Here is a 144,179-nt window from a genome sequence, read left to right as displayed (position 1 = left end):
GCTTGTCTCTGATATTTTTGTTTCTTATATTTTTCATGAATTTATTTAAATCAGCATGGAAATATTCTTGTCTTCATGGGGGTTCTAAACTGTGTCTTGTTACTTCTCCATAGTGCATCTTCTCCTGTTTCATTTTGTTTCATTTTTTAATTTCAGTTGGTAATGAATTCTTTCTCTTTTGGCTTGTCTACCAAAGCATTGGTCAATACATCTCTAAAATTAATGTTATTCTAAATAATGTGTGTGTGTCCACAACTAAGTGAAGATATGTGTAGTTTCTCATCAATATTTGCTGTGTCAGACATTTCCAGAGATAGAATTACAGGCAGTTGTGAACCACCTATGTATGTACCCGAAGTCAAACTTGGATTCTCTGAAATAGCAGTTCATTTTTTTAATCTCTGAACCACCTCTCCAATCTTCTCTACAGTTTTAATAGATGTTTTCTCCAGATAAAGAATAACAGTTGAAAACCTTTACAATATTTTAAAGTTTACTCCCGTATTTTCTTTCTTCCCTTTTTTCCTGACTTGAAACCTATCCTGTGTTTCTGGTAGGTAAGTAGCTCTCCTACCCACTGGCTCATCTAACAGTATTTACTTTTTAAGTTTTTTTTTTTTTTTTTCATTGTACCCTACAATGTGCCTGTCTCTTGATGTACTTACAATCGTCCTGCTTGGTGTACTAGGAGCTCCCTAGGTCTGTGGTTTTGTGCCTGCCAATGCTTGAGTAAGCATCTTAATTGCTATTACTCCAAATATTATTTTCAATTAGTTTTCCAGTTTTCTGCTTTTGATATTCCTATATGCTTAAATTTCAATTTCAGATGGTGAGACGGAAATTGGATTTTATCCTCTATTTAAAAGTATTTCTCTCCATATATGTCAAGAGGAAAATTGCTGTGGATGATTGATCGCTAAATAAAACACTGATTGGCCAGTAGCCAGGCAGGAAGTATAGGCGGGACTAGCAGAGAGGAGAATTGGGAGAACAGGAAGGCAGAGTGGGAGGAGACGCCAGCCTGCCATCCAGGGAACAGCATGTAAGGCAGCAGGTAAAGCCATGGAACATGTGGAGACATATAGATTAACAGAAATGGGTCAATTTAAGATAGAAGAACTAGATAACAAGAAGCCTATCACGGCCATACAGTTTGTAAGCAATATGAGTCTCTGTGTGTTTACTTGGTTGGGTCTGAGCAGCTGGGGGACTGGCGGGTGAGAGAGATTTGTCCTGACTGTGGGCAAGGCAGGACTGGAGAAAACTTCAGCTACAGAAAATATTATATTTTAATGATACATTATGTATTAAGAGTTGAAAGAAACAATTCCCTCTGTGTTTTTAGTAATATGTAATCATGATCTAAAATGACAGCAGTGAATTTACTGTTAAGGTTGGTCTCTAAGACACAATTAAAAAGATAATGATGCACCCTTTGATAAATTATATTGGCAAATTTTCTTTTCTATATACATTTTGTTTTTCAATAAAATTTACTCACTTTTTTAAGTACCAATAGTGTTCTTAGGCTAAGTATAATAATATAAACTCATTTCCTATCCCCAATTAGGAAGAATGTAGACATAATAAATTAGAAAGTAAGACTAGTATCATAAGGAAGAGAAACATAGGAGGGGGCATGAAAGACAGTCTAGTGAGTGGCAAAAGGTGCTGTAAAATGTTGGAAATTAAACTATCAATCTTACAGTACAAAAGTACCACATAAAACAAAAACAAAGAAGATATCAGTTTAGAGTGGTTAGTCAGTCAGAGAAAACAACACAGGAATCACAGCTATTGGGGGAAAACTTGACAGAGTTGGAGTTTTGCGACATGGGCAGACACAGGAAAACATTATCAAGACAGGATACTGTTTAAGAGTAATGAGAGCTGGGAGATAAAGCAGCAGACAAAACGCTTGCTCTAGAAGTCTGAGGGCAAGAATTTCGATCGTCGGGACTCAGGTGAAAATCAGCACGAGCACAGTGGCCACCTGAAATCCTGGCATTCAGGCAACAGACAGAGGCTCTCTGGGGCAAGCTAGAGATCCAGAATGGCCAGAATTAGCATTCTCTGATTGCACGAAGAGACCTTGCCTCTATAAAGTAGAGTTGAGAATGGTAAAGAAGACACTTGATGTGATGGCTACCCCAGTATGAAACTGACACAGAAAATGAAAGAAGGAACCTCAATTGAGAAGATGCCTCCATAAGATCCAGCTGTGAGGCATTCTCTTAAATAGTGACTGATGGCGGAGGGCCCAGCCCACTGTGGGCAGTGTCATCCCTGGCTGGTGTCCTAGGTTTTATAAGAAAGCAGGCTGAATAGCCATGATGAACAAGCCAGTAAGTAGCACTCCTCCATGCCCTCTGCATCAATTCCTTCTCCAGGTTCTTGCCCTGTTTGAGTTCCTGTCCTGACTTCCTTAGATGATAAACAGTGATGTGGACGTATAAGTCAAATGAACCCTTTCTTTTCAACTTGATTTTTGGTCATGGTGTTTCATCAGAGGAAAAAAATCGTAACTAAGACACTGAACATCAACTTCTGGTCTCCACATACATGCATATCCATGAGAACTTTCATACATACGAATATATATGTATAAATCCAATAACATATATAACCAATAATGACTGAGAATGTTTAAATTGTAAGTTACAGAGTATTTCTGAGCTATAGAATGCAAGAAGGCAATGTAGGAAACAAAGCAGACATTAAAATGTAGCCATCTGACACAGAACTTAGAGAAATATAACTAGATCTGACCTGGAAGCCTTCTAAATAATATTTGTACCCTCAGGTAAATGTAGCTCTCAGCCCTCATAAAAGAAGATTCTTTTTGCAGCAGACAGATCATTGCAGAAATCCACTGGTCAAAATGCAACAGGGTACCCATCTCAAATATATGTATATGTACACATACACACACACACACACACACACACACACACACACACACACACACACAAACACATATGTATATATGCCCCACAATCTAAGGTTTATCAACCATTGTGGAAGAAGAAATGGAAAGACTGTAAGTGTATGTAAGTGCAAACGGCCAGGGACATCTGCTGAATGATATTCTCTTTTGAAGAAGGCAGAGGAGGAGAAGGGAAGGAGGAGGAGGAGGAGGGAAGAAGGGGAAGGAGGAGGAAGAAGAGGAGGAGGAGGAGGAGGAGGAGGAGGAGGAAAAACAGGAGCAGGAGAAGGGGAATATCAGTAGAGAGTGGAGTAAGGTTTAACTATGGGAAGATTTAGGTGGAGGAGTAAGGAGTAAACATGTTGAAAATATGTTATATAAATATTTAAAGGATTAACAAAAATATTGCTTAAAAAAATCAGCCAAGCCATTGAGCTGATATTTGTTGAAGAGCTAAAGTTTTCCTGGTTAAAAAAAAAAAAAAAAAGGTACAGAATGAAAGAATATGTAAATCATTTCATTCTGCACAGACGCTGGTTTTCAAAGAATAAGGACACTAGTCAATAGAACACAGCTTTCTCTATAGTCAAAAGAAGAAAATTTTACTTCAGTAATATCCCGATCTCAAAAACACCTTGAAACAATTCCCACTCACTACTCCTTGCTCAGTAGAGTACCAGTTTTTAGTCTTAAGGGACCTCAGAGTGTATTCTTTTGGTCATGGTGTTTCATTGCAGCAAAAGAAACCCTAACTAAGACGCTGGAGGTCTAGCCAGGTTCGGGTCGCTTAGAATATGAGATACTTTTATCATGATGCATTGCCAAGGGCAGCAGCTGAGAGAATTTAGAATTCTCAGCCTTTAATGAGACATCTGCATCACAATCTTATCGGAGGGCCCTGCTGATCAGAGGTTGCAGTCTACCATAGCCTGGCAACTTTCTCTAAACACAGAGGACTCCTTCCCTGGAGCAAAAACTTCCTGCTCTCTACCCAGCCTTATCTGGAGGTTGTCTCTAGGCCCAGGATGCCTGACTTATCTCAAGAGAAACCCTTGACACAGTTCCCTGCAACCTGTCTTCCCTTGATGACCCACATGGTAATTAGGCAAGTGCTCTCGCCATTTTGATAGGACCACATACAAAAATCCCTTTGTAATAGCATGTCACTTATGCAAATTAGACTTTGCCCCCAGGCCCCTCAATCCTATATATTCCTTATACTCGGAATTAAGTTGAGCTGATTCACCAATGTCTGTCTCCCAGAGAGCTGTCTCCATTCCTGCTCATGGGCCACATACAAAGCTTCCTCCCGCCCCTTCTACCTCTTTCCTCTCTTAGATTGATTGCAAACAGGCCTAGAGGGAAGGAGCATGCCCACACAATCTCCCAAAAGACCAGCCATCTTTGCTGAAGAGAGTGCAGAAAGATTGTAGGCTACAGAGGCTATGGATGACTTCAAAGAACTAGTATTTTCTGTACACAGCAAAATAGTTGCTCATATGCACTCATGATAGCTGTGAGAAAATGCATAAGAGATATTTATCTTCAAGACTGATATATCAACACGGATATGGTAAGAAACTAAGAAAACCCACACCTGTATCAGAAACCATTGGTAGGTGACATGTTCTGTAGTGGGACTCCTTAAAAGATCTATGTTTACCAGGCACATGCCTTTTATCCAAGCACTCAGGAGGCAGAGGCAGGTAGATAGATCTCTGTGAGTTCGAGGCCTGCTTGGGATACAGAGTGAGTTCCCGGAAAGGCACAAAACTACACAGAGAAACCCTGTCTCAAAAAAGCAAACAAACAAATAAACTATACTATAATATGTTTTGGTGGGTTGACTGTGCCGCAGTGGAAGACCACATATCCAAAAGTATATAGGCATTGGCCAGGCATGGTGGTATATGCCCTTAATCCCATATGGTGGGTTAAATGACAGTGGTGCCTGTAGGCTCATATATTTGAATGCTTACTCACTAGTGAGTAGAACTATTTGAGCAGCCTTGTTAAAGTAAGTGTATCCTTTTGGAGGAAGTATGTGACTGGGAGTAACTTCAAGATTTTAAAAGCCCATAGCAGTTTCAGGGTCTCAATCCCATCCTGCTTCCTGTGCATCTGGAAGTAAAACTCTCAGATACTTCTCCAGCACCATGCCTGTCTGCTTCCCACCATGATGGTCATGTACTAACCCTCTGAAACTGTAAGCATGCCCCCAAGTAAATACTTCCTATTATAAGTATTACCTTGATCATGGTACATTTTCACAGCAATAGAACACTAATATAGAAGTTGGTACCAAGAGTGGGGTATTGCTATGAAAAGTCTGGCCATGCTGTTTGTTGGAGGAATATGGCAGACTTGGGAACTTTGGATCAGAAAATCAATTGAGCACTTTATGTGGGAGCTTATTTAATGGGCCCTGCTGGTAGGAGCATGGAAAGCAGTGCAAAGAGCAATGTGAACTATGGTGGCCAAGCTCAAGTCTTGAAGTTTCAGAGGGTAAGAATATTAGCCCTCGACTAGAGACCATTTTTGATGTTTTGGAAAATATATAAATATATATGGCTGCATTTATCTCTTATCATAAACAATTTGATTAAGGATAAATTAAAGAGGATTGGATTAATTACACTGGCAAAGAAGATTTGAAGACTGTCTAATATTGACCATGTCATGTGGTTATTAGTGGTTACTCTTTTGAAGATCTACCATACAAAGGTGTAATCAGATCAAGGAAAAAAATTGCAAAATGTAGTTGGAGGATAAAGGGAGCATCAGGAAATGTTTTGTTGGAGCCAAGTCCTGTGCTCAAAGAGATAAAATGTTTAAAGGAATGCCTGATGATAAATGAATTGTGTTGGAGACTTCAAGATGTTGAAGATGCTGGAGTTGTGGTATATCTCCAAGGGAAAGTTGCTAACAGAGTATGGAATCAGCCCAAGAGAGAGAAGTGTATTACAGTCAACAGAGCTGAAAATATTTGGAGATATGAAGAGCACTTTGAAATCAGACATGGATATGCAGAATTTGGAGTTTGATCTGCTGGGTTTCAAAGATTATATGAACATAAACTGTATTAGGTAGGTTTAATAACACAAAATAGACACAATGGGTAAGTAGTAAAGTGGATGGATCTGGCCACAGTTGGGAAAAGGGATAAATATGACCAAAATACAGTGTATGAAAACAAAAACCTAATAAAAATGAGAAAAAAACTGCTTAACTCAATGTAACTATTAACTACTATTTTTAATAAAACACTTTCCCATATTTATAACTTTACCTTATTCAGCCTTCCATGCTCAACCATTTGTGTATTTGAATATAGAAAATTCATTTCAATACTTAATTATAAAGTGAAATGTATGCAGCATTGGAAACAGATTGGTTTAAACCATTCCTATCACACAGATGTTCTCTACCAAGCAGAGGTAGACATTGTATTACAGTAATGTTATTTTCATGATTCATTCTTAAGCAATCTATGAAATTATAAAGTAATAATAATTTAATTACAGCATGAAGGATAGATTTTGGTGATTTAAATCATGTTTTAACAATCTCATTACTATAATTAGCCTTAGATAACAAACATGATTGGGCCCTTATAAGATGTGAGATTTAATAGGCTCATTTCCATAATTGTAGCTATGCTTCTTAATTTATTATTTTTGTCTCTTAGAAGCACTGTTGTTTTATTTTCACAGAATGAGGTCTTGAATTAGATATTCAAAACAGAATTACAGTAGAATGGAGGCACTGCTCTACTTTTATCCTTGAAATCAAACTCGGAGGACCTCCGTTTTCATTTTAATTACTGACCCATGCATGTAATACACATTTTGCCTCTAGCATTTTTAAACAATTCACAGCTATCTACATTTTGGGTTTCAGTTTATAAAAATGATGAATAAGACAGTTTTCTTCTTGTTGCTATTAGAATAATAAAATCATATTAGAGTTATCCAACAATGTGATATGTCTGAGATTAATTGATAAAGCACAATGTTTATTTGGTAAGTTCTGCTAACTTATAATATCATTTTAATAACTGACTGAAATTAAGGAAAGTCACTCACTGCATTACAAGATGACAGGAGAAACTGCTCAGTTGCTGGTGATTTGGGTGATTTTTTTCACCAGCAGGAAACACTGGGTCAGCTCTCCAAGATGGTAGAAAGAAGTCTACGGAAGGATGAGAGACAGCTCTCCTTCAAAGGAATTTCCACGTGAACAGTAGGAATTTATCAAAGAAGCATGAAAGCGTCTTACTCAACAATCTAAATTGGGAGCTCCAACAATAGATTTGTGCTGAGGAGTATGTGCCATAACTAAATATACCAGAGTGGTGAATTTAGGAACAAAACTCATGTCCTTCTTACTGTCTAAATGAAGGTATCATGTGTCGTTTGAACATGACTTGGGGCAGCTAAAAGGAATATTACATAATTCTTTTTTCCTAGCAATATTCTAATGTGTCTCACCAATATTCTCATCTTTGTAATAGGTTGACTAACAATAACACCCACATGAACATCTATAGAGCACTTATTCACCATGCATCAGTGACAGTTTTAATTTCATTGGTTGAATTATCAAATTTAATCTTAAAAGTATTTCTAAATAGTGGTTAGTCAAATACACACTGAGACCATTTTTACCATAGCTGGGTCCTGAGTGAATTACCTCAGTCCCAGAACTTCAATATATCATCAAATCCATTGAAAATTAATTGTCACCCCTGGTGTAATTTACTTTGACTTGTATTTTAAGAAGTGTGCATGTGTGTGGGCATGCACATCTGTGTGCACTTGCATGTGCAGGTGCGTGTGTGTGTTCATGATCTATTTTATTCACAATTTATCTCCAGACCCTAAGGAATTATTGTCCTCCTAATAGATCTTGAAATGTATTTATTGGGCCATATAAGGGAACATTTGAACTAGTGCCTAGAAGTTAAGTATTATTCTTTATGGACCTTAAGGAAATAATTGGATGATACAAATAACTCTTATGGTGATCCTTTAATGTGCATGTAGTCTGAAAAATATCTTAAAGTATGAAAAGGATCGTGAAAATAGACCATTGGCAAAAAGCTTTTATTTGAATAAAGTGTCTAAGCAACAAACTGACTTTTTTTTTCTGTAGCTAGCTACTTAAAAATAACTACATAGGATTACCTGAATTAATTAATATAGCACACTGGTCATTTCCTCCAGTCAAGTTCCACAGGGGCTTATTTCTGCCTGCAAGTGAAACCAGCATGTCTTAACTAAAGCTGCAGCGTTCTCTGATTTTGTCTCAAGTGGGGTGGCTCAGATCCCTAATGCCTGTGATGCCAATCAACCTGTGTGAACATGGGTTTCAGCTCTGAGTGTGCCATCCTGAATGTTTCACCAGCTGACTGGGTGTTGTGCAAACCGCTATTAATGTCGCCCCCCATCCCGCTTCTCTTTCTGCCCTTTATTCTTGGTCCTTACACATCCTGCAGGGGCAACAGAACAAAGTGCTCGCTTTAACGGGCTTTCTAACTCTGGTTTCTGTTTTCTGCTTCCATCATTTCCAACTGTTTCCTAATATTTTTCCAGCAACCAGGGGGAAAAAAAAAGGCAAAATGCCCAGAAGAACGTGAAATAACTCAAGGGAGGTTCTGACAGATTTTCTAGGAAACTCTTCTGCAGGGAAGTGTGTTAAATAGTCTTGATATTTTGAGCTTTAGATAATAGAAATGAGCTTTAGTCACAGTGCTTAACTTTTTAAAATATTTTATTTGTTCTTTGAGAGTGTCATACAACGTGTTTTGTATGACAAAAACTCTCTTCTCTACCCACCCAACTTGTCTTCTTTTTTGCCTATCAGGAATGATTTGTGCTGACCCAAATTTCTTAGATATGTTTTCTTTCATCAGATAGAGCATAGTTGATACACAAGGGGCTATGCCCTTTAAAATATTACTGTCCCTTTCCCAAGTGCTAATAAATGCCAATATCTCTTAACCTAGGGATGGGACTTGGTGTCCAACTTCCCTGTGCTATGATTTTGTCTGGCTTGAAGCATGGATTTTGTACATGCTATCACAGTCTTTCTGAGTTCATATGTGCAGCTGCCCTGCAGTGTCCAAAAGATAGTATTTCCTTATAGCCAATATCTTTGACTCTTGAGTTCTGGTTGCCCCCTTTTCTGTGGTGAATCTCAAGCTTTCAGAAGGAGGTATGTAGTATATATGTTCCCTTTGGGACTAAGAATTATACAGTCTTATTCTCTTCAACTTGGGGAGCTGTGGTTTACATTGTTAATGGTTTTTACTGCAAAAATGATAAGTTGTTGGTAGTTGGTTTCACTGTCAACATTTAACAGAGTAATAGGAGTAGATCATTTCCTAGAGCCTATGACCTGTCAAGCTACAGATTCTTGTCCTGATAATGGCACCAGTTATGGGTTTCACACTGTAGAACAGAACTTAAATCCAATCAGAAAGTTGAAACCCATGATATTTTTCCCACCACAGCACTCGTGGGTATGTCTTGCTATGCCAGTCACAATTGCAATTCACAGGGTTCACAGACAGGGAAGATCAATGATTACCTTTCTCTTCCAATAGAGCATGCATAGCACCTTCCAACACTATGCAAGGTCACCATCATGAAATATGCTTCCAGACAAGTGCTTTCTTGATTTCTCTATGTTCTATGAATCAAGTATATGATATCTTTTGAAACAGGGAGTTACCATCAAGTTATGAAGAGTAATGAAGACCATTAGCAATAGCATATAATGTTTGGGCATCCATGGGACCTCCCTGACCAAAAACTCCAAAAGAAGTAATCTATCCCTACCAATGGACTTTTATTTGTTAGCTCATGGTGTCATGTTATCTAGTAGGGGCACTATTGCACTGTTAGAAAATATCTCTATTTTAGCCTTGTGTGTGTGCCTGTGTGTATGTGTATGTATGTGTGCTTATTTGTCTGTGAGTATGTGTATTTCTGAGTATGTGTGCATGTTTGTGTGTACGTGTATCTGTGTGAATGTGTCTGTGTGTATGTGTTTGTATGTGTCTGTGTATGTTTGTGTGTGTCTGTGTCTGTGTGTTTGTGTGTGAGTGTGCAGAAATTTCTACAAGAGCAGATTTCCATATGACTTTTACAAGTGATGTTTGTTGCTCTAGGCTGTGCGCATGCATTTATTATTCTTTACCTCTGTTCTACATAAATGATATGAATGAAGCATTAGAGAGTTTGAAATTTAATGTGTATCTCTCAGGGACAGTCCCACAGAAGCCTCACTTCTTCCATGTTTGCATGTTTTCACAAGCCAAACATGTGTTTCTTCTAACCCAAAATACTTACACTTGTCAGAAACTTTGAAAAGAACTGTATTTATGTCAACAGAAGATTGTGGAATGTGTTCTTAGGATCGATATAGTTTTGTTTTTAAGAAATGTTTGGTGGGACTGTAGATATGGCTCAGCTTTAAGAGTACTGGCTGCTCTTCCAGAGGACCGGGGTTCAATCCCCAGCACCCGCATGGCAACTCACAGCTGTAACCCACCCTGACACCCTCACCACAGATATACATGTGGGCAAAACACCAAAACATGTAAAATAATTAAATTGTTTTAAAAGTTTATATTTTAAAAAAAAAGAAATGTTTGTAGGGAATTGTAGGATGCTTTCCATTAAAGTCAATGTATTTTCTTTGTATAAACTAAAACAGTAAATATTCTTATTGCCTACTAGTCTCAGAAATAGTTTCATAGTATTTTCTCTGCTTTGTAATTAATATTTACAGTATCATATGCCTGTAGTGTTTGGTGAATTAAGACAAGATTAACACCCCTCATTCAAAATGCAAAAAGTTAAGTCTCAAATTTCAGAATTAGTGCATGTTGCATTATTGGTATATAATGAATATTTTTGAAAGAATACATGTCAAATGAAACTGATTAATTTTAAATATACACTAATGGACATAAACTAAATATCATTTAACATAGTATTTTTAGTAAGTGTACAATTCTGGATTCACGTGTGTGAAATTTTCCACTCTGACATATGTTGGCAATCAGAGTTTAGATTATTGAATAAGGAATTGTCAACAGACAATAAAAATACTTTCAATAGTTTAAAAAGGCAATGATAGCTTATTTCTCAGGTTTGGGTTTCTCAAGTTCATAAGGTATCTGTTTGGAAATCAGGAGTACCAAGGAACCACAAATGCCCACTCCTTTGAGACCTCTCTCCAGGTAATCAGCTGGGGTGGTTGACCAGGACACTCACTCTCTCACAGTTCTGTGGTCCTTGGCTCATTGTGTCTTGAGTTGATTTCCTCTGCCAGAGTACTACACAAGCATGTTTGCATGCTGAAGTTTTAAGATATAGGAGTAGAGAAAAGAAACAATAACTTTCTTCTTCTTAACTAAATAAAAAAATATCTAGAGAAAAATGATAAGAAAACAATATACCAAGTCCTATAGGATGGAGCAAAAGCAGTTTTGAAAAGGGTGTTTATGCCAATAAATCTCCCATCAAAAAGAAAAGAAAGTTTCCTAAAATATGCTGACATTACAGTTCAAGGAACTAAAAAAAATGAACAAATCACATCTTAGGTTGGCAGTAAATAAAGTGAAATCAATGTTACAGACACTAGAAAAAATAAATCTATAAAAAATAATACAAAATTTAATTTTGGAAAATAACACGAGCTAGCAATAATTTAAGAAAAGAGCAGAGAAGATTTGAATTAAGTACTCCAAAATGAAAGCAGTTGCAATGGATGTCTGAGGAGTGAAAAGATTCCTTACAGACTTGTCGTTATAGACTTACAGAACATTGTAGCTTTAGTTTCTTTTATGTTTGTAGTGGAAGAATATGGAGACTGAGTAACTTTTGGTGAACAGTTATTATTTTTATCATAAGTCCAAAGGGTAAAAATTCAAATACATGCACATCATGAGGGCTTGAAGAACAGAGAGGGAGAGAGGGCCAAGGATTCTTTTAAAACAGCCATACCTTCATGATAAAGAAGACAACTCCATTAGCTAGTCATGAAAACAGAGCCCTCATGACCCAAAATTCAACTGATTAAAGGCCACAGATTTCAAGACTGAAGAATAGGGCTACAGTACTTACACTAAACCACCAGAGAATTATCCTGACAAATATATGTCAAAAATTCAGAGAACTTACAGGAAATGGCTATCTTCCCATTGTTGAATTTCTTTAAAAAGAGAAATCTTAAATTGTCTGAAGAAAGGTACTACTTCTTATTTTATTCTGTAATTCAATATTTTTCAAAATGTTATTTTTTTTTCCTCAGAGGAAGTTGGGGTCTGTAACTATTTTATTGTGTTCCCTATTTATAATATTATAATTTTCTCACTACTGTTCGCATCAATAAATTTACTATTAGATTCCACAATTACCACATACATGTTCAAGCGATCATTTTAGTTATTTTTCCTGACAAGGGTTTGGCTATGCAGTCATGTGTGATAGAGTAGGATGATAGTATAGTAGATGAAGACACACAATAAAGACGGTTTGAGGCGCATTCATCTGAAGGAGGTTTGGAAATGATTTTATGGTGTATCAGAGTTCAATATGTACATTTCTCCCCCAAGCATCCCACACATGCTTTGAATTTTTTTTCTCTGCAAAATTTGACTTGTTTTTATCTCTTGGTGGGGAAGCAATTTAGCTTTTCTTCTTGTTGACACGTAGCGTTCAGGTTCTAATGTCCTAGCTACGGAAAAAATAACAGCCAACGTGTTATGACCCTAGTTAGGTACGTCCACAGGTACAACAGCCAGTAGTCTCTGTTATATGGGGTTGGGGAATTAGGTCAGTGGAAGAGCGCTTGCCTCGCAAATGCAAGGCCCTGGGTTCGATCCTCAGCTCCGGGGGGAAAAAAAAAAAGGTAAAAACACTTTCACTTTCTCTCTCTTTTGTACACGGTGTGCCCTCACTCATATACGTGACAGGAGGCCCGTTCCACATTGTTATGTGGGAGACCTTTCCTGGGGAGATGCAACACACACACACACACACACACACACACACACACACACACACACACAGATGTCAATTCACACCAGAAAGGACCCCCCACAACAGATCAGTAATGGTTCCACCTAATCCAGCTTGGTGAACACTTACATTGGGATGACTGAAAGGAGCATGTGAGGGGTTACCAAAAGAGCAAGCTAAAACTCAACATCTCCACCTCCAAAGTCACAGGGCAACATGGGTGACAAATCAGAAATTACAAGCCTGATGCTCCATGCATGACCTGCAGGCAGCTCCACATGTGTGACAGAGCATCTTCTCCAGCAGCGGCTTACTCCTTTGGTAAAGCTGGAGAGGGCGTCTTTCAGAATCATTCTGTTTTCTGACTTCCCACACGAGGGACCTTTTGCTTACCTCATGAGTCTCACAAACCTCACATTTTGTAAACCCTCCCTTTGGAAAGGAGTGTTTCTACTCAGAGGAACTTGCTATACCACCCTGGTCCTTTCTGGGTCTAATATATCAACTGTTCCTTAAATGTTTTAAAGATGTGTAGTTGGTTTATTTTCAAGTCAAAATATAGTAGGTCGAAAATAACAAGATGCACATACTTCAATCTCTTGGTTCCTTATCACATAGTGTTTGGGTCTGCACTTTGATTATATAAGCATGCTACGCTGTGTGGCTTGAGGTGAAGGCTAATGTCAGGCAACAGCATGGTTTACCCTTCTGGTACCAAACTATCTAACTAGAAATAGGTAGTGGTAGGAGTCAGTAATTGATGAGGACAGAAGATCAGGTCTTCCAAGCTGTGAAAATTAAAATAACCTCAATTTCCCTCAATAATAAATCGAGGTATATTTTCTCTTACGTTTAATTATACAGTGTTTATACATATCTAAATTAGAGTATAGTGTTAAAAGGAACACGCATATACTTATGTCGTACGAGTTAATAGAATAAGAGGCAATCTATATAGTTTAAATATTTTTATTCAAAATAAATGGCAGGCAAGTAATTCTAAATAAATTTATCCATTCATATAAAATTAGAAGTTGGATCATGGAAGGAATATATATGATATTTTAATAACTATTTTATTTCTCAGGTTATTAATATATTAGGATAAATTTATAATTAGAAAAAGTATGTGTAAAAAAACATATAACATTTTATCTAAATGTCTGATTTAATTCATCTGAAGTTTACTCTGGAGAGAGGACAAAGGTCTGATATGTGATTACTTCTCACAATACTTCTGCTTTTAGTAGAAATGGTCATCAAAGGGTTACTTGATAGACTTCATATGTGCCTCTTTTTTTTTTTTTCAAGTAAATTCTAAAAATCTTTATTGGTTTCATTTTTTAAAACTGAAGCTGAGAACCAAGAGACTTGTGTTTCATGCCCTGTCTCCCAGCTTTGTACATTGCTGGCTGCTAAGGGCCAGGAGCTCCAGAACCATCCCTTTGTAGTGGCTTTCTTCCTGGAAGGCTGTTTAGTGTGAAGGCCTGTGGCTTGCTGTCAAAGGCTGCTTTGTTTGGTCACAAGACGAACCACTGACTGGCTTACCTCACTCCTCTTACAGAATTGCTGCTGGCCGCATAGGAACAGAATGTTTGGTGTAAGATATTGACATGGAAGTTTCAATTTTTGTTTAATGAGAGTAGACTAAGTTATCTTGGTGTGGCTTTGCTACCTAAAGTAGACTCACTTTGGAATTAGTTTAGATCTATTTCGGGACAGATCGTTGATACTCGAACTATAGCATCAGACGTTCATGTATCAGTTACATTTTCACAAACTCAAAATGTTTTATGTTCACCCAGCTTTCTTGATTTTTTTTGGGGGGGGGTATTCAGATTTTATAGTACAGAATTGAATTTAGGTTGGTATATACCAATTTAATTATCTTTGAAATTTTTTCAAAAAGTCTCTCCTAGGTATCACAAAATACCATCCACACCTATTATATGCTACCCAATTTAACAAATTTGTGAATATAATATAAAAGATATAAAATATAAAAGAATTTGACAAAATTCTTGATTTCAGATGATAAGTGGTAAAAATTAAATTACTCATCTAATTTCATTATTTCTAGAGTTCTTTATGTTTGTTGACCTTTCTCTATAACATATAAAACCAAATTTATCTTCAGTTTTGAAAGTTATTATCTAAATAATAAGTCCCACAGGAAATTTCATGAATGAAAATTGTGACTGATAGCCATAAAGAAATCCCAATAGCTAATCGACTCATGCTATCATCAGACTCCTTTCTTGCATTTGGATATTGTCCGTGAAAAATTTATTCTGCCTGTAAAATTGTATCTAAAGAATATATTCACTTCAAGAATGGATTATATGGTGCATATCCATTCTGTGCAATCCTGTAACTGTATCTCATGAGCCAGGTATTATTAGATGCCTTTTATTTAATCTAAAGGTTTTACAAATCAAATCCATAAAGAGTTTAGTTTGTTTCACATGCAAACTTAAAATTTAAAACAAAAGAAAACAATGTTAATGGAGCAAAGATTTTCAAATAGGTAAAGGAGATTCTTTTTCTCCCTTAGACAAGAATACTACCTTCCATTATTTATATACATTCTGTTGTAAATTGCCTGATGTTTTAGGAATGAGGTGACATGTTTCAAAAAAGTCCCCTGTATTCAAGCCTGAAACTAATGTAAGCTACATTTGCTTAGGAGATGGTTCTCAATTCCTACAGGTGCTTCTTTTCTATTCAAAGTAAATATAAAAGTCATCACACATCCAAATAACTCAAATTGGCTTTATTATCTTCATAGCCTATCCACAAACATACACAAGGCAAGGCCTTGTTGAATTATTGATAACCTGCTTCAGCATCTACTAATTCTTTGCAATGGCAAAGTAAACATCCATGTAGAGAGCCATCAAAATGGTCAGTTAAGTATCATTGCTGGTCTTGTGGCTGTTTTCCCAATATAAGTATACATTTGATAGTGTAAGCTTATTGCATTTCTTCACTTTATGAATCTCTACAAAATATGTTTAAACAATTTTAGTGTACTTAGTTTCTTTTGTTAATTTACTTTGTTTTGTTCATTTGAATTCACATTTGAAAACAGTGTAATTTTAATATATATATGTGTGTGTGTATATATATGTATGTATACTTGATAAAACATTCTTAGAATTAAAAATATTTATTTACTATTTCTAGATAGTAAGGTTTTGTATATCTGATCATCAGAGGAATTTATTTGAAAAAATAATCAATACATGAAACTTTGTAAAATTAAGATACATTTCTTGTCTTTGTGCAAATTCTGGGCTGTGAAGTTCAAACATATTGGGGAGAAATATCAGCAATTTTTTACCAAGGAGGACCACAAAGCATGGCAGTTATAATTAGTTTTTTGTGTTAGCTTAGAAAAAAGTGTGCATGAATATTAATACTTGTAGTCATATTGTTCTTTAGGAAAAAAAGATCCTTTGAGAGAATTTAGAGTTAATTATTGGCTTTGTTATAGAGCACGAATATCCTAATATAAAAGCCTTAATTGTATTTATCTTGAACATTCTTGAATTGGCAACATCAAACACATATATCTTCCTCTGTTCCTAGGAAGGTTTGAAGACTGAGCCTTCCTGATCCCTAAGAAAGTGGATGAAGCTTTTCTGTTACAATTCAGGTTCCTTCAGTCTTCTTCAAGGTTTGAAACATCTTTGGGTGGCATGGTTAATATTTAACATTTTCTTGAAAACTTGTGCAAAAATTTAATTCTCATTTAAGCAATACTAAAATAATGAAGTCGTAAAAGGTGGTTATGTCATGAGGGTTCTGTGCCTATAAATGGACTGATGTCATTCTTTTTTTTTCTTTATTAAGAAATTTTTATTCGTTTTACATGCCAACCACAGATCTCCCCCTTCCCTCCTCCTGCTCCCCCCCTTCTCTTTTCCAAAAAGAGTTAACAAAGCCTGGTACATTCAGTTGAGGCAGGTCCAAGCCCTTCCCCCTGCATCAAGGCTGTGCAAGGTGTCCCACCATAGGCAATGGGCTCCAATTCTTGCAGGAGTGAGACCTGATGAAAACTCAGAGCAGTTACCCTCTGTCTCTGCAGCAGGATGATTCAATTTAACTGTTCTTTCTGTCTGTCCCACTCTTAACCTCCAGAACCAAGAACCAAACAAGCATTCCTGGGCAGCTGAGATGGTTCAGTGGTTAAGAGTACCAGCTGTTTTTTTGCCAGAGCATTCAGGTTCAATTCCCAGCACCCACAAGGCAGTTCACAAGCACGTGTAATTTCAGTATCCAGGGGAATCTGATGCCCTTTTCTGGCCTTCCTAGGCATCAGGCACACATGTGATACACAGACATGCAAGCAGGCAAAATATTTAGGCTCATAAAATAAAACATAAATAAGTAAAGAAAGAAAGAAGGAATAAAAATAAACAAGCAATCTTCCCTTGTGCATTCCTTCCTAGTCTTTGACATTTTATCGTTATAGAGAAGAAAAAAAATGCATGAAAACTGGAAAAGCTAGTTTAGAACCAATGGATCAGGATTTGTCACGTAACATAGCTTCCTTTTGTTTTTGTTTGGTTGGTTGGTTTTGGTTTTTCGAGACAGGGTTTCTCTGTGTAGATTTGCACCTTTCCTGGAACTTGCTTTGTAGACCAGGCTAGCCTTGAACTCAGAGAGATCCACCTGCTTCTGCCTCCAGAGTGCTGGGATTAAAGGTGTGCACCACCACCACCTGGATATTGTTTTGTTTTTTAAACAAATGAGTTCTCCAAGAAAAATTTTGAAAGTTGAAACCTGTAGTAGGAATCTTAAAGAGTCTTATTAATGAAATCAAACCTGAGCCAGGTATTGGGGTGAATGCTGGAAGATCAGAGAAGCAGAACGAGCCACACCTTCCTCACCTCAACAGTTCCTCAGCTGAGCCACATCTTCCTCACCTCAACAGTTCCTCAGCTGATCCTGTTTCCCCAGACTGGAAGCTTCTGAGTCCTCAGCCAGAATGGGTCTCAGCTGAAGCGTGTTGCTCAAAGCCTGAAAGCTTTACCAGCCAAATGCTTCTAGTTTCTGGTCTTCACGCCTTATATATCTTTCTGGTTTCTGCCATCACTCCCTGATATTAAAGACTCACTTCTTGGGATTAAAGGCATGTGTCACCATGCCTGGCTATTTCCAATGTGGCCTTGAACTCACAGAGATCCAGAGGGATTTCTGTCTCTGGAATGCTAGGATTAAAGACGTGAGTGCTACCATTTTCTAGCCTCTGCATCTAGTGACTGTCTGTTCTCCGACCCCAGATAAATTTATTAGGGTACACAATATTTTGGGGAACAGAATACTATCCAGGAACCTTATGAATTCCTGAAAAATAGGTCATTTGTATAGTAACCAAAAAGTATGTCTACAGGATGAACTACTTCATCCGATGTTCTGTAGCACCCAGAGTACATGCTTCCCCTGTGTCCATCAGCCTGCACTTTCCCCACAAATGATCATCAAATACTAGCCAAGCAAGAAAAAATGGCACTAGGAAGAAACTCAAATAAATCTCTTTTCTCTAAGAAGTCACTGATGACAGTCAGTTATATGTTTATATATTAAAATACATTTGAACTTTCATAATATGGGTTAACTCAAAGTCCCTGTTTTGTAATTCTGATGAAAATACTCGATGATAACAAAAGATAATGTATGAATGAGATACATATAAACATACTACACAGATATTTGCTTGACATCTTGAGTTGGTTTCTCCTGGACCCCGTGCCATGGAGATAATTCTCATCTCTCCTCATTCCATACCTCTCATAGCCAGGAACAGAAAAGCCTATACAGCACACTTACTAGATAAGAGATTTAACTCTTGTGTTTCTTGTTTATTTCTTTCTAATAGGTAGCTACTAATTAGGGAGGGCACTACAGTAAGTTACAAAAACCAGGTTTCTTATCTTGAAGTTAGAAACATTCCTACATTTCAGTTTCACTTAGTACAACTGATGAACAAAGAGCCATACAAACAATAAAAAATAAATTTGTATACTGGGTGTTGGTGGCGCACGCCTTTAATCCCAGCACTCGGGGGGCAGGGGCAGGCAGATCTTTGTGAGTTCGAGGCCAGCCTGGTCTCCAAAGTGAGTTCCAGGAAGGCACAAAGCTACACAGAGAAACCCTGTCTCAAAAATAAATAAATAAAAATATAAATAAATAAATATATAAATAAATAAATAAATAAATTTGTTTAGTCTTGAACAAAGACATTTGGTGCCATAACTAATGAAGACAAAGACTTTTTCTATGTCCTTTGTGTTTTTATGTTTGTTGACTTTTGTGGTTAAAAAAACTTAACGTGATTCTTTATTCCTTTGAGTATATTCCCAGAAGTGATATAGCTGGGTCATACCATATTTCTATCGTTTTGTTTTTTGGAGGAAGGTCTGTACTTACATTAAATGTTAAACTAGTTGACATTTACATATACAGAATATACGAGCTCACTTCCCCTGTGTTCTCATCAGCATTTACTGTGTCATTTGGCTTTTAAATGATAGCCATTCTGACAGGGCTAAGGTTTTCTCCCTGTTTGTAGGCTGTCTCTCCACTCCATTTATTTCTTTTCTGTGTAGATTTTTAATTCCATGCAAACCTGTTTGGCACTTATTGTTTTTATTTTAGAATGCTGGAGTTCAGTATTTCTCCCTAGCAGATTCAGTATCAAGTCTTAAGATCATTATGCATTTCCAACATGTTGTTATGTGATGAAGAGGTGGGGATTTACATTCATTTTTCTACATGCAGATATACAAGTTAATCAGCCATATTTATTGAAGAGACACTCTTTCTTCAATGCGTGTTTTGCAGACTTTTAAAATGGTGACACATGCTTTTAATCTCAGCACTCAGGAGGTAGAGGCAGCATATCTCTGTGAGTTCAAAGCCATAGTGTAGTCTACATAGTGAGTTCCAGGACAGTCAGGGCTACATACAGAAACCCTGTCTTGAAAAAAAAAAAATTAAAAAGTAATGTGGTCATCACTGTGTGGGGAGATATTTGGGTCCTTTTTGGGGTTCCTTTGTCTGTTCATGAGTCACTACCCTGCTGCCTTTGTTCCCATGGCTCTGAAGTATAAATTGATTTCAAGTATTCCAGAACTTCCATCTCTCTTATCTTTGCCCAGGATTGTCAGTCATGGTTAATTTGGGTTCTTTCACACTTCTGCATGAAATACCACTTCTGATTTCCTCTATCTGTGAAGAATATTACTGACAGTTTGACGCACTGATTTTGTAGTTCATCTATGTGGTGTAACCATTTTCACAGTATTAATGCCACCAATCTGTGTATAGGGGAGACAGTTCCATTTTCCACTGCATTCTTTCTATTTATTCTAATGTTCCTTTTTCAGTATTTTAAAGTTTTCAATATATAAGGCTTCCACTTCCTTGGCTAGGTTTATTCTACAGTTTTGTTTTGCCTTTTTTTTTTTTTTTTGAGGCAATTGTAAATGGAATTGTTTCTCTGGTTTCCTGCTCACATTGTGACTTCTGCATTTTTATAGTTTTAATGTTGTACATTATTGTATTGTTTATGTGGTCTCTTTTATGAGTATTTGAGAATTACCTATTAAGTCCATTTCATCTCTGGTGTATGTTCACTGTAATGTTTGTAGTATTTTACCCTGATGGCCTATGTAAAGATGAAAGTGAAGCTATGCATTCATCCACAATGTAACTGGATCTATGTAACATTTCCATGTCTATTGGAGTTTGTGTTATAAAACAGAAGCTCCTATACCTAGTACACATAGATTGTAGCTGTGTTTTCTCAATAAATTGTTCCCACTGTTAGTGTGCTTTGTGTTACCATTTCAGACTAATTTAATTTTAAGTTTACTTAACTAGATTTCAGAGTACCTATACCAGCTGGGTAGAACCTTTAGTACACATTATAAACGTATGCTGGCACCCCCTAACTCTAAGTTTGTCAGTATCTTTGCTGTTGAAGTGTGTTTCTTAGAGGCAACAGTTGTGATCTTGTCTTTTAAAGCTAGCCGTCTAGTATATTATTTGATTTATGAGTTGAGTTATTTATATTTAAGCCTATTATTGAGATTATTTTTTAAATTCCTGTGAGTTTACTGCTTCTTTTTCTGGTTCATTGCATTTATTGTTTCATCTTTTATTTCTCTCCAGTTAGTGTTAGGTTTCCTTGTTTAAAGTGTTGGACATGGCTGACAACCATCTAGATTTGTTTGAAGCTAATAATTGGGAAGCTGAGAGAACATTCGTGTTGTAAGTTAGAAGAAAGCTTAGACTCCATCCTGAGAGACTTAGTTCTGGGCTAGTTGGAGCTACATGGGGAGACTCTATTTCAAAAGCAAAACAAAAAGAGGAAGAGAGAAATAAATGAAGGGAAAGGAAGCTAAGGGAAGGAAAAGAAAGGAGAAGAGAAGAGAGGAGAGGAGAAGGGAGGGGAGGGGAGGGGAGGGAGGGGAGAGGGGGAAGGTAAGGGAACAAATGTAGAAGTACTAATACTGTCTCAAACAGTAGACTTTTTAACATACATGTGAACTAGGCAATATGAATAGACATATGTTTTTTATTGCATTAGTGGCTATCAGTCTTCAGATATTAATCCTCTAAAACAGCAGACTAAGCTGAGTTCTCTTGCAAATTCTATTAAGATTTACAGAAGAAATGACAAAAGTTCTGTAAGGTCCTCCAAGCAAACAGAAGAAGAGGCTACATCCAGTTTATTTTATGAAGCAAACATTATTTTAGTAGTATAAAAACAGACATCCCAAACCTTACAGAAACTGCATCCCAATATAGTAAACACAGGCTGCAATATGCTCATCAAACTATTACCATATCAAACCATAAATCACATGAAAATGAATCATATAATTCAACGAACTGAGATCTGGTTCATTATTTTAAAAATTAATTCATATAATCTATCACATTAACATGTTAAAATGCCAAAAATGCCTTATGAAATTGTCAATGAATTAACAAAAAGCTTAATATTTTAAAATATGAATTTTATGTAAATGTATAATAATTAATAATGTTGCAAACACTCTAATATATTAAACTTTTAGAATTTACTCAAAACAGATTATAGACATAAATATAAAATGAAAATTATAATGCTTCTATAAGATAATATGGGAGAAATTCTAGAGGCCTTTGAGCTAGGCAATGAGTGTTCTATCAATAAAGGCATGATTTATAAACGATAATATTTTAAAAATTATTTTCATTAAAATTGAAAACATTATTAAGATTGAAAGTTAAGAGAGAGTTCCTGAAGGACAAGACTGTATCCATCTTAAACAGCCTGAAGATGACAGTTAAATGTATTGGTTACTTAGGGTTTCTTCATTCTCCATGTCCCCATGGTGATTGCAATGGCAAAAAAAAAAAAAAAAAAAAAAAAAAAAAGATGTGAATAAGCTTAAACTATGTGAAGCTGGCCCTTAAATTCTGAGTGCTCCACATATTCAGAACTAGTTCACTTTGATTTGGCACATGAGGAACATTAATTTATAATATATTAGGAATAATTATTTTGGAGATTGAAGTTTTACATAATACTTTTATGAGTCTAAGCTCAATTACCAAAATAACCTTTCTCATTTTTCCCTACAAATAGGGCAAAACTGTAAATTAGCTTAATTCTATCATGCTTCCTAATAGAAGATTGTCTTATTATCTTGATAACAAAATTAGCTAATAGAGCATATCATATTGAATTAATGCTTACATATATAGGTCTGTGACTCACATATACATACTAGCACTAGATAAATGATGTGGACATGTGGACATGGGTCATTCTATATTTACAGTGCATTAATATTCAATGAGAAATATTATCATTTTTTATTAGTATGAATGGCATGGGAACCTTACCTCTGAGTTCCCTCTTGTTGGATTAAACTTTGTCCTGAGGGCTCAGCCCTCCCACACTTCACTAAATAATTTCATTCTCCTTCCTCAGAGAGTAAAGATTAATCATTCAGAAACCTAATGAGCTGGAAAAACAAATACCAGTAGAAGAAAGGTGCCTGAGAACTTTAAATAAAATGCATTAGTTTCCATTTGAAAAGTAAATTAGTTGATTTATAAATCTCTTTTCTCTCTTTCCCTTGCATTTGTACATTTTGGCTTTTTCACGGTCTTCATCAAATCCTCTGTTGCTCCCAAGGCACGGCCCATTTAAACTGTTCCTGATCTTTCTTCATCTCCTGTGTTAGAGATTCTCTTCCCACCACCAAATGTTTTCACATTTGAACGGATACTTCACAAGGTTGTGTGTGTGTGCACATGTGAATATACACCAATGTCTTTGCCATTTAACCACAATTGTTTTGAAAAGTCAAAGGGGAAAATAAACACACATTTTATTTAGGGCAGTTCTCTACTGATGTATGTGGGCAGGTTCTTTTCATTCTTGCCTCCATAACCACTGTGGCTCATAAAACTTAGTATTTCCATTGTGGAAATATGGATTAAATGTTTAAAATTTAAAGCATCATTTGGAGAAACAACATACAAACTGTAAGCTAACTTTAACTTCTCAGTTTCTAAATTAATATAGTGTCATTTAAGAATTTCTTCAAACTTTATATTATGAAATAAATTCATAAAATTAAAACAGTACATGAAAATATTGTACAACCAATTCATAAACGTATCTATAATTAGCATAACAATATTAAGTACATATCAAATATTGGACTGTCAGATAGCAGGTAAGAGTACTTCCCTCAAAAGCTGACAGACTGAATTCTATTCCATTCCCATGGTAGAAGTAAAAAACTGACTCAAAAAGTTGTCCTCTGATCACTACACATGGACCATGGTATGCATGCATCCAAACCACACTCAGTCATGTACACACTACACACACACACACACACACACACATACACACATATACACACATACACATACACACACATACATACACACACAAACATATACACACACACATACACATACACACATATACTCACATACATACCCACATACACATATACACATACACACACACAAACATATACACACACATATACATATACACACACATATGAGGGGGGAATAGTGAGAGAGACAGTAAGAGAGAGAAGATAAAATTAAATATTTTAAAGTGTAGATCAAACACAGACTCCTTTAATAAAAGGGAAATACATATTTCTAGGGGCTTAGGACACAAAGAATTCTTAATGTGATTTTAAGTGTACATCTTGATAGCTTCACTTCCTACATGTCCTTTCATCCTAAGTTAACTGTGATAGTCTCAAAATTCTTCTCTGACCTCTAAAATTGAAGTAACAATTTATGACTGTGTTCTCATAATGCTTCTACAACCTATTGTTTTTTCACTTACTATATTCCAAAGCTCATCATTAGTGGGACCAGCTTCACCAGTCCATATGTAACTTTAATTTCTTATCTTCGAACTTGGGAATATCTGAGAATTCAGCTCTGAATGTTCAAGGCACCATAGTGTTATTTGTGAGAAGAATTCACTCTTCTGGGAATTGCTTCCTTTTAAACTGCAGGTGGCCATCTCCATAACCTTCAGATGACTAGGATTTAATTCAGACAATTTATAGAATTCCTGAGAAATTTGGGGTGTAAATGTTCACAGTCATTTTTCTTGTGGAGGGCCCGCCTCAGTGCTATGAGGAACACAGACTACAGTGCTTGGAATGCTAAGGGACTGGTGATTCATGATACCTGAATAATGAAATGTATATAAAAGAACCAAGGCTGATTGTTTCTTCAGTTAAACTGATCATTAATCAGTTCCTACAGTTAGTGATTGCTGTTTGATACCTGCTCTGTGTATGAGAGAATGCTGTAGAGAGCAACTTTCAGGAAGAATATTCATAATGTTTTTTATATTGTGTAACAAAATCTATGAGATTTTATACAAGCATCTTAATAATTTCATATACTCTTATGCTACATAGCCCATAATTTTCTGGGATTCATGGACTGAAGAGATGCCCCTGCTTCTTCAGCCCCCCAAGCGTTGGGTTGTGGGCTTGCCACCATATAGGGTTCTTTTACACCAATTTTAATACTTTTAACTTGACTTAGGAATGTTATGTTTGGAGAGTAAATGCATCTTGACAAAGAAATAAGAGAATACATACACATTGAAGCACTTGACATTCTAAAGAAGTATTCTCATTATTTTGAATGTGTAAATGTACTTGTATCAAAAAAAACCCACAGTGGATCTTATCTATCTACGCCCGTTATGTCATTAGAAGATGGAACTACATCTCACTCAAGAGTTCCCAGTGACATATAATATAAAAGAGTTCTTGGAAATCTAATGTGCACTATTATCTGCATACTCTTGGAAACCAGGTATAAGTCAGTCAAATTTCAGGCACTTAATTAGGCCTGACCTTAGGTGTTCACATTTGGCCAAAAACAATATACACTATCCCTTAGACGATCTACTAGTGTTTGCAAAGTATGTATGTAGAAACCCATAAAAGTAAGTTAATAATAAACAGTTCAGTGATCATTTGGATCATGTAAAAACTGCTACATCATTACAATTTTTATAATACTTATATTTTACATATAATTTTAAATAATTTATATTTTAAAAATTTATAATTTTTAAAACTGTCTGTGCTTACACATGGATGTGTGTGTGTGTGTGTGTGTGTGTGTGTGTGTGTGTGTATGAAAGAAGACAAACAGAGGGTGGAAAATCAGGGTACTAGTGATATGAAGGATTAAATGGGGGAGGGGGACTCTCAATTGGAGGAGTGGCGGACTTAAATACAGAAGGAGATGGGGAGGAGTGAAAAATCACAGTAAGAATAACTGAAAAATTAAAAAGATTCATACTATCAACTATCTACCTAAGGATACCTATAATTCACATAAATTGGTGTATACATATACACATACAGTTTAATAAACGATTCCAGTCCTGGCTCCAGAGCCAGAGCCATAGAACACCTAAATAAAATCCTAACACTAGACACAAGAACTCACTTCTGAGTTGTTGGCCAAGGTTGTCCAAGGCTCTCAAAACATTGCAGGCTATGGCTATAATTGCCCTTGGTTGTCCCCATTGGTGGAAGGTAAGGCCCTATCGCTGAAGACAACATGAACTTCTGATACAAAGCCAAGGGTCGCCTGTGCTGGAACTGGCTTTCTAAGCACTAGCTTGCATGGCACCAGAAGGTGTCATGCCAACTTCAAAAGGATTGAAGCAACTAATAGCTCCACTCAGCTATACCACCTATGAAAAATAACGACGGTTACCATGGCAGGATAGCTGTAAAGGGGCAGTAGCGTCACTCACACCTTCCTTCTTGGTAACCAACAGCTCTCTAATTGAACTTAAGATCCATTCAACAAGCGGGAAATCATGCCTGGTATTGGAATCCTAGCCAATTGCCTGGGACCAGTGAAGTCATGGATCTTGAAGAACACACCCACCACTTTACTAAACCAGCAGAAGCCCTAACTATGTCCGAAATTTTGATCTTGTACCTGCATGTAAGTATAGTCTTTGCGCCTTGACAAAGAAACTTCTCTTTGCTACAAAGGGAGACTGTTACAGAAAACAAACAAACAAACAAAAAACAGCCAATCAAAGTGCAGAGTATTGGATCCTAGTCACAACTGATACATCTAGAACACAACTCCTGCACTTAAGGTATGGGATCATTATAAAATGAGAGACATAATGATTGTAGGATCCAGGGAAATGGAGTTTGCTGTGTGTCTCGGTTACTTATATATAGCCATTCTAAGACACCATGACCAAGGCAACCTATAGAAGAGTTTATTTAGCTTTGAGATTCAGAAGTTGAGTCCATGACCATCCTGTTGGAAAGCATGGCAGCAAACAGACAAACAGACAGACACAGTGCTGGATTAGCAGCTGATAGCTTACATATTGAAAACACAATCATAAAGCAAAGAGGTAGAACACACTGGGAATGGTTTCGATTTTTGAAACCCCAGTCTCTACCCTCAATGACATACTATACACATCCTCCTTAAAGCCCACCTCCTAATCCTTCCAAAACAGTTCTCTTGTTTATATAATCCATATTTTCCATCTGTATTCTCTTAATGGAGACCATAGTTTATCTATAGCTGAAAGTACTGTGATCATTTTCTTACAAGTGTACAGATAAATACATTTTTTTTAATTTGGCACAAATACTACTTTAAAATTAACTTTGTAGTATTTCATATGTTTACACATTTTTATGGTTAAATATTCTTATGTCAAAGTGTTTCATACTTTTACATATTTTTATGGCTAAATTTCATTGGGTCATTGGCTTGTGGCATGATTATACTTTGCTCTGAGGATATATCCCATAGTATGCAAATGCTTGGGACTGCTCATTTTCTTTAGGGACAAATATCGGTTATACTTTTGTAAATGTACAATGTGTTTCTAAAGGAATGACTATTTTGCACACAGCTTATACTATTGTCTTCTGTGTGATTAAAACATGTCAGTTACATTATTTAGTCTACCTAAAAGTTGGCTTCAGCTGCTTACTGGGTGAAGAATAAAAGCTATGCTCTTAATTTGCTCAAATTTACTGCACTTTCCCACATAATTTAACAAAACTCTTTATTGAATGAATTTGTTTTATCTGGCAGATACATATTAAATGATGGTATATTCCTCATGAATTATTCTTTAACAAAATTGACTGGCCCATGATCACTGCCATTTTGTGTATTTGACATAAATTCTATTCTATATTGTTGCTCATGGATATAGACTTGACAAACTCATTTTATGATTTGCCGAAGTCATCACTTCCTTTTATTTGAAAATGGCTTCTTGTGGTGGTTAAACATTGCACTTACATTCCTGGAAATTTTAGCCCAAACAAAAATGTGTACTTCACATGGATTTATAAAATTTCATTGTAACATTTTGTTAATGTATGCAGTCAAAGAGCGGTCTGTTGTTTAATTTCTACTGGTTTTGTTTCTTTTTTTCCATTGTCATTTCTATATTACTTTTATATTGCTTCTACATGCCCTTGCATTCACTTGAGAGTGAAATATTTTTCTTATTACATTAGCTATTCTGTACATTTAATTATGAATACCCAGCCTAAGACAACCAGAAGTAATTAGTAACTTCATTTGTTTGTTAAATGCTGTTTTATTTCTCTACATACTTCACCCACACCTTTGGGCTATTGCTATAATAAGCTTTATTCTGTGTTCTTTAAAGACTATTTGAAGTGTTATTGTGGTATTCTCATTATTAATGTGTTATCATGAATTTTTGATCAAACCTTGCTTAACTTTTTGTGGATCTTCTCATTACTATTTCTTGTTCTACAATATTTTCCAGAATTCCAGGCCTTACATATGGAGCTATATTATTTTCTGTCTAAATTACATTTCTGTAATGATTTTAGTGGGAATCTATCCCTTCTGTGGCAAACTGTCTCAGATTGCAGTGCAAGTGACTAGGTGTACAATTTTCTTGAAATGGCATACTTTACTTGCTCATGTCATGAACAACAAGTCTACCCTCATTTTGTTTTTTCTGGAAAGAAAATGACATCTTTCTTCATGGCTAATTTTAAGGTAATAAAATATATTAACATATGTTCTTTGCAACTTTTTTTCCATGTTAAATAGTACCAGGTTAACTAAAGTCGACATAGGGATGATTTTGATTGAATATCATAAAATAGAGCCCATAAGGTGAGTTCAGAAGAAGAGGAATACTCCATTTGTAAAATGGAAAATCATTTGTACCAGTTAGGTTACTCAGCAGGTAAAAGTGAGTGCAATGCTGTGTGTTTGTGCCTACACACACACACACACACACACACACACACACACACACACACACACACTTTAACAATGCAATTTAAGAACACTTTATGAATAAAAATTCAGGTGCTGGAGAGATTCCTCATGGGTTCAGAGAACTGGCTACTCTTCCAGAGAATCAGAGCTGGATTCCTAGCACATGCATAGTAGCAAATATCTATGTAGAATTCTAGTTCTGGGTAATTCAGCAATTGTTTCTTGTCTCTGTTATCATTACAGATACACTCCACACAGAAAAATATGTGAACAGAACACCCATAAACACAAAATTAGATAGAATAATTTTTAAAAAGTAAAATTAAAAAGGCAAATCCGGACAAAACTAGAGCCAATCAAGAAAGGCTCACTCTTGCTGGAGAGATGGCTCAACGTTTAAGAGCACTAATTGGCTGATCTTCCAGAGGTCCTGAGTTCAATTCCCAGCAACCATGTGATGGCTCACAACCATCTATGATGAGATCTGGTGCCCTCTTCTGGCCTGCAAGCATACGTGTATACATAATAAATAAATATTTTTTTTTTTTTAAAAAGAAAAGATTTATTTTAAAAAGAAGTACTTGCTCACAGATTATCTGGTACTTTTAGACTGAGGGCTAATGACGTTTCAGAGTAAAATAGCTCACTAAGTACCATGCCTCAAATTTTATTATGGCAGTGAAAAATAATTTGCTGATTCAGTATGAACAAAAGGAGATTAAAACACTGAATTACAAGTGCACTGTCGTATCCTTCAAGGTTGAAATGAGGAGGAGTGTGTCCTAGATGTGACTCTTGAGTTCAACACTTTTTATTTAATCCTCTGTTCCCTTCTCATATGAAGGCAGAGAAAGAAATTGAAGCTACGGTGGGGTGAGTGATTTTATTAAATAGGAAAATGAAAAAAAAAAAAAAAAAGGTAGATTTAGCTTACAAAATACAGATAAATTATATGAGATGTAAGTACCTATGTGGCATGTCAAATAATTCAAAACCTACAGTTAACGGAGCAATACGAATGCAGAGAAATGGTTACATATATGTAATTAAAATTATACAAACATACATGTGAACATTCCAAAAACATATACCTCTTTGACTCTAAATCATATATAATTTGGCCTGCTAGGATTAGAATTAAGGATTGGAACTTTAGATTTCTTCAGTACATTTTATTAAAATGAGGTGTGTTTTCACAGACTAACACATAAGATGGGTCACACAATCCAGCTGACCTTTATAGATAATTAGTAGAAACTTTAATTACATATCATGTACCATTACGCAAAATCCAATTCCAGTGCTTTCCATATGACAGATTTTTATTTTTTAATTTTGGAGATTATAATAGAATTATATAAAATATTTCTCTCTTGTCTTTCTTCCCTTCAAACCTTCCCATATATACCCCCTTGCTCTCTTTAAAATTAATGGCCTTTATTTCATTAATTGTTATTATATGAAAACCAAACAACAACAACCAAAAAAACCCAAAAACGTCTTAGTCTATGAAATGTTACTTGTAGGTTTGCTTTCAGACTTAGGATGAACACTCATAATTCACAAGGAACACTCCAGACAATGTTTCACTTCGTGCCTTTGTCTGTCTTCCCATGGAGACTCACAGCCCCCATTTGTCAGGTTCTCTTTCTACAATGCTCTTTTCTCTCTCAGGTTCACTTCACAGCCTCTTGTTTCCATTTCCACCCAAAGTCTTCCTTATCTGCATTTTGCTTGTGAAACTCTCAAACTCTTACACTTACTTGTGTTTGATTAAGAACACTTTGCTAGCCAGGTGGCGGTGGCACACGCCTTTAATCCCATGGAAGGCAGAGGCAGAAGAATCTCTGTGAGTTCAAGGACAGCCTGGGCTACAGAGTGAGTTCCAGGAAAGGTGCAAAGCTACCCAGAGAAACAAACAAACAAACAAACAGGTGTCTCTGTTTCTTTGCTTCTTCCAAGATGATTTCCCTGGAGGAAATTAGAGAATGTTTATTTTTTACACTTGTCCCCATCCAAAGAGACATGTGAAATGTGAATAATATTCAGTAAGAGAACAGCAAAATCCCTTGTTGCAGAAGAATATTATTTCAACATTGATGTATAATGTATGGTCTTATTAATGAATTTCCCAAAGTCAATTTGGGTGACCTGGTTATTTTTATTCAAACTAAGATCTATTAACTCATTGAAAGAGATGAACACAAATTTTAGGGATACTGGATACAGAGGGCAGCAAGTGCTTTTGCACACATGTAAGCTCTGGCAAAGTGAGGAGAGCTAAACTTGCAAGCACCCTTCAAATGAAAGAGATGCTTAACCTTTCCTCTTCCCATAATTCTGGGAATGGATGTAATTTACAACCTGGTGATCCTGTGCCTTGTCCAGGCTCTGCCTCTGTATTCCAGAATTTGCTTCATTTATCCCAGATGCTTCCTTCTAAAACCATGAGCATTACTTCTATGCCATAGGACTCATCCTTATGAGAGAGATCATTTGTCCTTGACGACAGCCTAAGTAACTTTTGTGTTATCCTAGTACCTGGCCACTCCTGACACCCTCAGACCTTGTTTACATCAGTTATTCTCTCTAGACCCTTATCTTGAGCATAAAGCCATATGTATGTTGAAAAGAGTTTCAATGTAAACATGTCTTAAATGTTGAACTCATGGGACTGAGTTAATTGTGATATGACAACTTATTTTTCAAAAATCGTGCTGTGGACCCCTTGGCACCAGCCATCCCGGGAGGACCTGCCCAACTTGGCCTCAGTTTCCGGCCATTCAGCAGGCCCTGCGGGAAGGCTCTCTTTTTCCAAGATTGTAGGCAGACCCTGCAGTCTCCACACCCTGCCCCCACACCCATTTGCCAGAGACCCCAGCCACTTCCTGAGACTCAGAGACCAGCCCCCAGCTTCCATTCTGCCCTGGAACTCCCACCTGGAACAGAGGTGAGTGCCTGGGGTCACACCCAGAGAGGCCTGCACATGGGTCCCAGCCCTGGGCACCAGCCACTCTGGGGAAGACCTGCCCAACTGGACCCCAGGTTCTGGCCATAGGGCAGGACCCCCAGATCCCCACCAGAAAGGTTCCCCCTCTCCAAGGCCCTCCTGTGAACCCTACAACCACCATGCCCTGCCCCCACACCCATCTGCCAGAGACCCCAGCCACTTAGAAACCAGCCTCCAGCTTCCATCCAGCCTCGGAACTCCCATCTGAACCAAAGAGACCCCAGCCACTTCCAGAGACTTAGAAACCAGCCTCCAACATTCCATCCTGCCCCAGAACTCCCATCAGACCAGAGAGCCACCAGCTACCATCTACACCAGAATTCCTATCTGGACAAGAGCTTCCATCCTACCCCAGAACTCCCATCTGGACAAGAGGAGCTCCCATCTGGACAAGATAAGGAGACCACAGGAACTTCCTGAAACTCAGAGTCCAGCCCCCAGCTCCCATCTGGCCAGCATTCTCATCAGTACCAGAGCTCCCATCCGGCCCAGAGCTTCCATCTGGACCAGAGACAGGCTCGCTAAATCTGTCAGCTCTGTCTGGACCAAGTCATTGATAAGACCAAAAATGAATCTCCAAGGAGATGGGCAGATGTCAAGGCAGAAGTACATACAACAAAATAAAGAGCAATACAGCATCACCAGAAACTAGCCCTTCTCCAACAGCTAGACCTGAACATCACAGAATAGAAGAAGCAGAAGAAAACAACCTTATAAGTAACATCATGAAGAGGCTAGAGCCTTATACAGAAGAAATCAAAAATACAGTGGAGGAACAGACAAACAAAAAATGGGGAAAGGACAAATATAACAGAAGAAAACAATAAGTCCCTGAAAGAAAATCATGAAAAAGCAAAGGAGACAATCCAAGACCTGAAGAGGGAAATAGAACAAATGAACAAGACACTAGCAGAAGGAATGCTGGAAATAGAAAATCTGGGTAAGCAAACAGGAACTTCAGATGCAAGTATAACCAACATAATGCAAGAGATGGAAGAGAGGATCTCTGGTGTTGAAGATATGTTAGAAATAGATTCATCAGACAAAGAAAACACTAAAACCAACAAAGTCTTGACCAAAAATGTCCAAGAAATTTGGGAAACCATGACAAGACCAAATCTACAAATAATAGGGATAGAGGAAGGAGAAAAATTCCAACTCAAAGGCACAGAAAATATATTTAACAAGATCATAGAAGAAAACTTTCCCAATTTAAAGAACAAAATGCCTATGAAGATACAAGAAGCCTATAGAACACCAAACAGACTAGACCCCCAAAAAAGCCCCCTTGGCACATAATAATTAAGCAACTAAACATACAAAATAAAGAAAGAATATTAAGGGCAGCAAAGGAAAATGGCCAAGTGACTTATAAAGGCAAACCTATCAGAATAACACCCGATTTCTCAATGGAGTCTTTGAAAGCCAGAAGGATCTGGACAGATATAATGCAGACACTAAGAGACCATGGATGCCAGCCTCGACTAATATACCCAGCAAAACGTTCAATCATCATAGATGGAGTGAATAAGACCTTCCAAGACAAAACCAGATTTAAACAATACTAATCCACAAACCCAGCCCTACAGAAAGCACTAGAAGGAAAATTCCAAACTAAGGACGTCAGATACACCCTCAAAAACACAGGCAATAGATAACACCACAGCAGTAAACCCCAAAGAAGAGAAGTACACACACACTACCACCAAAAAATAAAAATAATAACAGGAATGAATAATCACTGGTCAATAATATCCCTTAATATCAATGGACTTAATTCACCAATAAAAAGACACAGACTAACAGAATGGATACGAAAACAGGACCCATCTTTCTGTTGCATACAAGAAATACACCTCAAATTCAAAGACAGACACCTCCTAAGAATAAAAGGGTGGGAAAAGACTTTCCAATCAAATGGTCTTAAGAAGCAAACTGGTGTAGCCATCCTAATATCCAGCAAAATAGACTTCAAACCAAAATCAATCAATAGAGATGATGAAGGACATTACATACGCATCGCAGGAAAGATCCACCAAGATGAAGTCTCAATTCTGAACATTTATGCCCCAAACACAAGGGCAACCACATATGTAAAAGAAACATTACTAAAGTTTAAATCACATATAAAACACAACACATTAATAGTGGGAGACTTCAACACCCCACTTTCACCTCTGGACAGATCGGCCAAATTGAAACTTAACAGACATAATGGACTTAACTGATGTTATGGCTCAAATGGACTTAATCGATATCTACAGAACATTCCATCTGAACAAAAAAGAATTCTCAGCACCCCATGGAACCTTCTCTAAAATCAACCACATACTTGGCCACAAAGCAAATCTCAACAGATACAAAACAATTGGAATAACCTCCTGTGTTCTATCAGACCACCATCGTTTAAAGTTAGATTTCAACAACAACAACAAAAAAAACTACAGAAATCCTACAATCTCATGGAAACTGAATAATGCTCAACTGAATCACCAATGGGTTAAGGAAGAAATAAAGAAAGAAATAAAAGACTTCCTAGAGATCAATGAAAATGAATATACCACATACCCAAACTTATGGGATACCATGAAAGCAGTGCTAAGGGGGAAATTCATAGCACTGAATGCCCACATAAAGAAGCTGGAGAAATCTCAAGCTAGTGGCTTGACAGCACACCTGAAAGCCCTTGAACAGGAAGAAGCAAAGTCTCCCAGGAGGAACAGATGCCAGGAAATTATCAAATTGAGAGCTGAAATCAATAAAATAGAAATAAAGAGAACAATACAAAGGATTAATGAAACAAAGAGTTGGTTCTTTGAGAAGATCAACAAGATAGACAAGCCCTTATCCAAACTAACCAAAAGACAGAGAGAGAGAGAGAGAGAGAGAGAGAGAGAATCCAAATTGACAAAATCAGAAATGAAAAGGGGGACATAACAACAGACAATGAAGAAATCCAGAGAATCATCAGGTCATACTTCAAAAACCTCTACTCCACAAAACTGGAAAGTCTAAAAGAAATGGATAATTTTCTGCATAAGTACCACATACCTAAGCTAAATCAAGGACAGATAAACCATTAAATAGTCCAATAACCCCTAAGGAAATAAAATCAGTCATTGAAAGTCTTCCAACCAAAACAAAAAAGCTGAGGACCAGATGGTTTCACTGAAGAATTCTACCTAATCTTTAAAGAAGACTTAATACCAATACTCTTTAAATTGTTCCACACAATAGAAGCAGAAGGAATATTACCAAACTCCTTCTATGAGGCTACAATTACCCTTATTCCTAAACCAAACAAAGATGCAACAAAGAAAGAGAACTACTGACCTATCTACCTCATGAACATTGATGCAAAAATACTCAATAAAATACTGGCAAACAGACTCCTAGAGCACATCAAAACAATTATCCACCATGATCAAGTAGGCTTCATCCCAGAGATGCAAGGGTGGTTAAACATATGAAAGTCCGTCAATGTAATTCACCATATAAACAAACTCAAAGAAAAAACCACATGATCATCTCACTAGATGCATAAAAGACATTTGACAAAATCCAACACCCCTTCATTATAAAGGTCTTGAGCTATCAGGAATACAGGGAACATACCTAGACATAATAAAGGCAATCTACAGCAAGCCAACACCCAACATCAAATTAAATGGAGAGAAACTCAAAGCAATACCACTAAAATCAGGAACAAGGCAAGGCTGTCCTCTCTCCCCATACTTATTCAATATAGTACTTGAAGTTCTAGCCAGAGCCATAAGACAACATAAGGAGATTAAGGGGATATAAATTGGAAAGGAAGAAGTCAAGCTCTCCCTATTTGCAGATGACATGATAGTATACATGAGTGACCCCAAAAATTCAACCAATGAACTGATACAGCTAATAAAAACCTTCAGCAACATAGCAGGATACAAGATCAACTCAAAAAAAATCAGTAGCCCTAATATATACAATAGACAAACAGTCTGAGAAGGAAATCAGAGATACATCACCCTTTACAATAGCCACAGAGGATATAAAATACCTTGGGTTTACTCTAACTAAGCATGTGAAGGACCTATATGACAAGAACTTTAAGTCCCTGAAAAAAGAAATTGAAGAAAATGTCAGAAAATGGAAAGATCTCCCATGCTCATATGCAGGATTAACATAGTAAAAATGGCGATCTTACCAAAAGCAATCTACAGATTCAACGCAATTCCCATCAAATTACACACAATTCTTCACAGATCTGGAAAGAATAATCCTCAACTTCATATGGAAAAACAAGAAACCCAGGATAGCCAAAAGAATCCTGTACAATAAAACAACCTCTGGGTGCATCACAATCCCTAACCTCAAGCTCTACTATAGAGCTACTGTAATAAAAACAGCTTGGTACTGGCATAAAAACCGACATGTGGACCAATGGAATTGAATTGAAGACCCTGACATTAACCTGCACACCTATAAACATATAATTTTGACAAAGAAGCCAAAAATGTACAATGGAAAAAAGAAAGCATCTTCAACAAATGGTGCAGGCATAACTGGATGTCAATGTGTAGAAGGCTGCTAATAGATCCATATCTGTCACCGAGCATAAAACTTAAGTCCAAGTGGATCAAAGACCTCTACCTAAATCCAGTTACTCTGAACCTGATAGAAGAGAAAGTAGGAAGTGGTCTTGAACCCATTGGCACTGGAGATCACTTTCTAAATATAACACCAGTAGCACAGACACTGAGAGAAACAATCAATCAATGGGATCTGTTGAAACTGAGAAGCTTTTGTAGAGCAAAGGACACAGTCAACAAGACAAAGCGACAGCCTACAGAATGGGAAAAGGTCTTCACCAACCCCACATCTGACAGAGGACTAATATCCAGAATATATAAAGAACTCAAGAAATTAGACATCAAAATGCCCAACAGTCCAATTAAGAAATGGGCTGTAGGGCTAAACAGAGAATTCTCCACAGAGGAAGTTCAAATGGCTGAAAGACATTTAAAGAATTGCTCAACATCCCTAATTATCTGGGAAATTCAAATCAAAATGACTCTGAGATGCTCCCTTACACCTGTCAGAATGGCTAAGGTCAAAAACACAGAACACAGCTTATGCTGGAGAGAATGTGGAGCAAGGGGTACTCTCCTCCACTGCAGGTGGGAATGCAAGCTTGTACTTTGGAAATCAATATGGTGCTTCCTTAGAAAATTGGGAATCCATCTCCCAAAAGACCCAACTGTAGCACTCTTGGGCATATACCCAAGTAATGCTCAATCATACCATAAGGGCATTTGCTCAGCTATGCTCATATCAGCATTGTTTGTAATAGCCATAACCTGGAAACCTAGATGCCCTTCAACTGAAGAATGGATGAAGAAAATATTGTACATATACACAATGGAGTACTACTCAGCAGAGAAAAACAAAACAATGACATCATGAGGTTTGCAGGCAAATGGATGGATCTAGAAAAAATCAACCTGAGTGTGGTAACCCAGACTCAGAAGGACAAACATGATATGTACTCACTCATAGGAGGATACTAGATGTAAAACAGAGATGACTAGACTGCTACACAACTCCAGGGAGGCTACCTAGAAAAAATGGGACCCTAGGAAAGACCAGGGATCGCCCAATTACAGAGAAATGGATGAGATCTACATGAACAACCTGGACAACAGTGGGAGTAATGAAGGCCAAGGTTTGAGGGAAAGAAAGCTTAGGGGATCAGGAGATCCCAGCTGGGTCAAGAACAGAAAGGGAGAACAAGGAATAACAGACCATGATAAATGGTGACCACATGAGAACAGGAATAGGCAGAGTGCTGGAGAGGTCCCCAGAAATCCACAATGATACATCCTCTATAGACTGCTGGCAATGGTCGAGAGAAAGCCTGATCTGACCTAGTCAGGTGATCAGATTGCCAAACACCTTAACAATCGTGCTTGAACTCTCATCCAATAACTGATGGAAGTGGATGCAGAAATCCTTGGCCAGGCCCCAGGTGGAGCTCCAGGAATCCAATTGTGGACAAAGAGGAGGGACTGTAAGAGCGTGAATTGTTGAGACCAAGATTGGAAAAAGCACAGGGACAAATAACCAAATGGATGGAACCACATGAAGTATGAACCAAAGGCTGTGGAGCACCCAGCTGGATCAGGTACTTTGGATAAGTGAGACAATTGAATAGCTTGAACTGTTTGGGAGGCATCCAGGCAGTGGGACCAGGACCTGTCCTTAGTGCATGAGCTGGCTGTTTGGAACCTTGGGCTTACACAGGGACAATTTGCTCAGCCTGGAAGGAGGGGACTGGACCTGCCTGTATTGAATCCACCAGGTTTAAATGAATCCCCAGGGGAGTCTTGGCCCTGGAGGAGATGAGAATGGAGGGGCGGGACTTGGGGGGGGGGGGTGAGGGCGGGGACAGGTTGGGTGAGGATAGCGGAACCCATGGATGATGTGATTAAAACACAAATATAATAAATAACCAAAAAAATTTTGCTGTGATTAAATATGGCAAAATATACAAGCTAATGTCAGACTCCAAGAAGTCTTTTCCTAGCTCCACTTACCTTCACTCTTCCCTCAGTCTGATTATTTATCCTTCCAATTGTAAAGTCTGAGGGGACCTCCCACAAATTGTCAACTCCATGTTTCTTAGGTTTTGTGATACTTGAAGGTCCACCCAGTTTTTGAAAGTAATGGAAGGGAACCCCACAAAAGAGGAGTCAGAAAGGTGTGAGAGCAGAGGGGATGGAAGACACTAGGAGAACTAGACACTCTGAATCCACTATACAAACTCATATGAACTCACAGAGATGGGAGCAGCAAGCACAGGGCCCCCACAGGTCTGTACCATGTCTTCTGCATGTGTATTATAGATTTCAGCTTAGTATTTTTATGGGACTACTAAGTGTGTGAATGAGTGGATTTCTGATTCATGTGCCAGCTCTCAGGGTCTCTTTTCCTTCTGTTGGCATGCCTTGTTCAGCCTTGATTGATAGTTTTTGTTTTATCTTATTATACTTATTTTGCCATGTCAAGTTGTCTCCTAGAAACTTGTTCTATTCTAAAGAGAGAAAGAAAATGAAAGGATCTAGATGAGAAGGGGGTGGGGAGGAACTGGAAGGAATACATGGAAGAGAAACTTTAATCAAGATATATTGTATGAGAAAAATCTACTTTCAATAAAAGGAAAGAAGAGGAGAAGAAGAAGGGGGAAGGGAGGTAGTAATGGTAGTCCCAAGCATGTATATTGGGACTCTTCCATCTACATTAATCACATTTCTTCAAACTCTGATTCTTCAAATTCTAATTACCTGAATTTCATATTAGTTGAAGCATTTGTATTTTACTAATAAAGCACAAGACAGTAAAAATTGAAATGCAAATAAAATTAGAATTAAAAGCAACCTCATCAGTAATAATTTTACTCTAATTTTAACACTGCTTATCTTTACATATAAATTATACAATTGGTCCACTTCTATATACCTCTTTCCTGCTATAGTTTTTCTTATTAATACAACATTGTACATGAAAACTACACATTTCTTATTATTAATGAATCACTATCAACACATTAACTAAAGCCCACAATTAACTCAGATAGTCTTGTTCCAATCTATGATTCAATACATGGTATATTGCAGACATTTTTTTTAGGCATTTCTTGACTGCCATAGTTCCTTGAAGTTTCACTGTGATAACATCGGCTCTTTTCAAGAGTCCTGGTCAAATCTTAAAGTCATCCCTAGTGGAATTTGTCTGATGCTTTTCTCATTATTAGACTGGGGCTATGGGTTTGGTAGAAGATTACAGAGGTAAGCGCCATTTCCATCACATGTCAAGGATACATATAACACCAAGATGATTTGTGACCTGTGATGTTGACCCTGATAGCTGGATGAGGTGGTAGTTGTCCAGGCTCTTCATGGCGAAGCAATTTCCCCACACTATTGCATTCTGTAGTCTTTAGAAAAAATGTCACTATGTCCGCCCTTAAGGGGCAAGCAAGATACACTTCTATTCAATTGAAGTAGAGTAGCTGTATGAGCTGTATGATTTATTTAGAATTATTTTGAAATGGAGGGTTGTATATATTCTCTCTTTTCTCTAATCACATACTTATGTGAGCAAACATGCATGGTATTTAATTTACGTTATGTTTTATAATCAAGTATTAATGCATTAACTTTTGTCTTCAGGCTTTCAGGGCTAGCAGAGAAATCCGTCAGTCCCTACATCACCATTTATACAGTTTCAGTGAGTGGGTGTGAGGGTTCAGGGTGGCACGAACGTCACATGTGAGTGTGGAGGTCAGAGAACAATTTTCAGGAACAAGTCTTTCCTTGCAATATGTGGGTCTCAGATGACGGATAACTCTACCCAATGAGCCACTTTGGTTTCCCATTAAATGACTCTTCCATTTAAGAAATATATTTGCAAAATAAGTGTTGAATACAGATTTTTGTTTACATTTAAACACAAAGATGCAAGTACATGCACAAGCACAAACATGAATGAAGAGGGGTGGGGAAAGAGAAAAGCAGGGAAGAGACGTTTCTTGTAAGAGATATGTTTATTTTATGCAGGAACTGAAAAATTGTTAACGATTATGACTTAAAGCTTCATTTGGATGTCAGTAAATAGACACTATTTTGAACCAACAGATATGAGGTTCACTCAAATTCCATTCATGTGATGCATAAAATAATCTTAGATGGCTAAGGTTTGCTCCTTTGTGTGAGGTAGTGCTTATAGAGATGGCAGGGGGGAGCCACTATCATTTACAAGCTTGCAAGTAAGTTTATCCTATACTGCCTCTAAACTTTAGACTCAGAGAACACAGATTCTCTGACTTTCCAAGTGGATTTTGATTCATTTCAAAACTTGTCATAGGAAAATGAAATATATACCAGAAGCAGTTCTCCATTTGTACTTAGGTCATTTTCTAGTTGACTCTTATGAAGTACGTTGGAGTAGCTGCTAATTAAACTCAATAGCTAGTTATCTATTCTTATTGTAGGATATAAAAAAATAACACTGGAGTCAAAATTGTACTTTTTACCTCTATTTATTTTGTCATCCTTATGACATACTTATTTAATAAATGTTTAACAGAGAGCATTCCAAATAGTTTAGAACACAGGCTATAAGCTATCAGCACTTATTAGCAAGATCCTTATACGGGCAAAGAAAGTGTTGTCTTACGCGTATTTCCAGTCATTAGTCAATATTAATCAAAATTTTCACTTTTTAACTCATAAAAATATCCATGGTATCAGAAAAGATTTACACATTGCTATTTCCATGAAAGAAATACGCTTTCTTTAAATGTACTATTAAAACATTCATTATGTTATGTGGGTATATATAGAATACCACCTGTAAAAAAAAAAATTCATTTGTGTATTTGTATTTAATATGTTCTCTTTCTTCAACCTAGACTTGGGCTTTGCCTCTGTGTGCATGTTAAGTTTGTCTGATGATTTCTCCATAAATTGTAACCCGATTGGGGGGTAACAGACTGGAAATTTCCTGTAAACAACCCATTGAAACTCAGCTGAGCACAGCAGCCAGCTGTCCAAAAGAACTCAGTGGAGTCCTGTCTGCTTCCGGCTTTCCTTTCTTCTTGCTACTTTCTTTTCTCTGGCTCTAAGCATAACCTGTCCATTTAGTGAGGGAGAACACACCAAGCCATCTATGGCCTGGACTGATGCTTGATTCTAGAATAACATGTAAAACAATTAAAATCTTCAAAACCATAGTCTACTGTAATTTGGTCTTTTAATGTCCCCAAGTGAAATTTTGGGCTCTTCAGACACCATTACCTAATCCTTAGAATCTCCAGTAGCAACAGATTGAAATAACTTCCCTTATTCTCCCTGTAAATCATCCCGTCTGGAGAAGCACAATATTTTGACATTCCAGTGCACCATTTCTGAACTTGGGTTTGGAATCAGGCAGGTCTGATTTCAGTACGTGCATTGTAATCTTTTCTATGTTATTTAACCTTTTAGCATCCCGCTTTCTTTGCCTGTTAAATGGCCCCATTAGGAGTTTTATAGGGTTTAAATGCTATAATCCGTGCAAAGCGGAGTGCCATGTCAGAGACCTTCTTTGTAAAACTCTCAATGGGAGGTCAGCTATGCACAGAGAGTGAGTGAGTGATAAATGCTAGCTATGGTTCTTATCAACAGCATCATTATTATGCACAACATCCCACTGAGACCCTCACAACCACATGTAACCTCAGGAAGAGTACATCTCGCAAGTTTTGCTTCAGTTTCCAGCATCATCTCTACTACAGAGAAAATGAAAGGGTTCTGATTTGATTTCTATGCTGCTTTTTAAAACCTAGAATCAGAGTCTGAGGTGAGGGAATGATGGCTTACACAATAAGATCCTCACACTGGCAAGAGACTTTGTTTCAATATCTAACTGGAGTCAGGGCAATTTCAGAGGATTTGAATCCAGCCCAGCAGTGTGTGTGTGTGTGTGTGTGTGTGTGTGTGTGTGTGTGTGTGTGTGTCTGTATCTATCTGTCTACCTATCTATCTATCTCTATCTCTGTATCTATATATCATCTACAGTGTAAGCCATCATGACCTCACCTCAGTCTCTGAGTCTAGGTGAATCAGAACCCTTTCCTTTTCTCTGTAGTAGAGGTGATGCTGGAGACAGAAGCAAGACTTGAGAGATGTACTCTTCCTGAGGTTACATGTGGTTGTGAGCGTCTCAGCGGGATGTTGTGCATAATAATGATGCTGTTGATAAGAACCATAGCTAAGCATTTATCACTCACTCTCTGTGCATAGCTGACCTCCCATTGAAAGTATGTGTGTGTGTGTGTGTGTGTGTGTGTGTGTGTGTGTGTGTGTTAACAACAGTGGATGTGTAAATATATAGATAAGTTTTTAAATGTTATCAGGACAGAACCTAACCTAGAGTTAGGTACAACCATACAAATCCTGTTTAAGGCATTGTGGTTCGATTGCTAGAATTTGGTAGTCTCACACCCATTTACTGATGTATTATCTCAGCCTATCCAAAAGAAATTGAGGACTCATCTCTTAAAAGACACACACTATACAAACTGGAACAAGAATGCATTATTAAGGTACATAGCCCTTTTTGAACATGAATAAACTTTGCCAAGGGAAAAAAGTTCTGAAGAAGAAAAGTAAATATAGTTAATAAATAATACACAATAATATAAGAAAAAGAATAAGTTATATTACAAGAGTGCAAAGTCAGTGGCAGTAGAGTGCTTAAATACACGCCTAAGCCAGATAGGTGCCTGGACATTGTCATATCAGTCCATCCTGATAGAGCTTGTCTCACAAATAAAAGTGGTATAGTGAAGCTAATAATTAGCTTGGAGGCTAACCACCTTAAAGGCTAGGATCAGAAACTTAGATATGAGGAAAAACATGAGCGGCAACTTCTTCAGCATAATGAGAAGGAAGGTCATGTTGCTTTGATGGAAATTGTTTCAGGCACTGAAGGCACAATAAATTGGATAGGAGAGGTTGAAGACAGAGTTCTGTCTTGAAGGCTGTTTCAGAGGGCTCAGCACAAGGTAGAGGAGAGCTAGATAAAGACGGTGGCAGTGTGAATAATGAGTGCTTCTCATCAGTGTCCCAAAGGGCAAGGTGACCAAGAGTGATGGACAGACTGACAAGGTCGAAGGAAAAAATGTGAACTCTGGCACAGGCCTGCTCAGTTACTGGTATATGAAAATTTCAGATAAAAGTGCTTGGGCCTAAAGCTCTGGTTTATCCAGAGCCGAGTCTAAGAGACTCAAAACCATGTCATGTTACTGCATAAGATTTAAGTATCGTTCTGAAAAGACAAGCTTTTTGTAAGTGTATGTGGATTAGCAGAAGGATGTAAACGCACAACAAAATGAGTTTTCCACAAATTACAATGTTGTAGTGACAGGCATTCATACCCCAATTCAACTTTATATGATGATAATTACACTACATTTTAAACTTTTTCATCCCCCCCTTTTTGATAGCTAGAACAATGTTTTGCATATAAAACCTACTCAGAAATCATAATTAATGAAGCTTGGCTTGGGAGATGATTCAGAGATTTGAAAGTGCCTGCTGTTCTTCCAGAGGACTAGGGTTCAGTTCCCAGGACCCACAAGAGTAGCTCACTACCACCTGTTTTAGAGGAGCTAATGCCCTCTTCTGGTAACTAAGGGTATCTACATACACAAACACACACACACACACACACACACACACACACACACACAAACACACAAACACACACAATTTTAAAATATATATTTTAAAAAGTATTATAAGTTAAGAGGAGTATTATCTTTATCTTCAGTGGATAAATTTGAGCAAAGTATTCAGTTCTTTAGTTGAACAAAATGTGAGTTAAATGTACGTGTGTGAGTAATAAAAGGCAAGGAAACTTAAAACTTTTAAGTCACATAAAATGCGTTTTTTAATTATCAATAAAATTATGCTTATTTCTGTTAAGCAGACTTAATGACTAAAACAGTTATTAATTTTTATTAAAAATTCATACAGTATATCTGATCACGTTTCTTCCCAGTCCACCTCATCTTAGATCTTCCACAGCTCCCACCTACCCAACTCTACCTGCTTCTTTCTCTTGAGAAAACAAACAGGCAAATACAAAAAGCAAACAAAACAGAAGTAAGAAACAAAATAGACAAACATACAGTATTATGGATACAAATTAATGTTTAAAGGTGTGGTTACTGAAATGTTTGAATTTTGAAAAGCAGAAAAATGTTTGAATTTTGAAAGGGGCAATTTAGTTTTTTTGTATTTATCCTCTAAGTATTTGTTATTTCTCTTTTAATATGCCTACTGTTTCCCAAAGGAGAGAAAAAGCTCATAGGATCAGGTATACCTTCTTCAAAACAGCAGAAAAATGTCTATGGCTTCCTCCTCATTCCTTCCTACTCATTGAAGATTTTTCAGAAATGAATACAAGGCTGATCTTCTAAATTATATCCCTTTCTCCTTGACAACTAATATATTATAATTTTTCTCTTTGACAATTTTTTAAATAAATTCTCATCATACCCCATAAATTGAACACATTTTAAACTGTGTTAGTATTTGCCAGCATAAATAAAAAGCTCACTTGCTAAACTTATTGTATTATGTGACTATGCTATTTCATGAGTTCCATGAAATAATAGTTACCCCAAGAGCTCTAACTCTTACTCAGTCATGTACTATCTCTTGATTATATCATTTACTTCAAATCAATCTAGTTACAGCATAAAGCCCCCTGTCAACTAAGACTGCACTTCGAAGAGATGAAGTGGAAATCATGCCTTAACATGCTTGTTTCAATGCCTTTTTAAAAAGTAGCTGGTGTTGATGTGGACTTCACTTTCCACCAGTTAGCTTTTTTTCTATGTTGATCCCTACTGTAGTTTTGTATTTAGTGTTCTTTACTGTTTTTATGGCTCTAAGCATTTAGATAACCTTGCCATTCTTTTAACTCCACCTATACCTCATCCAAAGAGCCTTTCCCATCCCTTACCCCGCCTGGAACCTCATAATACAGTTTCTGGTCCCATGAACAGCTCAAAGAAAGAGACTCTTGAGGTAATTTGCTGGTATGAGACATTACAAATGATCACTTTGCAGGCCAATGTTAGCCATTTGTAATATCGGACATCATGGTATCATTTCTATTTCATGAATTATGATTTTCTAGATGAACGTTCATACATATTTTTGAGCAGGATTTATTTCTTAGAAATCCCCGAAAGGTCCTCCCAGCCTCAAGACTAGAATCTGCCATAAAGGAGACAGTGAGCAACAACTGCTGTTTTAGTAATGCTCAATTTCCTATTTTGATGAGTGTAAAAGATTGAAATAGAGGCCATATAAAGAGACAGGTGTCCAACTTCTACATGTACAGAAAATTATCAAATGTAAACAGCAACATACAGACTGTGTCAACCATTGTGTGTGTGTGTGTGTGTAACTGTCTATGTGTGTCTCTATATATGTCTCTCTGTGTGTCTGTATGCGTCATGTGCCTGTATCCATTATTCTTATGGTGATATTGATCACTGCCAGTTTGCATGTGTAAGTGACTTTTCTTAATAGCACAAATCTATACCATGCTCGATGACTAGGCATCTAGCCAAATGTTGATAAAGAAAGAGCAGAACCACAGACAAGGTTTGTGGTTAAGATAAGAGGGTTAAGGTGCTCTGGGAGATATGTTGGCAGGAGATGGATGAGTGTTAGGAAAAGAAGGATAGGATACGATAGCAGAACAGGACACATGAACAAGGTTTCACCTGGTGAAATACAAGGAGGAAGCTGTTTCCCTTCACTAAAATGTCCTGATTAGCTTTATGTGCTTGCTACAAGGAGGAAAAGGCAGGTCAGCAATAGAGCAGGTAGAGAGTAAAACTCGTGTTAAAACACAGAAAGAGGCAGATCCATCATTCAGGCAAACCTTAAACCACAAAAGCTAATTTCCATCTGATATTAGGTAGATTTTATTTTCTTAGAAGTCATAATTAAAATTTGAGTAGGGGTATAGGTCAAGGAAGAAAATATTCAAAGATATTAAAGTTATATAAAAGCATATAAGCACATATTATTTATAATGTGCACCTAAAACAGTTTACGTGCATATATATGCATATATCATATTTATAAACATACAAATACAAATGCACATATATGGCAGTAAGTGAAGTACTTTCAGTGACTGAATGAAGTTTAAGCAACTTTGTTTTAACCTTCTAAGTTTTACACTGACTCAGAACCCTAAGCTCCAATAGAATTCTACAATCCTATTCTCCATAGGTTTGAGTTTCTTTCTGATGATTTGTGATCCAAGAACATGATATTACATATAATTAAAGTAAATCTCTTACTCTTGTATTCAACTCAATATTGGCATAACCTTGTGTGTATATGTATGTATATCTGTGTGTTTTCATGTGTGTGTGTGTGTGTGTGTGTGTGTGTGTGTGTGTGTGTGTGTGTGCTGTGAAAGTCTAACTCTTCCAAAAGAACTGAACAGCTCAGGGGATCTTTACAGGTGTTTTGTCAAGCAATGACGTAGCACACCACAAAACACAGCTTCTTAAAGATATCACTAAACATTTCCACGTCTACTCAGGCTTTTTCTTAACATTTCTCCCATGTGTCTCTTCCCTGTTTACTCATTCTATCATACACACGTCTGTGCCATCTAGTTCATATCTTCTTGTTCCTCCTGTGGCTTTACCTCTATTTCATTTTCTACCTTTCTCAAATGCAGAAAGATAACCTGTCTCATCTTTTTGAGTTCTGTTTATCTATTTGCACTGCTGTCCAGGGAAATAAGAGCATCCTCTTTGGAGATGATCTGCTAGTCTGCTATTGCTATGTGATTAGCTGCTTTTAGCTATAAATCAGTAATTATTTCACTATCCATTCTGTGGCTCCATATTTTACTAGGGTTTGGCATGATGATTCTTTTGTTTTCATTTATGTGTTTGGGTGCATGTATATCTTTGTGACTGTATGTCACTTGCGTGCAGGTACCAGCAGAGACTGGAAGGAGACATTGATCCCCTGGCGTTATCGGTGATTATGGGATTCTCAGATGTGGGTGTTCTCCACCCATCTGGGTCTTATGGAAGAACAGGAAGTGTGCTGTGGACTACTGAGCCATTCCTTCCCACTCAACTATTTAGTTTGGTGTGGTGTCAATTGGAGGTCACTTTGTGGTACTAGACTGCTCTAGTCTATTCTGTGGTCTAGAATGCCTGTGCCTCCATATACAAGCTTTATAAGCAGCAATTATGGTAAGCCTCAGCTGAGCAATGACTTTCTCCCAGGTCTCTATACATGTTCTTTTTAACTCTTTACATGGAAGAATGAGTACTTGTGTCCCATTTGTGCTGGAGACCTAATAGTAATTTGGAAGTTCCCCTTATAAGCTAGTTAAAAACCCTAGAGAAAGACATTTGTGCTTTACATCATTGGTTAATACAGCTAAAGACAACAAAATTATTCTGTCTTACAATGGGAGGAACAGCAAATAATATATTTGCATCATTACATATGGCAAAGAAATAAACGGTTTGAATAATTCATAGCTTATTATGTCACATACTTTTCAGACAAAAACATTCTGTCCTAATTGAGACAGGAAGGTCAAATGGATTTCAGACAGACTCACACTTTCTAGTGGATGGAGTGAGGAGAGTGAAATGAAAATAAAATGATGTTTTTCTGCATACCCAAATTATCTTTATGTTAATACAACAAATGACTCAAGATAGATACTATTATACATGATTAAGAGCTGAAATACATAATTAATCCAGGAAAAGCCAAGTAGTTTCCTTACTTTAGCAGGCTGCCCGGAATGCGATACAGGATTTGTGCACAACATAAAGCAATCCAGTGTCTACACTGAGATTAGACATGGAAATCAATTTGAACACTATATTTAAGTGAGTAATCCAAGGATGCTTTCTAGTCAACATTTCATCTGCTATGTTACATGATACAAATTATATCTTATCTATTCTTGTGCATTTCTAAGTGAAATATTTGACCTTTTATGTAAATATTTAGAAATTCAAGGCACATATTATATTTTCGGCCATCAGAATTCAGATTCACAATAATTAAAGTATTTTCCAGCCACCTGAAGTTACTGATCACCATTGTTTAAGCTATTTCTCATACCTGGAGTGAATTCTACCATCTGTGACACTCTGCTCCAATGCCATCAGAAAATGAGATGGACTGGGTCCTACAAACAGCAGGAACTGATATTCTTGCTGGTATACCAGCCTGAGGTTGCCAGGAGGCCACTCCCTGTGGATGGCAGGTGGCCTCCTTCTCATTGGTTCTTCACCGGACCTTTCATCAATGTGTAATCACTTCTGTGTTCCTTCTTTATTGGATACCATTCACACTAAGGTAAGAAAAGCATTTCAATTACATCAGCTTTATGTTCCTAGTCACCTTCTCACTGTGCAGAGTGAAGGCATGTGAACTTTCAGAAACCAAGTTCAGCTTGCAACAGCCTCATTGTCACCCTCTCTGTTCTGATTGCCACAGGATTCATTTCCATACTTTGTTTTCCTGGTCCCACCAAGGCTGTGTTATACATTTCCCATGTCATTTATCTCGCATCACTCCTTATCCATTCCATATTGTTTTATAACACCCTGTTATTGAATTATAAACTACTTTACCATGGCCTGTCAAATGGTAAATGGACAAAGAAGGGGCATATGCATTGATCAGAAGCAAGACATTGTTTCAGCCTATAGAACATTTAGTCCGCATATCTGGCTGGCATCCTTGCTTACTTCCTGGAGCTGGTAGAAAGTAGTGCAGTCAGAGGGGAGCCTACTCACCTTCTCAGCACAAAGCCTTCAATGTGGATTGCCTCTGAGTCCATCCTTCAGTCTTGGTTCTTTCCTTCTGCAGAAAGATCGTTTGTCCCGTTTGTCTCTTCTGAACTCCTATCCTACTTGATATGGAGCTAATCTTTTTTTTTTTGTTTGTTTGCTGTTGATTTCATTCCCTATCTTTTCTTTATCCTCAGCTCCTCTTCTTTGTCTCTCTCTTATATTCACTCTGTCTCATTTACTCACCATTAGTATGCTGGGGTATTTGGGGGGAAATTCCCTGTAGTTTAGGTCCAACTAGGATAACCCTCAAGTTATCCATTTTGGGTAAGTATCTGGAAGAAATAATCTGCATTTATAATTTAAGTCCGCAATGGAGTTAGATGTCTTTATATTTTATTTTTACTCATGCAATTCTGAGAAGTGGGATGTAGTGAAGAGAAGTTGTAGAACAAGTAAGAGTTAAATTTATAGCAGGAAGTAAGAAGTTAGATGACCTGGAACACTTAAAGTCGCCTTAATGTAATTCGAGGGAGGTGGTGCCCCAGATCTGGCTACACTGTGATCTGGCACGTGACCCAGAAAACTAGGACCAGAGTTCAGATTTTTAAAAATGCAGATTATATGTTTAGAGCTGGGTGTTTTGTAGTTAAGGACAGGAAAGAGAGATGGAGGCCTCCATAGCGGCAGGATGGGGAAATAGGTGTTTTCCTTGGATAAACTGTCCTTTAGACTGCAGAGTCTGCTGTATCTGCATGGAACTACAAAGTGTCTGGTTTCAGGAGCAGCTGCTTTGCTTCTATAAACTCTGCAGGTCTGGCATCAGGGGCAGCCATGTTTCATTTGCAGTCCCCAACTAACTGACTTCTGGGAACTTCCGGCTCAGTTTCAGGGCCTTTGCATTTGGGGATGTAGTTCTTTGAGAATCTGCACCCTGGAGAAGATGTGCCTCAGTCCCCCAACTATGAGGAGTTCGGTTCTGCCCACAGCTGGGATGTGCTGGGGAGAGCTCTGTCTGGCTCCCGAGTTTGCAGCCCAGCCAATGTCCCGCACTGCTAAGCAGGAACTTGTCTCCTGACCCTGGCAGTGAGATAATAAATGCAGATTGCTTCCAAAGCTGTTATTCCATCCCATTTTCTAAAATATTTCAACAGACTCGCAGATAAATCAGAACAGAATATACAGCATGACTTATAAGGGTCTGTATGGAGTGGGCTTCACCCCTCCAGCCTTCTCTTGGCCTGGCCTATAGTCTTATTGCATCTGTTAAGAGTTTTTCGAAACTTTCTCAGCCAGTCCCTTCACGGTTTACACTCTGCTCTCCTTTGCTCTCTCAGCGCTGTCCCTCAAATAGCAGCCTCAACCATCTCTCCTGTGAATCACTGTAGTATCCTTCTCCCTGATCCCCTGGTCTGTGAGCCTTCCCCCGCCCCCCATCACACTCTGTGCCTGACAGAATGCTAAGACTGGAACGATTAAGCCCCGAATCTATAATGAATCTATACAGCTCAGAACTTCACGGGGTCTACTGTTCTCTTTGGCCTTTTACTTTGGTAAAAAAAAAAAAAAAAAAAACAGTCTTCCAAATAGCTTCAAAGGGCTGGCGTGGTCTTCCCTGCAATTACATCTCAGATCTCATTGACTTCTCCTTTCCCACAGTTCACTGGGCTCCAGCCTGCATCGTTTTCCATCCCTCTCTCAGATTATTCTACCAGAGAGCACAGCTGTCATGCCTGTCTGCAATGCTCTTCCTACAGGAGATGACATATGGCTCACACCTCACTTCTTTCCGGTCATTCTAATGAAAGCTTGCCCAGTTTGTCTTGCTTCAACCATGCTATTCTAGACTCAAAAACCCCCATTTCAACTTTAGCCTAATGAGTTTGCTCCCTTGTAGTTACCATGATCGTTTATCCTACAGGTATAGGTTCCCTGATGAACAGAGTACAAAATCCTGGGCACAAACTGTTTTCTTCTTCCCGTGTATTCTTTGTGCTCCCAGCAGTGACAGCTGCATTACAGGAAGTGAATGAACACAAAAACCATCGATGACTTGCTTTTCTGAGCCATCATCTATTCTGTCTTTTCCCTTCCTCAACCCCACAAAACCCAAGCCTTGTGGTCCTAATTAGCTCTTATTTTATCCTTACACACTTACAATAGATGATGCCTCCCATGAAACTGTGTTTGTAGCCTAGTTACACTGTAAATATGTTTAACTACCACTATGTGATGGGACTATTAGTTTCAACTGCTGGATGCAAAATCCCCAATATAAAGAAGCCCCAATATAAAGTAATCCTCTATGACTAATACATACCTGCATTAAAATATGTGCTTAGCTGGGCAGTGGTGGTGCATGCTTTAATCCCAGCACTCAGGAGGCACAGGCAGGCAGATCTCTGTGAGTTCGAGGCCAGCCTGGGCTACTAAGTGAGTCCCAGGAAAGGCGCAAAGCTACACAGAGAAACCCTGTCTTGAAAAAAACAAAAACAAAACAAAACAAAAAAAACCAATGTGTGCTGTACAGGGATTTGGCATTAGTATTAAACAACAGAAAATATAAGCAAACAAGGGAATCTGTTCTTCCCTGTGTGCTGATATTCATCCTGTGTTATCTGGTCCAATCTCAAGTTCCTTGATCATATTTGTTGACTGAAGCATTGATTTACTCCATCCTCTTTCAAGGATGGTTATATAAAAAGGAGGAATGACCTTGCAGTGCAGCTGTATTTTGTGAAGCTACTTGAATGCCTTCATCACTAGGAAAAAGTATGGGTTACTGTTTTTGAGTGTAACAATTACATTTGAGAGTAAAGGATTTAGTTCTGAGGAAAGTAGCCAAGTTAAGAGCAAAGCATGAGATAGGGCCTTTATTTCAGCTGAGTGGGCTTAGGGAAATATACAGAAACCTCAATAATACCTGGCTTCTTGCTGTCACCTATGAAACACTGGTGTCTAAAAGTCTGTCCTGAGTATCTGCATATGAAAATTAGAAGCAACTTGAAAGTAGAAAATGATGCTCTTCAAGTTTAAGCATAAGTTCTTTTTAGAGAAAAATGAAGAAAGTACGTATGTAAACTTAGTTTATATCCATATATATTTTCTATGAAATTATGTGATGAACTGTGAAATTATGAGTAATTTTATTATAATATTTTTCTTTCAAAACTATTTATTTTAGGGACCAGAAGGATGGCTCAATGTGTACATCCACTTCCTGTGAAAGCCTGATGAGTTGAATTTAATTCCTAGAACTAACAATGGAAGGGGGAACTGACTTCCAAATTTTTCCTCTGACTGAACACATACGACAAGGCACAAGCCCCCACCTCCTCTTGTGTGTGTACACAAGTACACACACACACACACACACACACACACACACACACACACATACACAGACAGACATTAACACCTAATAATTCATAAAATATATTTAAAACCAGTTTATTCTTCTCTGCTTTGATTCTAAATATTTTCCCATGAGTAATTTATTGATTTCTTTTCACACAAAGATTCTGTGACAATTGACAATGCATTTAAAGTGAGAAGGTTAGCTGTGTGTGCCCCACATCCATCCCTCATTGGTGAAGCAGCAAAGTGTGGAGATGCTGGGTGAACCTCAACTCCTCCGTTACTGGTCTCTGTCAAAAATCTTCGCATTAAAATCTATGGCACAGCAGAAGGGAGACCTTTGATGCTATTTAAGTTTCCTATGATAGAAATGTCTTCATGCCTGCAGCATTATATCAACATCATAATGATTTAAATATATCATTTAACCGTTAGCTAGTCCATAAAACATTTAAATAATCGAATAGTTCTATTTATACTGGCCTTCATATTCTTTATTCCAGTGCAACAGGGACATAATTGATGAAAATTGGCATCAATAGATACTTGAGTATGAGGAGTACATATGCTTACAAATCATATTTTTAATGTTTCAGTTTTCTGAACAAAGGATATTTTGAGGCCTTTACTGTTCAGTCTATTCTTTAAGCTTTATGAGCTTGCCCTGAATATATTATAGACACTTATTTGAAATAGCACAATCCAGCATCCTTTCAGAGCTTTATTTTCTTGAACAGGATTTATTTACTTCCATGTTGTCAGTTTGATGATGGTTCATGGTGCGTCCCGTAAGGACATCCATCCAACACGGTGACATATTAGGAGGGAAAGGACATGAGATTTAGTGGTTATGGCAAGAGGAGGCCGAAATAAACAAGTCTTCTTTTTAATTCTATAATCATAGTTAAAGCTTCAACCTCCTTGCAGTATTTTTTTTTTTTTTCATAATGTCACGAGGCTTCACAAACCAAAGAACCATAATGTGTGGTTTCTCCTTACAACCTAATGAAAGACATATGGAGAAGATAGAAAAGAAATAACTCTTGTTGTGGGAAATAAAACCCAACTTCTTGGTGGTGGGAAGTGGGTAGCTTAATTGTATTTTTATTTTGCCTTGAGTCAGCCTGCCCATTCTCCAATTGATAACAGCCTGAGTCATTTATGTACTAAGTGAATGAGCTGTTGTTTAGTAGATACTCTGCAGTAAACTTGAACCCCATCGTTAGCCCAACTGAGACTAAGAAATGGTCAGTATGCAAAAGGTAAGAACCAGGCTTGCCAAGAACTGCAGTAATCAGAGACCCAGGCTGAGTACATGCTTCTTAAGACTCACAACAATGTTTTTCCCTTGAAAGAGTAAAGTTAGATGAGAAACTTGCTGGAGAAAAAAAACTTACACATCAAGGAAAGCATCACCAACTCTCTACTTTCCACAATAAAAAATATAATAAAAAGAATGTGTTCTCTGAAAATCTTAAGAGGACTTGATCTACATTTTGACTTTGAATTAGCTTGAGGCCCCTAGGTCAAAGGAGTGCTATCCATTAATGTTAGATATTTTATAGGCCTCATTACTAATGTTTAAAATTATGACATCGCCTTATTACCAGGAATCGTGATTTATAAATGACAGTGGTGTAAAAGTGTCACTAATTCATGATTTTAGAGAGCTGAGCTCATAGAAATATTCTCTGATATGTTTTATGAAAGTAGAAAACCTCAAGCCCTTTAATTAATACCCTGCCCTAGAAAATCATCTTTAGGGAAGAATACAGAAAAATACTTTAAGATATCCAATAATAGCTTGACATCCCTTTTATTTCAGAAGGAATCATTTGTTATTAATAATGGTAAGCAGAATTTGGGGACGTTTTATGAGTGCATCATTCTTTGAACTTGTCAGTTGGCTTTATGTTATAGAGAAGAGGGTGATGGGGTGAACCAAGCTTGCAGGCATATATAACATTATGGAAGGTGAGGCATCTACGACGCTTCATCAGACAAGCCATTTTATTTTGTCATTGAGTCATAGCAAAGTCATTGCTAGCTGAGGAATTATTGCAAAGCTACCATTTGCTATCTGAGGTCTAGTGAAACTGTTTAACATATAAATGTTACCAGCAGCTGGTGTCATCATGTCATTTAAGGGAAATGGAGGCGAAAATATGAAAACTTAAGGAATGGATTGTGTATTTTTAGAATTTTCGTCTGCAATATTAGAAATACTGTGTTTGGATTTTTTTTATTACTTGGTGTTATTGATGATTATTGTTACAGCCACAGATTAAACATACTTTCTCTTCGCCAACTCCTATCCAACTCTATTACCCAATTTTTCATTGTGGCCTAAACTACTTCAAGAGTGGGTTATATGGCACTTGCTGTTAGGCCTGGTGAAATGATCTCAATCTCTAGGCCCCCCTTGGTGGTAGAAGAGAATCAGTTCCTTCAGGTTTTCCCCTGATTCCCAAGTATGCATTGTAGTACATGTGCATACACACTCTCACATGAACACATACACATAAAGCTAATAAGTTTTTTTTTTAAACATTTTCTACTTTTTGAACATAACGATGTCAAAAAAATTAGTACATTAAATTGTTAGACATGAAATCATAGACACTAAAAGATTTGGGTAATATTTTCTCAATACCTTGACAGCCAAAGACACCGAATAAACACAAAGTGCCAATAAATGATTTCTCCAAGACTTTATGCGCTTTAACACTGTAAGAGAATTTATTATATTTGCTCACAGAAAAACTTATCCCATGAGATTTTCATTAATTCAAAATAATGTAATAAACACTGAAAGTGGGAATGATACAAGCCTGTAATTCTAGGTCTTAGGAGAGAGAGGCAGAAGTCTCAAGATTACAAGGCTATCGCTGCCTGCATAGCAAGTTCAAAGCCATTCTGGGCTACATGAGATGCTCTCAAAATAAAGGTAAACAAATAACTAAATAAACACATACAGGCAGATGAAGAGCCAAGTGCCAGGATAAATAGAAAAAAACAATTCTGAAACTCCTCCAGGTGGAGAAGCACGCATACGGTGTGGGGAGCCCCACTCTTGGTGAGTGGAAGTTTTTATCTACCAGAAACATTTTCGTTTCCTCCATAACTCATGGGGTTTCTATGAGGCCTTATTATGTAGGCAGGATTCATTAACAACTCCAGCAGTAAGCTCTCTCCACTCTGAAGAATGGGGAGAATAACAGAAAACTGGCATGTCATCGTGACTTGAGTTTTCTGGTGTCCATTCCCCATCCACAGACCCTTTAGCAGGCATCATTATAACGGAAGAGACTCCACCCAACGGAAGAGGTCTACTAGCAGTCATTGGCAATCATTAGAACAGAAAACACCCTCATTATCTAGGAATTTTCCACGAACTTAGGAACTCTTATAAAAAAAAAATCAACTATCAAAGATTCCCGTTCTAACCTGGAGGCCCAAACTCTAAAGAGTTTTCATCTCAGCAACTGGACAGAGACCCAGCACTACATACACTGCCCTACTCACTTAGAAAACCACTGGGCTTGTGGGCTCTGTGAACAAGCCACTGTGGCGTGAACTCTACAGATATATCTCATAATGTCACACTTTGTTTTGTGTATGGTACAGACCAACAATTCTCTAAACCAATATCTACCCTCCCTCTCTTTCTTCCAGCAGCAAAACATTGTCCCTCTCACCAAGGAACAGTGGAAGGCTACTCACCTTGCCTCAGATTCCCTGACCAATAAGAAAGGAATGAATTTTAGGTCATTGTCTTAATGAATTTCCATCCTTTCATTTCTTCCAGGCCTTTGAGTTATGTGTGTATCATGGATAAGCCAGTTTTGACCACACAAATAAAAGACACACTGGGGATCGCATTGAAATTGCAAGAAAGCAGCTTCCTGACTGGATGTTAGTGATGGATGAGTACACTGACCTTGAACATGTTCCCAAACTTTGTAAAGTGCAGGAAAATGAACTTATTTGCAATCAGGGTAGTAGCCTACACCATACGAGAGAAAATCACCCCATTGCCATTTGCTCCATGATATTTGGTTTATAAGGAGTGTTGTCATAGCCATCAAGAAAAATCATACCACACAGAATCTGCCACAGCATGCATCTCTTCATTTCTGAACTTAATAAAGCTTCTAATTATCATTAAATCATTTTCTTATATCTATATAAAATATTTGCATTAGTGTTTTCTTCCCTGAAGGGATGTGTGTGTGTGTGTGTGTGTGTGTGTGTGTGTGTGTGTGTGTGTTTTAATGAGGTTTACTCAGAACAGGATGAATAACCTTATCAAATACTTGAATAATAAAGTAATATTTCTCAATTTCCAAAGTAATTTAGTCTCATAAATAATTTTAAAGTGGTCAAAGAAGCTTAATGAATTTTATGAAAACTTTTACACATTCCTATAATTTCGTTGAGCGAAGATCTTTTTCTGTTATATTGAGACATAGTAAGCCGCATGGGCCAGCAGTGGTGGCTTTGAACTTTTGATACTCCAGCTTCTGCTCTGCACTGCTAACATTACAAGCCTGTGTGACACCCTCCAGGTTTAGGCAGACCTGAGGACTGAACACAATGTTCCTGGAATGCCAACCTGTCATTCTACCCACTTCGACTCTTCCTCAACCCAACTACCATCATTTTGTTGTTTGGAGTTCATGGAAAACATTTATAGAAGGAAAAACATCTTTCTGCTTTGATCTTTGACACATTGTGTTCCAAATGTAACAGTTGAACAAAGGATAGGTTTTCTTATGATGATACAAACTAACACCATACTGGGAAGAATAACTTTCAAAGTATAGCCTTTTGTAGTCACTGCACTTGGCAACATGAGGAAATGTTTACTTCTCTGTGTAGCACAGTGCCTTGTATTTACAGTATTTATCAGATGTCAAAGAAGAAACCTTAACATAATGTAAGGAGGGTGTTAGCATACAGCTTCCCTAGCACAGGGATACCACTACTATGTTCATGGAGAACATGGATTTCAATTCCATTTCTTCTTAAAAAGCTTCTGGCCATTTTCAGGACTTATGATATAAAGGTAGGTGTTGGTGTGTTAGTTTGGACAGAGATTGAATTCCTCACCTGGTGCTGTCTTGGGGAGGTGTCATATTTTCTGAGTAATGTATTACAGTGTTACATTCTCTCAACACAAGCATACCGGAATATTCATCATCATATCCATTCAACTTTCACAAAGTTACAATAATCTCCTAGCAAGAAGCAGAAAATGTCAAGGGCACAATGTCAGAAATAGCTTTATTTTTATTTCATTTTATGCTTGTCTGTGTGCTGTGTTGCTCTCCTACTCTGTGGGGCTTGGAGATCATACTCAGGTCCTTAGATTGTCAGCAATCACTTTCAGCCACTGAGCCCATAATCTCCTTTGGCCTGAAGGAATTTTAAGGCAAAGGAATTTTGCATATAATTGTGTATTGTCTTTGTTTTTGTAATTCACAGCTAGCCTAGATTGGATGCTTCAATTATACAAGCAGGAGAAGACCTGCAGTATTTATAGTAAGCTATAAAGTAGTAAAATCCCACATTGCTGAGGTCTGTGATCGAGGGACAGAATGCTTTATGGGCCTAAGGTATCCAGTGGTTAGAGATGATCTCAGAGAGGTTACACAGCCATGAAAAAAATGTGGAATCTCTTGGCATAAAACAGACATGTAAGTCCCAAGTTGCTATTTATGATTCTATATAGCAGAATGCTATTCTGGAGTGTTGGTTGGGGGTCATCCTATTTTAGTGATTGGGATTTCAGCTAAGTGAGACTTCAAGAACGCCTTCCACAACAGCTCCATGGGCACAGGTCTGTCTCACTTTCCATGGTGCTGTCTCAGTTTGCTTCTTTCTCTTTGCATTTGGCTGTTGCTCTATGTATTTGATGAAAGTATTAACTGAACCTGGGTGTGTGTCATTATCTATCACAGCTTGACAGAAAAGCCCAGTGAAAATGCTCAAGTTTATATTCCTTTCCTCCAAAGTAAAAAGAATCTCTTCAGGAAATTTTGTGTGTGAGTGTGTGTGTGTGTGTGTGTGTGTGTGTGTGTGTGTGTGTTTATTGGTTTTTTTTGTTTGTTTGTTGTTGTTCTTTTTGAGAAAAGATCACATGTAGCTCATGCTTGGCCCAAACTTGCTTTTTAGCTAAGAATGGCTTTGTATAGCTGATTCTCTTGCCTTCACCTCCTGAGTACTAGGATTAGAGGTGTCCTCTACCATGCCTAGATTATTAGGTGCCAGGAAATGAACCCAGGGCATTGCAGATGCTGAATCCCTGACTTCTGTCTTCTTTACAGTATCTTTTTAAAAGTGATCCAACAAATGGAATAAGTTGCCTTTTTTTTCTGAGTTCCATGAACTCTTGTAACTAATTAGAACCTGAGAAGGGGATCCCATGGCCATGATGTACAGCTAGTCAGCCTGATGATAGAACACAGCTTATACTTCCAACTGAACTGTCTAAACTGTAGGCTTGGCCACTCCTTCAGGCAAGCAATGTCAGAATGAGATTGAATTCAGTGTGTGGATAAACAGCTTCATACATCTATAGTAAAAAGTGTTCTGTATGAACTGAATCCAAGAAGGACAAATGGTGTTTTGTTTATTCTCCCTTTAAAGGGGTCAGGAAGACACAGAGAAAGCCAGAAAGAAGAATCTACCTACCTTGAAATTCTGTGTCCTTCCACATATAAATCAAAGTACCAAATTGCATAACCACATTACTAATTACATAAACCTGTAGAGATGAATAGCCAATGACCCATACTATTTAAATACTTTGCATCAAAGACTAACAAATTTAATTCTGAAAGCAGTCCTGTTCTGGATCCTGGATCCACTGCTCTCATGAATAGCAGGACTAAGCAGAGACTGAATACAGAGGCACACAAGATTCAGCTACAGGCATGGCTCTCTGCCTCTGGATGTACATGCTTTACCGTACTGTTTCTCATGTTGAGTTTTTGATGGATGGCAGGGCTCTTAACTTAATTGGATCATCTTTTTATGCTTACTTACACTGAAGCCAAATCTAACAGCAACTTTTGTAACAGAAGTGGAGTAATGAGGACTTGGGTCTTTGATAATTAACTTTAATTTTTTTTTCATTAAAGAAGGAAGAATGAGGGATGACACTTCCCTCACCTAGATCACCAGAGAACTGTACCATGTGAAGTCAGTATTCCTTGGTGCAATCTTTCTGTAACATTTTGTGTCAGAATTCTGTGTCATTACTCTTGGCTTACAAAAACCATCACTCAAAGTGTATCTTCTATGACAGACTCTGCTCTTCTATGGTGTAAACATATCAAGGGTCTTAGTTACTTGCTGTTCTTTGTGAGAAACATTGCTTTCGGCTCTCAATGAAACCTAAATACTTACTGGTTTGTGATTTCTTCACAACCCTTCACACTTCTTACTGTACCACACACCCATGTGACCTGTCCTGGCATTCACTGTGTCTAGATAGCTTCAAGTGGACTATCACCTATGACTAGACTGGCATTGTCCTGAAGATCCTAAAGATAGTCATACTAGCACCTGCATTATAAATGGGATTTAAAAGTGCTTCCACTCACCTCATAGCTCACAATTCAGCACAAAGAGTCAAATCAAACAAGGAAGCAAGGGAGACAGTTTTGGACTAATGCAGCAATGTCTTTGAACAACAAAGAGTCAGATTCCCAAATGAGTCAATGACTAGCTACATTGACAGCTCTCAGGCACTTTGAGGATGGTTCCAAGTTGGGTTAAATACCTGACTAATGTCTGTAGTCTGCAAATGCACTCAAGGACCCTATTTAGAAGGTATTTTTCATTGTAAAGTTAGTAGATACAGAAGAATAGCATTTCTGATTGTTTCTAATATCAACTTACCCATATATATATTCCAGAGCCTGAATTAGTTGGTTAAATATAGGCTATGTAACAAATAGTACTAACAAATTCAGCATATTGGTGGTTCTTGATTTAAAAATAGATTTTGCACCCCAAGATGGCTCAGAGAGTAATGGAATTTTCACCTAGCCTGACTGATCTGAGTTCTGTCAATCCCTAGAAATCACTTGGTAGAAGGAAAAGCCTGTTCCCACAGTTGTTCTTTGAACTCCACAATCTCTCTGTCACACACACACACACACACACACACACACACACACACACACATACTCACACACACTCTCTCTCTCACACACATACACACACACTCAGAAATATACCTACAGCTGCATATACAGAAACACACATTCACACACATACTGAATGAATGTAAAAATTGAAAATAAGTTTCCAAATATAAAATGTAAAGTTGGGTTTTTTCCCACAGCACTATTAACTTAATGTAAATCTCTAAATTACTCAAACCCCATTGCACAAGCATGGATATTCTCACTAGATGTCCCTAATTCTAGATCTCTCTTCCCTGTTATACACTCTGCAGCCAAGGCAAATGATTGAGCATAGTTTGTTTGTTTGTTTGTTTGTTTGTTTGTTTTCCTCGGCATTGCTTGAGCAACAACATTCCTTTTTAGAGATGCAAGGGAAAACTCTGCCCCTGAACTCTTCAACAGGTCCAAACATTTTATCTTACTAAGTGAAATATTCCCTCACATGACAACTCCAAACAGATAGATATTGTAAGCAGGAACATGTTTTTCTCACACTAACAAGTAATTTCTAAATAAAACAGAGGTGCAGGGGAGTTTTTGTAGGTCTCAAATCTTGGCTGCCTTTTCTGGTTTAATCTTCAGTGCATGAGCAATTAAAGTCTCACAGGTTTCCATGATTTCTTCTGTGCTTCTTTGTTTAATTCATTATTGTGCTTCCTTATGAAAATTATCAAATACTCTTGTTTCTGTTCTCTTTGCTTCTCCACCATTCCATCTCCCAAACCCAATCAACACTGATTGATGCATATTCCTCTCAGGAACCAAATGCCTTTTTAAATGCTCTTTCAGTTCTTTCCCCAAGGATATCAGTTACAACCGTGGCGAACACAGCCCAAATTGTCAGACCAGTTATTTGAGGGATTCTGTGTCTTTGAAATAATATTAGAACCTTATGGAAAAGGTGAATGTTGAAAAATTATAATTTTTGAAATTGAATTTCAGAGTGGGGAAAGGTAGTCAATGATTATCTAAAGAATGGGGTATTTAGTCACTCAAAAATGAATATCATGGATCACTTCCTAGATTAAAACCTAGCAAATGGTCCCAGAAAAAAATATAATCTTAAGTATTGGGGCTATTTTTTCCTACTCAAAAGAAAGCATTTAATGTCCTTGAGACAAAACTAATAACTACATATTATTTGGTCCCCAGTCAACAGTAAGTTGACAAACAAAACTGTTTCACTGTACAAACTAGTTCTTTGAATGTATTTGTTCAGCAATGTGCTCTAGAATAACATTGAACATACACAGCCAACATCTCTTTGTCTTCTATTTTACACACTTAAAAATCTGCCTAAAATGCTTTAAAGAGAATGAACCATTGATGAGAAAATGAATCATTTCAAAAATATAACTAAGATTCCCTATTAAACATATCTTTCTTCGTCAAAATAAAGCTTTGAAGTCTACTTAAACTAGGCTTCCTAAACTATAAACATTCCAGTACAAGAAAGGATATCAGTTTACCTCAATCAGTAGGTTGATACTTATTTGTGGTTTTCAAAGATGACTGCACCTTTATATAATGTTACATTTAACATGTAGGTAATTCTTATGTTATTCAGTTGTACCTAAAGTTTGCTTGTCCATTGAGAAGATAGCTGTGCAGCATTTGAAGGGAGCTTGGAAAATGCCCATACTGAAGTGTAGGAAGTACAGCAATTCTCCTAAATGTAGGTCTAATGTGAGCCATGAACTTGACCTGTGAGAATCAACAAGTTTGGGTGAACCAACAGGTAATTATAGGCTGTACATTGAGAGGTAGAGGTGGCAATCACACAGAAAATCTCACAGAAATTACAGATTTCTGACACAGGATACCATACATTTTACAAAGAACACTAAGAGGAATTATGGGAGCAAAGGTAATGTTTAGTCTATGTTTCTACAGAATAAAAGACTAGTATGATCAATACTTTGAAGAAAACAGCCGATATTTCATCAGTTCTACAAAACGTATATATGTCTCATATCTCCTCATCTGTTTTCCATTTTATTTCATCTTAGATGTTTCTTTTTCAGCAATTGTACAAGAACCTCACATCGGGGGTGGGGGGGGTGGGGGGGGTTAGGGTTAAGCCATTGTTAAAAATAGGCTAATGATGTTTCCTCACTTGCTGGCAAGAAAGTTGCAGGTTCTAAATGATCACATTTGCAAGTTGATACAGAAGTTACCAAGCTGTATGTACTTAAGTGCAGTCTCTGGGCACTGCCAAAAGCCTTGCAAAAGACATGGAAGTGAGTGAAATGGAGGCCGTAGAGACAACAACACAAAAGCACCACATGGGTTCAGTTTGAGGAGAAAAATGTCAGAGAACAAAAATAAGACTATGAAGTTGGTTAAAAAAATTACATGGACTATCCTGAGGTGGTGGGTACAGTGCTTGATATACAAGCCTTAGGACCTTAGTGTGGGTCCCCAGCACCCACATTAAAGCTGGGTATGGTAATGCATGTATGCAAACTCAGCAATAGAAGATGGAGGGGGGCAGAGCTCAAGGCTTCACTGCCCAGCCAGGCTAGAAGAAAGGGCAAACTTCATCTCCTGTGAGAGAACAAAGATGAAAAGTGGCTGAGGAAAGAAACCATGTAGACTTCTTTTTACACCTGACACATAAGTACACCCACAGACAGACAGACAGACAGACAAACTGACTAACAGACAGATATAGACACACATACACTATAAAAATCATAATTATATTCAACTGCAAAACATTCTTTTATTCTAAAGAAGCTGTAGTATACTCATCACCCTTTGGACATTGTGCATTCCTCTGTGTGTGTGGAGTGTGTGTTGTGAGTGTGTGTGAGTGTGGGTACAAGTTAATATGGACTTTTGGTGGCACTGTGCTCACATGGAAGACAGAGGACAATCTTGATTGTTGGTCTATACATTCCACCTTGTTTGGAACAAGATTTCATGGTATTTTCTGCTCTAAGGCCATGCCAGCTGACCTGTAAGCATCTCAAGTCTCCTCTCTTTGTTTCCCATCTCCTTCTTGGAGTGCTAGGATTGCTGACACTTGTGGTGGTATTGTGTTCCCCAAAATATTGTGCACCCTAATAAATTTATCTGGGGTCAGAGAACAGAACAGCCACTAGATACAGAGGCCTGAAAATGGTGGCACTCATGCCTTTAATCCTAGCATTCCAGGGGCAGAAATCCCCTGGATCTCTGTAAATTCAAGACCACATTGGAAACAGCCAGGCATAGTGACACAAGCCTTTAATCCCAGGGAGTGACGGAAGAAAGAGAAAGGTATATAAGGCATGAAGAACAGAAACTAGAAGCATTTGGCTGGTTTAGCATTTTGGCTGGTTAAGTTTTTAGGCTTCTAGCAACAGTTCAGCTGAAATTCATTCTGGATGAGGACTCAGAGGCTTTCAGTCTGAGGAAATAAGACCAGCTGCGAGGTGAGGTAGCTGTGGCTTATTCTGTCTCTCTGATCTTCTAGCATTCACCCCAATAACTGGCCTCAGGTTTGATTTTATTAATTAGACCTTTTAAGATTCCTGCTATAGACACTCATGCTGTATGTCCACCTCAGATGTGGAATCTTGGGAAGTGAAATCATAAAGTCCTCACACTTGTACACTAAGCACATTTACAATTGGCCCATCTCCCCATTCCTCTTTGCACGTTCTTTTTCTAAAGTTTACACTATATTTTTAAAACTATAGATTTAGTTGTTAATCTACTACTGTGTACCCAGAGGATAAAATATTTGAATTATTAGTAGTCCAGATATTAAAATAGAACTCAGTTGAAGAGGCAAGTGTACAAATTTAAAATGAACACCACACACAAGTTCCAGCTTTCTGTTTAATAAACTTTCAGATGTAAAATAATGAAATGTCATTATAGAGCCACATCCTTATTTTGTCATGAAAAACCACTGTGAGCCTATACTACACTTGTTCCACAACTACTAAATATTTAGAAGCAATAATGATTGACCAGAAGTTATAGACACAAATTATATATATATATATATATATATATATATATATATATATATATTACTTTCATGTTATTTATATTCAAATAGAAGTCAAACCATGCTCTGTGGAAGCACACAGTGAATGGGTGCTTTAGGGTGTTCTTTGGCATAATTATTAAAAAATACTCAAAATTTAGCTCATTTATTCAAATTATATATATTCCTACACCTAGTAGTTAATATAAAGTGTGGTATGCTAATAATTTATATATGAAAATGCTTTAATGGTATATAAGAAACACTTGGATCATTGACACTTGAAATTCCAATTTAGAGACTAGGAATAAAAGTCTGTGATGAGCTTGAAATGTGCAAGATCTTGGACTCAATCCTCTGCACACCAGAAGAGAATCTAAAACCAAGAACCTACATTTCAGACACAATTTTGCATAATAATATTTCTTAGTGTTTTTTCTTTATATTATTTTATTTTATTTTATTTGCATGAGTGTTTTGCATGCATGCATAGATGTATATCATGTGTATGATTTGTGCCTGAAGAGGTAAGAAGCATACTAAGATCCCTTGGAACTGGAGTTAAGGATGATTGTGAGCCACCATGTGGTTGCTAGGAACCCAACCCAGGTTCCTTGCAAGAGCAACAAGTGCTCTTAACCATGGAGCCCTCTCTTCTTCCCCTCACAGTGCTGTTTTTTAACTGTTGGCAATAGATTTCAAATGTGAACAAACACCCTGTGCCCAACCAAGGAAAAGTTGCAATGTCTAGGATATCGAGGCAGCCATTATCATGTGTGTGATGGAATGCTAGTAGCAGCTATTGAATAGCACACAAAGGCGTGGATAAGTATTATTAAGGAACAACAGTTTCTGCTAGTCTCAAAAAAAAAAAATACACACGTCAAAATGTGAAATGTCACCTACTGCTGAGGAACCTTGGTTCAAAATACAAGCTGCAAACACCAAATTGATTTAATGTAATCCATTTCTTTAATTATATCTTCAGTGGCACAAACCAGATTGAAAAGAGTGAATATCATTCTTTAATGTATCAGAATTTCCTTTAGTTCATCTTTTTCTAGTGTACAAATAAGAATATGGTGACTGATGTGTGCATTCTCTGTTTATATGAAATCCAAGATCTAGCAAAAACCGGCTCCTATTGACTCTGTGAGTATACACAACATTTTCTTAAATTATATTATTTTAAAAATGAGAATTTTTTTATATTCACCAGCTAAGTAGATTTTTATTATCCAGTTCTTACTAGAAAAAATAAGATCAGTGTGATAGAGCAAAGAAAATATACAACTGAATTAGGAAATACTTTATTTGTGAGAAGATACTTTGCAAATTCCCATTAGTTTAGACACAAACAAAGGGCTATAAACATGATAACAAAGAACATCGAAACTTCTGGTCAGAATTTTCTTAGTGGTAAATTTTTTTAGCTGTCCCTAATTGTGTTTTGCTTAAGGGGACCCTGGAATTTGGCATCTGATTCCACCACTCATAATTTATATTTCATAATTTTCACCCATATGTTCTCTGTCACCCAAACAGAGGAATACATACAGAAGAAGTTGAGCTTTCCTTTTACAAGCCAATGGTGAGAAATAATATACACCTACAAGGGCTCAGTGGAAAGTTTGGCGACAGAGTTTTGTCATGGGATATCTGGGTTAATGACGCATAACATCTTAGCATCACGGTTGGGATTTTCCAGCAAGATTTAAAAATCTATTTCAAGCACTATTTTGATGATAGTGATAAAGAATGATATAAGCAGATGTTATGAGCTAACAGAACAGAAAGGTACTTGTAGGGTGAGAACCACTCCAATTATGGATGTTGGAACAATTTCTAGAGCATCAGTGGTTCTCAACCTGAGGATTGAGACCCCTTTGAGGGTCTAATGACCTTTTCACAGGGGTCACATATCAGATCTCCTGCGTATCAGATATTTACATTATTATTTATAGCAGTAGCAAATTTAGGAAGTAGCAACGAAAATAATGTTGTGGTGGTCACCACAACATGAGCACCTATATTAAAGGGTTGCAGCGTTAGAAAGGTTGAGAACTGCTGCTCTAGAGTGAAGTAGAACACAAGACAGCAAACACCTTCCTCACCACAGTGTGAAAAACACTTGGAGAAAAGAAGCAAAACAAAGGATGTTTCACAGTGTAGGTGTACAATACAAACACCCCCAAATCTAGCAATGCGTAAATGCGGTCAAAAGTGCCCTTTCCAATTTTTTTTCTTTTCTTTTTTCTTTTTAAAAATATGCAACACTTCACAAATTTGCATGTCATCCTTGTGCAGGGGCCATGATAATCTTCTCTGTATCGTTCCAATTTTAGCATATGTGCTGCCGAAGCGAGAGCCCTTTCCAATTTTGAGACACCACAAACAAAAAGAAACAGAGAACACTGAGGAAGTCCTTAGACAACAGAAGACAATAGTCCGTGGGTAGAAGTGCTAGTGCAATACAGTGGCATGATGGGTAACATGATGACAGCAGAAGTAGGACCATCTCAGGCAGATAGGGCAGGACCTCAAAAACAAGCCATTTTGTTCTGCCTTTCATAAGAGGCAAGAAATGCCAGAAATGTGTGAGCCAGAGGCACAGGTTCACATCAGTGGGGTTTTGCTTGCTTCTTTCTTCTCCTTTTGCACAACAGCCTAATGAGCACAACTGCCTGGAAGCTCTGTGTGATCCAGTACATCATCCATCCTTGAAGGTAAGAGCTGGAAGTAGGCTAGTCCTTGGTGCAGGGAGACAAATGGACAGTTTATAAAGATATGCCACACTGGCCAGCCCATTCCCCGTATCACAGCCTAGTCATTTCAAAAAGCAATTTACTCCCTTAGTAAAATAATCATATTTTACCATAAGGCAAATCCCCTAGCGACAACCTGTTTTACATCTCACACCTCTATTATACCTGGGAGCCCCAATTTTTCCGGCAGCTCTCTTATAGTACCACTCACATGTAGGAGTTACTGTTTCTCTCTACAATAAATGTTTCTTCCTTATGCTTTCTTATGATAATAAAATTCTTCCTTTTACTCACCTCCCTTTTTTATCCATGGAACAAATTCTTTGAGTTAGTGAGACAAGTACAGCAACCCTTTGAGTCACTGAGGATTATATTAGCGTACAGTCTCCCAGCCCTGGGCCCAAGCTATCCAGGATAAGAAAGTGTCTGTTGTTCTCATGAATCCCATCCCATTCCCCACATTTTGAAAAAAATATATATATATATTTGCACAATACTGGTAGAATTGTATTCTAACACAGCAATTGGGAAAACTTTTCTAGAGTTCTCCTTAAAACTTCCTCTAAGGAAGAGTCCCAGATCAGTTTCTTCTACCTCCCCAGAGCTGGAACTAAAGGCATTCACCACCACTGACCCACCAAGATAGGTTTTCTTTCTCAAATGGTCAGCCCTAAAAGCATAGGCAGACAGCAACACTAAATGGACTTACCAGGCTGTGCATAGAGCTATTTCTATGGATACCAATAATAAACACAGAAAAAAAAGAGGGAACTGGGAGACAGGAAAAGTTAGATTAAGAGGTAGGATTCCAGTGATGTACATACAGTGTGCACCTGTGTGAAACTCTCATATTGTTTTAAAAATGTCTTAAAATTGATTGACTGAGACCTAATAGTGAGAGTTTGGAGGATAAATTATACACACACACACACACACACACACACACACACACACATATACATATATGTATGTGTTTATGTGTACACATATACATATATACATTTTTGTTAATGTTAATATGCAAAGTTGTGACTGTTTAAAGAGGAGAAAGAAAGATATTTTACTCATAAAGAGAAAAGAGATGGAAATACAAGCAATGGTATACACCCCGCAGATATGAAGCCATAATTCAAGGGATACAAGCGGTCCCCAGAAAAAACAGAGAGAGAAGAAGGGAGGCTCCTGGGTGCCTCAGAAGGAGGCCACCTTGTCATGTTTTGGTTTTGATTTTATGCTCTGCCCTCTGCCACTGTGAGAAAATACATTTTTCTTTATTGAGCTGCTGAACTTGTAGTAATTTTTCAGAGCAGTCCATAGGGAACTAATAACTGGGGTGAGGAAAAAAATAGAAGGAAGATCTGGAGCAAGAGCGGGTGTGGGTGGAAGCAGCAGGGCTCTCTGGGCCTGAGCAGACCACTAGGCATTCAAGAAGAGAACAAGTAAGTAGCTTGGGTATGTCTGAGTAAATTTACAATGCTTGCCATCCAGACCATTAGTAGCAGGGACCCAAAGAGAGATGGTGGAGAGCTAAATGCTTTCTGCACAGGCGGGAGACTTGAACTCAGCCTCCTAGCACCCATGTGACAAGCTAGGTGTAGCACTGCGTGCCTATAACCCCAATCCTGGCACAGAGACCATCTAGTACCCCCAAAGACAAGATGAGATGAACGGTGAGATACCCTCTCTCAAACTGTGAAGGGAAAGCTGATAGAATAGAGGGTAGATGATTGAATCTACTCTGAAAAGTAAAGAGAGAATATAGATATGATACAGATAAAAAGGTAGATTATTGAATCTGTTTCCAAAAGACAATTACTACTTTTAAATACTTTACGTTGGATTGGAATTTTATATCATGTATACAAATTATATTTATTGAGATTGATATTGTTAGAAAATGCTGTATGTATTTTTTCCTAATCTTTTTCAAGATATCATACTTACTTAGTTCATTTAAAAATGTAATGCAATCTGCTAATCCTTGAATGTTATTATTACTGGACTATTAGGATATAAAGAAATGAAAGTTAGTAGTTAGACATTACAATTGAACTTGTAGTCATATTAAGTATGTTTTCAAGGCTAAGCAGATATATTTTAGATAGACAGGTCATGTTCAAACCCTTCAGAGAGTTACAAAATATGGCATTTAAAATGTTTTAATAACTTAGAATTTTTTATGACTATGAGACATGTTGGCTCCTGACAGTACCAATCTGCTTCAGAGAAGATATGGGCATTGAAGAAACTGCAAATGGAGTTAAATTTCACTGTGGCAAAAGTTAGCCACTGGACAACAAAGTGTCCTCAAATTGACTGCTAGCAAACAGGACAAAGACAGACAGGACACAAAACAAAGAACTACTGGTTTTTGCCAAGACAAGTGTGGTTGCGGCTTTAGTAACAGGCGTCCTCCAAGGCCAGGACAATATGGCACCATTGCTGAAGTGACCTTTGCAATCTGGAAAAGGTACAGTGCCCCTTTCTTCAAAGGCAGCTGAACAGGCAGTGGACCTATGGCTTCTGGTGTGGAGTAGAACACTATCTGAAGCAGTTATTCTTGAAAGGCTGACGGAGTTTAGCCTTTCAGTGGTAGACTAGCATTTAATAAAAGAGGTAAAGCCACCACAAGCTGAGAAGAATGAGATGTGGAGAAGAATGGTATGCCAAGATGAGGCCACCCACAAGCCAAGAAGAATGGACAGCCGAATTCCAAAACACATCAGCAATTTACAGAATTTAAAATCCTGAATCATGACAGGACACTGGTGGAATTAAGGTTTCTCTGGTACATGGGATACTCTCACCAAATGTGAGGTTGAACTGTAGTCCTTGTGTACATCCTACTTCACAAATGAGTCTGTCAGATACACTAAGCCTGTAAGCCAAAGATGATGCTCCAATGTGCAGAGGAACCTTGGTGACTGTCCAGGCAGCTGGCTGTTTCTGTAAAAGTCACGTTTTGTTTGTTTGTTTGTTTGTTTGTTTGTTTGTTTGTTTTGAAGTTGCTTATTTGCACTTCCTGTTTCATTAGGTGATATTATTTCCTTTTGTGTCTTTGAGGGAGTTGCAGATTAGATATTTATAGTTATAGTTATAGTTAGTTGAAGATTAGATAGTTATAATTTTCCTTGTTAAGAATTTCAGAAAAGAAACTAAAGAGGTGTAAAGTGTATAAATTTGAAAGACATTATAAGGTAGTAATATAAGTTAGGATAGAAAGTGATTCAGGTACATTTTGGACTTACCAAAAAAGGATAGATAATGGAATATTTTCTCTGAGTTTGCTAAATGCAAATGGACTAGACATTGTTGATGTATCTGTTGTTTGTATATATTGTATATAATTATTGTACTTACTGTATATAGTTTTTCTTATATTAGTTATATTTTTTATTCTTTTTTATTTTTAATAGAAAAAAGGGGAAAATGTGGTGATATTTTATTTTTGCTGAAATATATTTTCTTTGTATGTTAATAAATTAAGTTTGCCTGGAGATCAGAGGTCATAGCCATAAACAGAATTCAGGTAGTGGTAGCACATGCCCTTAATCAGATTACATGGCAGGCAGAGTCTCTATGTGTTCAAGGAAACAACCAAGTGTGGTGACAGGCGTACTTTAATCCCAGTACTAACCATAGAGACTTGGAGGTCTGTATAGACAGGCAGTGATGAGGAAGTAATGTGGCTGTGCTTAGAGCCAATGAGAAGACAGAACAGGAAGGCAATAAAGGCATGGGTTAGACAGGAAGAAGCTCTCTTGGGAAGCTATGGTGAGGTGGTAACCTAAGGTTAGTTGGTGGCTATTGCTCTGATCTCTTTGGCTATTAACTGTGTATTTTGCTCTTATTTAATAAGACTGTTTAGAAATTCATTTACAGAAAGCAATGAAGGAAGACATGGACATTTAGCTCTGGTCTTCACATGCAAATGCTCTCTCTCTCTCTCTCTCTCTCTCACTCTCACACACACACACACACACACACACACACACACACACACAGAGAGGTAAATAGACCACCCACACAAACACACAATATAAAATGAAATAAAACAAAATAGCAATTCAGAGAACCAAGCGCTGGGCCCCTCCTGGAGGTATGAGAAGAAAAATGTGAAAAGAGTTAGCAGCAATCCAGGCAAGTGATACACTCAGAAACCGAAACTATCTCTGAGAGGATTGCATTCTCCCCTGTGTGAAAACCATGGTCAGATACAGGTGAGATGTACAGAATGACCTTGGTACAGTCATGAATCATTGGCCAACTTTTTGAGAGTAGTTTCAGTAGAAGGGTGGGAGCAAATACCTGACTGGTCTGGACTCAAGAAACCAAAAGGGAAGAAATGAAAGAGTGCAGTCAAAGTCCTGGAATTACAGATGCTTGCCCCCCACATCCAGCTTCTTGAATGGGTTCATGGGATTAAATTTAGGCCACCAAGCTTCCATGACTTAAGCTTTTACCTGCTGAGGCATAACCCAGCCCCTGGGTGATGGATATATTTTGTTGAAAATGACTTACCTAAAATAACACATGAGCCATCCCAACTGTATTTGCTATGACTGACATCTTCAACTCCCTGCAACCACACCATAGGTGAGGGAGCTGTGACAGACACATACTGTGAAATAGTTCTTTGTGAGGCCATAGCGTAAATCACTTTGCTTTTACATGCAAAGATTGGTTCATTTTATGCCATAAACAATTATGACTTAACTATTTACAGTTTTCACTTTGTTCTGCCCCTTTTTATGGGTGCAGGAAACTTTACTGATGGTACTTCAAGAGACTGGGGCTCCCTAAGCTCCCCTTCTTATTTGGGGGGGGTGTCTGGGGTAGAAACTGGGGAAATGCTCAGTGTCAAGGACTGAGATGGAACAGGGACTGGTCAGCAGCTGAGGGCCTCCATCTTGCTCTGTCCTTGCTTGGGTAGGTGGTCCAGGGCAGGCTTCCTACTTCTTGGAGGCCATGTAGGCCACAGGGTCCACCACCCTGTTGCTGTAGCCGAATTCATTGCCATACCAGGAAATGAGCTTCACAAAATTGTCATTGAGCGCAACATCAGCTCCAGCATCAAAGACAGAAGAGTGAGGGGTCACTGCTAAAGTCACGGGAGACAACCTGGTCCTCAGTGTGGCCCAGGATGCCCTTTAGTGGGCTCTCCAATTTCTGTGTCACCACCATTTTGATGCCATCACACTTGGCTGCTTTCTGCAGGCAGTATGTCAGATCCATGATGGACACATTGGGGGTAGGAATCCAGAAGGCCATGCCTGTGAGCTTCCCATTCAGCTCTGGGATGACCTTGTTCTGCCTCTTAGAGATACATTTTTTAATAGCAAACATAAAGGAAGTTCAGAAGACTATAGATGCCCCAGGAGTGAAGGTCAGAGTTCCCACAGGATGTGAGATGCACAGAACAGTGTCAGCAGCTGTGGCTAGCTGTTCAGCATAGACACACAGAAGGAAAGGAAAATCAAATAAGTGGAAGATAATTCCCTCTGGTCTCTGTGCTTCCTTTGTTTGTTAAATGGCAGAGGCTTACACCCTCCACCTAGAATGCAAAGAGAATGTAACACCATCTCACAAGGCTACTTAATGTAAAGTGTCAATAAGAAGACATTTCGCTGTTGGAAAGCCATTCAAATTGTGCCCTATCCTGAAAAGAGTAGAATGATGGCTAGAGATCCTCTGGGGCTCCTTGATGACAGACCCGAGGCTATTTTCATGCCACCTGTTTTTTTCACTCCTCTCATAACTGGCTCCTTGCAAAGTGTTACAGACATCCGCAGTGACCTTTTGTGTTTCCACCACTCCCATAAACATCAATTCTATTCATCTTCCTTTTTGAGAATCCCTTTTCATTTTATGCTGTTTTATCACTGGAGTTCTGAAAAGAATTTGAGACCAACAACTACACGTGTAAAGCGGCATCCTTTATTTGAGGTCCCGCAAGTTCTAGACTGTAACACAGCACACATCTATCCTTTGCCAGTTTGTGTAATATGGGTCTCATTTCACCTACATAAAAAAAAAAATCTCATTATTTTACTTAGAAAATTGTGTTTTCTGATTGCATTTGTGACACAGCGAGTTTTTAATCACTACTATATTTACCATTTACAGCAGTTAGAAGTGATAATTACATATACTATGTCTAGCAAAATTTTGAATTTTAGAAACATTTTAAATGTTTTCAAATAAACAAGTTAGACATGCATTTATTCTTAACACACTTTTATACTGGTACAACAAAACAGAATTTTGTTGTCTTTACCACAGGCATAAGCTGTTAACTAGAGAAAGACAGCAATAAAATTCCTATTCAAGAAGCCAAGCGAACCCTCGCAGTAGAACAGATGGAGAGAAAATGACCTCTGTGGTATTAGAAAGATATTTATAAAAGGCTACATGACCCAGAGTCTGTGCTTTCCATGCATGTAATAGAAATAGTCTCAACTAGGTAGAAAATTCAAGTCAAGTCTATACAGTATATAGTGACTTTAAAATACAGGACCACTATACCCAAGGGTGACACCTATTCGGAAATCACCTTATTATTACTTTCCTTATGACAAGAAGTTCACAGTAAAGAACAAGTTGCTGTACACAGTATCTGCCTTCTTGATAGCTGGGGATATTAATTCATGGGCTGGAGGCAAGTGCATTGATCTTTCTAGCCATCCAGAAATAAAATGTCATGTAGACCAGCTATTTTCTCATTGCTATTCCAGCATGTTTTTCCCCTCCCTGGAGATTTTTTTCTGCCTCATATTAAGAATCAAAATGCACCCATTCTTTTCTGCAGAAAGATGGCAGACATCGAAGGTGTGGAGGTACACACTCTCATTAGTGTTCCATTTGATAAACATCCCTACATGGCTGCAGGTACAGAAATACATGTTGGTTATCAGCTGATAGGAAGCAAAACTTAATTCCCTACTGCTTTAAAATAATATCTTCTCATATTGAGACCCAAAGAAGCCAAAGCTGGGGTAATTTCTCAGGTAGGAAAGTGGCTGAAAATGTGAATAAAAGAGCAACATCCAAATGCTCTTTCTATGTATCTTTCTGTATAAAATGTTTGTGTAAGAAGTGTCAAAACAAACCCGTTTTCACAAACAGCTTGAGTTTCATATATCAGTATCAGCCTCACATATATACAACTTATGAAAGACTGAATATATCATCACACTTGCTAATTAAAATGTTTTCCTGAGAAAAAGTAAAGGAGAAAAATATAACCCAAAGTGATTTAATTATGCTCATTAGAAAATCCCCATGAAGTGGAGGGTGATAAAGAAAACAACAACAAAAACAAACAGAAACAAAAGCGGTCAGTGTGTACATACAAAATAAATATGGGCATAAACATGTAAGGAAAAACAGGAAATCAACATGTGTTGACTTATAATACCAAAAAAGACCACAGATTTTCATGAGATTTCCAATCAACAATTCATCAATAATAATTAAGATGTAATTAATTTTGGAACATAGTCAACTAATATGCTAAAGAAAATAGCAAGTATTGTGAAACTTTTTTTCTTAGTAATTTGCCATCAGTGAAAACTGGGTTCTTACCATTTGTATATTTTACTGCTTTGAGCAATTACATGTTTTCCATAAAAGTAATTAATTAATTTCATATAAAAAAGTAGATTAAAACCAAAACTCTATGTCCCTAGGTTTTATCAGAATGAAATAATACAAATAAAATATTAAATATTATTGTTTCTTGATTTATAGGAGAATAGACTATAACGTTATGAAGTAGTTAAATTGTTGCCTTCTCTGTGCTTACAAACATTTTAATACACTTACCATTTTACTTACCTTCTTTCTGAGAATCAGTTTATCACTTGTAAATGGCAACAGAACCTTCAGGAATTCGTTCTCTGTGCATATCTGTGCACTGATATAGTCCTCCATGCACATAGAATGGTTTTATCTATATTTCTATCTAACTTTTATTTCACTTCTCTACAGTGGGTGGCAAAATACAAGTTTCTGTTTTCAGTTCCTGTTGTCTTGCTCAGTGGCCCATCCAATATTCCACTAATCACTTAAGATCGGTATACATGAACCAGATTAGTGGCAGAGTTAATATTTCCCTCATAATGTTACTATCTAAAGAATAGTACTTAAAATAATTTCTAAAGGGATCTGTGTTTTTTCTCTCTATTTTAGTTTTTAATCACTTTTGAGGCATCAAAGACAAAATAGACCCAATCTAGAAAAAATTATTTGAAATGGAGGAAAATTATAAATATATAACCTCTTTTGTCTTCTTAGAGACTACAAATATAATGGAAAATAGAGAAGGATGGTATCCAAGGAAAATTTTGACACAAAAGGCACAGGGATGGAGTCAAAGACATAAAATAAATTTCAGGAACTGAGCAAGACAACAGAAACTGGAGACAGAAACCTGTATTTTGCTACCCACTGTGGAGAAGACCAATGAAAGTTGAACAGAAATGTGGACAATAATGTCCATAATCTTTCGTAGAGGACATTATCAATCGAAAGAGAACAAAATCCTGAAAGCTGTGATGCTATTTACAAGTGAGAAACTGAGGCTCAGAATTGAAACTTTTGTGTCTAATTGAATCTTTGGGGGTCATCTTAAGAATTTTAATTCAGCCCTATGTAGAACCATTGATCTCAAAATGTGCAAAATCAGAGTCAAATCGCAAAGTGTTTTAATTTAATAGTCTATATTTACTGATTTGTTTGGGTCACCAGAATCTCCTTTGGTTAACTAGAAAAGAGTTTTTTTTTTTTTAAAGAGCCAAATTGTTCATGTAAATTCTTTAATACACGAAATTTTATTACATGTTTTTTTTTTTCCTACAGCTAGAGAGTAAAGAATATTGCTATCACTATGGAAGTCACTGTGAAGATTTATTAGAAATCTTATATTTTTTAAAATAACAAGTATAATATGATATAATAGCAAATATAGAAAATGGAATCATTTATATATTTAGCTCACAGTTTAATCAATGCTAAGCTTCCAAGTTCTCATCCCACAACTGTAAAGTATGTCCCCTGAAGACAAGAAACTCTTTTCTTCAAATTCTTATTCTGATTTTGTAATAACTAACTAATGAACAGAATAAGTACAATATTATGCTGGCTAGTTTTATGTAATTGACAAAAGCTAGAGTCATCACAGAGGAGACAGCCTCAATTGAGAGTACGCCTCCATAAGATCCAAGTGTAGGCAAGCCTGTAGGATATTTTATTAATCAGTGATTTATGGGGAAGTGTCCAGCTCATTGTAGGTGAGTCTATCCCTGAGCTGGTGGTCCTGGGTTTTATAAAAAAGCAGGTTGAGCAAGCCATGAGGAACACCTGTCTGTGGCTTCTGCATCAGTTCCTACCTCCAGGTTCCTGCCCTGCTTGAGTTCCTGCCTTGACTTCCCCTAATAATAAACTGTGATTTGGAAATACAAGCTGAATAATCTCATTCCTCCCAAGTTGCTTTTATCATGATGTCTCATCACAACAATCTTAACCCCCAACTGAAACTATATGCATAGAGTTAAAACCATTTGGTTGTTATGCTTTAGTTTGGATATGATAATTTTGTCCCAGCCTATGGCACTGTTAAAAGGTGGTTGAACTTTGAGAAGTAGGGCTTCTTGGGAATCACTCAGGATATTATTATCCCATTTTAGGTGATTAAGGACCCATTATTTTGCCTTTTTCTGTCAATTCCTGCCCACGTATAAATAAACCTCTTACTTTGCTGTCTATTTCTACCATGACCCCAATCCAAAAGTATGTGCTGAAACCCATAAAGTGATAAGTCAAAATAAACCTTTCTGTACTTGAAGTTATCATAGATAGTTTGTTATAATAGTGGAAAGCAGATGAACATGTTAGACTTAGTTACTGAGTGGGTAATTCAGTTTTAATAGTCCCCTAGAGAAGCACTTTCAGAAAGGATAACAATTGAGCCACTATCTGAGTGACAAGAAAAAGTCAACTAGAAACAGAACAGCTCTTAAGCTCCGAACACAGCAAGGACTACCTTTAGTGTTTACTTATCTTTTAATGGAATGAAAAGCCATGTGGCTGGATAATTGGAAACAAAAATGAGAGACATTGAATGCAAAAGTACTACTCAGATTATGTCAGGGAGTCTGGGAAAGCATGTGGAGTACTAGTATAAGTAGAGAAAACTGAATATAAGTAAATTGTAAAGCAAGTTGTAAGCAGAGTTTGTAGAATGAAGTGTCTGAGTCCTTGACAGGGAGTACATTTAGATGAGCAGAATCCCACTGGGACAGGTGGAATGTTGAGAAGAAAGTGAGGAGAGACAAGACATATCAAGGGAGACTGTCTGATTTTGCTGTCCAGAGACCTGAAAACATGAATGAGGGAAAGATTATCAGTGTAATTACTGTAAGAATTGGCTGTTATTTGGGATCAAAAGTTTGGGAGTTATAGCAATAGATTACTGAATAAATTACTTCAAACATTGACTTCGATGGCAAGACAGCAGGTTTCGTTTGAATTCTGCCATTTCAGATGACCAGACTTAAGAGATGATCACACATATAAGCGGGTGTGAAAGATTTGAAGAAAAGGCTGTTGAAATAGAAGAGCTGAAAAAGCCAGAAGCTGAGGTACTCTACAGAGGAATACAACTACTCAAATTATATAGATGAAGGACAATGACAACCAACGACAAAGGAATTACAGGGCTGTGAGCAGAAACCTTAATTGTGTGCAAAGAAATAAGCTGAATTAGTCTTCATAAGTCTAATATCAAGTCTATTTATTAAAACCTGAAGGCAAGCATTAGATAATATTTAAGATTACACTAAGAAACTGATTAGAAATTGTAAGTAAATGTGTGACGACTAATCTGCAATTACTTAATTGCTATTTATTATTTCTGTCAGTAGAACAGAATCATGAATAAGAAAACTACTCAGAGCTCCTTAACCTGTATACACCTCAGATCCTGTGATAGCTTTATTGATGCAAATTAACTAAATTAACAAGCAGGAATTATTTTCATTAAACAAATCTTGAGAGTTCATCCCCGTTAGTCTCCTTTATGTCATTCTTGGTCTAGAAGGGATCCATTCTCATAATGAAGTTGTTACCTTGAAGCATTCTTTGAGTATGGAATGAATGTTAATTAGTATATGGAAAATGCCATCCAATAACATCCTGTGCGATTTGGAAGAAGTGTTTTTGGAATCAAAACTGTTGGACAGCTGGAGTTTAACTTGTTGAAACATCCTTCTTCTCTTTCTTCTTCTTCTTCTCCTCCTCCTCCTCCTCTTCCTCCTCCTCCTCTTCTTCCTCCTCCTCCTTCTCCTCCTCCTTCTTCTTCTCAGCTCCAATGAAGCCAGTGTTGCATACAATGCTACATTTCATATTCTCTAAAAATATTAAATGAAGTTTTTCTTCTCTCTCCATAAAATCTTACAAAGTCAGAGAGGCTCCAGTAGAACATATAGAACATAGTTTCATTCTCCTACAGAAAAGACAGGGAGCAAAGTGTGCTTCAAGTCAAATGACTTCAAGTATTCTCTTCAGTTGCTCTATTACTTTCAATATTTCAGTGAATCAAAACGTCCTTCCTTGAAATACTTTACATTTCCTTCCAATAGAAATGACAATGTTCTACTAGAGGTTAACTAAAATGAATTAAAATTATAATTTGAAGTATTAGATGCATGGCCTGATGCATAATAAAAGCTTGGTGATACCTTTTATTCTATTAACAATATCAAAACTTTATTCTGGGGTAGATAATATTATGCAAATCTTCAAATAGTTTATTCATTACTAGAGGTCAGAGGAATCCATGTTGGCTGACCAGCCATCTACTACAAATCAACTTAAGAAAGTTCCTAATGTTTTTAGATAGGATTTAGTTTGGTTGATTTGGCCCTGTTGTTGTAGATAGATATAGGGAGATACCCAATGTGAGACAACACAGAGGAGTAGGCTCCATTACATCATGACTTCATTACATCATGACTTCATTACAACAAGGCTTCATTACACCATGGCTTCATAATATCATGTCTCCATTATATCATGATTTCGTTACCTCATGACTTCATTACATAATGGCTCTATTACATCATGGTAGCCAGGAAGCAAAGGGAGAGAAAACAAAGGGTTTCCATGTCCTTGCCAAGGCTGACCTCCTCCACCATTTCCCAAGAGTGTTGTGGGCTCAGGCCAAGCTTCAGAGCATGGCTTTTGGGAAGACGTTACAAATCAGTCTGTAGCAGAGTTTCGCTGATGGGTTACTCTTGACTTTAAAGAACAGGGCTTGTATACATGTAACACTACACACTGGAACATAGGACAGCCCCTTGAAAACACTTTTAGCCTGAAAAAGAAGCATGCTCTCTGCAATTATGTTAGTTGCTCCATTTTACCACAAGTCCTTATCTGAATTCTTCCTAGGAGGGTGAAACTGGATTTCCTCTATCTGCAGGAAGAGGAAAAAGATCACAAACAAACATTGTTTCTCTAGCCTCGGGGACTTTTTTACTCTGTCAGATATAAGAATATCAAAAAATTTTATTTTTACAAATTACAAATACAATTCATTTAATTTAGAATCCATCAGTTTTCCTCCTACATTTATCAGGTAACATATAACATAGGAACAAAATTGCAAGGTTTGAATGAAATAATTCAAATGATGATACAATTTTATAATCAAATTATTTATTAATATTTATTTATTGATCAATTAAATAAATGAATGATCAAATAATTCATTTTTACTGTATTTAGGCTATATTTTGCTTAGGTTCATGGTATTGTAAAGCAAAAGTACTTCATGATATACTGTAGTATTTGGTTGCTGCCATAAAACTGTGATTATAAGGAAAATATTCAAATGCTCCTGTGGAGTATGAGACCTTGGGTTCAACCCACAGCAAGGAGGAAGATAGCTGCTTCTTACCATCCTGCATAATGACAATACTGCTCTCATCCCAGCATTTGAAAATCTGAGACAAGAGGACCATTAATTCTCGGGAAACCTAGATGTAATAACAAACCCTGGCCAAAAGAAAGCAATATTCCATTTATAAGGACTAAAATTAGAAGTAATAAAATAAAGCACAAATATTAGAAACAATATAAATAGAAAATAACTGTGTATTATAGAGCACACATGAGAGAACAGGAGAGGAAACTGGAGGGAGGGAGGAGAGGAGGAGAAGAGAAAACAGCTGAGGAGATGAAAGGTGTGCTGAGGGAAAACGGAATGACAGGGAGATAGCGGAAGAAGAGAGTCAGAAAGGAAACAGGAAAAATGTAAGCACAAAGATGAATATCTATGTGATCCTGTTTCCTATTGGATAAAAAACAGGACAGTTCTTCATATTGGTAGAACTTGATTATAAAATCTTGGAAATACATAATATGAATAATAGTGGTTTTAATTGAAAATTAACCAATAGTGTGGTTTTATTGAAAATTTTATCTTTATGAGTATTAAAGTATACCGGAGGATATGGCTTTATTGCTATGGTAGTGCACATCATGTAAGCCCAAGTTAGAGTGGAGGTACTTAAGTTAGATGCCATGCAATCGAACTAAATCTTTAAATAGGCTAACTTTTCTAAATAAAAAAGTAAACAGACCAGGTGGTGTTGGCACACGCCTTTAATCCCAGCACTCGGGAGGCAGAGGCAGGCGGATCTCTGTGAGTTCTAGGCCAGCCTGGTCTACAAAGTGAGTTCCAGGAAAGGTGCAAAACTATGCAGACAAACCCTGTCTCGAAAAACAAAAACAAACAAACAAACAAAAAAAAGTAAGCAGTATTAAAGGAATTAAAGAGTTCAAATTTCCACTCAGCTTGAGCTAGGACTGGAGGGAAATCACCCCTTCTTTCACCCACAGAAAGATACTTCGCCATCCATGCTCACTGCTGCAGTATTTACAGTGACCAAGGACTGGAACCATCCTGAATGTCAATCAACACAATAGTGGGTAAAGAAAACACGACTCACAGCCACAAGGTAATTGTCTTCAGCCACAAAGGAAAATGAAATCAGGATATTTGGAGGAAAGTGAATGGGAAGAAAAAGGTTAAGAAAGAGAAATATCTTGTGTTTTCTCCCATACTCCATATGTGGATCCTCAATTCTGTGTGTGTGTGTGTGTGTGTGTGTGTGTGTGTGTGTGTGTGTGTGTGTGTTGTAGGTGTGATTCATGAGATGATGTGTTAAGGGAATAAGAAGAAATAGCTGTGACAGAAAGGGCGACAGGACAGAGGAAAGGAAACAACAGAGCAGACCAGGCAGGGAGGAAAGGTGCTGGGTGAGAAGTGCCAACCCAAACAAGCTGGGCCTGAAAATGCCTTGCTTAAACCCGTCAATTTTCAATTTCATTCCAACAGTGACAATGGGACTTGGGATTGGCAAATCCACACACATGCTTTGCTGCCTTTCCCTTCATTCTTTCACAGATGGTTGTCACCATCGGTCCCGAGTTGGCAACAAAAGTCAGTTACGTCTTTAAACTTAATTTGGCAAAACAAGCTTTGATGAGAGAGAAAAGAGAAACCTGCAAAACTTGATGGTAATTGTGAATGAAAACAGATCTCACAAACGTATTTGTTTGTTTAGTCCTCAATACCTGGACTGTTGGGAAAAGATTAGCAGGTGTGACCTGGTTGGAGGAGGTGTGTCACTGGGGGTGGGTTTCAAAACCCCCACACCAGCTGGGCAGTGGTGGAGCCCTCCTTTAATCCCAACACTCCAGAGGCAGTTGGATCTCTGTGAGTTCAAGGTCAGCCTTGTCTACAGAGCGTGTTCCAGGACAGCCAGGCCAACACAAAATAACTCAGTCCCCAAAACAAAACAAAACAAACAAATGAAAACAAAAGCCCACACCTGGCCCAGTGTCTCTCTCTGCTTGAGAATTAGGATGTAAAGATCTCAGCTACTACTAGAACCATATCTGTCTGTTTCCTGCCGTGATGATAATGGACTAACCCACCGAGACTGTAAGCAAGCACCCAGTCAAATGTTTTCTTTCCTAAGAATTGACTTGGTCATGGTTTCATATCATAGCAATATAATGCTGACCAGGACAGTAATATTACATATCTTGGTTTGTTGCGAGTGTTAGTCAGGATGGTCTCAGCAATAGAACTGATGAGGTTCAGTGATACAACCATTAATTAACTTTTATTTTTCCACCATGTACACATCTACAAAAATAATCATCAGCCTGGTGGTGGTGGCGCATGCCTTTAATCCCAGCACTCAGGAGGCAGAGCCAGGAGGATCTCTATGAGTTCGAGGCCAGCCTGGTCTACAGAGAGAGAGATCCAGGACAGGCACCAAAACTACACAGAGAAACCATCTTGGGAAAAAAAAATCGTATTACTTTAATTATTTGGTTAAAAATCAATTATTATTTGTCAGATAAAAAAGAATGAACCAAGAAGGTGGCATGTGAAACAAAATTTTCCCAGAAATGCTCTCATATACGAAAAACATTTTTTTATAAAAATATTTTAATTGCTAACTGAAAGATGTGTTTTCATAATAATCATGCACAAAGTCCTAGCATATGGCAGTTTGTAGTTTGTCTTTTTTTTTGTTTTTTTTACTTTACAATGATGTAACATACTTGCATGTGATATGATGATCACAAGTGGGAAAGTGACATGTAGACATGCTTCCAGTCAGCCATAACATCAGAAGAGGAAAAATCCAATACTTTATAGCTCACTGTATTTTCTGTATGGTATTTAGCAATTACTTGAAATAATCAGAACTTTATTATAAATAGTTTTTTTGTCTATCTGTAGACTAATATTAATATGTTAAGAGCACAGTTAAACCTAATCTGTATTTTATAGGTTAAATAAAGTAAATATATTTTGTTTATGATATTTTTCAATTGATAATGACTTTATTAGGGCTCCTATCATAATATGAGATAGATATCTATAAATTACATAAGAAGGAACAGATTAAATTTGCATAGAATATATTTTAGCTGAATCTCCTTGCAAATTACTTTATGAAATATTAAAGGCATTATTTTAGGCTTGTATTATTTTTCCAATATCTGGTAGTTAAAATAAATTTTTTCTCAAGATAATGTAATATTTTTCCCACATGTCATAAAAAGTAAATAAAATCTATTTATAGAGGCATAAATCCATCCTAGCCAGACAAATATGCCTGAAGCAACAAAGAACACAATATCCTATGTGCATAAAAATGAGACGAGAGACAAGTCAGTCTTTTAGGCACTAAATTAAAAATTATCAGAATTAAATTCTGGTTATGCTCATTTTATTATAAGCCGAAGAGAAGGAAATTTAAATCTGTATATTTTTTGAAATTCTGGTAAATAATTGCTTGTGTCTGGCATGGCAGTGTTGTAAATATATGATTGTAGACAGCATTTTCCTTATGACGTGCCTATCAAACATATGTCTGGTATGTGATTGCCATGTATTCCCATCCCCATAAAAATAACATTTCTCACTGAAAATTAAGATTTATATCTGGGTAGCGGTGTGTGTGTGTGTGTGTGTGTGTGTGTGTGTGTGTGTGTGTGTGTTACTGCATCACTAAAATCATCCTGGCATGGGTGAGGATGCATGAAAGCTGCATGCCTGCTGCTCACAGCCAACTTGCAAAGGGCTCCACCACTAGAGTGCCCTCTTCCCAGTCATTATGTATCAATTATTAAATCCTGGGGAGTAGATGAATTGCTTTTCTCATTGTAGTGTCAAAAACTTAAGTAACGAGGAATCCCTTCATCTCGTTGTGAGGGGACAAGCCATCCCCATGGAGTAGCAATGGTAGCAAGAACTTTAGCGGTGGCAGCAGGACTGTGAGACAGCTGGCCACATGGTATAGGTAGCCAGGAAGCGACAGGGTGAAGGACAGCTGCGCCTCACTGCTTTATCCTCTCCAATAAGTCCAGAACCCCAGCCCACAGCTTTGTGCTTTCTACGTCTTCCTACCTCAGTTACTTTTCTTTGGAAACAACCTTGTAGATTTAGCAAGAGATTTGCCCTCAGGAAATCCTAAGTTCCACCATGTTTAGAAAAATTTTACATCGTGGAGTAATACCTTGTGAATCTCAAAATGTTCCTGGCTTCCTTGGGCTTGTAAGTTTTGTGAGAATCCTGAGCCTGATATGTTTCATTCTTTTCCTGATTCTTAGGAGTCTCGTCTTTTCTCAGGGGGAAATGTTTTAAATCAAAGGACCAAGCTACACAACGTTCCATCTTTTTCTCTGGCTCTTACATTCTTTCTGTCCCTCTTCTTCTGTTTCCTGAGTCTTGGAGAGGAGATAAAAGTGAGGAATTTTCATTTATGTGTGGCTAAACATTGGGTCATTACGTACGATGGTTAATGTGATTGTCAACTTGACAAGATCTTAGAGTCACTGTACAGACAAATCTCTATCTATGTCTATCTTTATTACGTTAACTAAGATGGGAAGGTCTTCCATAGCTTGTGCCATTCTCTGCTTTTTTTCCCCTTTTATGTTTAATTATGAATATGTAACCAGCTGACTCAAGCTCCCATTTCATTGACTTCTCCATCTCCTGACAGACTGTGAGATAAAAGAAACATTTTCTTCCTAAGGTTCGTCTTCTAGAGAACTTTAGCACAACAGAAAAATAAATGACAATACCAGGCCATAGCACCTGTCACTTACTCTCAGCAGTTTGACTGAGTCCCTGCACTAATCCTACCCAACTGCAAAAATGAAGATAAAAATGTCGTTCCATGATAGAGGCTGAGCGCAGCAGGAATCTATGAACGATGAAAACATAAATGCATAGAATTGAATTTATTAGGCTTATCATAGTCATTTAACAAAGTGATACATAACTGTCTGCTCAATGACTTAGGTCATGGGTCTGTTTAGCTACAGGTCTATTGACTTATAGAATCATACATGAGTCTGCTACTTTGGAGAAAGTTCTAAAATCCAGTTGGGAAGTGGTTGGTTCGACTCATCTCCCCTGGCATGGGAGTATATAGCACACAAGGTCCATAACTGAGAGCAAGAGGTCTTTCTGGACAACCTGCATAGAACCTGCCAGCACTGTAAACAGAGCTTCCATCTTGGTAGCTGTCTGAATGTTCCATGACACCCAGCCAAAGTGCACAACTCCTTTAGCAGTAAGGTTTTACTACCTAACTCTGGCATGTAACCCAACAACAGTGGCAAAATCTTTAATCATTTTTAGGACTTCAAGAACTGCCATGGCCATCAAGGTGTAGGTAAGTGAAACACCAGTGGCTGTGAGTTTTGCCAGTCAACTTTATGGTTCCTGAAGTTTCTTTAGTCAACCCGTTTAACTACAGACTTTTACTATACTCACCATTATTTCCCAAATCTGAAAGATGCCTCATGGCTAGTGTAATGAAATCTTTTTGTAGAAAGTGGGAAAGATCTATAAAGGTTCCTTGTCATTGATTTGAAGTGCCAGTTTATCGGAGCTGATTAAAGAGATACTAAAAAAAAAAAAGGATTGTTAGCAAGGTCCAATATGGCACAAAAAGATCCCATCACTCACATCAGCTCTTCTGACTAAAGAGAAATGTGGTGACTTGAAGGATAGACAGTACTCCACATGGCAATTCTACACAACTCCCCATCCCACTAGCCCAATTTGTGCTACTCCACTCTACATAGAACTATGGAATATGGAAGGGTGGTGCTACCTCTCACACTCTGTTGCTACTTGAGCTGGCCGCCATTTCTGATAGGTTCCAGGCAAGCCCAGTGGCCTTTGCTTCTCTGTCAGCCACATCTGGCTGCTGAAAAAGCTCCAGCATATGTGAACAGTTTTTTCAAGCAGTGTGATTTTTTTTTTTTTTTTTTTTTTTTTTTTTTTTGGAAGGGGGAAACCGCATACAGCACACCCTGGGAGTTACATTGCCTGCCCTTTGGACAACTTGAACTTTTTTTACCTCTTACCCCTTTGTGAACTCTTGCTTAGGCTATACACATGGTAGAGGCTTGCAAGCACAGCATCTGGCTTTCTGTAAATTTCCTGTTCTTTAGTAAAAGCTACAGTTCCACGAAACTTTTGCCACAATTGTCTCAAGGGACCAAACAGACCCCATCATCCACGTTTCCTCCTTCTGCTCCTTTCAGAATGCTTCAGCACCTTAAGAAAATTAATGTGTGCTTTAAAAAAAATATACTCAGATGTGATAGGACATTACCCATCTCAGAAGCCCTGCCCACATCAGCATCATGTACCTTAGCTTCAGATACCGAATGAACAGTGAGAGATGGGAGATGAGAAAGTTAGAGACACTTTCTTCTGACACCTTTAGGTCAAAACAGTCAGTTAGACAAGGTGTCATATTTGGGATTATGCTGTCCTGAGCCTTAACACTTACCAGGTAAAAAATAACGACACAGCCAACCAACCACAATGACAAAACTTTATAAATCAAAGGAACTCTAAATTAGAAAATCAAAGCAAAATACTTTTATCCCCAAAATGCCATAGACACATTAAATATGCCTTTCTATAATGTGATCCACAAAAGTTAAAAAAAAAAAAGAAAAAGTAGTCACTTGATAGTTCATAATAAATTCACACATGGGTTCCCTCAAACTGGCTCAAATAAGCATTTCAGACATGCAAATACTGATGAATAATTTGAAAAAAAAAGTTATTGATAAAAATCTTTTAGAACTTTGTATGTTAAAAGCCAAATCTGTTACATTCTTGCTTACTCTAACCTTGTTCTTGTAGTGTTTTGTGACAGTGTCATAGGAAATTGCTGATACCAAAATGTGATTTGAGGAGGGCAAACCTGTACCGTTGGTATGGAAAGCACATCAGGGTTTCTTAGCTGCCTTCCCCACTGTCCTCTGCCCTCTGAATATATTAACCGGAACATTCTAAAAGTAGAAACAGTCAATTCATAAGCTTCTGATTTTTGTGGAGTGATGAAATGTTGTGTCCACTGCTCGGTCCTGCATAGATGTTAGCTAGCCACCTTCGTCCAGGGTACGCATGCTGTGTGAGCTGCCTGCTCGTCTGTCACTTGCTAGCCTTCTTGATTATCAGGGTGGCTAGCCTGGTATCACCACACCTAGGTACAAAATACCAGAGCACGGTGCCGGCAACTATGCCAAAGAGAAGTCAGAAATTGCTGCTTTTGGAAAAGAAGGTGAAAACTTGTTGTAAGTATGGATACGTAGGAGAACCGAGACAGATTGGTCCTACGCATGTACTGAAGAACTTGAAATGTGTCCCCTGGAGATAAGAAACAGGCATTGCAAACGTAGCAACTTTCACAGGAGATGGAGAAAACGCATTCCCCTTGTTTTCTGATGGTCACTGTCTATCAGGGGAAAGATCAAAATCAGACAAAAAAAAGCGTACTAAACAGACATGGCGATGAAGCTAACTGTGGCCGACTCCACGCCGTCTTCACAAATCTTCCACCGGGCAGTGCATCCACAGGAGGGACGAGAGGCTCAGTGGAAAACATGAAATGAGGAAAACTCAAGCCCGGGAGGAACTTGCAGATAAATCCTCCTCCTGCGCCCAGGAACAACAGAAAACGGTGCGACCTTGCCAGTGCAAACTTTTTGTAGAACCCTCAGCTCAAATCATTGGCAGAATGTTACGTTATGCAAACACGAGATGTAGCTGAAAACCTGAAATTAGGAAATAAGAACCCAAAGCGGTACTTCATCTACTGTAACAGACACAGAGTTCAGAGGTTAATCCAAGGCACATTACAAGAGAAATAAGATTTCAGATCTGTTGCACTATATTTAATATAGTCTAAAATATTCAATGTCAGTAAAATTATAAAAAATGCATACAGATAATTAAACAAACAGAAAGTCCTCAGGAAGTCCTAATTCATAGAAAAAAATGTATTAAATGCAAAGTTTCTGAGTCTAGAAGCTAGACTTAGTAAAGTAAGGCTTCAAAAGGATAAGTATAATCAAAGGATTCTAAACACCTTTTAAACAAAATAAAATAATATGACATAATAAAAAAATCTTAGCTAACAAAACTTAAAACAGTGAAAGACATTAGAAGCAAAATACAAGTGAAAAATCCCTAGCTAGCCCAAAAGTAGATTTGAGAAAACAAAAGAAAGAATTGCTGATTTGAAGAAGTCAAAATCATCATATTTTAGGTCAGAAAAAGAGGTCTAAGGGAAGTCTACGGAACCACAGAGAGCTGTTGGAGAACATTGGGCATGCAGTCATCTGTACAATGAAAATCTGTGTTGGTTTACTAAAAATCTTTGAGCTTTGCCCATTCAATGGAAGCATTATTTAATCTTTACCCTCATACAGAACTCCTTATGCGCATAGTCCAAGTATATTTGTTCTTTCTTCTATTGGTGATATTTTATTATATTTAAATAATTTATTTTTTCCCTATGTTATGCCAAAGAATGGAAAAAAACAAAAACAAAAACAGATATACCCATGCTGGAATCAGTGAAGGGTGAGGTAAATGTAGCTACTAGTCTTTTTACTCAGTTTCAATTTCTGTAGCTGCACTTACTCATGACTAACCAAGTTCTAAGCTATTAAGTGGACGACTCTAGAAATAATCGATAATTTGTAAACCTAGTGTTCTTCTGAGTAAGATGATGAAATATTAGCTAGTCTCACTGTGTTTCACTGAGGCTGCTAATCTCCACTATTCAGGCTGTTTACACCCTATACTTTAACTACCATTAGTCATTCACAGACATCTCACTTATTGGATCAAATATCAGGACATCTTATATGTATTCTTTTACCTGTGCTCCACCGTAACACTCATACATCCACTTCAGCTCCTCGGTGTATGCCTTCAGCATGGAATGAATCATTTTATGCCACAGTTTTAAACACTGGAAGACTCCCTTTTGCCTTTCCAAGTCACATGGCTTGTGCTTAGCATTCCAGATAAGCCTCACATTCTCACACTTGTCTACCCCGTGCTCACTGAGGCTTCCTGCCACCTCTTGGGCTCTAGCCATGACCTCTGCACCATCAGGTTCCTGACTGTTCCACTGGGCCCTAAACCTTGTTGGTAGATAATGTCTACTCACAAGTGCAAGCTGTATTTCAGCAAATATGCCTAAATTTGTAAATAAGTTAATAACGTGTTTGCTTCTAGACTTAAAAAAAGACTGTTCATTCTCTAACTGCAGATGTCAGCACTATGTGGAATTTCAGTGGTGTATTTCCGTGTTGCCTCTAGAACAACGTGGTTTTCATGTTCCCTTTATCTTTTCCAATAACAACAGGTTTTGCAACTCTTCAGTATCAGATTGTTTTGAGGCCATGGACATCCCAAGCACATGAAAAGGTAGAAAGAAGCAGCTTCCATCACCCCCAAATCCAAGTAGAGCCTTTTGCAGCAGTTGAACAAGAATTCTAGCACAATCAGAAACTGGTGGAGCCTTCTATCATGACAGCTACGCCCCTCCAATTCTCTAGGCTCTCACCCCTTTAAAGAGATGGAGCATGCATCAAATCCCTGAGGTAGCCCCAGTGGTTCTGGTTTTTCTTTATCAGATCATAATTTTATCCATGGCATTTCCAAAGCCATATCACATATTTCTATGTTGAAAACAAAGACTGAGGCGGGGAAGCACCTCTCAGCCATTTGAAGTATAGCTTGAGAGTCACCAAAAGTGATATATATATATCACTTAATTGCTTATTCTTCCTTGGAAAAGCTTGGTCTCAACATGTGTATGTCTTCATTTCCCCCTCTTTCCCTTGGGAAGCATATGCCCCTACTTGGGTATATCTTACTTTCAGAGTCCCTCTCTTTCTCTTACCTTTCATACTTTAGCCAATATTGAAATACCTTTAAGGAAGTCACCAAATTCGCTTCACAGATAAACTACTCATGAAACTCAGCATCAAAGGCATGAGATGAAGCTGGACTTGAGTTGAGTTCCCTAAATGTCTCAGGAACTCCCCAGGTTGTTGAGAACAGCAGTTTGGAGCTCAACATCAAGGGTCCAATTTGAGAAGTTTGTAATAATCTGAGAAAGTTAGAAAACAGCTTCAGCATCTATACTTCTCATTTTACATTAATATCACTCACCTTCCCATCTCATTCCAACCCAAAGGAAAAGGCATGGCAGGTAGTAAGACTGGAACAGAGAGTCCTTGTTGCTCTGTCTGGTGTTACAGAGCTCAGCACCAACACTTCCAGTCTGAACCAAACAGGCATTTATGTAGGAGACATTTTATGAACCAATCAATGTATCCTCACTGGTCTTGAGTGAAGATATTCTAAACAGAGGCATTTGTACTCCTAATATCCGGACTACTGAGGCCTCAAAGAATTGGAATTTTGCCAGGAGTTTTACCCAGGGGAGAAGCTTGGGGTCCTGGTGCCCATCAGAGGTGGGGCTTGGCTCCCAAGAAAATTTCACACAATCCTGACAACAGGCAAGACAGGAGCCAGGGGAGAGATAATGATAGGCCAGAAATGTCTCAGTGGTGGGGTGATGGTCAGGAATGTTTGTTGACCAAGACTGCTTCAATATGCAAATCTCTTGCCTTTTCAACTCAGACTCTTGTCAATTCCCTGAAGACTGGTGTCAAGGTCAATGGATCTCTGTGTTCCTCTTCCCACTGTGGCCATCTTTAATACATCTCTCTCTCTCTCTTTTTTCCTGCTTTTCATGATACTTTTCTCTTTAATTGGCCTATTGGAGACAAATGGCCAAGTTAACCAAGCAGCCCTTGCGTTCTGAAATCTCCTGTTACATCAGCATTTGAGAATTTCTGGTGAAGGCAGTAAGCACTTTCCCACTCTATAGATACGTGCTCAAATGTTGTTTACTTTGCAAATGCTGATGTTTAATGTGAAGAGCAAAATTAATCACAATTCCCCTTTATCCTACAAACCATTGATTTTTACATTTCAATCAATAATTGTTTCCATTCTGTTTAAATGATCAGGCATATAACATCTTCCAAGAAAGGTTAGAATGCAGACTCCCATTCAAACTAGAAGCCTTGCCCAAACTGTCTATGAAGTATTTCTAAATGAATAATTCTAGTCATTCTTAGGCTTCTAAATTGGTTTTCCTGATTATGTCTTTGTTTCTAGAAAAGCCAGCTGGATGTTGTTCCCTCCTCTTCAGGCCAAAAAATCTGAACTCAAGTGGTCAGCGCTGTTCCCGTTGCTTACAAAGGTTCTTAGGAGAATAGGTCCTTCCCTCTTCAGAGCTGCTGTGTCTGACCTCATGTTTTAGCATGTTTCCAATGTCTGACCAATCTCTGCTCCATCATCATATTACCTTTTCACTTACGTATCTCTTCCCATTTGTTACACATAAGGATATTTACTATTGAATATGGGACCCACTCTGATGGTCAATAATGTGTATATTTCACATATCCTTAATTATATGTACAAATGCTTTTGCTCAAATAATGCATTATTTATTCACAAATATAGGTATCTGTTAGAGAGTCACTTTTTCCCTTAACCAAACTGATCAACTGAGATTTTACTTGCCCTTTTAATATTAGTTCCTAAAAATCCTACACTTCAGCCCCCTATCTTTAGAATAATTAATATTGATTTACAATATGGCACAGATTTTCATGGCTCTACCATTACTTGTCTGCTGTTGATACACCGCCCCCCTCTGTTATTAGGAGAAAATCTTGTTGATATTAGCTAGATGCTTTGCATTAATAATATTATATACAGTACCAAGATCTAATCTTATAGGATAGATGTAACCAGAAAGGTCTTTACATTAGTCCACAAATAGTTTTTAATATTGTGATCTTATTGTTAAAATTATAAATACTTCCGAAAAATAATTCCAGATACACTTCTCTGGGACTTTCAAAGCACCTAAAGATTAAAGATTTTTAATTTATTGTTTGATGTTGTAATTGCTCAAAAGGCCAGGAAGATGTGGCAGATGCCCATAATCACAGCATTCAAGATGCAGAGACAAGAGATGCCTGGAGCAGATGGCTATCTAGACTAGCTGAGACCAGGAAGCTCTGAGAGCAGAGACAGACCCTGTACCAATACTAGAGTTAGACTGAGAAAGACACTTTGTGTCAACTTTAGGCCAACACACACACACACACACACACACACACACACACACACACACACACAACTGAACAAAGGCATGCACCCAAACATAGGTGAGCATGTATATACTCATTAAGATATTTTTAAATTGCTCAAGAATTTCAAAGAACAGGTGAGAAATGTTTCCTCTCTGTCTAAAATAGATGATATAATATAAATATTTTATTTATGTTTTCATTTATTAAAATAGCCTCATGAAACAGAGAATAGATGAAAGGAAACATTTTGAATGTGGACAAAAGATATAGCATGTTATATGCTTACTTTTAAAAGAATGGAACTTCAATTTTGCAGCTAATAAAAAGATAAACAATAACACTGACGTAGATATTCAGAGTGAACAGCATGAAAAGTTGACTTCAATTGCAAAAACATGACAATGCCATAAAGGCAGAAAAGTTTATTCTGGTTTGTCAACTCCCAAGCAGATATTTTTATACAAAGGGTACATCTTCAAAGAACTGCGAGGGAGTTAGGTGTAAAAATTCTGCTCATGTGTAACGAGATTTGTGCTAATACCTCCTACACACCACTTTCCAAATGCACCCTTCCTGCTTTATAGATTATTGTCTTCAGAAGGACTGGGACTTAGGAAAAATGCATGTTTGTAAAACAAACACTCTGTTACCCCGAAAAACTTTCATAAACCTGGCAATTTAAAATGGGAAGATACATGAGAAAAACCATGTTTGGTTTATGTAAATTACAGGTTGCTTTGGAACAACAACATCTAAAAGACCTTAAATCAGGATAAAGTTTTCAGATTTGTTGGAATATCAAAAGAATGAATATTCAAAACATAATTTCTAATCATAACTCTTTTGTCCCAAATCTCTTTGTAGTATTAAATGGTGATAGAATCTGATTCAGGGCATATATCATAATGTTGGTGCAATGAGATGAACACTAGTGTGTGATCAAGAAAAAAGAAACTATTTACATCAGCACATACCCAGGCAATCATTTTTAAACAAAGCATAATTTTATCAGAAGCTACAGGACTTTGGTTGAAGAGCTTCTGGCTAAAAGCAAAGGACGTTTGATAGTTGAATTGGAGGAGGCAGGAAGTGCGTGAAGACAAACAAGAGAGGTAATTTGATTGTGGGCGAAAGGCTGGGCACACAAAGCCCCACCATTTGCCAAGTTGGAGGTAGTAGAGTTCCTTCTGTGCTGTAATTTCCTGGGAACAAATAGACATTAACCAAGTGCCCTCAACTCACAATGCCTACTAATTGCCCGAGATAAACCCGGGGCTCCCATTCCTAATCTTAGCCTTCCTGCTATAGTCCGGTGAATGCCCGCTATGAATTTGCCCACTCCATCTCCTGTGTGAAAAAGAAACTCCCGAAGGAGCAAGGTTGCATTCTAGCCTTCTATATTTAAAAATAGACATCAAAATACAATCAAAACAAGGAATGAACACATTAGGAAATTTTTGTAAGAGTATGAACTTATTTACATTATAACACACCGGCTAGCCGGTCATTTAAAATTAAGCCCCCATGGAGAGACTATTTTTTTAAAAAATAAAAGCTTTGTGACTGAATTCTGATAAAATGCCAACATGTATGATTCAATCATTGCTTATGACTTTTGGAAAGCAAAGGTACTTTATAGGCTTCATGAAATTCTAGTAGGAAAATTTAAATCTGAGTTAAAGATTACTGGGGTGGAGAGAAAGGCAACTTTTGAGCCTTCAATATATTCTGAACATTTTTTGTTGCTACTGGTAAATTGTTAAATATTTTACAACCAGGCCTGGAAAGTTAGTGAAATCTCTGTTTTCTTAAGGTTGTAAGACACTAGAAAATAATCCTATCAGGAAAAAATAATGGCTGTTTGGCATATGGATTGTTTTTGCGATGATAGCCATGAAGAAGCCCTGTAAAATCTCAAAGGTTTGAGGAGAAAGACCACTGACCCAGATCATAATGACCAAATTAATTAGAGCAAACAACTCATTAAAGCACCTTTTTAAATTCATGTACATGGGCTGTCTTCCTCTAAGACGGGGTTTGAGAGGTCAGCAGTGGGTATTTAGGAACACGGAGTTTTTATAGCTCAGGGATATGGCATCTCTAAATGGGGGATTTAGCAAGCAACAGGCAGTTAAAAGGAGCAGAACACAGTCATAAAAAGGTAGTCCTTCCTGAAACAAGTTGGGCATAACAAGGCAGTCATAACAACACGTCGTTGTAACAATGTTTTGATACAAAGATAGTAGGGTTCAAGGTGGCTATAATAATCCTGTGAAACAAAGACATGGTTGCCGGATCCTGGAACAGGCTGTATAGAATCATATGTAGTTAAGGTTACAGATGGGGCATAGCCCAATACTTGAGCAATAGGTTTAAATGTAAACCAGAATGAACCTAGTTTTTAGTAAAAGATGGCTTTTTTAAGTCTAAGATGGAGCCGGGCTGCTTCATCAGCCCTCTCTCTGCTCTCCATCTACGGTCAACCTCTAGATATCACATTAGATCCTACGAGGATGGACAGCATGTCTCTGGAATCTTTTTTACGAACCTGGTTATTGATCCTTCACTAGCTACTTTTTCACCCCCATCCCTAACTTGCCATTATTTTATCTTGTCACTTTCCTAAAATTGTAACATTTTTCTGTTTCTGTTTGTTTGGTGTTTGCTTGCCAACCATGCTCTGTGAGGTGGCATTCAGCCACCTTTGTCAGAAATACTCCTGGTCTGGGAACTTGCTCCACACATTCGAAGTATACCTATATCAAGAATCTGTTGGTTTCCTCTAATTATTGTAAAGGCCATTATTAATGAGACACCAGAAAAATGAAGCCAGTCCCTATTAGGAGATTTAACAAGCACCATCCAGGAATCTCAAGCAGCTAACTATGAATGCTATCATCAGAGAGCTACCACCCAGGACCCCTAGACCTAACCCATTGACCAGGGCTGCCCTGATTTGCATGACCCCGATTTACATAACCCTGATTTGCAGGACGGAGATGTCACAACAGCTTGTGCTTACCTGCCATAACTACTCACTAGTTATTCTGGAGAGTGTTCCCTCACAAATTACATGCAAGAAACTTTTTACAAAAGGACTTTGAGCACAGTTTATGACACAAGACATATTCATGCTACTGACCAATGTGTTGCTCTTTTTCAATGTGTTCAATAAACTGTTTTATTTTTCTTCTAACTTGATATAAATGATGAATTCATTAACCCACTGCCAATTCCTGCCAGGACATCTAGTGACATACTCTTCTACAGTTATCTCTGTTATAAATGTCTGATGCAAATGAGCCCATATGGACAGAAAATGTGTATAATAAGAAAAGTTATTTTTTTTAACAATAGGGAATAAGCTTTCATTTTCTTCTTCATTCTCTGTAGCTTCAGATAGATATGCTTACTTTTTTCACTTCTCACTTTATTTTTCTGATTGCTATGTGGTTGTTGAAACTTGGCTAAAGAGATATAACCAATGACACAGTTAGATTCAGTTGACTTGACATCCCTAGGAAGAAGGAACCTAGAGTTTTCCTGCCTGGCCCATAGTCAGGACAAATCTTTCTTACTTGGCAGTCCCACAGTTGCTCAGACCCAACCAAGAAAGCACACAGAAACTTATATTGCTTACAAACTGTATGGCCATGGCAGGCTTCTTGTTATCTACTTCTTCTATCTTAAATTAACCCATTTCTGTTAATCTATACTTTGCCACATGGCTTGCGGCTTACTGGTGTCTTTACATGTTGCTTCCCATGGCAGTGGCTGGCAGTGTCTTCTCCCAGCCTTCCTGTTCCCAGCCTTCTCCTCTTCCTTGTCCCGCCTACCCTATCCTTCCTGCCTGGCTACTGGCCAATCAGCACTTTATTTATTTTAACCAATCAGAGCAACACATTTGACATACAGAACTTCACACAGCACTCAGTTGAGGAATTACCTAGATCCTATAGGTCTATGGCCCTGTCTATGAAGCATTTTATTAATTGCTAATTGGTGCATGAGGGCACAGCTCACTGTGGGCATTATTAGCTCTAAGAAACTGTACCTGTACTGTATAATAAAGATACCTAAGCAATCCAGGAGAAGGAAGCCAGCAGACATCATTCTTCTGTGGTTTCTGCTCAAGTTCCTACCTCCAGGTTTCAGCCTTGATTTCCTGCCTTGTTTTCACATGATGATGATAACTCATTTGTTTTGATCATTGTTTTATTAAAGCAAACAAAGCAAATTAGGACAAATTGGATGATCCCTTGAGAAACCAAAGCTGACAATATTGCTTACAAATATAAGGGAAGATCTGGTATTGTCTGGAGGGTAGGATAGAAACCACCTCTACATGGGAATTGATTTGGACATTTTGGCCTAAGAAAGATTTGTGCTTTGTTTTGTATGTTCATTTTGTTATTGTTTTCAACAGATTCTCATGTCACATGACATATCATGATTTTGGTTTCCCCTCCCATCTAGATCCACACCCTTTCTGTTTCTCTTTAGAGAAGAATAGGGTTCTAAAGGATAATAAAAAATACAATAAGATAAAACAGAAACTATTGCACTGGAGTTGGACAAGACAAACGAACAGAAGGAAAAGATCCTAAGAGAAGGCACAAGAATCAGAGACCCACTCATTCACAATCTCAGTAATCCCATGAAAACCCTAAACGAGAAGCCACAACCCAATGCATGCTGCCTCATTCTCAGTGAGTTCATATCAGTTTGCCTCCTGTTCATTTAGAGGGTCTTCTTTCCTTGTTGTCCTCCATCCCCTCTGGCTCTTACATTCCTTCCACATCTCCTTCTCCATGTTTCCCTTAGCTCTGAGGCAGGGGATTTGATGGAGACATCCCACCTAGGACAGAGTGTTCCAAAATCTCTCACTTTTTGCATATTGTCTGGCCGTGGGTCTCAGTAATGTGATGAGTGGCGTGGCCCTTGTCAGCAGGCAATCCCAATCAACAACAGAATTAGGTGAAAACTGCAGAGTAAGATTTTGAATTCTAGTTCCAAAAATTATTTGATTCTCTCACTGGAAAATCCTCTTTGCAAAAAATTTTCCCCTAGTATGTTCTAACCCAAGCAGCATAATAATTAAAGAAATTGAAGAACATGTCTCTGGCTTGTCTTTAGAAGACAATGAGATTATGAAGTCATCCATGCTTCAGCATTCATGCTGCAAAGTAGGTATGCTTAGGAAGGGGAGAATTTGAGGTTCTGATTTGTATTTATCAATATGCATTCACATTTTAATCATATGCATATGCAATTATTATACCATACTTTATATATTCTCTACTTCCAGAAAAACTCATTACTGAAAGAAGGGACTAGCATGAATGATACTCCAGAATGTTACTAACAAATAGATGGAATTTTGGGGTGTTCTAACCTGTTAAATTTATGTTGTTATCTTTTTTTGGGGGTGGGGCAGTTTTGAGACAGGGTTTCTCTGTACAGCTTTGTGCTTTTCCTGGAATTCACTTGGTAGCCCAGGCTGGCCTCAAACTCACAGAGATCCACCTGGCTCTGCCTCCCGAGTGCTGGGATTAAAGGCATGCACCACCATTGTTATCAGCGGATGTGGTATATTCATTCCTTTGCCTTAAATATAATTTAAGTTTTAACTTAAATGTTATTTAATCACTTTGGTACTATATATAAAATCTTCTTTATAGGAAACATCTCATTTCTTTTGTACAGTTATAGAAACTGATGCAGGTTCTATATTGCATTCTATGCTGTGCTAACAAAATGGCCAAAGTTGAGTTCTTGACAAGGTAAAGTTTATTTCGACTCAAGGATTTAGAAGTGGAAATTTTTGAAGACATCACACCAGCACCTGATGAGCTTTTAATAACGGTTTTGTGTTGTAGTCTATCCTGTCATAGAAGAAAGGAGGAAGAACATATGCAAAGTAGACAGACCTGGAACTGACCTGCTTATAACGCATCAATAAAGTATCTATAACAATCCTTTGGCATATTACTCACTCCCAGGACACTCAACCCTGCCTGAAAAAGCTAACTCAGTCTCTTGATGACCCTCATAATCAAATGACTCCCGACTAGACCCATCACTAATCAGTCCCATCAGCTCTCTGTACTTTAATATCAAGCTTCCATGATAGAAACGTTGTGGAGATTGAGCATATCCAAAGCAGAGTAAAATCAAGTTATATTTAAATAAATTGGAGTTATTCTAAGAGTAAAGCCGGATTTCAGACCCCAACTTCGTAACCCTAGCTTGTAGGCATTGTTTGTATAAATTTTCATAAATGTTTATTGTAACTGGTAAGCATTACTCCATTGGCAATATTAGCCAAGCCCCATTAACTTTTCTTCTTGGGTAGTCCTCACGCTTAGACTACTGTACCTAATCTAAGTTCTTGGTCATCTGGAACTAACCTGTAACACCAAGTTCATTCAGCAAAACTCTCAAGCTGTCATGACAATTTACAAAGAATTCCCTTGCTCTTTATTTTTTTCTAGTACCTTTCTCTATCTGATGGTGGAAAGTCCCCTGCTGTTTTAGCATTAAATTAGACCTCAAACATTTTGGCCTGAAAATTTCCACTGTAACATTAGATGTGGTGTTGGAGCCCACTAGGTTTCCTAGTGGCTATACCCAGAAGGACTGCGTAAGAGGTTGATTGGGCCACCAGCCTGGGTCCCAGGTGTTTGTAAGGGTCTAACTAGCAAGGGGAAGGTCTTTTGCTCCACCCCTTGGCATTGTTATAAATAGACCTTTGGACCAAAGCTCTGGGCCTATTTAGATAAGGATCCAGGTGCACCCGAATCTACCCTGTGTTTTCTTTCTGCTTCTTAACTCTCTAAGTCTCTTATCCATTCTTCCCTGAGAGTTCCTGGGGCTCTTCATGGGGATCTCATTTGTAGCAGTCTCGTTTAGTTGACTTTGTAGAGACTCTGATTATGTTTCCCTTCTTTGCCTCTCACTGTTTCTTGGCCACTTCCTTTCTTTGTGGGGACTTTTTATTCCCCTGCTTCACGCTTCTGAAGACTTGTGTTGAACGCTCCACACTATAACCTTAACTCTTCTTTTGTTTCAGCTGCCATGATTTTACTAAGGAAAAGGCCCAACTCCAATGGTCAACTTGGCAAACTTAAGCTCTCCCCAGAATGGTTCTAGAAGAAATATTTCTTTTCATAAACTCTAGTCCTCCTTCCCATTATTTCAAATTGTTTTCAATCTTGTCTTTGGTTCCCTGAAATCCTTGAGTTTATTTTTCACAACCCCTGCCTCAGTCTTCCTGTCTGCCTCTGTTAGTCTTTCACTTCTGTATCCAGACCCTCAGGTCCCCATTGTAACTTAAGCTCTTAGACATCTGCCCTATTTAGACTCTCAAGGAATATGTGGATTCTGTAGCATAAATCTTAAAAGGTCTTATTAATAAAAACAAATCCGGGGCCAGGTATTGGGGTGAATACTGGAAGATAAGAGAGAGAGAACACAAACCACAGCTGACCTCACTTTGCCAACTTCTCAGCTGACCCTGTATCCTTGAACTGGAAGCCTCTGAGTCCTCACCTGAATGAATCTTAGCTGAACTGCTGCTAAAAGCCTAAAAGCTTAATTAGGCTCTAGTTGCTGGTCCTCATACCTTATATACCTTTCTGCTTCCTGCCATCATTTCTTGGGATTAAAGGCTCATGTGTCACCATGCCTAGCTGTTTCCAGTATGGCTCTGAACTCACAGAGATCCAGATGGATCCCTGTTTTGGGAATGTTAGGATTAAAGGTGTGTGTGCCACCATTTTCTGGCCTCTATATCTAATGTCTGTTCTGTTCTCTGATCCCAGATAAGTTTTAAGTGTTCACAATGTATTGGGGAACACAATACCACTGGATTCTAAAAGCAACTGCATGAAAATGAAAAGGCAAAATGTAAACAAAATGGAATTCTGGACTCTCACTGGGGCTCTGGAGACATACCAATGCCATCCAAAGGCACTCCCATTTCCCATCTAATGTGCAAGTTCCTACTGTACCCACATAGGATTATATAATAAGACAAAAGATAATCTCTCCAAAAGCATACATGGGGAACTTTATCCTTCATGTTTAGTTTATCAGATATGGTAGTTTGACAAAAAATGGCCCTATAGGGTGTGCCACTATTAGGATGTGTGACTTTATTGGAGCAGGTGTGGCCTTGCTGGAGGAAGGTGGGCTCTTAGGTCTCTTATGCTCAAGCTATGCCCAGTGTGGAATACAGTTTACTTCCTGTTCCCTGAAGGACAAGATGTAGAACCCTCAGCTCCTTTGCCAGCACTATGTCTGTCTGCATCATAGCATGTCCCACCATGATGATGATGGACTAAACCTCTGAAACTGTAACCCACCCCAATTCAATGTTGTTTCTTTATAGGAGTTGCTGTGGTCATGGTGTCTCTTCACAGCAATAGAAACCCTACCGAAGACAGCACAAATCAATAATGTGTCACCTCTGCAGACTATAGATTGGCTAAGAACACAAAGTTGAACTAAAAGAATTTATACAAATCACTAAGTTTTGTGTTCCTCTGCTATTTCTCCATTCTTAACTTTTAGAATGAATGTTTTTTCTGCCTTTCTCTGTGACTATCTATGAAAACATGCTATACCTTTATCTTAACATCTTTCTAAAGGTTCACATGCTGAAGACTTGGTGGCTAACTTGTGACACTACTAGAATGTGGTAGAAACATAGGATGGAGTGTAGTTAGAGTTTTCCTGCCTGGCCCAGTCAGGACGAATCTCTCTTACCCGCCTATCCCACAGTTGCTCAGACCCATGGCGCCCAACGTGGGGCAAGAGTTTCCACCTAAAACCTGACAAAAAAGATTCTAAAACGGTGCTAAAAACAGCTTCCTAGTTGTCTCTCTCAAGCTAGCAGCAGCCTGCCAGTTTGAGCTACTATGGCAGGTTCCTGGCGTGTGCATCTGACCTGCAGTGTGGCGGGAATGAGGAATCAACAAGCACCACTTTACTCTGCTGCATGGTGGATTTAGCCTTTGCTAGTTAAAAAAAAAAAAAAGTTTCTGGGCTATGCACTACTTTGATAGAACTGCTTCTGATAGTTGATGGTACACATGGCTCCAGACCCAGAGCTGGCAGTAAACTGTACCACCACCATGTTGGGAAGCTGAGGTGGGCAGAGCCAGCAGCCACGGCATTTCAGTCTTACAAAGATGGATATTACACAGAGAATCTGGTTTATGTTGTCTTTGGGATTTTTAACTGCAGAAAAAGATTTGATCATAAAAGCTCTTGAGTTAAACAAATATGTAAATTTTAAAGGTTCCTTGACTTCAAAATTTGGATATAAGGATATGTTGCTTTGGAAAAGAGTCTCTGCTTTTGTTTCCACAGAAAGCAAGAGGCTGTAGATTTGTTCCAGATTAACATACATCAGGTTTGATCAGCCAAGACCACATGAAAGGTCTCTGATGACACCATGGCCCAGATGATCCAACATCCAGAATGGTTTCAAGGCAACTGGCTCAGAGGTTCACCCTCATGGACTACTCCATAATCCTAAAATTTTCTTTATGTCCCCATAAAATACAGCGCCCCCCCCCAGCAGGAAGTAGTAAGAAAAACTACACCCACATTCCCAAAATTATCAAGCTGGCTTTGGAGATGGAATTGGCTCACTCCTTCTCTAAACCCAGACATATTGCTAAAAGAAAAGGTTAAGAGATTCTTGTGTCCCACATCAGAAGAGCCCTCTGGTGTGGGACAGAGAAAAAACAATATTTTTACTTAAATCAGGTTGATTATAAATGCAATCTCTTTCTAAAGAAGAAAAGGTGATATGATATAGATATAATAGGATGAAAGGGTAGATTAATGAACTTACTTTTAAAGAACAACTTGTTTAAAATGTCTTACATTGGTATAGATTTTAGTCTACTGATACAAACTTAAAGTTAATTTTGTTATATTGTGTGTATATTTCTACTCTTGTTTAAGGTATTATGTTTGTACAGCTCATTTAAAATTGTAATGGATAATTAAAAATAGATTAATAATTAGTCATCTATGATAATCATACTCATAGCCATGTTAGTTAAATCTTCTAGGTATACACAGAGATATTTCAGATAGATAGGTAATCTTCAAACACTTCAAAGACCTACAGAATATGGCATTTAAAATATTTTTAAAATTTAGACTTTCTGGACAGTGAGACATGTCTGCTCCTGGCAGCACCGGATTTACTTCAGAGAGGAGGATGGGCATTGAAGATACTTCATATGGAGTTTGTCTTCACCTTGGCAAAAATAGCCATTTGGGCAAGAAACTGTTCTTGCCTGGACTGCTTGATGAAATGGACATGCAGGACCCATAGAAAGGTGACCACTAAACTTTGCTTGACAAAATGGCCCTTCAGGTTCCTGCTTCACAGAGGAAACTGCCAGACATTCTACAGGACACTCAAAAAAGTGACCAAGAGACTCTAGCCCTGTGGGCTGAAGACAAATGCCCCAACTTTACAAAGGATCATTAGGTGACTGTCCAGGCTGCCAGCTGTCTCTGTCTACCCTGCAAGACTCCCGAAAGTTGCTTGCATCCTTCTCCCAGATCTCTGCTAATATTATATCCTTCTGAGCTCTTTGATGTGGCTGAAGACTAGATAGTTATAATTTCCTCAATTATGATAAAAGATAAGTTAGATATAAAACCTTAGACTCACAAATATAAGATAGATAGGATATCTTCTTTAATATTGTAACTGTAATTCTTGCTTGATAATTGCTTTGTTATATGTAATTTTACTATGTAAAAGTTAAAACCTTCCTTTTTTTAAAAAAAAAAAGAAAAGGGGAAGTGCTGTGGATATTGCTCTATATAAATAAAATGCTGTTTGGCCAGTGGCCAGTCAGGAAGTATAGGCTGGACAAGAGAGAAGAGAATTCTGGGAAGTGGAAGGCTGGGGTGGAGAAAGACACCACCAGCCACGGCCATGACAAGGAAGATGTAAGGTATTAGTAAGCCACAAGCCATGTGGCAAAGTATATATTAATAGAAATGGGTTAATTTAAGACAGAAGAAGTAGATAACAAGAAGCCTGCCATGGCCATACAGTTTGTAAGCAATGTAAGTTTCTGTGTGTTTACTTGGTTGGTTCTGAGCGTCTATGGGCCTGGCGGGTGAGAGGGATTTGTCCTGAATGTGGGCCAGGCAGGAAAACTCTAACTACAATGGAGAATCCCACTCTGCTCCCTAGACCATGACATCTGTAACTTCAATGTACCTGTGGTTCCTACCATCACATCCTATCTCACCACTGCCCCAAAGCAGCAGATCTAGACAGCAATGGACTGCAGTGTCTCTAATGATGAGATGGGATAAAACTTTCCCTTCAAAGTTCTTGCTGAGCTATTTTGTTACAGCCACAGAAAACTAATATTTTGAACATGTGATAGTCTATAAAATACAATAAAGAAACTTTATTCCAGTTGGTGTATGGAAAAATAACCACATACCCAAATTTAATAATTTAAGAATCTCAGGACTTTTTAAAGGAACTAAAAATCTAATACTTCTCATATAGAAAAAAAAGGTGCTTTCATAAAAGAAGTAAAAATACTTTTAAAAAATCCATAGTTTTAATACAATATGAGTCAGTATTTGGCAATAACACTGATTTAATATTGTAGATATAATGAAAAAAGCTTTGTTTTCTGTGTTATTATCATAAAAATGTGTATTTTTATCTACTAGGATTTACTAACAAATAAGTTTATTTTATATCTACTAGATGCTTGAAATTATCAAAACTGAACATTTGATTTTAATAAGATTTTAAAACAGTATTCAACCTTATGTAATATAAGCAAAATAATGTTTTGTTTGTTATGTTTTTTTTATAAGAAACATGAATTAGTTAGTAATTTTGTACTAACTAAGGCAAAATGAATGATTGTTTCACAAAGTATAGGTCAAATCCTGAATACACAGAGAAAATGAATGGAAAGTATGTCTTCTGCTGCAAAGCTGTTACTAGTAGAGACTGAGTACTGAGATGAGTTTATTCATAAGTTTCTAAGTCACCTTTCATTTGTGTAGTGCACTGGTTCAAAACACAAATTTTTATTTTCTCTCTGTTCAAATGACCAAAATCACTTTGGATAATATTATGAGTAGACAAGTTAACTACTACCATTTTTCTTAAGCCAGTAGTAGAATTTCTAACTGTATAGAAACTTAATCCTACAACCACACATAATGATAGCTCTCACTCCTCATCAAAGATGGTTCTTTTTACAAAAGGTAGAGACTGTTATAGACATCTTCAACTACTCATAATGCAGAGAGCAACTAATCATAGCGTGCCCAACTACAAGGGATAAATCTACAGCTCACCCTCTATACATAAGGCTTAGGGAAAATTGAGGAACAGGAGAAAGATTATTATAGCCAATGTCTGCTGCTAAATAATACCTTCTGTGTACAACAGGAAAGCAGCACCCATGAAATCTCAAAAATACGGTTACCTAAGCATGACATGCATAATGAAAATACCAGTTGACATGCCAATGGAGGTAAGTGAAAACTCACAAGATTCCTACACACACACTCACACACACACACACACACACACACACACACACACACGCACACACACACACACACACACACACACACACTCACACACACACACCCAATTAAAGAGGAGGCCATGGATTTGAAAGGGAGTAGGGGGAACATAATATGATTTGGAGTAAGGGAAAGGTATGTAAATGGTGTAAACATAGTACTGCTGTTTGAAGTTACCAAAAAGTAAATTAAAAAGAGCATTGCTTTAATTTGTGTTCTAAATATGTTAACTGGGACAAAACCTGTGACATATCACAACAGTTTCCCTTGCTTCAGGTTGATGTTATAACATGGATCTTAATCCATCTTCTGTACTGCTGATGTAGCTGAATATCACAGAGCAGGATATTTGCAAACAAAGAAATAATGAAGTGTGGTTGTGTTAGGGTTTCTGTTGCTGTGAAGACACACCATGACCATGGCAACTCTTACAAAGAAAATATTTAACTAGGGAGGTTTGCTTATAGTTTTAGAGGTTCCGTCCATTATCATCATGATGGGGAGCATGGTGGCATGGAAACAGGGTGTTGGAGCTGAGTGCAACATCTTGTAGGCAGCAGGAAGTCAACTGACTGTCACACTGAGGGAAGCTTGAGCAAAAAAGACCACCAAGCCCACCCCCACAGTGACATGCTTCCTCCAACAAGACCACACCTCCTAATAGTGCCACTCCCTTTGGGGGCCATTTTCTTTCAAACCACCACAAAGTGTTATGAGTTCATGACACTGGAGACTAAGAAGTCAAGTACACACATGGAACTAACACTTGGTAAGGACCTTTGTGAAGTATCATAATATGAGAGGAAAAGCATTTGGGTATACAAGGCAGAAAAGGTGAAGGCAAATTGATGCTGAATTTACATCATGCTCTCCATCCACACACTAGCCCACTCACAAAACAACAATCAACTCATGAGGTCAGAGCCCTGATTATTTAACTACCTCTTACAAGCTTATCTTAATGTAAGGATCAGAATGAAACTTAAACATTAGGAAGCATTACAATCATGTCAGAATATAACAATAATCATGATTTCTTAAGGCAACCATGTCTCGTATTGTCTGTTTATTGACAGATTCTCACTATCTAATGAAAACCAGTGTCAAATTTCTAATATATTCTTCTGCTTCAGTCTAGATTTGTGTAATTGGCACCCTGTTCTACTATAACCAGTTAAAATCTTGAAATATAAGATGTGATAAATGTTCTCAAGTCATATTATCATCTATGTTTTCCTTAAACATGTTTTATTAACACTGTAAAAATAACCACTTATTATTACTCAGAAATGATCCCATTAGGCAAATGTTCAAATCTTTTACTATGTTATATATCTTTTGATATTTTCCTTTCCAAACTCAAATCCTAAATAGCATCTTGATCCCAGATTAACTAAAAATACTCAGTGACATTGTTCTAGAACTTTGCAGAAGGAGATATTTAAAATAAAGTTCATTGGATATCCCTAACTGCACAAAAATCCTGTCAAAGACATATCTACTTATTATCACATTTCATTTCTGTAGGACAAATGTGACTAATATAAGATCCAAAATTGTATAGCACTGTAGACATATGTTAATGTCATTTCTGCCCATAAAATGCCCTGGTGGTGGTTTGCCTATTAGACAAACAGTACATAGCATCAGTGATAACTCCATTTATTCCATTTATTTTATTTTAGGTCTTGTTTTCCAGCCTGGGATGGCCTCAAAGCAGTTGGATTTTAAAATCATGCAGCTAAACAAAGCCCCCAAATTTCTTTGTGAATTTTAATATTTTTGTAATGAACTCTCAGACTTCCCAATCACGGCCATTTTAAGTTTTTGGCATCCATAGATAGCAGTTTGTGCTGCCGTTGTTTTTCACTGATGCTCCCCCAAAGCTCCTGCAATCAACTATAAGCCAGAATGTTTATACTCAACAAATAATATCTCAGAGGCCCATGGATGGGCTGTGCCAAGCAGCCTGGGGCACAGGTTTCTGATGGAACAGTCTAAATGACATTGAGACCTTACCACTGGACTGACTGGGGTTTCCAGCATTGTAGTAGAGAGGATACCAGCCTCATGAAGCTGGTAACTCAAGGGCACACAAAACATGGAAGCCCTTTGCTGTGGATATCTCTCTGTACAAATAAAATGCTGTTTGGCCAGTGGCTAGGCAGGAAGTATAGGCGGGACAAGAGAGAAGAGGATTCTGGGAAGTAGAAGGCTGGAGAGAGACACCACCAGCCGCCGCCATGAGAAGCAACATGTAAAGACACTGGTAAGCCACACGCCATGTGGCAAAGTATAGATTAACAGAAATGGGTTAATTTAAGATAGAAAAGGTAGATAACAAGCAGCCTGCCACTGCCATACAGTTTGTACAGACCTCCAGGTCTTCTATGGTTGGTATTGAAATTAAAGGCGTGTGTCTGCTATGCTGGCTATGTCCTTGAACACACAGAGATCCGCCTAGCTCTGCCTCCCAAGTGCTGGGATTAAGGGCATGCCCCACTACTGCTAGGCTTCTGCTCTGGCTTGCTCTGACCTCAAGGCAACTTTATTGACATACAAATAAAATCACATTTCAATACAAGTAAAATATCACTATAGCCCTTGCTGAGGACTGAATGTGCTAATGAGAGCTGATTGCAAATTTTGTTTTTGGAATATTCCAGATGCTTTCTATTTCTATTTCTGGCATCTATTTTTTATTAAACTGTTTAGACCTCACAGGAATTTAGCAAATTATTCATGTGTAAAAGAAAGAAAACATTAACTTTTATAAGTGGGAAATTAATTTATTTTCACTAATTTTAATTGAAATTTAATGTTCCCATCGAATTTGAAAGTTGGAAATATTAGGGCTAACCAGGATTTTGTCACAAACAAAATATGTACTTTTATAAATTTGCAGTTACTGTCTTAAGTATTAATGTCCTAAGTATTATTTTTTGTATTAAGTATTATTTCTCTCAAGTTAATGTCTTAAGTATTATTTTTTGCTTATTAACACTTCTGTTTTTGTGATTTGCTTGAAGTCTGCTCCTTAACTCTTTAAAACAGAATTTGTTAGCCCTTAGTCATTGTGTGTATTTGTGGTATACAGTGTGACATTTTGTACCTATTTACAAGAGGTACTACTCAAATGTGGCTCACATGTATTTACATCTCCTTGCCATTATCTTGTCTTGAGAGTTTGAATTCCTCTCTGCTGTGGATATCGCTCTGTGTAAATAAAGTTCTGATTGGCCAGTGGCCAGGCAGGAAGTATAGGCGGGACAAGAGAGAAGAGAATTCTGGGAAGTAGAAGGTTGGAGGGAGACACCGCCTACCGCCGCCATGAAAAGCAACATGTAAAGACACTGGTAAGCCACAAGCCATGTGGCAAAGTATAGATTAACAGAAATGGGTTAATTTAAGATAGAAAAGGTAGATAACAAGCAGCCTGCCATGGCCATACAGTTTATAAGCAATATAAGTTTCTGTATGCTTTCTTGGTTGGGTCTGAGCAACTGTGGGACTGGCGGGTAAGAGAGATTTGTTCTGACTCTGGGACAGGTAGGAAAACTCTAGCTACACCTCTCATCCAGTCACAGCACATGCAGCTTATTGTGAATTCTGGTTTTGATGCTAAAGAACACAAGCACCACCTCTTCTATCTAATCATTTTGTTTCCATGCCTTCCCATCCTCCCAAGTTTTCAGTTGCTAACTAGTCACTGTACACATTGGATAGGTGTTTTCACCCTCTACACATAAAAGAATCTGTATCTGTCTCTTTTCTGATCTGAGTCCTCCAGTTCTGTCCATTTTGTGCTAATGGACAGCTCTGCTATTATTGTTTGTCAGAAATCTTTCTAGCTTTATTACTATCTCTGGTATATTAAAATTGTTTTCACTATAGTTTGCAGCTTTTAGTATGTTATAGTTGTGTTTTTATATGTTTCCATTCTTCTTAATTTATTTAGTTGGCTCTTTCTGTCACATGTAAAATCTCATGTAGTTATACAATTCCTAGTTATTTTAGTCACTAATTTTTTATTTATTTTATTCCATTGTGTTCGAAAAAGGAAGTCATTTCCTGTTATCCCAACTTATTAGACATGTTTTGTTGCCTAATATGTAGACTCTAGATGATGCTAGAAAGCCTGAATAGCTTCACCAGCAAAAATAAACCTGGATGGACAACTTGTATACTTGGAGCTTTTTCAGAGGGAACTTCACCCACACCCCTGCATTTTCTATGCTTTACAAGAGAAAATAACCATAACTCTTGAGATATTAAATATTCCTACCTATGTCATTGTCAACAATATACAAATTGTATACAGAGGTCTCTGAGATATTTTTGCCACTGTCCCCAGCTCTTCATGCCATGAACTAAAATCCCTGAACTCAACTTGGGCTTTTCATATCATATGATTTTTGAGTTTTCCTTTTCTTTTAATTCTTATAGAATTATCCTTTATTGATGTCCAATTGTTCTGACCATATATCAAGCACCCTACACTGTCACTGTAATGGTTAGTGTTACCAAGTTGACAGAATCTGGAATCACTTGACAAAAGAACCTCTGGGAATATCTGTGGGAGACTGTTTTGATTGCTTTAATTTGATACTGGTAGACCCACCTTAATGGTGGACCAGACCAATGCTGTGTAAATGGAGACAGAGAGCTGAGTATCAGCATGCACGCACTCATTGGTCTCTATTCCTGATTATGAATGTGATGTCATCATCCCTTTCAACCTCCTACCATTGTGACATTCCCCCTGTGATGGACTGTAATGTGGAACTGTGAGCCAAAATATACTCATTGTCCCTTAGGTTTACCCTTAGGTATTTAGTCATAGGAAAAAAAGGAAAATAAAGTGTTATGGGATGTCTTTCTGTATGCTGTGAATATGTGTTGCTCCCATTGATTAGTAAATAAAGCTGTATTGGCCTATGGCAGGACAGTATGGAGCCTGGTGAGAAAATCCAATAGATACAGTGAGAGGAGAAAGGAGAATGGGGGGAGACGCCAAACAGCCATGCAAGGAGCAACATGTAATTGGATGCAGGTAAAGCCACTGAACATGTGGCGATACATAGACTAATAGTTATAAGTTGAGTTAAATTGTAAGAGCCAGTTCGCAAGAAGCATGAGTCATAGGCCATATAATTTGCAATTAATATTGAGCCTCTGAGTGATTATTTTATAGAACCGTGGGGCTGGGTGGGACTGGAGAGACGCCCAACTACAATACAGTCACCTAGTCTCAACAGACATTTCAGCAGTCTATAGTGAAAAAACCATGACAGAAAGAGAATGATAACTTTTTATTTCTTTCACTGAAAATAGTTTTTTTCATACAATCTATTATTATTATAGTTTATCCTCACTGTATTTGAGTATTATATTTTATTTGAATATTATAGTTTATACTCACTGTATGTGAATAAGGGGAGAGATGGCAAGATTCTCCTCTTTGAACAACATTCAGTAAAGTTTTTCCATGTTCTCTTTTTTAGTTACAACACATCCTTGGCTTGGGTATTGGTTCTACAGAGCTCAGGTCAACTAGAGCATTACCAACTCTGTTTAGCAAGGATTTCTCACACTTAACCACACATAATAGCACATGCCTATCATACCACACTTCCAGTTAGTCACTATGGGAAAATTACAAGTTATTGGTAAACTTTGGCTGCAAAATGAGAAAAAATGTATCTACCTCAAAGGGAGTTTACTCTTAGTAATTTGCTATCAACTGACTTGTTAAATCTACCCTCTAGCTACAAATACTCAGGTACCCTTTTGTCTGTGTACTGGAATCAATTTCTATTTTTTGTTGCAAAAGTCTTCAGTGAAGTCTATCAGTTGCAATTTGCCCTTGATACATCTCAAAAGGAAGCAATTATATTTTCAGAGATAAAGTGTCACCCACAAAAAGGCTAACCCATCTTTCCAAATATATTGATAAATTGTGTAATTTTAAATCAGGTTAATATATTTCCATTTTCTGAAAATGTTATCTCTGTGTGAACAAAACATTGGCATGCTTGTATCTTTATGGATTCACATTTTCATTCAAAAATAAAATATAATTACATCATTTTCTCCCTTCCCTTTTTGAGAAATACAGAATATAATTGTTTTTGTATGTACAGAATTGCCACAATTCCATGTTTTGTTTTTAACCTCTTTTTTTAAGATTTATTTATTATGTATACAGAAAAGGGTACCAGATCTCATTGCAGATGGTTGTGAGCAACCATGTGGGTGCTGGGAATTGAACTCAGGACCTCTGGAAGAGCTTTCAGTGCTCTTAACCTCTGAGCCATCTCTCCAGCCCCTTTTTTTAACCTCTTAAATTATAAATGAATATCCACTGGTGAACTTTCCCCCACCCATCCTTCTTCTTTCTCTTCCCAGACTTTGTAACCATCATCCTGCTCTTAGCTTCTGTGAGATCAACTATTCACAGTTGTACATATCAATGAAGTCATGTTACATTTGTATTTCCACCTCCAATTTCATCTAAATTGTTGCAAACATTTGGAATTTGTTATTTTCAGTGGCTATATAGGATATTCTTGCATGTATGTACCATATTTTCTTTATCTATTAATTATCAGGTGAACTTTAGGATGTTTCAATTTCTCAAATACTATGACTCATGCTCCAATAAATGTAAGACTACAGCTAGCCTGTAACAAGGTGATTTCATTTGTTTGGATATATTGACAGGGTATCATTAGCTCTCATTTATTCTGCAATTTGTTGTATAAGAAGCCTTCCTACCATTCTGGGAAATGTCTGCACTTATTCATTCTCATCTGCAGAGTGAAAGTGCCTCTTTTATCAACACCCTTGCAAGTTTTTTTTCTGTCTCCAGTAAAATTATGTTATTTATTTTTCTTCATACTGACTTCTGTTCTAGTTTGCTTTTCTATTTCTGAGATAAAACACTGACCAAAAGCAACTTGGGGAAGAGAGGGTTGATTTGGTTCCTACTTCCATGTGACAATCCATCACTGAGGGAAGTCAAGATAGGAACTGAAATAAAAATTTGAAGCAGATAAAATGAAGTATTCCTGTTTACTTGCTAGCTCATGCATTCATGTTTACCTGGCTTTCCATGCCTTAGGGAAGGTGATATCTATAATAGGCTGGACTCCCTTAAGTTAATTAAAGATCAAGACAATCCCCCACAAACACAGGATGATGATTGTGGGGAAACTGGATGTTCACATCCAGAAGAATAAAAGTAAAATGATATTCATATATCATCCTAAAATGGATTATAATTTCAATATGCTATACTGATATTATAAAATTACTAGTAGAAAATATTGAAGAAAAGTTAAAAGAAATTTCCTGAAATTTAATTTTGTATACAGAATTTTCTAAACAGCAATGCTAATAATACACCAAAGAGACAAGAAATCTCATTATCCTTACATTTAAAAGATGTGCTGTTATTTCAGGGGACTTTTTTCTTTGTTCATCTATTTCATTGTTAGGTTATTACTTTGAAATATTTATCTCCCCAGACTACTCGCTTCATTATTTAAACCCTGTAGGTAAGCATGCAATTAACTATCTCATGATTTCATTTGTAATTTTGAATGAGTTAGTGTATGTGTTCTGACACAGTAGCATTATTATATAGGAATCATGGAAATTGAACATAATTTCATAAGCCATTTGGAATATTTATTGGGTAGGTTAAGGAGATACTATCTTCAAGTTTTTAGTGGTTTTTCTAAACTATCTGCTCAGAAAGCTCTACACACTTACATTTTCATCTGTTTTATGAAAGTATTTTTTGCCCACATCAATTCATGTTTACACTAAATTTTTATCACAGAAACAGCAAACTATAACAATCTAATTGATTCCTTAATAGAGATTACTTTTGTCAAATTATGTTTTTCTGACTACCTATCAAAATAATTTTTTAATTTATTAAAACATATTTGTAAAAGGCAAAATCAGAACTTGCATTTGAAGCTGTTTCTATTTTTTACACATTTTTCACCAATGAGTATTATCTCTATTTAGCATCATGTCTATTTAGCCAAACAACATAGTAACTTCCCTATTAGGGCCTATCACCTCTCCAGCCCACAGGTTTAGAATACTAGACATGACTTCCCTCCTGTGAACTGAGCCTCTAATCCAACCATAATGTGATTAGTTACCCCCTAAACAACCACTATTGTGTTGTGAGCACATCTTGTCTGGCCAGTCAGTATTAGAGACAGAGTACACAGTGAGAAGGGATTTTGATAACTTTCCCCCAGCAGCTTGAAGAGCATCTTCTAGCACTCTGAGGGGCATCCTATAGGAAGAAAGTGCTCATCTCAACTTTGGTTTGATTTCTTTATGTCCTAAAACACGAGTATGTGGTGTCTTCAGCAATACTGTTCTGTCTTCTCTCTCTGGTATGTAACTGACAGTGGTGGCCTTGTCTGTACTATTTTGGGGACCACAAGAGACATCCGAGCCAACAGCTCATGGGAAATGGACCGCCCTTGGAATTAAGGAATTAACATTTTAAGTTAATAACCCATGGCATCTTCGAACAGCCTTTACTACACATGCAGATGAGTGTATCTGAACTATTGTCATAATTTAAAAGGGAAGTTCTCGTTTATAGTTTTCATAATATTGTATAACAGCACTGTCTTGCACTTTGATATCTTACACTTTAATTTGTGTTAAGCTGTATTTTAAGTAGGGATTTCAAACCTTCTAGGTCATAAAGCTCAGAATCTGTCTTCCTAATGGAGTCAATTGTATCCATGCTGATTAGCAATTAAATTGTATTGGACTTCTTTTAAATCTTGAGAGCTTTCCATAATTCTTATAATTTAAACCATTTCTTTCTGTGTCCTCTACACCTGAAATTCTAAACAGAACACTTATTATTTCTGGGGTATGGCCAGTAATCTTTTCCAGTGAGACTTCTTTTTTAATTTATCTTTATCCTGTATTTTGGAAAATTTGAACATTTTAATACTTTCTGTTAACAAATTTGTTCTGTTTTGTTTTTTTAATTCATCAAAAACGTATTTCAAAATCTCTGCTGAGGTATTTCCTTTATTGTAAAATTGGGTATTTTCATTCCAAAACATTGGTGTTTGGAATATTCTCAATTATCAGTGGATTTTTATGAGTAAAACCTCACCAGTGGCCCCACTTCATTGGAAACTTAAGTCCTTTATGTATTATTCTGCTCCCACAACCCCTGACACTGTCTCTGAATCTCTTTAAAGCACTTTTTTCTCGGCAAACAGGCCCTGCAGTCCTGCTTTTCAGAATCAATACTCAACTCACATACTTAAACTTTTGAAAATAGCCTAAAGCTAATTCATGATTAAGAAGATCTATCTATCTATCTATCTATCTATCTATCTATCTATCTATCTCTCGATAGTTATAGTATATATATATATATATATATATATATATATATATATATATATACAGATAGATAAAGTATATATGTTGAGATAGATAGATAGATAGATAGATAGATAGATAGATAGATAGATAGATAGTGCAAAACAACAGACTAAAAGTACTTGGAGCCTTTGCTGTGGCTTACAAATTATTTTGGCCTTAAAATGTCTCCAGGTAGTAGAGTTACCTTCTCCTAAATTAGAGGCATAGAACAAAATATTGTATCACTTTTACTTAAGTTTTTGTCTGTAAGAACTTACAACTACATCCCTCAATTAAAAAATCTTAAAAGGCTAAGCATTGACAGGACATAAGGGAACAATTTTAGGTCAAGCATTTCTCAAACTATGATTTTCCTGCTGTAACAGCAGAAACTGCCAAGTCATTACAGATATGGTCTCTGCTATAGACTCTAAGTCAACTCATAAATGATACACTGAAACCTTAATCCTCTGACCCATATTGTGGTCATAATCATAGTTAAAGAGTTTGCAAATGTAATCCTGTTAAGATGGCATCACTAAGGTGATTATTGGTTTTATTTTTAAAAGGAAGAAAGGACAGACTAGGAAACACAGAGTGAATTCTGCATGATGATGGAGGCATTGAGTTTTGCCTCTGAGCCCAATCACATTGAATGGTGCTGGCAAACTCAAGATAACAAAGGACAGGAAAGAATTCTCCCTGATTGCTTAAAGAATATCATGGTCCTGCAAGTGTTAAAATTTTAGACCTCACAAATGGAAAAGAACATACTTTTCTCTCTCAATTTTTTTTTAATATCAGACATATTGTGATTTGTTTTAGTTCAGGTAGAAGTATTTAATACAATTTCATGTCAATTTTCCATCAAAATGCTCTCTTCCCTGTTTGAGAGAGATGAAGCATCAGTACTCTTACCACGGTCAATGTCCTGGCAGTATAGGCCTCCAGGTTTCTATTGATTATGTGTTATTGTAATATGGGGCACATATTGGGAAAGTCTATGCTTAATGCATTAAATTTTGTTGCAACTTTGTAAAAATCAGTTGTCTATAATTCAGTAGTGTAAATCCTAGGACCTCTGTGCTTTCTCTTAAATAACATGTCTCTTGAAAACTCTACACTGTCTGGATGAATGCATCTTGAATTGAAAAAGTACATTACTTTTTCTTTAAAATTCTGAAACATTTTAAATTATATAAAAATACCTTTATTTGTTGATTGTGATTAGCTACTCAACTTTACACATGGACTTGTGAATTATTTGTAGAATCGCTAAAAGTAGTTGGTGTACAAACCTGGAATTTTGATAACTTTACATCATTTAATCAAAAAAAGTCAGTATTGAGTTTTCTAGTCAGAAAACATGAGTATTCTAATCAGTAAATTTTTCAAATATTTCCATCTTGTAAGGATTTGTAGCTTTATATTTACTTTATGCACAGACATGTATGCATATATGAGATATATTATATCTATTAATTATCAGACACAATAGTTATACCAAATATTTCATGATGAGTGCAAATTATTGCAATTAGTGTTTTAATTTACAATAGACTTCTCTCTGAAAACACTTGGTAATGTATCTTGCAGGTGATAATTAGCCAAAGAGACATTTTGTTTTGTTTGGGGTTGGTAGATTTGGAGATTTTGGCTCCAGAGACCATCACACCAGTCAAGGATGAAGCTATTTTATCTTCTTCTTTTGTGATCAGTGTTTTGTGTTTTCTTTTCTATTGTCTAATGTCCTAGCCAAGAATCATGTGAGCAGAAGTTGTATGAAGTTAACTTGATTTCTTCTTGTAAAGTCTTACTTAATTGTTTTTCATGTAACGTATATTGGTCATATTCTTTTGCCTGCCCAGCTCCTCCAGATGTGACAGTCTGATGGGTGGGTCTATCAATATGCCATTAGAAGCCATTTTACTACTGTGCTGCTTTAGGAGAACATAGTATTAGTAGGTTTTACTCTCAGCTCACGCCCTATCTAGTCTTCAGGTTCTTGATCAATTAGCAATCAGTATCACTTATGAAGTCTCATAAAGTGAACATCAATCCAATCAAAAGGTGTTTTGTTACTCTACTAACACGTGTGTCAGAATTGCGTCAGTATATAAAAATTGATCCATATCTATTACCGTTCACAAAACTCAACTACGAAAAGATCAATGACTTCAACATAAGACTAGATGCCATGAATACCATAGAAGAGAAGGTAGATAATAGTCTTGAACTCATTTCTTACTCTTAATAGTAAGATAAAACAACCCAGTTTGTTTCCCATCATAAATGACAGCAGTGGTTCTCAATCTTCCTAATGCTATGACCCTTTAACATGGCTCCTCATGTTGTGGTGATCTCCTAACCATAAAATAGTTGTCATTGTTATTTTATAACTGTAATTTTTTGATGGTCATGAATCAATGTGTAAATATTTTTGGAGCTAGAGTGTTGCTTAAGGGATTACAACCCACAGGTTGAGAACCACTGAGTTAAGACATTACATAAAGAATTTGTAGAAAGTCTTCAACAAGTTTCAGAAATATTTCCCTCTTTTAGCTACAAGACTGGGAGACTAAAAAAAAAAATGTTGCACTTATTGTCTCATGTTTCTGCTAGCTATAATTTCAAAATAAAAGCAAATGTGGTGCCATGCTTTTCCTCTGAGTAGCCAAGATAGATTCCATAACCCATTGGCTTTGGAGATCCTTTCTTAGCACATTTCATTTACAGTTTTCCCAATGTCTTTATAGAAGCAAGCCATCATTGTGCCACTATGCAAAACAGGGGAAGAAAAGGTGGGGGCCATCATATGTTGTTGGTAGTTATATACTGCCAGATCTAGTTGCTGGACAAGCTGCCTATGAGGCAGGAACAGGCTGTTTGGGAAGACACAAAAGCACAAGTGATTTGGAAAAATCTAGACTAAAGGAGCTTCGTACCGAAGTAGCTTTCCCTTTGAAGTGTCAGGTGCTAGGCAAAGAAGATCCCTGTGTAGTCTGAAAGTTAGGAAATCAGGTCTTTCTCTAAAATGAGGTAAAAGGCAGAGGAGAAGATGAAGAAAAGGAGAGCAGGGAGGAGGAAAGGACAGCTAGATGGGAGTGGAATGAGTCATCTGGAGACAGTCAGCAGAGAAGCAAGATACAGAACTCTGGGAGATGCCTTCCTTGCTGCTGCCTTTTTGATGGAAATCAGACATTGTTCTGATTGCAGAGTAAAAAAAAAAAAAGGAAAAAAAAATAGTTAAATGGGTCAGCTGAATTTTCATAGAAGTGAATGTGAGACTGGAACAAAACCGCATTATAGATGAACAGCCAGGACTTTTGGCAACTTTTTGTTGTTGTTGTTGTTGTTGTTGTTATTGGTTTTGTGTGTGTATTTTAATGACTAGATCATTTATTTCAAGAAATAAGATGGAGTAAAAAATTATCTAGCTAATGTTCTAGTTGTATAATTTTATAATTTACATCAATGTAGTTCTATAATTTTAACATAATAAAATATAATTATTTAATCCAGAAGTTTTTCAATATTTCTCTTCATTTTTTATGTTTTATTTTTTCTCACCTGTTTCCTCTCTACATTTTTTTCCATCTTCTTATTCTATAATAATTGAGAGGCATGTACATAGTATTTATTTTTGTAACATTTTTTAAAACTCATCTCTGTTGTCTTGGGCATTAATAGGATATTTAAGCCATGGCTTTCTAGTTTGTTCTGTGTTGTCAGCATTAAAATGATATTTTAATAAAGGAAATGTAGAGTTGTTTTTAATACTGCCATAATTATATAGGCTGTTTGTTAATTATATAGCATTTGAAACTTTGAGTGTATCTAAAGTAGAAACATAATTTTAATACATGCATGGTACAATTTAGTCACAAGCATGTAGCAAATCAGACTCACCACTCCCACTGAAAATAATTAGGTATTTTTTAGAGCAAGTAAGAGAAGGGTTATACAGTTTATTTATGTATTTTCAGTTATATAGTATAACTACTAATTTCAGTTATAATCTTGAATATTCTTTTTTAATGTTAGTAGCCATTCATTATGAAATTTATTTAAGTAACAAGTTGGATTAATGCTTTAGAAAATGTAAATGCAAATGTTCTAGCTAATTTTAAGTTAACTTCACACAACTAGAGTTATTTGTGAAGAGGGAAATCAGATGAGAAAATGCCCCCATCAAACTGTCCAGGAGGCAAGTCTGTGGGGCATTTTCTTGATTGATGATTGATATAAGAGGGCCCAGATCATTGTGGGTGTTGGTACCCTTGGACTGGTGGTCGTGGATGCTATAAGAACTCAGGCTGAGCAAGCCACAAGAAGCACAAATCTGTGGCCTTTCCACAGTTTCTTCTTCTAGGACCCAGAGGCTAAGCTCATGCCTTAATTTCTTACCCCAGTTTACCTGGATGGTAGACTACAAGCAATAAAATTAACACTCCTCCACTGCTTGTGGGAGTGCAAATATATACAGCCACATAGGAAATCAATATGGTGATTTCACTACACCACTCCTGGGCATATATGCTTCATCTATCATAAGGGCATTTACTCAACTATGTTCATAACAGCTTTATTCAAAGTAGCCAGAAACTGGAATCAACACTGATATCTCTCAATAGAAAAATGGATAAAGAAAATGTGGTAGATTTACACAGTGGAGTATTACTCAGCTATTGAAAACAATGACGTCATGAAATTTGCAAGCAAATGGAAGTAAACAAAAATCACCCTCTGTGAAGTAACCCAGAACCAGAAAGACAAACATGATATGTACTCCTATATGTGGCTATTAGTTGTAAAGTAAAAGATAATCAGGATATGGTTCACTGATCCAGGGAGGCTAAATGACAAGGAAGACTTAAGTGGAGACGCAAGGATCTCCCTGGGAAGGGGCAATACAATCGATTTCAAGGGTGGACTTGGGGGTGGATGGGATTGGGAATAGGGGTGATCATGTAGAGTGGAGAAAGAGGGAGAAAATACTGAGAGAAATGACTGCAGTTGTGGGGAGGCCTTGGGGTAACAGGTGAAAACCAAGTGCAAGGGGAGCTCCATGGAATTCCCTAGAGTAACTAGCGAAGACTCTGGTAATGGTAACACTGGTGCAACTGGCCTGTTGTTGGGGGTTTTCACTCTTTTGGGGGCCCTATATGGAAATATGAGCCCCAGGTTGGACGCCCTGTTGTGATGGTATGTGCCTGGTCTTAGGGTAGCTTGTTGGGCCGTGTTTGGTGCATGTCTCTGGAAGACCTTCTCTGTTCTGAGAGGAGGCAGAGGATGAGGGTGGTAGTCTGGAGGAGAGGGGAAGTGGGGAGGGGGAACCTGGGGGAAGGGAAGCAGGAAGAAAAGGAGAAACAAGAGGGGAAACTGCAGTCAGGATGTAATATAGGAGAAAAGGATAAAAAAGTTTTAAAAATTATTCCTCCTGAATAATTTCCTCCTGAAGTTGCATTTTGTCGTGTTTATTTTATTCACAGCAATAAAATCTGTAACTACAATGCCAAACAATTCTGCATGTAAATAGGGATTTTTTTGAATGTCAAAACAGAAATGGCAGTAAACAAAATTTTGTTCATAGTCTATATGTATATCCTCCAAAAAATATTACGTTGGAGAGAAAATGAGTCTTGTGGAAGGAAACTGGATATATCCACTCATTTCTAACTGTTCTGAACCCCAGAAAAGCGCTCGATCATCACCAAGAAAGTCCCAACTATCACTGCTTTAATACTACATCAAGTGATTCTGGATCTGAAGATGTCTTATGAAAATATTCCAAGATGGGAGACAGTTTTCATATGGATATTCATATATTCATATGGCCCAATCATCCACAAGAACTCAGAGCTCCATCTTACATTCTTTTCTAGCAGAGAAGAATGATGCCACATACTTATTGAAATCACACAAAATCAATCTGTGTCACACCAGCAAATTCTCTACAGACAATGTTTGTGTTATACTATCCTCTTACTACATGACTACGTCCAACATAGATGTGTATACATGTTCTGCATAGATGTGTATTTATGTATGTATGAAACCAAATAAATATTTAAGGAGAAATTAATGAAAAATGATGATACTGTTTGAAAGAAGTAATGGAAACCCTTAGTGGAAACGTCTAACAATTTTGTCACAGAGAACAACTTGATGTAACAATAATAATTAGTAAAATGTATTACTTCTTCATTGCACTGTAATTAATATCGTCAAAGGAATACAAATGTCCCAAGATAATTTTAAAATTTCTTTCCAAATTGAAGGTAAGTACCTAATTCTAATTTTCATGGTATTCTTACTAAAGGTGTTTTTATTCATCATTCTTGATTAATAATAAAGCATCCCAATCATAATAACTTTCCTTTTGTTTTTTTCCTTTTTTGCTTATCTATTCATTTGTTTTAGCCTGCTTTTAAAAATTACTTTTCATTTTTCTTTTGTCCATCTACTCTAATATCAATTACAGAACAATAATCATCCTTTCATATTTATTTTCATATTTTATTATTATATTTTATTGTTAGAAACAAGTTATAATTGATGTTGACTTATTTATACTTATTTTGGGTGAGAAGAAGGCATAATCATTGTTGTGTATCTATTTTTCTGGGTCTTTTATTAATTTAAGCATTAACTGTGGCTTGTCAGAAATGTCAAACTGTTGCCCATGTAGAACAGCCCTCTCAGACAGTACACTATCACACTGTCCCCAATTCATGTACACACAGGCTTTAAAATCCAAGCTGTTGGATCTCCACCCAGTTGCCACAGAGGCAAACCAAAAAAAAATTTTTTTTTTGTAGCTAGACATCCATAATTTTCTTAATTATTCTTTTGGTTTTAATGTATACATGGAGTGCAAGATATTATATACAAAATCCCTAAGACCAGGACCACAACAGAGAAATGTTAGGTTTTCAAGGGGACTAACAAAAAGATTTGACAAAATTATTGGATCTGTGCTGGACCCAGAGTGGTATTGTCTGTGTTCCTAAGACACAGTTTGCTACACCATGAATCACAAGTGGTTAACTGAATTTTCGAATTTCTGTTCTGAAATGCCTTCCTAATGTATGTAGCAAGGCAGATTCTGTAATGGAAATATGAACCCTGGTGACCATGAAAAATACATCCTGACCTTCACTTAAAGCTCACAGTGGCCTGTCTGTATGAAAATAATAGATTTTGTCACTCACCTCAAGAGGTGAAATCAAACAAACAAACAGGCAAGAATTCTGCAAATAAAAGGTGTTTTTGGTATGAACAAGACTACCACCTAATCAATGTGTACCGCACAACAAAGTATATTCTGATCACAGAGTTTAGCAACTAAAATCTACTGATCACAAAATAAAGCAACTAAAATCTGCAGAAGAATCTATTTGTCAGGACTGGAAGCAGGGCTCTCTTTGTCCTCTATTCACATGCCCAATATTCTGTAGAATGCTTTCAATAGGCACAGTAAGACTACATGTGGTTGCTGCTTTCTTTCTTTACAACCATTTTGACTAAAGCAAATAAAATACGTTTCCTAAGCTGGCATGAAATATTAATATTCCAGATTCTTAATAGAAATTTCTTATGGAAAATGTATTGATGTTTTGATTCAGTTATGTGTTCTTGAGAGGAAGTCCTTAGGAGAAGTCTGGTTATTCAAATTTCTGATTGTCACTAGGCTAACAGCAAATTAATTTGTATCATTTTGATATTGCAGGCATCTCTATTTCTTTCTCATTATACATATATATATGTGAAGAGATTACACACTTATATCTGTTCATTAATGTATGTCCCTTACTTTTTTTCTTATTTATCTTCCTCTGTAAAACACTTAGACCAGTGGTTCTCAATCTTCCTAATGCTATGACCTTTTAATGCAGTTCCTCATGCTGTGCTGATTCCAACCATAAAATTATTTCATTGCGACTTCATAACTGTAATTTTGCTACTGTCATGAATTGTAATGTAAATTTCTGATATGCAGGGTGTCTTATACCTGACCTCAAAAGGGGTTATGATCCACAGGTTGAGAACTGTTGACTTAGAAGATAGCTAATATAGTAACACCTTGGCTACCATGATGCTATAACTTATGGTTTTCAATCATAAAGTTTTAGATCTAATCAAGTGAATTTTATGCAGCCAAATGCTAGCCAGGAAATGTTGTCTTATTTCAGAATAAGCTTATAGTGACAGATCCCCTGTGACTCTAGACACTATCAGTGAGGAAACGCTTTTAGTTGCTCCCAAGCTGAGTTTGAATCTCTAAAGAAAAAGGCACTTACTAAAACTATTATCTGAGTCACTTGAGATATATGGCCTTGACTACCAAAGTTTTCTCCATTTTTCACCTCAAATATGAACAAATAAGACCTGTTCCCGTTCCCAGAAAACCTGAGACTATTTCTTAATGTGAAAAATCCTGAGAGGAGGAAAACCAATGATCTCTCAATTTTTTTGAGTGAAGAAGTCCTTTATTTCATTCAGATTTTTAAATATTGCATTCACAATAGCTCTTTGAAGTGATGTAAAAGTTCTTTTTCCCCAATATTGCTAATTTCATTTTTTAAAAAATACAAGAATTCTGGTAGAGATCAGAAAATGGATATTATTTCATTTATGTTTCTTTCCAGATGAACACTCTTTTTAGTTGTTTATGAAAGGAAACTGATTTTCTATTGAGTAGAACCAAAGAAAATGGATATTTATGAATGAGCCTCTTGAAGTCATAGATTTGTCATTGTGCTCTATTTCTTTGAGAAGTTGAAGGGAGTTTTGCAATTTACTACCTAGGGAATAATTTGTTGTTGACAGCTAGGTCCCAAAAAGGAACCAGCACAAATAACACTGTGAGCTGGAACTCCATAAAGATAGCCACAGTCTCTTGGAATTTCTTGTTTTTTGTTTTTGTTTTGGTAGAGGAGCACATTGGGGAGCTGAATACTCAAAGACTGAATTTAATTATTGATATATATATCAGACTATCTTTAGTAGTCATTGAGTCTTCAGAATACTCCTAAAACTTCTTACATAATTTGACTTCCCAAGGATCAGAAGAGAAAATACAATATGAAACTCCTCCAGTCTATAGCTCTAGTGGTTGACAGGTGATAATTACTGAGAAAACAAAACTGAAAATGATAAAGAAAATTGGCATAACTGGAACACAGTGCAGGTTTGTTTGGAGTGGAAGAAGCTTTGGAGTGAATAGATAAAGAGTAAGTGAGCCTTGAGTGACTGTTTATTGTTTGACATGAGCTTACCATGTCAAGGGCCAGATCCTCAGGCTCATATGAGCACAGCAAAGTCTACCCTACAACGGTCAGGCTTGGAACTGGCAAAGTGTTGTAGAATATGATTTTGAAGTGTGTTACTTTTGTTTATGTTGCATTGGTTTTAACTCTGTGAAGTTGTGTTACTGTGCCTGCCTAAAACACATGATAGTCTAATAAAGAACTGGCCAATAGCAAGGCAGGAGAAAGGATAGGTGGAGCTGACAGGCAGAGAGAATAGATAGAAGGAGAAATCTGGGAGGAGAAAAAGAAATAGTCAGAAAGGGAGGGGGACTCCAGGGGCCAGACACCCAGCTACATAACAAGCCAGAGTAAGGGTAAGATTTACAAAAGTAAGGGAATGGGAAAAGCCCTGAAGCCAAGGAGAGATGGAATAATTTAAAGTATGGGAAGTTGATAAGAAATAAGCCAAGCTAAGGCTGGACATTTGTAAGTAAGAATAAGCCTCTGTGTGTGATTTATTTGGGAGCTGGGTGGCATGCCCCCCAATGCAGCAAAAAACAAAACAACAGCAAAGCCTTCATCTGCTTTTAATGAGAATATTGATAGTGTGTGCAGGTATGAGTGTTTATAAATGTCTGTGTGTATACAAAACCTAGCAACTGCATCTTCCTCCTATTGAATGTTTATAGCCTGAGACTGGACATCTACTGAAACCTCCTAATGAGACTATGCAAATCCTCTCCAAGCATTGAACACAATAAACACTTTGAGGCTCCAGGTTGCTGTGGTAGTTGGCGTCACCCCATCAGAGTGCACACTACCCATCCTGCCCAGTTTTCTCTGTGCCTGTGTGCATGCCATTTCTTTAGTATCTGTCCTTTATTCACTCCTCCAACATCTCAATCAGGTCAAAGTGCCAAGACATACAGGTTTCAGCACTGGCTGACAATAACATTAACCCTAAATAAATATAGCTATGAACAGTAGAACAAGAAGGGTCTCAACTGATCCTGACACAACCATCCTCAGTTCCATGGACAGTTCTAGTGGAGCTTGAACAGTAAGGTGACAGAGCTCTTCCAGTCCGAAGGCAAAACTTACCACCTACACAGAAAACTCAAGCAAGAACCACTGAGATAATCCTCAAGGTATCTTGGTAGAACACCCTAAACCAAGTGCTACAAAGCAGTTCCTGTAATGTGTATGTAGTTTGCTTTCCTATCTCTTTTGATTAGATTTGAATTTAAGACAAATTTGCCAGATATTAGAATAGCTCTGCTGGCTTCCTTTTTAGATCCATTTGCTTGTAATGCTCCTTTCCATCCTTTTACTCTCAGAGGGTGTCCATATTTGATGGTAAGGTGTGTTTCTTGGATGCAGCAGAAATATGAATCCCATTTTCTAATCCATTAAGTTCATGTATTTTGTCTTTTGAAGTTTCACCATTAATACTGAGAGTTATTAATAAGCAATGTTTATTATTCCTGTTACTTAATTTTGATGATGTGGACATTTTCTGTCTCTTTCAATGAACTGTTCTTGATTTATAATTTCTTGGATGGTTGATGGTGTATTACCCTGTTCAGACTGAAGCTTTCCTTCTAGTGCCTTCTGCAGAGGTAGGCTTGAAGATAGACGCCGCTTGAGTCTGATTTTATTATGGGACATTTTTTTTTCTCCTGTGATGCTAATGGATAGTTTTGCTAGGTATAGGCTTCCATTGATGAACTCTCAGGGAATGTAGAATATCTGTTTGCCATTTGCTAAAAGAGAGCATGTTTCAAAGTCAAAGAATGCTCATCTGCAATGCATGGGTGATGGGCTTGATCTGTAAAAAACAAAATGTGCATGTAAGTAATGTCGAATAAATAAGTCATATTCAATTCACAAATGAGCTGTCAACAAGATAGCTGAGTGGTTAAAAGTGTGTACTGTTCTTGCAGACGACCAGTGCTATAATTCACAGGCTCCATGTGGGCAACTCAAAACTACTTGTAATGCCAACTCTCTATGACCTCTATAGGCACAGCACTCACATGCACAAACCCACATAGGGAAACACACACACACACACACACACACACACACACACACACACACACACATATATAATTACATATAATTTAAAACTGAAAAGAAAACATGCACTTTCAAAGTAACTAAAAAAAAAGGAATTAATTGGATGTTAGCATGGGTTTATTTTAAATGAATAATTCTCAAACAAAAATCTTGAATGAACAGAATAGTATTGCTTTATACACTTTTCAATATTTGTCCTTTTGGTTTAATAGAAGATAATTATGTCCTCAGTTTTGCTTTTGTGCATTGCTACTAGCTCTACTGGGCTGAAGAGTTTGCTTTCAGCTCTTTAGTTGTATGTGGGCTGGAAAAGCCCTTCATTGCCTCCTCTTTCCCAGTTTCCTCCATGCAGGAACGTTTTGTCTTGGAGCAACATCTGTTTGTTTGTTTTTTGTTTTTGTTGTTGTTATTGTTTTTGCTTTTGTTTTTCTCTAGGCCTGAAATCTTTGCAAGGAAAGAGTCCAGTGGGTCAAAGACAAACAGAAAGGCCAGGAAACCATGCTGCAGCCCACGTGCCTGATTAACAACAGTCTGACCTTGGTCTGTCCTCTACACCCACCCTGTCCAGGCTGGTCCTTGTCTCGGGATGTGCTGATTACAAGCTCCAGCTGGGCCCAGTACTGCAAGTTGAGGCTTAGAATCCAGTTGTAAGTCAGCGTTCCCCTACCAGGGAGATTATTCAGACACCTCAGAGCTTGGTGGACCCCTTTGTAGCCCACTGTTTTCACTTTGGTGGTCCTCATTGTTCCTTCTGGTCTGGAGAAGAACTTTAGGCTCCTGAGACACTTGTGTGTAGATGTTATCCTTGTGTAGATACTAGTGTGTAGATACTATTTTTTTTTTTTTGGTAGAAGTAAATAATGAAAACATACTTTAATATGGGTACTCATTTAGAAAGGCGATAGTGATAAATGGCAACCCACTGAAGTTAGCAAATGGTAGCAAATGGCCCTTTCATAGAGTCTATTTGTGTTGTGAAGTACAGGAGAAATAAGCCCTGATCTTCCTGCCTTCTACTTCACATGGTCCTTTTACTCAGGCCCCTTTTTCATAACATCAAATGCTCATTATGTGTGACATATTGGTTCACTGAGTAATGCAGAACTTCAAATGTTTGAAGGGTTTCATGACAATTACAAAAGACATGTTTAAAAATCACAATCAATCTCATCCACAAAGTAGTTAAGTGTCTGGATGCTTTCAGTTCTCAGGGATCTTAAACAAGTTTGATGCAGTTTTGATTTCAAACTGAAGGTTCTAATTGTATCTTGACAAATATGCTTTGAATTATTACCTTTGAAGTTGTAGACTCTTGCTCCATTGCTTAGAAAAACATGTGACAAAATATCCAGGTCTAAGTAACTATGTGCTGCCCATTCAATTTTTTTGTCAATTACAATTTGATTTTCTGTTTTAAAAAGCTGCCTAACCAGTTAATAGTATGTTCTATTGCATATGCACTTTACCCAGAGAGAGAGACCCACAAGTTATTATTTCCATCTTTGGTCCTTTGGGGGGCAAATTCATTTTAAAGGCATGTGCTCCAATTTTGAAACATAATAAAATTAATTTTCAGTGACATTAACAAATGAAACTCAATTTAGAAATGTATAACAAGTAGGAGTAGAAGGATATTCCAGATTTCCACATCTATCCAACATGGCTGTAATATTAGCAAGAAATCAACAGTATAAAGTAAATGATATCATATAGTTTTCGCATTGACTGCCAGTAAATTATGCTTGGGATCACAAAGCCTTGTGAAAGAAAGTGTTGAAACTCCAGCAAATGACAATCAGAAATACTATGCCCTCTCTTGTCTCTGAGGCATTTCAATAAGGTGGCCATTTTTCTATTTGCACAAAGTGTAAGGAATGTACCATGGGCAACATGGGACTGAAGCAGGAGCACTGTGCTTCTCCATGCACATTTCTGAAAGACGGGAATGATGAGTAAAAAGTTGTTTGGGGGGGTTATTTTTCTATACATATGTTTTCCATATAAATTTCATTAGAGTTTTAATCTCTATAGCTGCATAGTTTAAATTCATATATTTATTTATAAAAACATACTGATCAATGTAAATTGGTTATTATTTTCTATTAACATTGATAATATCTATTATGGAAGACACACTCATAAATAAGTATGGGGGATTTGATATTCTGTTAAGCAAGTTTTCTGTAGCATGAATCTTAAGGAATATTATTAATGAAATCAAACCTGAAGCCACGTATTGGGGTGAATGCTGGAAGATCAGAGAAGCAGAACAGGCCAGAGCCACCTCACCTTGCCAATTCCTCCACTGATCCTGTTTCCTCAGACTGGAAGCCTCTGTGTCCTTATGCAAATGGATCTCAGCTGAGCTGCTTCTTGAAAGCTTGAAAGCTTAACCAGGCTAGTTCCTGGTCCTCACGCCTTATATACCTTTCTGCTCTCTGCCATCACTTCCTGGGATTAAAGGCATGAGTCACCATGCCTGGCTGTTTCCAGTGTGGCTTTGAACTCAGAGAGTTCCAGGTGGATTTCTGCCTCTGTAATGCTAGTATTAAAGGCATGAGTGCCACCATTTTCAGGCCTCTGTATCTAGTGGCTGTTCTGTTCTCTGAACCCAGATAAGTTTATTAGGGTTCACAACATTTTGGGGAACACAATACCACCACAGTTTCCAAACGTGTGACTGAAGTTCAAGAACTTAGCATATTGGCTCCTCCATATCTATATGTGTAAATAAAGATCTTGTGCATGCCCTCCTGTTGTGTAGAACTTTTCTTGGGGAGTCATGAACAAACATCTACACACCCAAGACTGGGAAACCAATGATAAATTGAAGTAAGGGTACCCCCAAAGTCTAACTTAGTGATCCAGTGTGTTTTATTGGGTGAAACATTGCCTGAAGGAACAAAAATGACTCAAAGACAGCTACAACAACAAATGTCCATCACGGCATGTGTGATAGGCCAGGGAAACTGGAAACCTGGAGTTCACTGCACAACATGCATGCAGTTCAACATGCTTGACAATGAACTTTCAAGCTGGTATGAGCTTCTTCCAGGCAGTTTCGGCTGGTCTTATCTGCTTCTTCCAAACTGCTTCCCTGATCTAAGAGCGTACTGTAGTGGGTAGCCATCTCAGCATCAACCACCTCCCAAACCTCCTAGTTTTCAACCACATCAAAGACCTCAGAAGGATATAATATTACCTGAGAACCGGGAGAAGGATGTAAGCAACTTTTGGGAGTCTTGCAGGGTAGACAGAGACAGCTGGCAGCCTGGACAGTCACCTAATGTTCCTTTGTAAAGTTGGGGCATTTGTCTTCAGCCCACAAGGCTAGAGTCTCTTGGTCACTTTTTTCAGTGTCCTGTAGAATGTCTGGCAGTTTCCTCTGCGAAGCAGGAACCTGAAGGACCATTTTGTCAAGCAAAGTTCAGTGGTCATCTTTCTATAGGTCCTGCACGTCCAGTCGATCAAGCAGTCCAGGCAAAAACAGTTTCTTGCCCAAATGGCTATTTTTGCCAAAGTGAAGATAAACTCCATATGAAGTGTCTTCAGTACCCATCCTCCTCTCTGAAGTAAATCAGTGCTGCTAGGAGCAGACATGTCTCACTGTCTAGAAAGTCTAAATTTTAAAAATATTTTAAATGCCATATTCTGTAGGTCTTTGAAGTATTTGAAGATTATCTATCTATCTGAAATTTATCTATGTATACCTAGAAGACTTAACTAACATGGCTATGATTATGATTATCATAGATGACTAATTATTAATCTATTTTTAATTATCCATTACAATTTTAAATGAGCTATACAAACATAATACCTGAAGCAAGAGTAGAAATATATATACAGTATAACAAAATTAACTTTAAGTTTTTATCAATAGACTAAAATCTATACCAATGTAAAACATTTTGAACAAGTTGTTGCTCTTTAAAAGTAAGTTCATAAGCTCCCCTTTTATCCTTTTATATCTATATCATATCCCCTTTTCTTCTTTAGAAAGAGATCACAATATAATCAACCCGATTTAAATTAAAATATTGGTTTTTCTCTGTCCCACACCAGAGGGCTCCAAGACCTTTATCATGAAGGGGTGTTGGATTTTGTCAAATGCCTTTTCTGCATCTAGTGAGATGATCATGTGTTTTTTTTACTTTGAGTTTGTTTATATGGTATATTACATTGACGGACTTTTGTATGTTGAACCACCCTTGCATCCCTGGGATGAAGCCTACTTGATCATGGTGGATAATTGTTTTGATGTGTTCTTGGAGTCTGTTTGCCAGTATTTTATTGAGTATTTTTGCACCAATGTTCATGAGGGAGATCGGTCTGTAGTTCTCTTTCTTTGTTGCATCTTTGTTTGGTTTAGGAATCAGGGTAATTGTAGCCTCACAGGAGGAGTTTGGTAATATTCCTTCTGCTTCTATTGTGTGGAACAATTTAAAGAGTATTGGTATTAAGTCTTCTTTGAAGATCTGGTAGAGTTCGGCAGTGAAAACATCTGGTTCTAGGCTTTTTTTGGTTGGGAGACTTTTAATGACTGATTCTATTTCCTTAGGGGTTATTGGACTATTTAAATGGTTTATCTGGTCTTGATTTAACTTAGGTAGGTGGTACCTATCCAGAAAATTATCCATTTCTTTTAGACTTTCCAGTTTTGTGGAGTAGAGGTTTTTGAAGTATGACCTGATGATTCTCTGGATTTCCTCATTGTCTGTTGTTATGTCCCCCTTTTCATTTCTGATTTTGTTAATTTGGATGCTCTCTTTTTGTCTTTTGGTTAGTTTGGATAAGGGCTTGTCTATTTTGTGATTTTCTCAAAGAACCAACTCTTTGTTTCATTAATTTTTATATTATTCTCTTTATTTCTATTTTATTGATTTCAGCTCTCAATTTGATAATTTCCTGGCATCTGTTCCTCCTTGGAGACTTTGCTTCTTCTTGTTCTAGAGCTTTCCTGCAATGAGTATATAATGTCCTTTATCATCTCTTTTGATTGATTTTACTTTGAAGTCTATTTCACTGGATATTAGGATGGCAACACCAGCTTGCTTCTTAAGACCATTTGATTGGAAAGTCTTTTCCCAGCCTTTTATTCTTAGGATGTTTCTGTCTTTGAATTTGAAGCGTGTTTCTTATATGCAGCAGAAAGATGGGTCCTGTTTTCATATCCATTCTGTTAGTCTGTGTCTTTTTATAGGTGAATTAAGTCCATTGATATTAAGGGATATTAATGACCAGTGATTGTTCATTCCTATTATTATTTTTATTTTTTGGTGGTAGTGTGTGTGTACTTTTCTTTGGGCTTTACTGCTGTGGTGTTATCTATTGCCTGTGTTTTTGAGGGTATATCTGCCTTCCTTTGGTTGGAATTTTCCTTCTAGTGCTTTCTGTAGGGCTGGGTTTGTGGATAAGTATTGTTTAAATCTGGTTTTGTCTTGGAAGGTCTTATTCACTACATCTATGATGATTGAAAGTTTTGCTGGGTATATTAGTTTAGGCTGGCATCCATGATCTCTTAGTGTCTGCATTATATCTGTCCAGATCCTTCTGGTTTTCAAAGTCTCCATTGAGAAATTGGGTGTTATTCTGATGAGTTTTCCATTATAAATCACTTGGCATTTTTCCTTTGCTGCCCTTAATATTCCTTCTTCATTCTGTACATTTAGTTGTTAATTATTATGTGGTAAGGGGACTTTTTGGGGGGGATCTAGTCTGTTTGGTGTTCTATAGGCTTCTTGTATCTTCATAGGCATTTTGTTCTTTAAGTTGTGAAAGTTTTCTTCTATGATCTTGTTAAATATATTTTCTTTGCCTTTGAGTTAGTATTCTTCTCCTTCCTCTATCCCTATTATTCATAGGTTTGGTCTTTTCATGGTGTCCCAAATTTCTTACACATTTTGGGTCATGACTTTGTTGGTTTTAGTGTTTTATTTGACTGATGAATCTATTTCTTCTAATGTAACTTCAAGATCCTCTCTTCCATCTCTTGCATTCTGTTGGTTATACTTGCCTCTGAATTTCATGTTTGTTTACTCAGATTTTCTACTTCCAGCATTCCTTCTGCTAGTGTCTTCTTCATTTTTCTATTTCCCTCTTCAGGTCTTGGACTGTTTCCCTCGTCTGTTTGGTTGCCTTTTCATGATTTTCTTTCAGGGACTTATTGTTTTCTTCTGCTTTATTTGTCCTTTCCTCTAGTTTTTTATAGCGTTCTTCCCATTTTTTTGTTTGTCTGTTCCTCTACTTTATTTTTTATTTCTTCTGTATAAGGCTCTAGCCTTTTCATGATGTTACTTATAAGGTTGTTTTCTTCTGCTTCATCCATTCCTTGATGTTCAGGTCTAGCTGTTGGAGAAGGGCTAGGTTCTGGTGATGCTGTATTGCTCTTTATTTTGTTGTATGTACTTCTGCCTTGACGTCTGCCCATCTCCTTGTGGATTCGTTCTTGGTCTTATCAGTGTACTTGGTCCAGACAGAGCTGACAGATTTAGCGAGCCTGTCTCTGGTCCAGATGGAAGCTCTGGGCCGGATGGGAGTGCTGGTCCAGATGAGAGTGCTGGCTGGATGGGAGCTGGGGGCTGGACTGTGAGTCTCAGGAAGTCCCTGGGGTCACCTTATCTTGTCCAGATGGGAGCTCCTCTTGTCCAGATTGGAGTTCTAGGACAGGAAGGAAGCTCTGGTCCAGATGGGAGTTCCAGGGCAGGATGGAAGCTGGGGGCTGGTTTCTAAGCCTCTGAAAGTGGCTGGGGTCTCTCTGGTCCAGATGGGAGTTCCTGGATTGGATGGGACCTGAGGGCTGGTCTCTGAGTCTCAGGAAGTGGCTGGGGTCTCAGGCAGATGGGTGTGGGAGCAGGGCGTGGAGTTTGTAGGGTTCACCAGAGGGTCTTGGAGAAGGGGAACCTTCCTGGTGGGGATGAAGGGGGGTCCTGCCCTATGGCCAAAACCTGGGGCCAAGTTGGGCAGGTCTTCCCATGAATGGCTGGTGCCCAGGGCTGGGACCTATGTGCGGGCCTCTCTGGGTGTGACCCCAGGCACTCACTTCTGGTCCAGATGGGAGTTCTGGGGCAGATGGGAGTTGGGGCTGGTCTCTGAGTCTCAGAAAGTGGCTGGGATCTTGGGCAAATGGGTGTGGGGGCAGGGTGTGGAGACTGCAGGGTCTGCCTGCACTCTTAGAAAAGGGGAGCCTTCCCTCAGGGCCCGCTGAATGGCTGGAAATTGGGGCCAAGTTGGGCAGATCTTCCTGGGATGGGTGGTGCCCAGGGGTGGGACCCAATGAACTTGTTTTAAAGGGTGGTTTACCCAGCACATGCCCAAGTTATAAACATATTCTTTTTAACAAATTCTTTAAATACATTTCTGTGAGACTTTTGGAAAACTTTGTTTTCAAGGAGTGTATATACAAGAAACTAAGTTTGCATACAAAAATAATCAAGCAATATACAAATGCTGTGTTTGAGAAAAGACTTTGCATGTGCCTTTGATGACATATGCTAGTTCTATTCAGAAGTAGTGCTATGGAGACCTCGAGTGTTAGCTTGAGTGTGAACATGTAGCTCGCTGCTTGCCCAGCTTGCCGTTCACCTATTTCTGAAGAAAACGGAATCTTTTTATGGGCTTCTCACTTCCTGGCCACAGAAGAGAAAGACATCTTCCTAGCAAAGAGGAGACAGACACCTTTGCTCATGTCAGTGACTGCACAGACAAGAGGACTGACTGACTTAAGGAGGCAGCCCACTCTTGTCACCTCACCTTAGACAAGCTAAGTTACTTTGTGATTAGAGCATTAGATGGAAATCTGTTTTTCACTAAATATGCATGCAGCATTAGTAATTTTTCTTAGCTTTGCCTGTTCTCTGTAATGTAAGAGCACTTTTGTATATGTGTGTAGAGGCCAGAGTTCCATGTTTAGTGTCTTCCTCAGTAGTCCTCTGCCTTATTTATTTAAGATTTTTGAGAACTCCATACTACAGTATTTATAGCATTTTCACTCTTCTCTCTTTCCATTTCTGACTCATATCGATTTTAATGTTTAAAATAGTATCCCTCACTTAACAAAAAACTCACCGCTCTGTCTACGCAGGCTAATAGCAAACCCAAGGATCCTCCTGGCACTATACTCAGCAGTTCGGGGACTGCAGGCACAGAGAGGACTTGGTTGTTTTCACATGGGTGCTCTTAGATGCCCAGGCTTCTGTAGTCAGTACTTCACCTACTTAACCACATCCATAGCTCCTATTCTCTATTTTTTATATGTCATATCTTAAGTTTTGACATTCACCATCAGGTGATTATGGGAACAAGTTTCAAAATTATTAGTGTAATTACCAATGTGTCTGCCAGAATCTTTGATAGCTCTGGGAGTTCTCTATCCATGACATGAACAGCCCAACCCTGAACACTGGCAATACTAGCTTCCCAAGTGTCCTGCTGCCTGCTCTTAAGTCCACTCTCTTCCAAGCACTATCTAAGAGAGAAAATACTTGTTTAGAAATATTGTTTTCCCCTATACAGAATCAACATCTTGCCAAGTAGGCCAACGGGCAGCACCTAAGTGGAAATGAGGTTAAATAGAAAGCAACTTTCTCTCAGTGCAAAGGGGATTCCCAATCACAGAAACCCACCTTGGGGAACCAAGCAAATGACAAGAAGCAAAGAATAAGAAACACAGTGTCAGTGGACAGGACACTGATTTCCAAGCATCTGTGACGCATTATTGTCATCACAGGTTCTAATCATTTCATTGCACTAGAATGGTTGAGTGCTCTGAAAATATTAGAAACCTTTATTTTTTTTTTTAATAAAGAAAACTGAGCTAACATTCTGACAAGAGACTCAATTAAGGCAACACTTTGGTGTCACACATTTGTCAAGCCTCCTCAATGCCAGGTACAGTGTTATAGGTTGCTATGAGAGACTGAGATGAATGGAACAGACATCCTGTCTTCTCAGACTCAGTGTGGTGAGCTATGTTCCCAAATAGCTGTAATCTGAAGCAATATCAGAAAAGCTATGTAAGTACTCTAAAGTGTTCTGTGAGTAAAAGGAGAGACATAATTTTGATAAGTAGAGATGGGGAGGAAGATATACAGTACCATTTGAGCAAAGAGCAAAAGCTGAGAAAGTTCAAACATTATCGATAAATAGCTACCATATCAGTTTATATTTTCAAAAGATAAATTAAGTGGTCTACAATCAATCAGTTACCTTCTGACTATATCTCATTAATTTATTTCAAGATTTCTTTCCCGAAACATTAATGTGAGGCTAAAATAATGCATTAAACCTGGAAGATAATTTAAATTTATTTCATTTTAAATATAAAATTATAACTGAAACTTAAAACAATGAAAATATTTGATATATTTTTCTAATTAAAAATATGCATTTTGTAATATATAATTGATCTAATTTGTTATATTTCTCATAAAAACAGACCCATTGAGGACATTAGGAGAATTATTCAATGGCCTGTCTTGACTCTAGTTTATTATTATTTTAAACATATAATATAAATACTTTTATTTAATAATTAAAGGCATGTTTGATTAATTCCTTCAATTAAAATTCTTGGACTGGATAAGCAAAATTGTTAAGGAAAATAACTCTCAATCTCCACTTCTCTTGATGATGGCTTTTTTGTAGTAAACCATTTTCATTATTTCATTGAAAATTACTTACATATTTCCTTACAAGCAATGCCGTGTCCTCAAGTTTGTTATGGTTCTAATGAAGTTATTTGTTTAGGAGGTGCTCCAGGTGGTGACGCAGGAACAGTACTTTTTGCACATGAGTCTTAGCTGGTTAGCATGGGGTCATGCACGGTAGGAACAGGAGTAGAGAGGTAGAGCTTATTGGCTTTTTGCTAAAGCCCTCCTGGTTGGCTATAGAGATGTAAGTAAGCCAACTCATGTCTCTGTCACCACTAACTGTACTGCCCCACACCATGTCTTCTCTGCCTTGGAGGACTATATCCTCAAATCTTCCCCCCTTTGAAGTTGTGTCCCATCAAGTATTTGGTCACAGGGGCAAGAAAAGAAATCGGAGTTCAACCAAGATTTATATGCTTGCAATTTTCAAAAGCAGGGATATGGAAATGCTTTTGTGTCAGGCTACCACTGCAGAATAGTCCCTATTTGATGGAAGTTGATGTACAATTGAAAGAAGTTAAGGCACTTATGCATGTGTCCAGCCCTAAAAATAATTGCCAGAGATAATTTTCCTTAGTTTGGAGTTTATGTTGATTTTGATGATGGCAGACTTATCTATTTCAGGTGTTGCTTTTGTAACTGCTTTTGTGTTTAGTATTTACATTGTCCTTAAAGTAATTTTTTAAAGCACATTCAAATCAACAGCACATTTTGGATAGAAGTTTACAGAATTTTAAAATCATTATTGCCGTATCTGTGATTGGAACTGATTCTTAATTTTAGATCATTTTGTCTTTTCCTCCTTCCTTTACTAAACATAAGAAAAGTTTGACTTGCTTTAATGGGAAAACTCTCAGTTCAGTAAGCATAAAAAGTAATTTATGATTCAAGTATTTACACTAATATAATCTTCAAATAATATTTACTTCATTTTATTAATACAGTATTAGAAGAAAAAAACAATGTTTTTTAATTTGAACGTTAAATAACATTAAGCTATTTATCTGTACTTCATATTACATAATGCTTTATCCACCTTTGCAAGTTTTAAGGTAAGTTATTTTTCCGTATGTAGTTTAGTAACATGTTTTCTTAGCTTTGTTCTTGTGCTTGCATTGTTTACATTTACTAATATGAAAAGTTGTGTTTCTTCTTTCCACAATTGGTTTGAGTAATATAGATACACGGTGGATTTTAAAATGGCTGTTCTTATTTGATATTTCAAGAGTATAGATAAATGAAATCTAAATTATTTTCTTTTGTACCTGGAATAAACTTAACAATTTTCTGGACTCCACCTAATATGAATGAAGTGGTCCTGGGTGATTTTTCCATGTTGCACCTTTAGGTCCTGTAACGGTGTACTGATCCTATTTTGGACAATTGAAATGTCAGCCCTCAGGAAAACATTTGGAACAGAAATGAAAATATGTGAAAAGCCAGACTCACTTGCTGAGGACTTTTGTAGGCATTCTCATTGATAGCTCAAGTGAGCCCACAGCTGACAGGTAATAGAGATTGTCAGTCTATGAACCATCTCAGAAACCTAGCTTAGACAGTCCTTCAGGTAACTGTACCTGTGACAACTCCTGACTGCAGCTCTATTAGGCACCCAAGTGCTAAACTCGGTTGAACCCTGTTAACTCCACTATTTATATTGCAATATGTCACTAAAATAGTGTTTTTCAGAAAATAAAAAAAAAAAAACCTCTTAGCTCTTCTTTGAAAACATTTATGTCTATTCATGCATGCATTATTTATTTAATTTTGCCCTCTGAGAAAACATTGGCCAAAACTAAAATTGGGACAGAACATTTTTGACTGTGTAGTTACCTTACAGTTTTATAGACATCATTATAATTTTAAATTTTAAAAATTAGAAGAATTCTATTAGTCCATAAACCTGAAACCTCTTTCAATTTTCTAATATCTTTTCCAGCTTTTCAATCTCCTTTCTTCAGCAAATTGACATTTTTATTTTGGAGGTCTGTCAATTCCTTGGTTAGTTTTACTCCAAGGCATTTTATTATCTTTGAGGATATTAGAAATGGGAGTGTTCCATGATCTTGTTCTCAGTGCTTTCCTTGGCAGTAGATCGTGAGGTTACTGATGTTTTTAAAGTTGACATCATTCCATGCCACATTGCTGAAACAGTTGTTCTAGACTGTTTCTAGTGGATATTTGGAGATTGTTTATGTATACCATATCATCTGCAAATACAGATAATCTGCATTTTTCTTTTCTTAATCTTATTCTTAAATTTATCTCTTTGCCCTTTTGCTCCAGCTAGTGCCCTCGGGATGACATTAATAATAAGTGGGTGTAGTGAACAGCGTTGTCACATTACTAATTCTGGTGAGATTGCTTTGAGATTTTGTCCATCTAGGATAATGTTGACTGTGGGTTTGCCATGTGAATAGCCTTTGTTATACTGAGATATGTTCTCTTCAGTTATATTCTAGGATTTTTATCATGAAAGCATGTTGGCCTCTGTCGAGAATTTTTTCTGTGTCTATTGAGATTAAAATAAAATTATATTACTTCCGCTCTCCCACTCTAACCTTCCAAAGTCCCCATGTTCCCTTCTTCCAGCTCCTTCTATGTACCAACTTTAAAATCGATAGCCTTATTCTTTGATTATTGCTGCTACGCATACACACAACCATGTGCCCACACCCATACATCTAAATGCATAGATAAATAAGTACCACCTGCCAAGTCTGTTTAGTGTTGTTTGGGTGTATATAATTTCAGACCACTTGGTATTGAATAATTGACTAAGGGTCTTATCCCTTAGATAGACTAATTCTTCCTTTAATTAGTTGCCTGTAGTTCTTTGTCTAGAGGGAGGGTCCTATGAGATTAACCCTTTCAGCTTTAGCATGCCTACTTATATTGTCATTTTTCAGGTCTTATTTAGACAGCCATAGTGATAAGGTGTCATGGGCAGTTTCCTTTTCATTTCTAGGAGATACAATAACATAGTCATTTTCCTAGTCTTCTGGTTCTTACAGTCTTTCTCTCTGCTCCTCTGCAATTTATCCTGAGCCAAGGAGGCAGAAAGTGTGTTATATATGTATCCATTGGAGCTTAAGATTCCATAATCACTTGATCTCTGCATTTTGCCAAGTTGTAACTTTCTGTACTGGTCTCTGCGACAAAGAGAAACTTCTTCAATGAGAGGCAAAAGCTACACTTATCTGTGAGTTTAAAGATAAGATTGGAAATGCATTTATTGGGGGACCAGGTCCCACCATTATTTACCCCAGGGACTCTTGAGGAATGAGGAATAAGAGACTTAGTTAGAAATAGATTGGAGTGGGCCTAGATTCTTATCTAAATGGGCCAGAACATTATTCCAAAGGTCTATTTATAACAATGTCAAAGGATGGAGCAAAAGACCTCCCCCTTGCTAGTTATAGTGAAGTGTAGACCTTTACAGTCACCTGGTACCCAGGCCCATGGTCCAATCAACTTCTTATGCAGTCCTTCTGGGTACAGCCACTAGGAAACTTAGTGGGATACAACAGCAGTTGTGAGTTAATGGAGGTATAAGAAAGTGGTGGTAATAGGTTCTCCTCTAAGATACTTAACCACATTAACCATTGGTAGTTGGGTAGGTTTCTAGAATAAGGCATGACTTCCATCCTGCTGAAGGGGCCTTGTGATGTTACAAATCTCTTGGTTACCTACTGCACCCTTAGGGATACCTTGCCAAGATGGTCATATTTGTGGTTCTTATACATAATAACTAAATGGGACTATTTACTGAGTCCCTCCCTTGGGAGCTTACATAGCATCTTCTCTGGTACTATGGAACATAGACTACAGGAGGGACACTTTCAGGTTAAAGCCATCCCAAATCTTCTGTGTCCTACATACAAGAGTTATGGTGTCTTCAGTAGAAGTGTCTTACCCAAACCTCAGAGAGACAACCAAGGGCAAAAGAAATAGCCTATCTTGCTTAAGGAGTCAACTGAACAACCTTGACCAACAACTCAGACAGAGGTTTCTCATGCATGTTACTTAGGTTTTCATTAGATAATATCTATTGAGTATGTTAAGCTCAAACTAACTTCATTTGTTCTTAAAACTTTCCAGCTGTTCAAAAACCTTTTACTCTATAGTTTAATCTTTTACTTGAAAATTTAAAATGTCATTTTATTATAATAATTAATACATTAATAAAAATTTTTAGTGTGTTGATTTTGTTTATCTCAATGATAACAAGTATAGTAGGCTTCCATTTCATAATTTTGTTCTACTGAAGTTCTAAGTCTTTTTTCTTGTGCTTATTAAGATGGTATAGGAAAATAGCCTTCTTTCCATCCTTCCTTTCTTTCTGAAGTATGAACAATTTTCTTCAGTACAATATTCTTTTTGCCTCTTTACTCTGAATTCTAAGAGGTTAACAAGTTATTTCTTATATTGGTTTCAATAGTTTATATTTATTGTCCACAGTAGTAATTTAAATTTTGATATTTGGCTATAATTCCTTGTCATTTTTATTCCTTTTATATTTATTTAATGATATTTTTACTTATATGCCCTGAATTTGTCAAAAAAAAGTAAATGAAAAATTTCTAAATAATACTTAACTCATAGAGATTTAGGCTTATTTACCAAACACAGAGGAGAGTGTATCCCACATGTACATCATAATTTTCTCCTTATTTCTGCCATTTTCTATGTGGGTCAGCATAGACTATTATCAATAGTAAGTGGGATGCTGAACTAAGTTTCTCAGCTACTTTTAGAAAGAGGCTATAATATAACATAGGATGGTATATTTTATCCAGTGGTCAACAAAAGCAGGGAGTATGTTATATGAGAGCTACACCAAGCAGGGATAAATCAAGGTGGGAAGTTCATTAATCCTTCTTCCACAGAACTCATGTATGTTCTGAGCTACTCACTCAGTGTTTGGTAATTAAGATGTTTCTTGATACATTGTAGATTATTGTGACTTGCTGTAGCATACTTAAGCCCTTCCTACACACAAACACACATATACACAGACATACACACACACACATGTAGACATACACAGTCACCCACACAAATTTATGACTGTTTTAATAGTACTAGAAATTTTTAAAACTCTCCATCCCCTTTTGTATAGGTACAGTTGTGAAATTTTCTATCTGTCCACGGTTTATTCTATTGATTTCATTGTAGTGATTTTTTTTTTATTTTAATTTTTGGCCTTAGTTTTGGCATTTTCTCAATAATTCCTTGAAAATATGCCAGCCAGACAATAAAGCTTGGGTCTATTTTTTTTCCTTTCTTGCTCCAGTGAATGTAAGAGGATCACATCAAAAATGGAAGATGGGAAAAGTCTGGAACTTTATTGCCTATTAAAATGGGAAGAATTTCTCCACAACAAAAATTTAAACTCCCAGAATCATATTTAAGCAGAACCTACAAGTTCCAGGTTCAGTAAGAGGACCAGTCTTAAAAAGAAAGGTGGATATAGTAAAAAAAGACAATTAGCATGAGATTCAGAATTCCATATACATGTGTAAAAGTTTACACTAACACACTAACATGAATACACACACACACACACACACACACACACACACACACACACATGCTGTGGGATGTTCTATATGTCAAATGTGCTGATCTGATTGGTTAAAATAAATAAAGTGCTGATTGGCCAGTAGCCAGGCAGGAAGGATAGGGTAGACAGAACAAGGAGGAGGAAAATGCTGGGAAGTGAAGGCTAGGGCAGAGAGATACTGGCAGCCACCGCCATGACAAGAAAGAGATAAGGTAATGGTAAGCCACGAGCCACATGGCAAAGTATAGATTAATAGAAATGGGCTAAATATAAGAGTAAGAGCTAGACAATGGTAGGCCTGAGCTAATGGCCAAGTAGTTTAAATAATATTAATGTCTGTGTGTTTATTTTATAAATGTGTTGTTGGACTAACAGGGCTTTGCGGGGGCTGGAGAGATGCTCTCTAACTACAAATGGCGCCCAATGTGGGGCATGAACTCATGACCCTGGGATTAAGAGTCCCATGATCTACCGACTGATCTAGCCTAAGTTCCTGCCTGAGTTCATGATATTTATTCATAGAACTAAGGAAAATATAGTGCAGAGCCCATCTTGTCTTTTGTTTGGCCATGCATGAGAAATCTTTGTTTTGGGGTGTACTTGTTTTTATTGAAAACAGATTCTTCTCTCATACAATACATCCCAACCACAGTTTTCTCTCCCTTCACTTCTCCCTACCCTCCTCACTTCCCCTCTTCCTCAGATCTACTCCTGCTCTGTTTACTCTTCTAAGAAGAGTCTTACTCCAAGAGACAATAGCCAAATAGGACAAAACAAGGTAGACTAAGATAAGGCAAAATCCCTCATCTCAAGGCTGTACAAGTCAACCCAATAGGAGGAAAAGATCCCCAAGAGCAGGCTAAGGAGTGAGAGATATACCTGCCCCCCACTGTTATGAGTCCCAGGAAAACATCAAGCTAAGAGCTGGAACATAGACAGAAGACCTGGTGCAGAACCATGCAGGTCTGATGTTTCCTGCTTCAGTCTGGAATAAGATGATATTCACTAATTAGAAGATTATATCTATAAATATAATTCTGATATTTAATTTAGATATGCCAATAAATAAATAAATAAAATATATAAATCCAAAAAATCCCACATCACCCCAAGTGAAAGTAGAGTGGTATGATTTCTTTTTCCAAAATGATTGACAAGGTTGATTAGAACTGATGTCAAATCCAATTTTGGTGAAAATTGTATTCCCCAAACATATGGATAAAAAAGTGAGGAAATTAAATCTGCAGAGATAAGCTTAATTCAAAAGAAAGATGTTTACAATGGCCAGAATCTCTCCTATAATTACAAAAACACTAACAGTTCTAACAACCCATGGAAACCTAAAAACTCCAGTAGCATTTGTGTCAAGGAAGAAAAGGGCATTTCATCATCTAAGAAATTGGGTCCTGACACGGAGTTGACTATAGTTGCTCTTTTAGACAGATTCTCTAAAGAGCTGTTCTTCGTGTTCCTCATCTGGGACAATTCAGTTACAGTAAGTCCACCAAAGCTGGTGCGGTTGCTTTCCCCAAAGCCCAATTTGAACACAGATTTTGATTATCACTCCCAGAAGCATGTTTGATGGACAGATGATTTAGTCCACCACAGTAGGACATCTCATCATCAGGGACAGAGGACATTCTATCAAGTGGAGTGTTTTCCACTTTACTTAGAATTGTCTAGTGAGGAAAGTACAAACTGGAATATTTTCCTTTCAACTCTCCAAATCAAGATAAGGCACTAAGTAGGATCTTCCCACAACCTTCTCTCTAAGAGATTCTCACCTGTGCTAAACCCACAGAAAGCCAGGTCGAGTCAGCCCATTGCAAACTAATTATATGAGCAAGCAAATACAATTACAGTATGTGGTGTGATTTTGTGTAATGTCCTTTGTTTATGTGTATGAATCTAAATCTCAATTTGTCGGTGTTTCCCCACATATCTAAAGCACCATACTCAGCACTGGTAAGGAATATAGATTTTTCTAGGGGCATGTCAAAAGTTAAAACAGCAGAAAAACATTTTTTAACAACTGACTTCACTTATCAAGCAGGAGACCCTGAAAAAAAAAAAGATCTCTGGCACCTGAAATCATTTAATGTGTTTATGGCAGTGATAAAAATCACTTCAGGTGTTGCCACAGCAACAGCTTTGAAAGCAATAGAGTTCCGATGTGGGGAAGATCCATCAAAAATAAATCAAACCTTGTTTCAGGGGTGCCAAAGGAAGAGTGTGTAATGGAAAGTTATTAAGACCAAAGCCATGTGCCAGCATTGGCCCAGCACTGGGCCCTCCTGCCTGAGAATTCCCCAATCAATCACTGCCCCTCTCATCTCTCCCCTTGCTATTGCCAGGAGACCTACAGGCTGTGGATGACAAAATGTAAGTGCTTTAAGGCTTTGGGAGCCATTCCTGGCATATCATTTTGCCATCAAAATATAGAGAGAGACCAAAGAAATCACTTCAAAAGTTTCTCACAATTTGTAAAACAATAATGTTTCTCTACTATATGTCTACTGTACAACTCTACTACTGATATCTACTATATATCTCTATAAATAGTTTCTGGTTTATATATAAAGACAATATTTAACATACACAAAATATTAACCCTGAAGAAATGTATTCTAATGTCAGCTTATATATCAAATCCCATGGCTCATGGGAAATAATTTTCACAAAATTAACAAAAGATGACACTGTTAATATTCAGTATCTGATGTTTACTTTCCAACCTCCTTCCACGTGACCTTCCCACAACAAAAACAGTTCTGAAAACTGTTATATGTATCCTTTAAGTGGAAATAAGTTCTATTTATGAGGGCTACCCTCATGAAAGTGAGTTTTATTCCATTTATTTACATTGTCGTTTAAAAATGTGAGACATGAAACTCTGCATACTTTATGTGGTGATATTTAAAGACCAGGATGAGAAAAATACAAAATTAAATTGTAGCCAGAATTGACTAGCATGAGAC

General features: G+C 37.5%; 1 non-coding gene across 1 annotated transcript; it reads right to left on the bottom strand.

Annotated features, from left to right (window-relative positions):
• Positions 1-67,013: 67,013 nt before the first annotated feature.
• On the bottom strand, positions 67,014-67,122 carry LOC118571281. Its single transcript, XR_004943319.1, has one exon. It is a non-coding gene; the product is annotated as a U6 spliceosomal RNA (small nuclear RNA).
• Between the last annotated feature and the right edge of the window lie 77,057 nt (positions 67,123-144,179).

This window comes from Onychomys torridus, chromosome 20 (assembly GCF_903995425.1).
Source record: "Onychomys torridus chromosome 20, mOncTor1.1, whole genome shotgun sequence".
Classification (NCBI taxonomy): Eukaryota; Metazoa; Chordata; class Mammalia; order Rodentia; family Cricetidae; genus Onychomys; species Onychomys torridus.
This window is presented reverse-complemented; position numbering and strand designations above follow the sequence as displayed.